At 36.4% G+C, this 144,179-nt stretch overlaps 10 protein-coding genes and 2 long non-coding RNA genes across 16 annotated transcripts; 4 read left to right on the forward strand and 8 right to left on the reverse strand.

Moving 5' to 3' along the window:
- Positions 1-1,266: 1,266 nt before the first annotated feature.
- Positions 1,267-6,730, reverse strand: LOC134743047 (pro-resilin-like). Its single transcript, XM_063676328.1, has 4 exons — positions 6,394-6,730; positions 5,767-5,866; positions 1,854-2,264; positions 1,267-1,405 (listed from the first exon to the last, which is right to left on the reverse strand). The coding sequence occupies exons 1-4, from the start codon at positions 6,514-6,516 to the stop codon at positions 1,320-1,322; spliced, it is 720 nt and encodes a 239-aa protein (XP_063532398.1). The 5' UTR covers positions 6,517-6,730; the 3' UTR covers positions 1,267-1,319.
- A 2,042-nt stretch (positions 6,731-8,772) lies between these two features.
- Positions 8,773-36,775, reverse strand: LOC134743050 (uncharacterized). Its single transcript, XR_010127987.1, has 3 exons — positions 36,766-36,775; positions 9,834-9,927; positions 8,773-8,789 (listed from the first exon to the last, which is right to left on the reverse strand). It is a non-coding gene; the product is annotated as an uncharacterized LOC134743050 (long non-coding RNA).
- Positions 13,407-23,836, reverse strand: LOC134743048 (cuticle protein 19-like). Its single transcript, XM_063676329.1, has 4 exons — positions 23,556-23,836; positions 20,716-20,874; positions 16,006-16,102; positions 13,407-13,602 (listed from the first exon to the last, which is right to left on the reverse strand). The coding sequence occupies exons 1-4, from the start codon at positions 23,565-23,567 to the stop codon at positions 13,457-13,459; spliced, it is 414 nt and encodes a 137-aa protein (XP_063532399.1). The 5' UTR covers positions 23,568-23,836; the 3' UTR covers positions 13,407-13,456.
- On the reverse strand, positions 30,585-31,330 carry LOC134742729 (uncharacterized). Its single transcript, XR_010127961.1, has 3 exons — positions 31,271-31,330; positions 31,067-31,193; positions 30,585-30,873 (listed from the first exon to the last, which is right to left on the reverse strand). It is a non-coding gene; the product is annotated as an uncharacterized LOC134742729 (long non-coding RNA).
- LOC134742743 (cuticle protein 16.8-like) lies at positions 31,450-32,639 on the reverse strand. Its single transcript, XM_063675931.1, has 3 exons — positions 32,529-32,639; positions 32,003-32,177; positions 31,450-31,627 (listed from the first exon to the last, which is right to left on the reverse strand). Exons 1-3 carry the CDS (start codon positions 32,632-32,634, stop codon positions 31,450-31,452), a joined length of 459 nt encoding a protein of 152 aa, XP_063532001.1. The 5' UTR covers positions 32,635-32,639.
- Positions 36,776-40,093: 3,318 nt separating the features above from the next.
- On the reverse strand, positions 40,094-47,906 carry LOC134743049 (cuticle protein 19-like). Its single transcript, XM_063676330.1, has 5 exons — positions 47,836-47,906; positions 46,262-46,381; positions 45,608-45,704; positions 44,991-45,106; positions 40,094-40,396 (listed from the first exon to the last, which is right to left on the reverse strand). The coding sequence occupies exons 1-5, from the start codon at positions 47,839-47,841 to the stop codon at positions 40,331-40,333; spliced, it is 405 nt and encodes a 134-aa protein (XP_063532400.1). The 5' UTR covers positions 47,842-47,906; the 3' UTR covers positions 40,094-40,330.
- Positions 47,907-56,569: 8,663 nt separating this feature from the next.
- LOC134743046 (band 7 protein AGAP004871-like) lies at positions 56,570-69,315 on the forward strand. Of its 5 annotated transcripts, none has more exons than XM_063676322.1 (8): positions 56,570-56,920; positions 57,297-57,338; positions 58,082-58,182; positions 59,918-60,073; positions 65,655-65,752; positions 67,393-67,554; positions 68,299-68,464; positions 69,154-69,315. In XM_063676322.1, exons 1-8 carry the CDS (start codon positions 56,833-56,835, stop codon positions 69,283-69,285), a joined length of 945 nt encoding a protein of 314 aa, XP_063532392.1. In that variant the 5' UTR covers positions 56,570-56,832; the 3' UTR covers positions 69,286-69,315. The 5 variants fall into 5 exon arrangements, with proteins under 5 accessions (XP_063532392.1, XP_063532396.1, XP_063532395.1 ...); XM_063676326.1 differs by having other exon boundaries at positions 56,570-56,732; XM_063676323.1 differs by lacking the exon at positions 56,570-56,920 and adding an exon at positions 56,944-57,220.
- A 3,947-nt stretch (positions 69,316-73,262) lies between these two features.
- On the forward strand, positions 73,263-75,690 carry LOC134742828 (stomatin-2-like). Its single transcript, XM_063676013.1, has 3 exons — positions 73,263-73,422; positions 74,856-75,021; positions 75,580-75,690. Exons 1-3 carry the CDS (start codon positions 73,274-73,276, stop codon positions 75,688-75,690), a joined length of 426 nt encoding a protein of 141 aa, XP_063532083.1. The 5' UTR covers positions 73,263-73,273.
- A 3,554-nt stretch (positions 75,691-79,244) lies between these two features.
- Positions 79,245-83,072, forward strand: LOC134742829 (band 7 protein AGAP004871-like). Its single transcript, XM_063676015.1, has 6 exons — positions 79,245-79,332; positions 79,497-79,652; positions 79,797-79,894; positions 81,510-81,671; positions 82,208-82,373; positions 82,968-83,072. Exons 1-6 carry the CDS (start codon positions 79,252-79,254, stop codon positions 83,070-83,072), a joined length of 768 nt encoding a protein of 255 aa, XP_063532085.1. The 5' UTR covers positions 79,245-79,251.
- Positions 83,073-83,289: 217 nt separating this feature from the next.
- On the reverse strand, positions 83,290-86,573 carry LOC134742730 (cuticle protein 19-like). Its single transcript, XM_063675919.1, has 4 exons — positions 86,475-86,573; positions 85,250-85,477; positions 84,670-84,843; positions 83,290-83,464 (listed from the first exon to the last, which is right to left on the reverse strand). Exons 1-4 carry the CDS (start codon positions 86,490-86,492, stop codon positions 83,372-83,374), a joined length of 513 nt encoding a protein of 170 aa, XP_063531989.1. The 5' UTR covers positions 86,493-86,573; the 3' UTR covers positions 83,290-83,371.
- A 9,754-nt stretch (positions 86,574-96,327) lies between these two features.
- Positions 96,328-101,134, forward strand: LOC134743051 (uncharacterized). Its single transcript, XM_063676331.1, has 6 exons — positions 96,328-96,723; positions 97,053-97,208; positions 98,077-98,522; positions 99,432-99,615; positions 99,923-100,055; positions 100,378-101,134. The coding sequence occupies exons 1-6, from the start codon at positions 96,457-96,459 to the stop codon at positions 101,025-101,027; spliced, it is 1,836 nt and encodes a 611-aa protein (XP_063532401.1). The 5' UTR covers positions 96,328-96,456; the 3' UTR covers positions 101,028-101,134.
- A 263-nt stretch (positions 101,135-101,397) lies between these two features.
- On the reverse strand, positions 101,398-102,278 carry LOC134743053 (large ribosomal subunit protein uL29m). The gene has a single exon (XM_063676332.1). The coding sequence runs from the start codon at positions 102,208-102,210 to the stop codon at positions 101,440-101,442; it is 771 nt and encodes a 256-aa protein (XP_063532402.1). The 5' UTR covers positions 102,211-102,278; the 3' UTR covers positions 101,398-101,439.
- Between the last annotated feature and the right edge of the window lie 41,901 nt (positions 102,279-144,179).

Here is a 144,179-nt window from a genome sequence, read left to right on the forward strand (position 1 = left end):
ATTAAATTTTGTCCCTTTCTAAAAGAATTGTCAAAATGACGGATTATCATATGTTTGTTACATTTGACCATCATTTGATAGCCGTTTCTCAATAACGCCATTAGAATTTAGGAATAACACACAAACGTTATTTACTATATTTCTTCTTCTTCTTCTTCTTTTAAAATTATGGCTTCAGCCCAGTGGGACTATTTCGCCAGTATCAAGGTATTGAGAGGTTTACAAACGACAAAAATTGTACGGTTGTACAAGACAGTGTACGGTAATTTGTTAGCTCTTGTAAATCGATAGCTAGAATTTACAAGAAGCACGTGGACTACCGGCCGTTGACTCCAAGATGGTGGTTAAACGCGCTTCAAAATTAATTCTCCATTCACTGCACACTACCACATTAGTTTACTGTATAATAAGCTATCGATATTACACTTTAAACAATATTAATAAGCAAAAAACAAAGTAATTAATCACGATGCTAACTATCAAGATGGCGCTCGAACCGGAAGTCCATTTACTATATTTACTCAATCCGCCGGACGATTTCGGTCTGTCAGTTGTTCGGAACTGTCAAACTCTTGTTCTAACTGACAGGCTGATATCGTCCGGCGCATGGAGAATGTATAAAGGAGCCAAATCTCTATGTATGAAAAGTGTCCATCAAAAAACAGTAATTAGGCGGCGCCACCATACACCGAAATACTACCAAAAACAACCTACGTAATTTGGTCGGGTTATTTGTTGCCTTATATGGTTCATGTTATACTCATGTCCCAGAGCCTAACTAGCGCCACCGGAGAGATTAGGAACTATTATTTAAAGCTTAACGCGGTCACTTTTACAACAATTCTGCCATAAGCGATTGCGATCCTTTCTATACCATCCATAGTCCGGCGGACTGATAATTAGTGGGCCCCTTAAGTATACCGATTCATTTAACTCAAATAGTAACTTAGTAAGACAAAGATGATTCTCTCTATGTTTGAAATGAGACAGTCTTTTGACAAACTATATATATATTTTTCCGATTTAAAGTAGACCATCACTATCATGCTGTAACATGAGGTTGTGATATAGTTTTAATGTATGTACATACCTACAAAAACTGTTGCAGCATAATTATTACCCAGCAAGGAGCAAAGTAGGCACATTTTACGGTAATTTTCACCATAATATTGCAAATAGAATCTTAACAAGTATTCTACCTACAGGTGCAGAGTAGCATAGCCATTTCAAACACTTGCCGATGCTAAAAATCAAACCAAACACAAGTGTATTGAATAATTTAATATTATTTAAGTACCTATATAGTTACTATCTACTAACTATTCAAACTGAAACGGGTAGGGTACTTCATAATCGTCGATGCCAAATCCCTCGTAGTCGGGAAACTGCGGACCAACCTTGGCAACTGCAAAAGAAGCATTCCTTAACAAACAATACAAATGAACACAATAGGATTACGAATCGTTTACTGACGCTAATTGCATCTGATATGCGTAACTTGTCTGTTTGTTAAATTTGATGTTAACGCCCTTACGAGTATGATGAATATTATGAGTTTTGACTCGCATCTTATACTCTCCTTTGTCAATATTTACTAGTGTTGAATACCAGAAATTTATTTTAGTACGGATACTAACATAATTAATAATGATAAAGTAATTAATTAATTATAATATTATAAAATAAATATTATAAAACTAAATTGAAATATCTAATCTGACGTCTTCTACTACGAAAAATGGACAGAGCTGGGTTTTATCCTTTGTAAATAATTTCCTTATTTTCGTGCACAAATTAATAATTCGAATACCAAGATAGGTACATAATAATATTAATAATTCTCATATACTTACAAATAGGACCACCAGATCCAAATAGTCGCTTAGGATAGATTTCTACGGGGACGGGCACAGCTTTTTCCAAATAGCGTACAACTGGTCCACGAGCGACTGCTCCTTGAGGTAGTCCATGTGGGATTCCGTGTGGTATTCCTTGAGGTATCGCTTGAGTTATTCCTTGATGTATCCCTTGTGGTATTCCTTCTGGTATCCCTTGGGGTATTCCCTGTGGTATCCCGTGATGTCCCTGAGGTATGGCTTGAGGAATGATTTGCAGTGCAGGTTGATGATGACCATGATGAGGTGGTGGTGCTGCATGAAGACTCGGTCCACTCTTCGAGACTACGGCGTTGAAGCCATGGACAGGATCCGCCGTATAATCGACTGTTCGAACGGAGCCATCGGGTTCCACTAATGAATATTGTCCTGGAAAATGTTAATTTACCGTTATTTTAATGTTACGCCATTAATAATTAACTGTGGCGTTATTCATAAACGCACAACGTGCCTCGATTAGCTAGGTATTAATTTTAAGAAAGGAATAAAAGAGGACCAAGTTTACTCCACAGGATCATCATTATTGTCAAATTTCTATAAAAAAAATGACGTTAATACTGACACCCTCTCACTTTGTTCTATTCATGTCCGTACAAAGTTAGCTTAGATTGACTCAAACTAATTGAACCTTGTAGAGTTTTATTAATAAGGGGGTTAATATTTAAAAATAGATACTTTTGATTGGTTGGATTTTTGGACCATTTATATTGCAAAATTCTTCTAACAAGGAAAGGTACCCAACTGTTCGGCTCCGATTTGATTTGGTTTTTATATAATATTATACATTAGTCTAAAATAATAGACACGTAATTTTTTTTAGCGGCCCAAACTCAACCTATTGGGAGCAATTGTCCTCCAAAGTACTAAAAAGTGACCAAACCCTCTAACTGCTGTAGAGAGTTTTATTCAAGCAAATTGCTAGTTAATTACTGGTTTGATTAATATATTGGAGAACATGAAAAAGTTATGGACACGTACCCAACTAGCAAAGTATTTAATCCTACAATAATCGAATTTAAACTGTCGGCCTGTCGGTTTATACACGGTCGTCGTGAATGCTGCTCGCACTATTAGTGCTTGAGAAAGGAGACCTAGGCTCTCCGAAGCATGTCGCGCGAGTGACTAACACAAGTGAGTCTAAACCGTAAAATGATTTAATCCTACAATGTTTTTTATTAGTAAGTATCTACTAATAACAATCTTATAATGGCATTGATGTGATATATATCGGAATCCCTAAAGTTTTGTCTCCTATTTTTGCATTCCCTAATATTGTTTGTCATAATGATCAGTTGTCCTAACCCTCGTAAGCCCTAATTTTGGTTTCCCTATTATCGAATGGCCGATTTTTTTGTCCAAATATGTTTTTCCCTAATATCACTTTCCATATAGACTATTTATCCTAATGTTATTAAGCATATTTTTGCGTGTGTCTTAGTTATAACCCAACCTAACCCACTTTTGTAGCAGTCGTTCGTTCTTGCAAGGACCGCAGTTCTAACCTAACCTAACCCACTTTTATGGCAGCAGTTCGTTATTGCAGGGATCACAGTTGTAACCTAACCTATTTTTGACAGCAGTTAGTTTTTACAATGGTCGCAGTTCTAACCTAACCAAACCCAAAAAAATCACGTTTGTTGTATGGGAGCCCAATTTAAATATTTATATTATTCTGTTTTTAGTATTTGTTGTTATAGCGGCAACAGAAATACATCATCTGTGAAAATTTCAACTGTCTAGCTATCACGGTTCATGAGATACAGCCTGGTGACAGACAGACGGACAGACGGACAGTGGAGTCTTAGTAATAGGGTCCCGTTTTTACCCTTTGGGCACGGAACCCTAAAAAACACTTCAAAGTTTCATACTTCTCATCGTTTCACTCACTTTTCACTTTTATTTACTACCGTGTTCACGTCGCCCGCCCGGCGCGGCGCCGCCCTCACGTTGCTGCGCGCCCTGCAGCTCCGCGTTCGCCACGATAGTAACAGAGTATTCAAATGTACACTTTTAGGATCGTTGCTGTTTTAATATATGCTAGGACTTAATGTACAAACCGGTTAACAACCATGACATTCTTCACTACCGTGAAGTTTTCAGTTTTCATGATTAAAAAAAACTATTAAAATAACCATAGTGAAGTGAGTGAAAGAATAAGAAGTAAAAAACATTGAAATGTGTTACTTTTGTAAAATATGAGTTTGAGCCGAAATAACGAAACACGTGTCCGTTACTTTTTCATGTTCTCCATATCATATCATCGAACCAGTAATTAACTAACAATTTGCTTGAACAAAACTCTCTACAGAAGTTAGAGGGTTTGGTCACTTTTCAGTACTTTGGAGGACAATTTCTCCCAATAGGCTGAGTTTGGGCAGCTAAAAAAAATACGCGTCTGTTATTTTAGACTACTTTGTATTATAACATATATAAAAATAAAATCAGAGCCGGACAGTTGGGTACCTTTCCTTGTAAGCCGGTTATCCGACAATCAAACCATTTTCACTTTTTCTACTGAATCCACACTAGTGTGGAGTTTACATAAATTAGTAGCACATCATACCGGTGCAATATTAAAGCAATTATTAATCTACAGCTTCATCAAACGGAGAGTTTGTATTAATAAAATGCATGCTTTTCCAATTTCAGAGCACGTCATTATTTTTAACAATAATTTCCCATTGCTAGAGCCTTTTCCGTGTAATATATTGCCCTTTCCCAAACATAGCAGCATTGTTTAATAAATCGGTGAGTACAACGTACTCGTAGTTTAGCAAACAATGCCATGAAAACAGTCAGAGATCAAGATAAAGTAGTTACTGTGCCTCGTAGTTAATACTCTGGGAACTGCGATTGTATGTGATGTACATGATTACTTCTCAGCTACATAATTCTTAGAAATATAGCTGTATTAGCTGTAGGTGTATTATTTGATGTCGAATTATGTTCAAGGGGTTAGTATTATGAATATATATGAATTTTTCACAACTTTGTATTCAAAAAAAAATTTTTTTTTTAACCCACAACCATCGTGGGTAATCTCACTTTCTCCGCTTCTGGTCTAGACATAATGTCGCCAAATAAAGGGCATGCTTAAGAAAAAAGTCTTATATGGTTCCAAATGTAAACAGTATTTAAAAAGCCGGTCAACAAAATTATAAATATATAATATATATATATAGGTATTTATCTACTACAGAATATACGAACTTTCACTTTTTTAATTTTCTCGATATCACTTTCTTATATGTATGTACTTGTATTGTATTGTAGTTCGGGCGATTTTCCGCAACTCGACGACTGGCGCCTATTTTGCGTGACATTATGTATGTACTTGTAGTAACAAATAATTTGTAAGAACTTTACCTAATGTGTTATTTTTTTGTTAAACCTGATTGATCCCTTGGGTACTTACTGGGTGGCTACTTAAATCAACTTGATAGTGTAGTTTGTAAATAGTAATAGTACCTAAATTCGCAACGAGTGGCTAGAAATTAAAACACGACCGAAGAGAGTGTTTTAAATCGACACGAGTTGCGAGCTACCTATTCGCACATGTATCGTACGTTTTTTAAATTTTCTGCATAGGCACGTAAAGTTCTAATTACCGCACTAGTGCGGTAAAGTAGCACCATATGTACTGTAAATATATTTTACAGTACCTATGGTGCACTGGTGGTGGTGGTGGCACTAGTGCGTAAAAGAGCACTTTTCGTGCATATGTCAAAAGTTTAAACGGCCATATGTACTGTAAAACGTTGTACGATACACGTGCGAATACGTAATTCGCAACTCGTGTCGATTTATTTTATCGCCACTCGTTTCGAATTTCCTCTTTTCCGCACTTGTATCGTAAATAACTATTATATACCTTTGACAACATCACCGTCTCGTGTCTCATGTTGTGACTTCACGTCGCCGGTGCTGTGATCTGCGACTCCGTAGTTGAAGGCGTATCTGGGACGATCTTGCTGAAATGCAGTGAATTTTTTGTAAACTATTTACATCTTATTTAATCACAATTGACATCTGACTCAACTGATTGTTTATGAATTTAATATTTTTTTTAAACAAGTAAGTACAACCAATTTGATACCGCCTCTCTTGTGTCCAGTATTAGGTACCTACCGTTGTCTATATTGTTGTATTGTCGTTGTTAATTAGATTTTGTATTTTTCAGGTTACTTTTATTGTAACCAAAATTTAACAATACTAAACTATCACATTGTATGAGTGAAATATATTAATTTTATATTTTAACAAGTTTGGGAATAAATCAAATTATTTTATTAAACATTTTGATTTGTGTTTTTTTTTCCACTTCGTCAGGAGGGCTTCGTCACTTTTTCTTTAATATATGACATCTATTACAGTTTTTAATTTATATTTTAAATTAACAATTTTAATATGCCTATAAGTCACTATAGATTTTATTGATTAAAGTACCTAAACTATTTCTTGGTGATAAACACTCACTATAAATAAATAGAACACTTACATAATATCCTTCATAAGTTCCAACTTCTATCGGCGGCTGAAAAACTCCCTTATATTTGGGATTAGGAACCGCCTGCGCCACTGCAGCGATCGCCACCAACGTTACACACTCTAAGCAATACATTATGCAAACACTACTCAAATGCGACTGCAGAGCTGAATGACTGATCCCTGAATAAGACAATACACGGTGTACGGGTACTTATATGTGGCCTTATTTGTTAGTGAGCGCCAGCCTTGGGCACGGCTTCCGAAAATGAAGTTTCCTTGCGCGGACGAGGCGGCTAATTGAGAAAATTTTCGCAGGCCACAATGGTCGCATGTAGATTACGTTGCAACACCATATTGCCTTTATGGGAGCTGTTCAATCTCGGGACAGGTGCATCGCGTAGCCACATTTTATGGAACGGATTTGGTTTTAGAATACCTACGCATGATTACTATTTTTTACATCATGTAAATCGAACTTGCTTTCTGAGCATCAGATTTCTAATAAGGTACACTTGGGCACAATTGTGTATGCAAGGGTACTTAGCTAATAGTTTTGCTGACTATACCTATAAAAGGCCGAGTCCTTTATAAAGGCATTAAGTATATATTAAAAAAAAACTGGCCAAGTGCGAGTCGGACTCGCGCACCAAGGTTTCCGTACTTTATAGTATTTGTTGTTATAAATAGCGGCAAAAGAAATACATGATCTGTGAAAATTATCACGGTTCATGAGACACAGCCTGGTTACAGACAGACAGGCGGACAGACGGACAGCGGAGTCTTATTAATAGGGTCCCGTTTTTACCCTTTGGGTACGGAACCCTTATTTCCTTTGCAGACTAACTTACTCGGACGTATGTACCGAGCTGAAGCCAACATTTAGAGGCACTTTTGACAATTTAATGAAATGTAAGGGTGCGGGTATGCAGCCTTAGTCTTACTTGGTAGAACACACAGCTAAACTGTGGAATGAACTGTCGCCTGCGGTATTTCCGGACCGATATGACCTTCAAACCTTCAAGAAAAGAGCGTACTCCCATCTTAAAGGCCGGCAACGCACTTACAACCCCTCTGGTGGTGCGGGTGTCCATGGGCGGCGATAATCGCTTACCATCAGGTGATCCGTCTGCTCGTTTGCCTCCTATTTCATAAAAAAAAAAAAAAAAAAAAAAGCAATGGACTAAATACTGGGCTATGGGCTACAGGATAAAAAAACTAGAAGCCTGCCTAATAAAACGATAAAAGATATCCGGCTATTACAAATAATCTTATTTAATGGCGTCAGACCTTTACGTACATAATTATATCACCAAGTTGTCCTTTATAGAACTCAGGGACCCCAGAGGTTAATCTAAAGTCACAAATAAGAATCATGGACAAATTTTTGATAGCATCTGTCATCATAAACAAACCTCGAATCACAGATATACAGATATTTGGTACTATACTGCCATTTGTAAAAATATGGCACATTCATTTCTTCCTTTTGTGCCATCTTGTAAGAAAAGTTCAAGAGTTCCCCGATAAAACAAAAGTATTGAATTAGTACCTTCATGCTGATTTAACTAGACGTTTTTTTTCTCGATGAGACAGGATATCCGACCGAGGCATTATGATTAAACCCACAAGGAATTGTTGATGATTAACTTTAGCTAATCATGAATGACGAAAATTAGACACGTCGTACCTACTGTTGTTTTTTTAATTACTAGGATTTACATCAAAGAATGTTTATGTATATTGATCTCTTCAACCACACTTTGTATTAAGATATTATTTACATACATGTAATTTTCGATATTTGATGAAATAATTAGGTTATTGCAACAAGAAATAAAATATACGTGGAATATCCTGTTAGTTCCTAAAGATTTCTGAAGTTTTATTGCCTTAATGTGGAGTGCGTAGGCCAATCTTAAGGCCAGGTCAGACGGGACAATTTATCGCACAATCTAATTAAATTGACTATTTGTCGGTTTGTGTGGTGCCGACGCAAAATTGAAATTCTAGGACGGCTCACGATCCCACTATAAAATTTTGAACATGTGGGCGCTAGAAAATGACAATTATATTACCAATTTAATTTATGGTCGAATTGTCCATTTGATTGTCCCTTCTGGACTGGCTTTAAGGGACGCAGTTATGCATTAGAGGTAGCAAGCAACATCCTGTTAGATGTAATCCAGTGACGTTTACATATGCCATACGATAAATAATAAGCAAGCAATATTGCTATTTCATTCTACCGCATAGCTGGCCCGTTCCTTTAATTGGCCTACGTTGTCCCAATATATGTAGGTACTCGGCACAATATAAGGAATAAATATTGAATTTCAGGACATTTGTTACTTTTTGGTTTATTCAAAATGTCGGCTTAATAGCCTTGCAGTTTTTTTTTAATACTAACTACGAAATAAGTCGAGTACCTACTTATGCAAAACCTTTTAGTTCCAAGTCAGAAAACATTTATTTTTATATAATAACACTAGAGTTGATCCGACTAAGTAGTTCATGCGGTAGCTCACCTAGAACAAAAGCGTAATAATTTATCCAAACACTATTATTTGGATAACACCATGACTACCATAAGGACAGCCTTGGCAGGTGTTTGTATCTACTAAAGGCATTATCTCAATGTAATCTTTATGGTTTCATTGTTAACTATGGTTCCGAGTACGTAAGTAGCCCTTGTGCAATTTTATAAACTCTAATACTTACTTACTTACTAGTTTGGCGCAATGACCAAAAATTATCATTGGCCTCCAACACAAGAGCACGCCATTTTACCCGGTCCTGCGCGGATTCACGCCAGTTTTCACCGAGCTCCCGGAGATCTGCATCCACTCTATCCGCTCACCGATACTTAGGATGACCTGTACAGGACGGCGTCCAGTCGGTCGACCCAAATATGCCCTCTTTCAGCCAACGGAGACGATGTGCTTTGGTCTCACCCATTATATTCGGTTCAGCTATGAGTTCCTCGATTTCGACATTTTTCCAAATCCTCCGTCTCTTTTAACGGGTCCCACAATCTTCCTTAACACCTTAGGTACGTTCTGTGAATAGAAGGCTGTTTTCCTCTTACGTACTATAGGTATTTAAGTAGTACCTGTAAGTACTATTTGTCTTTATTACCGCAACTTTATTTGCATACATCGGAATTTTCGGTGCGGGAATGATTTGAGTAAGAGTAGAGATAAAGATATATGTTAGTCTAAGAAAACATCATATTATGCCTAATAAATAACTACCTCTCTATGAATTTTATACACACTATGATACATTTTTGTTTTCACCACACAAGCTCATAAAGACACTCTTAATTTTTTGGAAAACGGAAGAGAAAGTTGCATTTTATATACAAGTGTTGAAGTAATTTGATGCAAATTTTGAGTTGATTTCTGATGTCGGAGAGTAGGATTGACTTTTCAATGGTTTTTTTTATACCACGTCGGTGGCAAACAAGCATAGGGCCCGCCTGATGTTAAGCAGTCTCCGTAGCCTATGTACGCCTGCAACTCCAGAGGAGTTACATGCGCGTTGCCTACCAAAACACTCCTCTCCCTCGAGCTCTGGCAACCTTACTCACCGGCAGGAACACAACACTATTAGTAGGGTCTAGTGTTATTTGGCTGCGGTTTTCTGTAAGGTGGAGGTACCTCCCCAGTTGGGCTCTGCTCTAGATCTGGAATGACATCCGCTGTCCTGTGCCCTACCACACAAAGCGAGATGTTATTCACAGTGCCCATACCTCTCTTAATGATGATGATTTTAAATGATTAAATTAAATGTAAATTAATTTTTAACAAGCAGAAACGTCTGCGATCGATGCTATTAAGCTTAGAATAAATTTAAAAGTGGAAAAATTAAATTTAAATTAAATGTATTTTAATTTAATCTTTTGTTTCATTAATTATTCATTAGGTGGAAACTTGCTAGAGTACAGTCTGTTTTTTTAAGTCTTTGGCTAATGGCAAACATTCCCGCCCCGTAAACCCCTATGTATGTTTATTTGTTAATTTTTTAATTGCCTACAAAACTTTTACTAACGCCTGTCAGCAGAGCTGGCTGAATCTATGCAATCACCGTAATTCCGACAAAGTTACTTATAAAACTTCTCTTCACATTTTTTTATTAAAAATCACCATTTATAAAAAGTAGGTACTTACTCTTATTTTATTAAGCCCATTTTATGTTTATGCGACTTTTTTTTATTTTACGGAATGAAAATTCATAAAACTTCATTGTGTGCAGATCATTTACTACATAGTCCAGCAGGCCTACCCAAAATGACAACTGTGTGAAGAAAAAGAAAAGAAAAGCTATTATTTACGTTTATCTTAGCGTTTTGTTTCGTTTTCTGCAAACGATTATCATCTTGGCTAGGCCCCTTGGTTTATCATAATTTGATCACAATTCAGTATCTGAATATTTCGAACCAACGCTTTACGTAACAGTGAGCAATACAGCATAATACTCATTCACAAAGAGTATTGTGTATGACAAATTCTTGCGGTACTTTTGTCACTGGATTCGTTTTTGTGTGAGATTGTCTGGCAATACTATTCTTACAGCTTATTAAATCTCTTTGTTTATCTATAGGTCAGGCAACGAATGCTCAAAAAATGTTATAGAGGGTTATGCTTGGAACACAATTTTTGACTTCGTAACTTTGTTTGGACACAAAAGTCCCCGGTCGTAGCCCTTGAGCTGGGGGGGAGAGGGGGGTTTGAATTTGAACCATTTACCCACATACTATGCACATGTCATAATAACTATACGTACTAAGATAGATACTTAGATATTTAATAATTTAAATTCGCTAAAAGGTCACTTATATTAACATACCTAAATACAACCTGTATAAAATCTGAAATACTAATTAATGATACGTAGGTGATACCTACATAAATATGAAAGTATGTTCACTAATATTGTTTCATTACTATGTACCTATATAAATAAACAATTCTCCTACACATTTTAAACAATTCTTCAAGCACAATGAACCAAAAAAGAAAGGAAAATGTAAAACAAGTGAGCAAAAACGGTTTGTTTACGATTCATTCCATGTCAAAAGCGACCCGGCACTGCCATTCATAACACGGGGCTGATACCATCACGTTTTCATACAAACGCAATGTATGCTGACGTATCAGACATCAACATGAATAAATGCAGGGACCAGTAAAGTAACGCATTTCTAAATGTATTCTTAGAGTAACATGTTCCTTCATTTTATGATTTAATAGGTGTGCTATGATAAATTCCTTGTCTATAATGCACTGTATATTATCTTGTGAGCGTCACAACATTTTATGACTGCTCTGCTTACTTGTAGTATCGTTTTCTCAAAATAGTTGCTGTCTACTCCAGCAACTACCTCTGGTTATATTTCCGTTTTTAATTAAAATAGCCTTAACAAACGCGCCAATATGTGTACCTATTGGGCGATTTCCTTGAACACATGAATCATTGGAGAAGATTCATCGATAGCTTCTCCTTCTCCTCCGCCACTAAAGGGTTTAGTCTCATTTTCTTTAGTACTTAACTATATCACATTATCACATATAATTCACTTTATAAGTCACCGTCATCACTTTTATGTAAGTTTGGACCCGGATGATAAAATATTATTTTATTCCGTACGCCCGGTTCAAAGCCATAATTTTCAAATGTACTTATTTAATTTATTTTTTACCTATCAAATTGACACACGTTAATGTTTATTGAAGAAAAATGTTTACTTTTACTAACATGTACGGAGTGAAATAAAACTTCTGAAGTTTAGAATCTAAACTAAGCAGCCGCTCACAAAATACATATTCTTTCATGGAATTTCGACAGATAGACAAACAGACGGAGCGAATAAAATATTAAGGGTTCTGTTTTTTGCCTTTTAGGCTGCGGAATTCTAAAAATAAAAAAAATGTGTCCTGTATATGAAAGTTCAAGATGTACAATATGCACAATACAATACTCTTAATGCACGCCTCGCCATTATTTGGGATTGCGACTAACCTGGTGGCATTTTCAACACTTGATTTTAACAGGACGTTCAATCTGCCATGTTACATCTTCCCATACATTTTCCCATAATTTTACCTAAACGAATCATCAAATGGCATTATACCCACAACGTTTTACATGACTATATTTTCCAAAAGTTTATTTAGCTAGTACTAGGTACTGCTACTCTTGTCTGATAGTGAGGAACGGTATGGTCAGGGAGGTTCTTTTGAAGATAAATAACCACTATGTAGTCTTATATTGTATCAATTTATTCTCACATTTATTTGTGACAATTGTAAATATGATACAAAAGTTTTACATAAAACGAAAAGGAAATTAGATTACCACGTCTCTACTCTTTACATACATCATGGTATCAAGTAGATACATTTATTTATGTGGTACGTGCTAAAACGTATTAAAAAATCTAGTTAGTCTAGTTAGTTATAAACATCAGGTACATCTTGTGAAATTTATCTAAATAAGATATAAATAAAAACAAGAATAATTATTTCTTCCTAGCGAGAAGCGTAAAAGAGTACTTAAATCTAATCAACAATAACCTAGATTTAAATAACAGTAACACTTAAAACTTAGCAAAATCGAGCATAAGGCCTTCTAAGACACAGTACGACTATGAGAGATCGTATCCAATAAATTCATTAAGAATTTAGCAATTGTCAACAATGTTCGTTTGTTTTTCATTAAATTAGTAACGTCAACTTAAATCAACGCAGGTAAGTAGGCGGATGCGTATTGCTTAACCAAGACACTCGTATCTGACCAAACAGCTACACCGAATGTAGTTTCCTCTAATATTATATATCTAACAAGATCTTTCATTAACTTTAACATGTTAAAATTGTAAATATTAAGTACATACAAAAAATACCCGACGAAACTTTTAATGTGTGCCATATGACCCACTCAGCAAAGACTGGAGTTTTTTTCCATTGGCATAATTAAAAAACAACGAATATGCAAAACAGTCCAGTAAATTCTAGAGCAAAATTTTTCTCCCTGCGTTGACACAAGTAAGTTATGAACTAATATAGTAAACACTAATGATGGTGATGGTGAAGAAGAGCGGCTTCGTGCTGGGAGATGGGCGCCGTCTTGTGCACGACCGCGTTGAACCCGTTATGTTTGTCGGCCGTGTAGTCCACAGTGCGCAGGGAACCGTCCGGCTCCACGACTGTGTATTGACCTGAAAACGACGGATTTTATATTATTTTTAGGTTTACATAGTGTTTATTTAGTCAAATACGGTTACGGTTTTCTCTATGGAAACCCATTGAGTATTTCCCGCTGCGTTACCTTCTCACATTGGCATACAAAATCGAAAAACGTATGTAAAAACCTTGAGCCAAGGAATCCTCTCAAACGTATCGGATTTAGGACATTATTTTTTAGTAAAAAAATTGGTCACAAGAAAAAATTATAAATTAAATTATTTAATGTTGCCCAAAACTAGGCTTTAATATAATTGTATTGTATTGTATTTTCCATCTTTATGTACGGTGCAGAAACCTGGTGCATCAAAAGCTTGGACAAGAGCAAAATCGATGCTTTCGAGATGTGGTGTTGGAGAAAGATGCTAAGAATCCCATGGACCGCAATGAGAACAAATGAGTCCATTCTGAGAGAACTAAAAATTACCAAACGACTCTCAACAATCTGCCAGGAAAGGGCTCTCAGATTCTTTGGGCACATAATGCGATCGCCGCACCACAGCCTCGAACGTGACATCATACTGGGGCAAGTTGAAGGCAAGCGCGCTAGAGGAAGAGCCCCGGCAAGATGGTCGGATTCCATTAGACAAGCATGTGGTTCCATGCAGAGGGCAGCCCACATAGCCCTTGATCGCGTTAAATGGAGGGATATAGTTCTTGGTCACGATCCTCAGTCATGAGGGAACGACGAAGAAGAAGAAGAAGAAGAAAACTAGGCTAGGCCGATTTGTAAAATTATAAAATACTAGCTTTTGCCCGCGACTTCGTCTGCGTGGAATCAGTAACAGCAGCTAGAATAAGTTTAGCGCCTGGAGAAAGTCTTATAGCAATCATTCAATTTGAGCATAATACAAATTACACAAGGCAACTCATTAATTATCTCAATTCCACCATGATTCCACCCCGCTTTTCACCCTCTTAAGAGATGATTTTCGGGATAAAAACTATCCTATATCCTTCCCCGGGAATCAAACTATCTCTATACCAAATTTCAACTAAATCGGTTCAGCGGAGAGGCCGTAGTCGATTTTGGAGCAAAAATGTAAAATTGATAGATTTAGTCGTTGAAATTATACACGTTTTGTTACGTAATATCTAAATAACAAGTATTGATTTCTATTAGCACGTCTTCTCATCTTGCCTTTTAATAATGAGGTCGCGAGCGTGCGTCACCGGTAATGCATGAAGAGAAGGGGCAGTTTTTAAAAATTCATCAAAAAGTCATGGTGGTAAATTATACAAATTGATGTATAAGAATAGTTTCAGCAAATGTTGTAGATTGTTTACGTATCAAAATTACGTTGAAATTAAGTAGATTTTCAGAGAAATTGTCACTTGTTTTGAAGTAATTTCTGGGGAAAATTGATTTCGTCTAACTTTCATTTACACTACTTCCAAGTCATAATAATAAAAATGTTGTCTGATAAACGTCAAGTACAGGATATGTGTAATACAAAATTACCATGTTTAGCAGTCCAAACTTAACGAAATTTACAAATACGAGCGACAAAATCAGTGCTTTACGCGCGTTTACCTAAACGTCCATCAGAAAAGCAAACATTACTAATTTAGTGAGTCTGTTTTCAAAAAACTGATCGGATAAAAGGTAAGATAAGAAGACGTGCTAATAGATACCAGTACTTGTTATTTCAATTAGGTAACAAAAGGTGTAAAATTTCACGGACTAAATCTATCAATTTTACATTTTTGCGACTAAAATCGACACCGGCCTCTTAAGCGTGAAGAGGTAACAGACAGACACACTTTCGCATTTATAATATTAGTATGGATATTAGTATGGATATGGATAGTTAGGTACAGTCTAGTGTAAAAATATGGGTGCACACATCATACTCAAAAATAATTAGGAACTATTTTGAGTAAGTTATATGCACCCATATTTTTACACTTGACTGTACGTCCCAACTAGGGAACAAATTAAACTATATTATTAAATATTTTTGGTTTGTGTTTTTAAGTACATACACAACTATATGTACTAAAAATCCTACGAAACTATTATTTGTAAATTAAAAACATACATATATGTCATACTAAAGAAAAAGTGACCAGAGGGCTTGGTCACTTTTTCTTTAGTATATGACTGACATCTATTTCAGTTTGGTACGGTACGAGTACGCCATGTCCCATTGTCAGTACATCGTCCGATTCTAATGAGAACCTGGAGAAATCGAAAGATCTCTTCGAATATTATAGGTAAGTACCTATCATTTACCTATTCTCCAGGTTCAGCAGGCAGGATATTTTTTTTATAGTAACTCGTGATGAAAACCAAAAAATGATGTTTTGCGAAGTCGGCTCTCTCTTTGTTGTAAATAAAGTCAGGTATACGAATTGAGTACACACAGTGATCTTACCTTTGACTACATCGCCGTCGCGGCTCTCGTGATGAGTTTTGATATCACCAGTGTGGAAGTCGTTCACTCCATATTTGAAGACGTATTTTGGATACGCCTGAAACAGATAAAGAAACATTATCTATAAAAATAATACTCATCGAGACAATTCTAACAAACCCAAACACAATTCGTTTGCGTTGTTTAATCACAGACCCAGTTCCCATGGCCACCTCCTGTCTCCATCGTCAGATCAGCTCCATTTCATCATAATAATTATTGTATTGTCATCCGGTTTACATATGTATGCAAAATTACAACTCAATCGGAAATCGGGAAGTGGTTCTTTAGCTTACTAACATAATAACAGGGCAAGGTAAATAAAATAAACAGTAACTGTCATATATTAATTCTAAGGTATGCTGCAGGTAACTAAAATAATAAATGTTACTGTATGAAGAGGGCATTTAGAACTGTGCCCAAATATCGGGAATTCATTTTTAACACTCGTAGTAATTGTAGTATTATCAAATGTCCCCAAAATGTACCTACCTTGAAACGTTCTACTACCTAGGTACCTTAGCTTTCCTCTCGTGGATCTCCAATATTATAGACGATTAAAAAGATCTCGACACCCCTCCTTATCAATAGAACTACCTGTTATGTACAGGTATTTAAAATTCCATCATTCTACTCACGTTTCCCTTCCATCGTAATACTTTAGAAGTTTAAACTATCATTACATAAACAATGTCACAGCTATGCACATACTAACTAGCGCAAATCCTCACAGATCGCTCTTTTATCGCAGTGAAACGTTTTACGAATGACGATCATTATGTAAGTGCTTCCGCTGTCGCGCACTGGTTATGTGACGAGAGAGGAGCGAGCAGATATGCTATTAGCATTTTTTTATGGCATAGATAACTGGATTTTACGGGTATGCGCTCATTAGTGATAAGGCCGCCTTTTTTATCTCTGTCTTTATGTATTATGTGTGTTTCCTTGTAAATTTATTTTCAGATTGTGCAATAAAGAGGATTTGTATTGTATTGTATTCCTTCGTATATTTCTTACTAATTTAGTTTGACTAGATTTTTGTTTATGAACAATCAAATTCGTGCAAATAAGTATTGGAGTTTTTTCACAAGTTACTAAACTCGGTAATATAATGTTGATGTTTGTAATGACCGATTTTATTTAAAGTTGTGTACACGACTTCCGTTTAATTCATAAACTTTTGTTATTGTTCTTTAATTCTGGGACACTCTTTTTCAATAAGGTTAACCATAATAAAGAGAAGAAAACAGCATACTTGTAACTCGCAGTTTTATGAAATACGACCTTGTTGGCATAATTGTGAGGCGTGTGGCTTTCAAACCTGAGATTGTGGATAAAGAACCCTCTCTAAGATGACTTATTTAAATAAAGGGCTTATTTAAATCAGACTGTACTTAGTTTGATTATTCTACTAAAAATCTCGGTAACAATTTGAATTTCGTAGGATTTTTACGCAGTATTTATAATAGATACAAAAAAAAATACACGATTTTGTTTAGATATCAACCGCCTATAAATCGCGACCTCTTGTCACTGGCACCACCGCCAAAAGTTTGCGAAGAAGCGCGTGCGACTGTCAACTAACAGAATGCGACACAGGAAGTGTCGTTTGTATGAGAATTCCTGCTTATTCATGAATATAAAACTGATTTATATCTACTCTTTATTGTCTACATTATGCAGTGATTACTAATACTTCTTCTCGACCTTTTTAGTCTAGTCTAGTTTAATTTTACTAAACAAGAAATATCGTATCTCTGTCCCCGCTTAATTTGTTCGATGAAATTAGCAAATATCATTATATATAGGTTTTCTTTTAGCGAAAAAATATTTTCCTGTATGTAAACACATAAAAAACAAACAAAAACCTATTAAATATAATCTTTTCCGACATTTATATATTTATTGTATTGTGTACTTATTTAAAATGAATTAGTATTTATAGCTGTTACGACTATTGAACGATAATCGCCAATTAATTTTATGATCATGTAGAGGTAAAAGTACTTATATTATTTTTTATCACCCTGTTAAAATTAAAGTGAAAGATTCGATTTTGAAATGACTTCATGGTTTTATAAAGTATATTTTTTTCACAATTTGCTATTAACGTACCTCAGTAATTAAAAAATATTTAATTTAATCACATCAATTATTATTATATGTTCCAGGTTATTATTATATTATAATTACCTGAATTTAAATAATAGCGTGAATAGCATGATATTATTGGTCTGTATTTAGAATTTTTTGATTGAAAGCACCGTTAGCATAAAAGTTCTTATAACATGTTCATTAATATAATACTTAAATTATTGCTATCCATTTAGATATCCCAGTCTTTTGATAGGCTTACGTGGGGATATAACTTCCCTCCCTCCCTTAACCCTCCTCCTCCCTCCTTGTCCCTTAGACAGTCCCAGTCGGTAGCATCACTCAAGGGAAAATTACATAAGTTGTGGCTTTCTGATGACTTGTGTTGTACTTAGTTGAGTACTAAGATTATTTATTTAGTTGTGATAATATATATATATATATATATATGTATATATATGTATTTATGGGTATATATTTGTGTTTATATGGATATGTATTGTATATATATGTTTATTTTATATTCTAGATTACAGGTTTTAATTATTTACGTTTGTAATAATTGAACCATAATTTACTTTCTGTTCATAGTGTTCGTTTGTCTATCTTGATCTGTTTATTGTTTCATTCTCAATTGCTCAAAGGTTGACTGGAAGAGATCCCTTATAGGGATAAGTCCGCCTTTGTACATTGTATATATTTATGTTCTTTTATTGTGTTTGTAATCTGTCTTATGTACAATAAAGTGTTTACATACATACATACATACATACATAACTCCAATACGTAGAGGCCTTCTGTCATGTAGAACGCCTGCTGGAACTACTTATATTAATTATTTAGTGAAAAATATCTTGCCAAATGTGAATACACGTTTTTAAAACTCACTACTTAAGTACTTACCTACCTGTTTAATTTATTTTCTTTTCACAAATGAACATGATATGACTTTTGTGAATGATCGTTTTTCGGTTATGTTTGTAAAAGTTAATTACTTATACTTATAGCATTATGATCTACATAATTAATCCCATTGTGACGACCGGTCTGGCCTAGTGGGTAGTGACCCTGCCTATAAAGCAGATGATCCCGGGTTCGCATCCCGGTAAGGGTAGTTATTTGTGTGACGTTGATGACACAGATATTTGTTCCTGACCCTGAGCCATGGCTCTTAGTATCCACAACACAAGCCTTCTTGAGCTTACCGTGGGGCTTAGTCAATTTGTGTATAAATGTCCTATATTTATTATTATTTATTTATTCTGATTATCACAGTTCCATAATTAAAAACAAAAGAATAACACTTACTGTAACGAATAACACTTACTCATTATAATCCTAGCATGCATTAATGTCATTGCTATACATAATAGTTTGCGAGCGTTGCAACGCTACTTCGTTGCGTTTTGTATAACCGTTTGAATATTTGATTGGTTTCATTTCCATACCCGTCGTGCTACAAATTCGCACGTCGCTTTCGGTTTCCGTCAATTTAATGTCATTTCGGTATCCGTTAAGTGATAAATATTATTCGATGATGTTTACATGTAATAATTCTAGTCTGGCGTCCAAACTGAAAACTTTTTACCTTTACAATAACTTTGTAAATTTCTTCTATTGTCAATGTTTTTAATATCTGTGTTTTGGTATTATTTACTGGTATATTATTATATAGTTTATTACAATTTGATTTTGAATGTAAGTATGAAAATCAAAATATCTACGAACCAAATTTAAAAATTATTACCAACAGGTATTGAAGATGTAATGTTTTCTTTAAGTATATTTCTAGAGTTTTTATTGCAGTTTAACGATTCAACATTTATTCGAAGTAAACGGCATTTTATATACACTTGAATAATACTTACATGATGGTTAAAAGTGAAACAGTGAATATTGAAATGGTAATGGAAAGCCATTGCAATGAAAGTGGTAATTGAAGTGTAATGTGTATATTGGAGTAAGCACTGGGGCATTTCGTATGACTGACTTTACGACTAACACTTGAATAAAGTCTTCTCTAGACTAGAAGGATTATTAGACATTTAAATGTTGCTAAATCGGATGATGGAGAACGCCTTATTATATGTTAGGTCCGCCTTTCGCTCGTTGACTGTATCTTTTTAGTATTCAAATTTATTACATCTATAAATTAATACACGCAGACGTATATTTTATTTATAGATTTTAGTTTATATTTATAGTATTAGTAGTTTTATATTTTATAGTAATGTGTAAGGCGGTTATCACACTGATGCGCCTTCCGAGTGAAATGCCCTGTGACACCCGCCTAAGCTAGGGAGGTGAAGCACAGCAAAATGTTATTTCGATTGCAATAAAATCAGATAATCAGGTATGTAATGTTGTGTTCATGCTTAACGTTTCCAGAACTCCCGAGGAGGCATCTGTGATGTAATACAGTAGTACCTATTGTATTTGCCTATGAATCCAGTGTTGACATCCAGCAAATGACACCTTTGGAAAAATCCATAGGCTACGGTTTCTGCACCCCAAAAAATTGACCCCATTTTTCCAGTCACACAATTGTACGGTATTGTAAATGTAAAAAGATTTTACATAATAGTCAACGTGTTCATCCTCGGAGACGTGGTGCTCGAAGCCCAGGCGAGGCTGCGCGCGCTGGACGGTCGCCGTGGACTTAGATTCAGAGGGCCGGACGTATGTGAACATCCGACAGTGTGCGCACGCCACTAGCGCCAGGGCTACGATTGTTAGCTGAAAATTTTAACAAATGAGATGAGATAGATGTAAAAATATGCCGTCAGAAGCTTCTTCGTTTACGCCTCTATTGTGCTAATCATTTTTATATCTTTGTATGACCAGGAATCAGATTTACTGCAAGTTGTAAGGTCGGGTATAAAGTAAAGTACAAGGTACTTGTTTAAAATTAACTAAATTTACGCTCAGGAATATACCCTTGAAATTAACAAATTAAAAAGAACACGATGTATCAAGAAAGGTACGGTAGGTACCACATGATCAAACGGTAGGTAGTATTTGAATTATATTTGCAAGGGAAAAATATATGAATTTATACCAAAACTATAATATTATTTGACAGCTAATTCAAAAGAATGTAAAATGTGTTACGGTAGAATTAAAACACTTATGCATTAATAGTATCAAACTAACTTTCATAGCAGATTAATTATAGTGTACCTACTTTTGAATAAATTAACTTATGGCGCTCTACTTTTTCTTTATTTTGTAATTTTATGGGTTTGTAACTCGGTCAAAAATGGACACCCTACTAAATATTCACTAATTACAGAATAAAAGAAATATTCAGTTTATAATTATGTAAAGAGATTAGAGCTATTAAGAGCTACACTATGTATACTATAAATACTGTTAGTAATACTGTAATAATATTAACATTTTGTAGAAAACTGATGTGTGTAGTGAAACTGTGACATTCAATCATATTTTTAAATGCCATGTATATTCTGGTGTCATGTATGTTAACTAAGTACTTTGTAATTTCGAAACGTATAAGTACTAACCCCACACATAATTTTTTCAAAAAGTTATCTATGAAATTTTATATTATATGATTTACATTTTTTTTATATTGATATTTTAACTGCGAATATTGGTGCTATTATATCATCTATTTACATACCATAATCATCAACTAAACGATAGTGAAACCACAACTAAGTAGATGTTTAATTCACAAGCTGACTTAATAAAATCATCTTTGAAGTAGGTAAACAATGGGTTTATTGTATTATCAATACATCATCGATAAAACAAAGGTAACTTTTTTCGTTGTACTCCCACAGCTTTCAGAAGATGCCGGTTATTGTCACCGCAGTTATGTGGAATGTTTTCTTGTCATGACTTAAGTTCACTTTTGTTTTCACTTAGGGCCGGTACAGACGGACTGCAACCCGACTGCAACTTGTATCGGCCGACGTTGCAGTTGGCTTGCAGTCGGGTGGCAGCGCGCCTGTATCGGTCCTTAGACAAATATGTAGTGACGTAAAGGTGCCCGAATTAGAAGGTTATTGGGTGGAAAAATGAAATGGTATAGTCAGTTCGAGCGAATTCTGCGTGCGCCTACTTACGCGAGACGTGGTACAGTGTGGAAGCCTTAAAATAAGGCACAATCTCATTTTAATTTGACAACTATGGTAACACTCCCACACTTTGTAATTGCAATGTCTTAGCAGTGAACTTGGTTCTACCCTACCCGCTTTCGCACACTCCCAAATGTAGTAAACAAGCTATAATGAGGATAAGTTTAATAGTTGTACCTACACATATAATAATAACAAAAAGAGTGTGTGAACTGTGCGATAATAATTGTAGAGTCGGACCAAGGCATCGCATTTGTAACAACAAACTGTGGCACTATGTGTATATTTGTACAATAAAGAGTTTACTACTACTACTACTATCATCATGGATCTATCATCGTTAATGTCAAATTCATACTAAAATATGTTGTTTATAATGAGACTCGCTCACTGTTTTAATCAAATCGGTGCAAAGTTAGCTTAAACGGACTCTGGTCAGTTATTAACAACTTTACTTAGGGTGCGTTAGGCTAAGATTGAACGGGTTTTTCATGCGGGGTAAGATGAAAGGTCGCCCCCGTAATGCTTCGGCATACGGACGATTTTTGTCTTATCCCTCATAAAAAATCCGTTCAATCTTACCCCAACGCACCCTATACATTTTTATCCATCCAAAAGAGACGTAACTATAAAGGATGACACGCTAGACCGAGCCCGGGCCGAGGAGTCCAACATGTCATTTTCTATGACGGCTGATCACGTGGTGCTTTCCATAGAAAACAAAGCGCCGGAAGCTCCTGCCCGGCCCCGGCCCGGTCTAGTGTGAGTCATCCTTTACTAAGTTTTGCTATAAATACAATATCATTGATTTACCGTAGAATTGATGTGATATTCTCAATTTGAGCTTACTATAATAACCAATAGTAAGCTCAATCAAACTGAGAATTCAATTTTTCTAATGTGCATGATGAGCAAACTAGCTTATAAGTTATAATTAGACTGTGTTAAAGCAACGACTCATTTAATTACCTTCGATTTAATAACCGGGAAGGAAACTTAGGTTATCATTTAATCAGATATTGGCTTCCCGCCTTCAGCTATTAGAAAATTCTTTTGACATAAGTACTTCCGAACATGAAATTTGTCGAGAATTTATACAACATTCTGTTACACTGTTGTTGGGTTAATTATTCATTCAGTCACTGGATGTCCATTGAATATTTTTTATGGATATAATGAAAATTTCATAATCATTTGTCATTTTATTAACAGGCGATAATGATAATTTAGGTATAGTTCAGTTACATGTAAATTTGTAAATATGACGTGATTTAAGAGGTTGGGGATGGTGTACCATAAAATAACCATAATCACCTTGAAAGCCATTTTCTCTTCGAAACACTAAAGCACCACACTAAAAACCGAAAAAAGGAGTACGCTTTTCGGTAGCAAGTTTACGAATGTGGCGAGTGAAACCACGCGGGGACTTTATATGTGGCGCGGTGGTGGGCGCCGGGAAAACACGAGATCAGGTAACGGAGGCGTAACAACCCGCGCCCGATTGTTATACTTGGACTAGTTTTTACAAATGAGATTTGATGGCCGTTACGCTTTGTTTTTGTGAAGTTAGAACAATTTTACGATACCGTAAAAAATGTGCCTGTTTGTAGAAGAAGGGTAAGAAGAAGTTACTCGTTAGGTTGTTTACAGTAGTCACCTACATATACCACCTATACCTGCCTTATTGTCCTGGCTGGTAGGTAACTAGTTGATTTTTTGTTCTTCGATAATTACAACTAGGTACTAGAATCTATTGGATACGCGCAATGAAAATATTGAGAGAATCTTTATGAAAAGGCACACTGAACAGAGCTTTATTCCCTACAGCATCACGCATGTAATAATTTGTAGTTCAATCAATAATAATCAATGACAAATTAAAAAATCGTATTGGCAAACAGCCATATATTTTTAACAAGGAACATGAACACAACCTAAGTTAGGTTACCTGCAGATTAAATATAATACTTATATGTAGTGTTGGTCTTTAATTTGAGTTCGTAAATTACCATAAAAATGATTCGTGAAATCTTATAGTACATACTTTATATAAAAGAAAACAACAATTACTATTACCTTAGCTTATGTCATTTCTCACCCATATACATAAAATAATTCAAATGTACGCAGTTATCAGAAGGAGTCTGCAATTTGACATGCAACATTGCACTGCTAAGTGTAGCAAAGCGTAAAGCTCGATCTAATTACATACTTAACAAAACTCTCGATTCGATGTTCTATCTCATTTCAACTAGTTATGTGTATATGCGATAGAGATATTAGTTTGCGATGGAGTAGGATTGCTTGGTAAGCAGTAGTTCATTGAATAATGTTTGATGATTACAGCACTTGCATCAGTTTACGTGTGAAAATTAACTCAGGCTATAAGCGTTCCTTTTATGAGGAAATATTATAATTTCGGTTTTGCATATATGTTTCGATCCCGTAATTACTACAGCGTTAACTAAACCGACGACCGACAGTCAGATAATAAATTTCCGGTTTCACGATATTCAGATCCTGGGAAAAGACTAAAAAAGTCAACTAATTCTCTTTAAGAAACAATTGCTATTTGCATATTACGACAATACTTTACTGAATTATTTGGTTATTTTAAATGATGTATAGGAAAGATAAAATGCGTTAAAAGTTTGGATAATTTAAGCCTGACTGTTCAAAATATACCTATATTATGTATTTTATACACGAAAATAGTTTATAGGAAATTACATGAAGTCTGGTACCTAAAACTTTTTGGTTTAATAAAAGAAATCTCAACGTAAGTTATGTTCTCATTCTGAACAATAAAAGGTTGTCAACATTTGAAGACAACATAATGCCAAAGCCAATACAAGCGCGCGTTGAAGTAATTGTCTAAAGTGGTTACGGAATCTGAATAGTTTCACATATCCACTACTTATCATTCAATGAAATTTGTTCTTTATGCTGCCGGTGACAAAGTCCTGTTTTAATTTATTTGTTAAACTAAAATACGACGTTGAAAAAGCAACTTAACATTTTCCAATTTTGGTGTTGAAAAATTACATTAGTTACATTACCTACGTACAATATGTCACTCATACGCGAGACGAGTTATATAAGCAGTAGTGCTATTGGTCTACTTCACCTTACTATGTTACGCTTCTTCTTAAACTACATTAGTTAGTCCTGTGATGATGTGAGTAGCGTATAGAGCACTAACGGACTAAAACCTAAATTATGATACGATATTTATCATAACAGCAAAATTTGTTAAAATTAGACGATGCAAGATAATCGTGTCGCGTTTTGTTATAGGCCGGCCTCCGTTGGAGTTGCGAAGAAAACTCTTGAATACAACGCAAATAGTTTATTCACTCAGAATACACTGTACAAACTTACACACTAAAAGATTTAGGATACTAGTAGATCCATATTTAAAGAGTAAATTGCGAGTGACAATGTTTTTTCTAGTACCACAGCTAGTACCTATTCGAGTTTTATACAGTAATATTACTGTCAATGCTTCACCTTCATTTTAGTATCACGGGGTAAGCAAATAATTAGGTGTGTATATAACAGTTCGAAGAGTGCCGATTTGACTCTCATGCATGTTTAGCGAAAATTAATGTTGCTGCCGGTTTGATTTAGCCCCGCCCCCCATTTAACCCCCCAACGAGGTCTGCAGTTCTATAGATAGGAAAATTTTAAGACAAATTCTCAGCTTGCCTCAAATACCTACCCTAAAAAAATGTCTTCCAGCTCTCCTACCTAATCAGTGACGGCCTACTTAATACTGTTTTCTATAAACTTTCAGGTTGCTCTTCGTAATTTAAAAGTCCAATAACAATCTATTATAAAAGAAGTCTTCCTAATTAAAGTATTAATTCGGACAATTCCGAAAAGTTCAGAATGGCATTAAATTCCAAAAATGGACTCAAATATGATAGAATAAAGGGTGATTTACGGAATTAGGCGACATTTTGAAGTATTCGGAGTTACACAAATATACCTTATTTCATTAGCACTGAGGAATGTGAACTATCCATCTCCCACATCGATAGTCAGTTTGCTGCAAATTATAGGAAGTATAATATTATTGCATTAAATGAATAGGTATTTTAAAAATAATAAGTTCGGTAGTCGTACATGTTTTCTCTTTGTGTGTTCGTTTCTACTGTAGTGAGGTTATTACTTACATCTGCACAAAACGGGTTTATTTACGATTCTCGGGTCATAATCATAACGCCGTCAGTCGTTACGATGAATATTGCACAATATCTAATAATTAAGTGTAATTATTGCCAGGTTAGCATTACTAGCACCAAACCTGGATGAATGACATAATTTTATAGCCTATATATAAGTAGTTTGTATGTTAGTTAGTATGGGTCAAATCAGATTTTGGATTGAGTCGAAATTTTGCATACGTATGCAAATTGGATGACAATGCAATATTATGATAACATGGGCCCGATCTGATGATGGAGGTGGCCATGGGAACTCTGTGATAAAACAACGCAAAATAATTGTATTTGGGGTTGTTAGAATTGTCTCGATGAGTATTAGTTGGCTGTGAAAAGAAAAATACATTGAGCGACAAAAGCTTATACCAAAAATTATTTTTTTGTCAAAAACTTATTCCCTATTCCAATATTTTATACTGATAGGGTAATGATTATTATGGGGGGGCCTATTACTGGATCCACCTCCATTACCGGGGTTCCATTTGATTACTGGAGCTTCGGTGTCCATGGCTGGAGAAAAAAAACATAGTTTTAATTTGTTAAGTATGTGGAAACCATTCATACAACACGCTTGAAATTTAAAAGACGAATAGGACATTCAACTTTTAACACACTAACCGGTAGAACTTTTACATGTATCAGTGAAATATCACAAATACTTTGAATTTTCGCTTAAATGTCCCATGACTGGTGCCATCACTTATTTACTTAAATTATAGGTAAATAAAAAAAATACCAGGTATTTAGGAAATAACTTCCTAATGTAAACACCTTCCTTGAAACTTTCTCTTACTCTTTATATTTCCTTATAACATTTAAAACAGAGCACAGCCCTCAACTTATTAGCATAAATCAGCATTTGGAATAACAATATGTAGACTAACGTTGACAAGCCCCTCCGTACATACTATCCTCATAGCACATTCAGTCAACACGCCATACTTTACTATTGGTAAAGTAGTCCATCGCCTGTCACACGCATTACCTCACTTGGGTATCTTTATAACTAAACCGTATAAAACGGTGACTGTCTTATTCGCTAATTTTGCTCTACGCAGTCTTAACAACGCTATTGAACAATACAAGATACTTACGTCATCTCATAGTGTAATACATACTTACCGAGTTTTCTTTGATTTATAATACGTTTTGGTAGGACTTATCTTAAGTTGAAATCTTTAAGCCGGAAAAAAAATTGAGTACGATTTAGAAACTGATGTGTGATGCTCTATATGCAATGAAGTTTTGGCCAAGTCCGAGCTAAAATATATGACAGGCCTTAGACCAGTTAGATGGACAAAAAAAACCTGACCTGGTAATGTATTTTTCAAGTACAGTATTTTAAATACCTTGAGACTATTGATACCTAAAATGATTATATTATTGCATTAAACATTATGGTGTTTAGTTCTTTTTAGTTGTAGAATAACTTATTTAATTACTAACACTAGTATTAGGTACTTAGCTTAAGACAAACTAACAAAATCTATGGATTGTTATGATCTGCAATAAATGATTATTTAATTTAATTTAATTTAATTTAATTTAATTTAATTAGGCCCAGTCGAACTTTGTAAAAACCTACTTTTATAATACAGAAATGTCAATGTATATGTTTTTGATTTTGTTTGTGTTAATTCCACACAAGCCTGGGTAACAAAACTAGTGATTTTACAGCAGATTTGATACTGATATGATATGACTCCCTGCACATCGTGTTTGCACCAATATAAACCATTATTGAAATAAAACCATAAAAACGGATTATATCGCGCATATTGAATTTATTCTAATTATACATCCCGACGTTTCGAACCCATCACAGCGTTCATGGTCAACGGGTGACTGAGGAAAAGCTACAAGGTGCAAAAGTACCCACATACAAAAATAATAAACCATCATAAATATTGCTATTTTTTGTACTATCATGTTTTGGCAATAAAGTGATTTGAATTTGAATTTGATAATAATATTGACCTACTCCGAGACGAAGACATTTATGTAACGATTTTTCCTATTTTAAGTTTAATTAAGGGAACGTTACGGTAAAGTGTATTTATTTTATTTGTTTAGTTTTGTACGACCCCATACCCTATTAGACCACACAGTCGACTACTCTCATGAATGGTGGGCATAAAAACGTTTCCTTTCTTTTAATGGGCGTGCGGGAAGCGCGGAAATAATTAAAAACCGTATGGAAGCAAACGCCCTCCTATACAGCCCGTTCAAACGCGTTCATACTCCGATAATAAGTGCAAAGGTAATAATGGTTATAATGGGATAAAACGTAAGATACAATACATAATGCTTAAATTATACTACTTAGTTAGAACGCAAGGGCTCTGCTTTTCAAGCTAACGAAACGACTAAATTTTACTTGTTGTGTTATAATATACATATTTACATACGTATAGAATCGTAAATGTTTACTATTCTTTACAAGTTACTACTTGTTTAGTGAATTCTGACGTGTAAGACCAAACGCGTAGGAGAGAGCATATTAGGTTGGGGAAAAAGTTCTTTTGTATTTTATAGGTGTATAGTTGTAGTAAAAACTCTTTGGTTGTAGTGTTGGTATCTGGCTGGTTTTGATATTATTAAAACGATTACGGTAAAGAAAATTTCTTGCCGCCATTTCTCTATTGTTTTCTGTCCGCCAGAAAGAGTCAATATAAGGAAGAAATCCGATATATTTTGAAATGTTATTTTATTTCATAAAAAGGAAAAGCGACACAAGTCAGTGTCAGTAAGGGCCCGTTTACCTATTGATTAGTGTGAAGAGCAAAGAGCAAGTTCATACCTTTGTTAATTGCATTTAGTAGCAAATGTATGAACTTGCACTTCCCACTAATCAATGTAAAAATAAAAGCAAGCCATAAAAGGCAGAAAATGGTTCAAGCATTTTCAACTCGGGAAATTTAATATCAAAGACAAAGTTCTGTCATAAGTCACATTGGGCCCAGGCCCATTGATATTTTATCAGATTTGATTTTAGCTCCATCTGTGTATGAATGCTGTAACTGGCACCATGTGAGAATAACGCAGATACCCCTGGTTCTCTACGTAACGTCGACTAATAGCGCCACGATGTCGCTACTTACATTAAGCATGAACATTATAGGTGACAAGTGCAATAAGTGGTTCAATTAATTATTTTTGTCATTTATATAGAGATCCATTAATGGCCGGTAAGCAACGGTCAATGTGACAAAGTGACAGTTAGGTAAACGTGACTAACAGAATTTATGTCGCGCTTTAAAGTACAAGTTAAAATGGAAATGCCCTGATACCTACGACTTGAAAAAAATAATAATAACGACTAATAAGACATGATAAAAAAATAGGTTTTTTTTTTTATTTATTTATTCACTTTAAATATTCATACAACTTTTGCCAGCATGCCACTATTGTAAACCTCTTTGGTTTATGTAATAGTTGTTTAGTAGTTTGTTTTATTATCCAAAAACGTAAATATGCAAAAAAATACGTCTCCTTATTTCAGAATGAGCCTGAAATAAACTTATGAATAATAATTATTAACTGTTAGTGACAGTAAATAATAACACCTTAATTAAACTCGCGTTTTGAATACATGTCACTACATAGTATAAAACAAAGTCGCTTTCCGCTGTCTGTCCGTCCGTCTGTCCCTATGTATGCTTAGATTTTTAAAACTAGGCAACGGATTTTGATGCGGTTTTTTTTTAATAGATAGTGAATTCAAGAGGAAGGTTTATTAGTATAATTTGTAAAGGTTTTTTGTAAATTTGTTGAACTACCTGTGCAAAGCCGGGGCGGGTCGCTAGTTTAATTATATGTTTAAAAACTAATTTAGGGTAGTTTAGTGTTGTTTACTTAGATTTCCGTTGACATTTTGCTGGGACGTCAGTCTTTCCGTGACCACAGCTGGTGCAAATCGGCTGAAACTTCGGAATTTAAGGTAAAAACAATGAAATTAAATCGCGGTAGACCCGTTCGTATAATTAATTAAATATTATTAAAATAAAATACGAACAAAACAGGACCGATGTAAAAGTAATTATGAATTAGGTATTTTTCTCATAAAAATATCCAATGTTTGTCGAATTTTTCTTATGGTTTTCTTTATTTCCTTGACCTTTTCATCAGTTTTAATCGTAGGTATTTTCAACACAGAATTATAAAAATTATAATTTTCGGCCTGGTCTTCATCATCCGCTTCTTCATTTTGTTGGTTATTGTTAGAAATATCATTAGTATAGTTGTGCGGGTTTTCGATTGTGTAAATGTTGTCAACAACGGGAAAGTCTAATTTTAGGGGTACCAATGTATCTGTCACCTCGGTGGTTGGCTCAGCTACTGAAGCAGTTAAATTTTGGGTAGTCTCTGCTGCGGTTTCTGGGATTTTGTATCCTCTTAAGTCGATGCTGGAAATAATGTAATATACGCTTAGAACCCATAAAATACCCGTTTAAGAAAAAGGAAATGAGCCGAGTGAACATACCTATATGTATATTTAGATTTAAAAAAAAAACAATTACTTATACACCACAGTAAACGTACTTCCCTCTGGATATTTTTATTAGTTATTATTATGTTTAGTTCAACAAAAAACTACACCTGTAACTATTTCCATCAGCAAAGTACTTCACATGCACTTGGTTACCCTGTGCGTCTACATATTGATATGTCCCAACTAGCGTTCCATTCGGAAAAGTTTTTTCATCTCTTGCCTCGAGGTTTGTACCTGGCAAACAAAACTAATCGTACATAAGCTTTACAAAACATATCCTTATACGTCGTTAATGCAATAAAGAAGCTTACATTTCACTATTGTAGGAAAAAACAATAACACGATACGAATAATTCTGTGTACCATTTTCATAAAGTCAAAGTGACGGTTGAAGATTCATTTTATGCTCTTTCTAGGAAACTTGAAAAAAGAGTTTTATGTTATAATAAAACCAAAAAAGTTTGTGAAATAATATATGTTTTCAGAGAAGTTAAATAAAATATTGACTCGGAAATGACATGACATTGTTTCTCCTGATTCCAGGCTTTGCTGTAGCACGGTGTGGTTTCTTCCTCTTCCAAGTGACTGTATCTTCATCGGTATTCATAATGGCGTTATTAGGATTGACTATTAGTGCAGTGTAGGGATTGGGGCGGTCTTTAATTACCCTGAAATACATATCAAAAACATCATGTTACCTGTTTAATAATGAAAAAAGACGAGCGGCAAAAGTTTGAGAGTGATACCAACGTAAAACCGTCCATTTTAGTTCTGGTGGGGACGGTGGGGTTTATTTACCCATTGATAATTATTAGTTCTAGAATGTTAATTCGTGGTTTGATTACTAATATTTAATAACCCTTAAATAGTCCCATTTTACTCGTTAAAGATGCTTGATAAATTTTATTGTATTCAATGTTGGATACGTTATTAGCAAGAAGATGCATAAAGGTAAAGTAAAATTACCTCTTGCCACATCTCAATTCAATGTTATGCCTAAGATGCTAACCTATATCTGAATTTCGATATATATAGGTACTAACCTGTAGCCTTTCTCATCAGCCACATACCGGTACCGATGAGCCCGGCCCGCCGGGTCCAGGTACCCGTAGCTACCTACTACGGTACCGTTGGGGTACCGCTCCTCGTTCCGGTACTGGGTGTTGCCGGTGGCTGCGTCTAATACGTCGTAGCCGAATGCGTATGTGCCAGGGTAACCTGGTTAATGTTAATTGTACATTTTAATTGTTACAAAACAATACATGGCCGACTATAAATAAATAAATACAATATATAGGTATAATCAAATTAATGAGACATCTAATATCACGCTATAGAAAATGGTCGCAAGCGTTTTTCGAATAAATGGATCGCACAAAATAATTTTAATTTCTGAATGACGAAATAGGAGGGAATTGGCCTTTTCTAGTGTATATGTTGTAGTATGTTTGTCTGTTTCTTTTGAAACCTTTGTAACCTAAAGAATCTGACAAATTACCAATAAATAAAAGTATAATATTATTATATATAATTGTGTCAAAATAAAAAGATGAATAAAATGCATCTTACCATCAATATTATTGTAAAAGTAGCTAGGCATCGGCTCTGCTAGACTAAGTCTGGGTTGCCTAGGTGCAGAACTAACCCACGTAGGAGTCATCCCAGATATCAGCATTAACACCTATAAATAATTGTTTTAACAGGCTTGCATAAATAAGCATTGTGGGTATCAATTACCCAGATATCGCATCAATACAATACAATGTAGTAAGTAGCAAAAAATAGTATTCACATAGGTATAATCCACTCCTACAGGTCCGACATAGCAAATCTATGTCGCCGTGAGTAATAACAAGAATTAATCTTCAGTCGTAATTAGGTTGAAAGTAGCTAAAAATTGCTCATTAAATTTATAAAAAGCACTTCATTTTGGAAGAGATTAATTAAAAGACATTCTTTTCGTGTTAGATTTCATATAACTTCTAAATTTATTTCGGGTTTCTAAGATTAGCCTGCAAGTGGATCAAATTCTCCTAAGTACCGTGAAATGGTTCTACTTTGCTCCAATATTTGCTACACTTTAAGGAAATTTTGAATATTTTTTAAACAGTTAATTATTAAATATTTAGACGAATTGAATATTAAGAAGAACATCTTGTGTAAAATATTTAATCGGTAAATTAACATTATGAAATATAAAACGAATTTATGAATAAGGAGCACAAGGTACCCATTGTTTGGGGTATTTTTGCTCCTACCTCCTACCTATATGTATTTTACTTAGTGGTGCAAAGTTACCCCAATGTCCGCCAAATTAATAGGCCCCGCCAAAAAAGATATGTTTGAATATATTAGATGTTAAGGCCTTTTTTTTTAATTGGAGCATAGTACCTACCAAGGAGCAAAGTAGGACCATTTTACAGTAGGCTTTTTTTTCTATCCTATACAGAAATGTAAAACGTAAATGTAGGGACACAAGACCCGAAAACGCACTTTTCAGGTTAAATGATAAATACTCGACTAGAGAAGTAGCCCAGTGGGATAATATAGACATAGAGGCAAGTGCCACCGATTTTACCTTTTACCTGAAATTATAGGGTTGCCTACTTGCTGTACCTGATCTTACTGCAGTTACAATTTAAATTATTTTCAAGCACTGGCACTCCTTTACTTTAATTAATGTGTTCTAATACCGTGAAACCGTCAATTTTCGACTTTGAGAATAAATTAGTGCATTAAGTAGGGAAGACAAATGATGGGGTCATAAGTTCATAACGCATAAAATGGCCAGTTCGATCCATTAATAATGTGTATACCATTTTGCTCTTGAGGGGTAGCGACATTAGGGCACTTTCTAGGGTAAATGGAGTTAGCTGACGGTAGGTACATAATTTTTTTTTTTAATCATAGGTCTGATTTGATTTGCTACAAGGCTACAACATGCATGCATTAATTCTGTTCAACAAAAAATATATCTTAGCAAACGTTGTGCTTTGTTAGCAACCAGTTTTCATTATAATTATGATTCAAAATGTTCGCATGTCATAACGAATATTCGGTCGCCGAATATTCCGCGCTTCGGCCGAGATAGGTGCCCAATATTCGGTATTCGGTATTCAGCCAAAATCACTATTCGGTATTCAGCCTAAATCACGGTCCATATCCCGGCCGATATAAGTGAGGAGTGTCTTTTCAAAAGGGATTATTTCTCTATGAAATCCACACAAAAATAAACTCTTTAAGTAGGGTAAAAGGGTTTATTTTCGTATGGATTTCATAGAGAAATAAGCCCTTTTGAAGCCACTCCTCGAGTCCAATAACTATAGCAGTCACCCTACCGCGATTTATAACCTAAATAAAAGATAACTTGAGTTGAACGGTTCTATTTAATTTTTAGAATATCACATACCTTCATGAAAAAATCCTTGTTTGTCATTTCCAACAAATCATATAATCTTTTCATTCACTAAGTCTTTGAAAACAATGAGACGACCTTCAGAAGCACTATATGTATTACGGCGGTGTCGCTCCACCAACGGCGAAGGAAGCGAGTGTTGACGGGCAAACAGGCGTTGGCCACATGCGTGGACTCTTTTATGAACGAGTCCTTTTAGTGGATTTTACTTGACAAAAAAGGCTGGTCAAGCGGGAGCTAGTGTCAACTAAAGGACCCGTAGAAATATCCGCTGTAAATTTGTTTTATATAACAATAAAAATAATGCCAATAAATGTAGCCAGTAAACACCATGGAACTTAAACTAAGCGCTTGTGGTATTGTGGTGAGGCACGTTGATTCTAAACTGGAAATCGACAATTTTTTTTATGATTTTTGGTAAGCGATTACCGCCGCCCATGGGCACCTGCAACACCAGAAGGCATTGGCCCCGGCTCATACCATTGAGTTTTTTGAATATACTTATCTGCATAATTGCAAATTTTGAATACTTACTGTAATATATAATATATACCTACAGGGTGGAAAAAAATTATGGGCCCTGGAGGGAAAGTGCCTTAACATTTTATATTAGCTCATTTTACTTAAAGGAAACATTATTTTATTATAAAGAAACAAAGCTGCATTCAAAGATATCTTTTTAAATTTCGCTTGGTTAAAAATAATTTTAAGTACTAAATATACGATTTTATGGTTATTTTGTACGACAGACGAGTGTGAGACCTAATGTTTCTTGGAGAAATGTTATAAGTATTAGAATAAAATAGCGTGTTTATTTTTTGGAATTTTTAGTCGGTTCGATTTCCGGGCGAGACAAGCGAATTAAAAAAAAATCTTTGAATGCAGTGGTTTCTTTTTAAAAATAAAAGAATGTTTCCTTTAAGTAAAATGAGCTAACTTAAGGTTTTAAGGCACTTTCCCTCCTGGGTACATAATTTTTTTCCACACTGTATATTTTATATATATATATATTGTAACCCGCCATACGATAAATAAATATAAATGCACAAAATATTAGTTGATACTAGATGCACCTCGATAAAAAACAAGATCCTGGGAAAAGCGGTAACATGGGAAGGAGGAGATGGAACTTCAACTTATAGGCTAGTTCCTATAAGTTAGCTATACTCATGGTTATATGCACATTAATAAGATTCTAGTCGTACCTATAGGTAGTAATTGCAATTATAAATAATCAAGTGTTTAGAACACTCGTACCTAATTATTTTGTAATCCCCGAATCCTTAATTTACACCCAAAAGCTCTCCTCTTATCCTTTCAAATGTCCACATATATTATATTCGGAATCTATGACTATTTTATACTACTTCATGATAAAAGTTACTCGCATACTATCTGCTATTGTTAATTTTTCTACCCAAGCGCGGAACCCTAAAAGTAAAGCGTTTGTTTCTCGTAAACATTGTGGGTGAAGGCAATTTCGCCCATATCCGCTACACTGATGTCATACCATTAGCAAGAGTAGGATAAGGAACAGCCTTTTTGGAGGTATTTGTATCATAGAAGGAGGTTAGTGACACCTCGGACAGTATTATTTTTGTTTATTTTTTATATGTTTTTTATGTAAAAAATATGATGATTCTACAGTAAATACACCTACTTTTTAGTATTCTAGGTACTAAACAGTACAGGCGACATCAATAGTACAAAACAACGTATCACACAAAAGTATCTGCCTGCCTCCATAGTCTGATGTCTGATACGCTACTTTTGACGCTGAGTATTAGGCAATCTACAGTAAGAAACTATAATCTGTAAGTACCTTTCTTATTAACAGCATACAATAGAATGAACAACATACATACCTACATTTAGAACTTTCTTCCGCAGTGCAGGTAACAATGCGATTTTATATGAAAGTCATTAAAATGTTCAAGCTCGTACGTTAGCGCAGTAACTCCTCAATTTTATTAGATTTTGATTACTACTTACTAACTTTGAAAACGCATATATTTGCTTTGAACAACCTTTTTAAACATTGAATATAATGAACTTATACATAATTTGAGCTCTGACTTTAGATAAAAGGCGTGAATATTCTTTTTTTGGCATTTACGACCGCCGACGCCCACAAGGCCTTTTTATGAAGTAACTGTTAAATCTAATAAAAACACCATAAAGGCAATTTAACTATAATACAAATTGTTGGTGGATGCATTTGTTTGTTTTGTACTTTTACATTAATTTGTAACTGGGAATTAGCTCATTAAGGGTCGGTTGCACCAAACTGTTTGTCATCATTAAAGAGTTCGCAAAATTTTATTGTATGAGAAGTTTCATAGTTAAGTGCTGACTGACGTTGACCAGTCCGTCAACTGTGGTTTGTGCAACCGACCCTAAAAATAACAGGCGATTTAGCAGCCTAAAAAAGAGTTTTAGCTTTGCAGCTTCACGCACTTTTATGAACATTTCTAGACTAAATGAATCGTTTTTAGTTATTGCTCGTAAATGTAGGCTTGCTGAACTTCAACAAATATGATTATGGTGGCGTAACCCGTCTAATTCTCGTGATAAAGTAGTAGTATGAGTACATAAAACTGGTCTTTAAAAAAGGTACAAACATTGTTATAAAATACTAAATTTACCTAGAAATTGTTTTCTATAAATCCAAAACTCGTTTTACTTTTTCTCTAAATCAACCCAGACCCGAATTTCCTCAAAAGGCGATATGCTTTTATCATATCATCAATTAAGATGACGACCGGTCTGGCCTAGTGGGTAGTGACCCTGCCTGTGAAGCCGATGGTCCTGGGTTCGAATCCCGGTAAGGGCATTTATTTGTGTGATGAGCACAGATATTTGTTCCTGAGTCATGGGTGTTTTCTATGTATTTAAGTATTTATATATTATATATATCGTTGTCTGAGTACCCATAACACAAGCCTCCTTGGGCTTACCGTGGGACTTAGTCAATCTGTCCTATAATATTTATTTATTTATTATTTATCATATCAGATGACCCGCTCCCTTACTTGGCAGCAAAAGTTTTGTTCCTACCTAAAGAATTGTAAATTGTGTAGACACAATTTTACACATATTAGCAATTAAATATATAGGTACATACCATATTACAACATAAAATAACTTCGCATTTGTTCTTTATTCAAATCCACCACATACCTATGGAAAGTTGTTCAAAAACGACTAAATTGAATATATATTTAACCGTGCCGTGCCGTTATATAGCGGCCGTCTCCATACAAAATATATATTGCTAGAGTAATATTTTGTATAGAGACAGCCGATATTTGACGGCACCACTATCCTAGGAAACCAGAGCTTAAATAGCGGTATTAATACTCTAACTAAATCTCTACATCTAGTACTAGTTAAACGGTAAATGAAATAAAATTAATTAATTATTGGCATTTGATTCGTTTAGAAACATCGGTGGCTAAATGCACAAAAATTATATTAGGTACCTAATAATCGTGTAAAACGTTATTGTGGAATTAAAGCACGCCCGCCTATGTTTGCGTGGTTTGATTTTACCGCTACAGATCAAACTAATTCTAGTTTAAAATTAACCCATTGAACTAAATCAAACCGGTTACCGAGTTTTATAGCTAAATCTATCAATGTTAACTGGCATATTATATGTCAAACATTCGTACCTTTACCTGTATCCTTTCACAGAGCGCTATGTACCTAAATCCTTTTAAGATTAGAACCGCGTAAATGACGTGTCTCCATAAACGGTGCTTGCCCGAGACCCGTTCCTAATATCGTTTAAGGAACTCATCAATTTAGAAATGTTACAAAGTCATAAATATGAATGAGAGGTTTTTGAACTACGATCTTGTAAGTCTGCTACGGCATCTATGACTAAGAGCCATATTAATTTTATATTTTAATTGTAGTGTGAATATAAAATCGATTTATGTTATAGGTTATAGGCTTCATTTGCCTAACTGATTAAATTTTAAGAATTATGTGAAGTCACCAACCTGCAATAGGCATTATTGGCCATTCCCACGTGTTTATGAGAAGAGGCCTGAACCCATACCACTCATACCAGTAGGAAAATATAGTAATGATGACAAACTTTATTTTGACGCGTGAAATTTCGATGAGGGTATTCATTTCATCAATATCCATGGGATCCGGTAGCTGTACCAAAACATAATAATTCAGTGTCACATTTTGATTCAACGCCGCAGTACTTAGCCAGATAAAACAGCAATCTACTTAATATCAGGCCATTCGTCATGTGTGCTTTGACCCCGCCGGGACGTATTTATCTTGTTTTCTATTAAGGCCCGCAGCGAACCACCAGTGTTTTATATTGCTACAATTTTTCTTTTCAACGTACTCTGTCAGGAGGCCATTATTTATGTATATGTTTGGGTCAGTCTATATGGGCTTTTAATTTTGGGTTATTTTTCTTTAGAATTTTGTTTAATTTTCAAGGGTTGGAATTTTGACCCAACTTCGAATGTTTTTGTATTTTTGAACGGCTTAGGATTTTTTACACATAAATTTAATGGAATATTTTATTCACATTTTAATTGTACAGTTTCTGATCTTCTTTGACCTTGCGGATGGTTAAAATAATGATTGCATGTATGTGTGGCATCCGTGAACATGATGCATGTAACTGCGTCGAAATATCGGGAGCTCATAAATAATACAAAAGGTAATCACGGTCTATATCCCGATCAATATAAGTCTAGTGCATGTATGTAGTTTAATATAATTCTAACTGTTGTAATATCAATGCTGCATAAGCATATGTCCAAGTCTAAAATGGATTATTTTTACTTGTTTATACAGTTTAAATATTGTGTTTTAATTATACCAAGAGACGTTATTAATAGCTTAATTATATCGTAACTATATCGTAACAAGTTTAGCCTTATTAAAATGGGATGGTTTAAATATCGATCAACGTCGCAAAAAAATTACAAAAAATGTAATATTAATAAGAATACTCCAAATATAAAAAGTAATTTATTAAATAACCTGCCGTCGAGTTCAAAAATATACATTCATATAATATAATATAAAATAATAGTTTATGTTTATACAAATAATAAAGAGTTCGATAAACTGAAAACATTAATCAGATAGACAAAATAGTATCTGAGATCAATAGGCTAAATATTTGAAGAGGCAACGAATCGTGTAAAGATACTGAAGAATACTGAATAAACATCGTTATGCTTTACATGCAGCTCATAAATACTAACTAGATAAACAACCATTACGTATATTAAACCTTAAAATAACACATTAATAAATTGTACTCCAGATGCTGTTATTTAATTGGTAACACACAGTAGCAAATCCTAGAACATTACGCAATATCATACTTAGTGCCAGTTACACCATCCGCACTTGACAGACTGAACAACGTCACCCGGCGCGCCGCCGCAGTTTACTATGAAACTTTCCATACAATAAAATGACAAACAGTTTGGTGCAACCGACCCTTACATAGGCACATCTAACTGAAAGATGTTTAACAAGTTTTCAAAAATATAACAATATTTTAGTTATCCTTATCAAGTATACATAACCCTGTGTGTACCACGAATATATTAAGTCTTATTTAACTTTTTTGTGTCTTTTGTTTTTCTAACCGTAAAATTAACGTCCTACTACTTTATCATTTGCTTAATCCCACATTTGTATTTTTAAATATATAAACATCCAAAACTAAGCATCTAACCAAATTGTCCTAACCTTGAGAGTTAATTAATATATTTAATTCATTGTCTAAATAACAAAAAGTGCACTTACATTATAGAGTATATGCTAGCTCACCTGAATAAGGGAATACAATTTATAGCACACTTTACCGGTAATTTCTCGCTCGAAAACATCGGTAACGTGTACTATAGTTAATTAATGTTCCGACTTTATACCAAAGCGAGCGGCAGCGTTCGTAGTCAAGTTAGTGTAATCCGTATGGTGATATGGCGAACGCGGGCGCAGCGTAGTGTGGGGCGACTGCTATTGGCTGTAAAAGACAGATAATTCAATTACTACAAGTACAACTAATATACTATACTAGAATATTAACTACTTATAGGTAGATTTACATACTATTGAAATTCAACTTACGTACAGGATAACCGAATATATTATTTCACATATAATTGTTTATTTGACTGAATTGAATTAGAGTGTACCTACCTGCGAAATATATAGACCTATACTATTTAATTTTGAAACAAACCGTAACAAAATATTTTTAACATACAATAATAAATAAAAAACGAAATAAAATAAATGCCACCTTTTTTAGGGTTCCGTACCCAAAGGGTAAAAACGGGACCCTATTACTAAGACTCCGCTGTCCGTCTGTCACCAGGCTGTATCTCATGAACCGTGATAGCTAGACAGTTGAAATTTTCACAGATGATGTATTTCTGTTGCCGCTATAACAACAAATACTAAAAACAGAATAATATAAATAGTTAAATGGGGCTCCCATACAACAAACGTGATTTTTTTGGTGTTTTTTTTTCCGTAATGGTACGGAACCCTTCGTGCGCGAGTCCGACTCGCACTTGGCCGGTTTTTTTTAATAATGCAGAAGTATACGCGTAGCAATGTTTACCAAGATAATTTTTAAATATCTTTGATCAGTTTACAGTCAATTTGAAATTTATACTGCATGAACATAGATAAAGATTGATTTTACGGAACCTAATTCAAAAGCTACATACATTTAGTAATGGGGCGAATCAATTCAGTTCAAGATCACGGTGTAGTCGAGCGTGACTGTCACTGGACAATTATTACGCACTTTCTTTTTCATTGCCAGGTTGCATTATTTCATTTGTTGTTTCCATTATTTCTTCGGTCAAAAACATTTATCTACCTACCTATAGTAACGTCTAGATTGAAATGAAATGAAATGCGTTTATTTGCTTAACATTATGTACACATAAGATGGTATAGAGTCAAAAGTTTTATGTCCAGAATATAATGTCAATACCTTATAATAGAAGGCATGCCAAATATTTTAAAACCATTAACATTATAAAATTACATATTTACATAATCAATTACAATAATTTATTAAACAAAATTAAAGATTTAAAGTTAACAGCTCCTCTCAGTGATCAAAAGATACTTGAGATTTTTTTTAATAATCGCGTCCGCGTTCTTTCGATTCATTGTAAAGTAGAGATGCCACGAATATTCGGCATCTATTCGGTATTTGGCCTATTCGGCCACTTTGCCCAATATTTGGTGTTCGGCCGAATGTTGCCTACTATTCGACCGAATCTATTACATCTACCTAAAAATATAAATTACACAATAAAAATAACCGCAAACCACTTAATTTAATGTTTAAAATGTTTTCCTGGAAAGTTGTTAAATACGAAGACTGTTTTTTAAGCTTTTGTTGGTTAAATAATGTAAATGTTCTGAGCAACAAAAATTTAATCTTAGCAAACGTTTTCATAATAAGGGTGACTCAAAATGTACAAATGTTATGCCGAATATTCGGTCGCCGAATATATATACGGCGCTTCGGCCGAGAGAGGGGCCGAATATTCGGTATTCAGCCAAAACCACTATTCGGGGCATCTCTATTGTAGTCCATCATCAAATTTCGATTTTGACTTAAATGAAAATGGAGTCCAAGTTTATTGGATAATAAATAACGGAGTTCTGAAATAGCAAAACATACACTCGAATTTACAACCAAATTGTTGTCCCGGAGCTATATTATCAAAAATAGAACTTATAGCTTCGACTGTCCGTCCGTCTATCTGTCCATTCGCATGTCACGGCCATTTTACTCAGAAACGATAAGGATATTAATATTAATACTATTTGGAATGCAGGTGTGTTGTATTTATGAGCCACAACAGGAATATTAAATTAATAAAAACTTTAGAACTGACTGACTGCTGAAACTGTTGTCACCTTCGGACAGGAGCACCTGGATATGAGCTTGGACCCTTCGACTCATTGTCAGTCCAAAAGGTGCGATGTACGAATTACGAATCGTCGACGATTCCAAACTCACAAGCGATATTTAACCTTAACCTCATTGGTTTACAAGGCTTTAATAGGTTCGGTAACGTGCATGTAAAATCCCTGGAGTTACAGAGGCGTACCAAAGACTACGGTGACCGGTTATCATCAGGCGATGCATATGCTTGTTTGCCATGGATATGTAATTAAAAAAAAAAGATTTTCACTGTGCGCGATACCCTTTTGGCCCGTTTTTTTTAAAGTTGGTAATTAAATTAGTAATTTGACTGTCAGTACAATATTTAACTGTATGGATTAATTACCCAAAATATTTGTTCCCCAATAGCTTTTGTTCCATTCGCGTTTTTCCTCATTCTGCTTTTTAACCAGGCGTTTATTTTTTCAGTAGTTAATTTAATCACACGCGTATGTCCCAGTCGCTTATTTCCCCAAAGAGTAATATTTCCGAGAACAAGCCCTTCTTACCCTGAGCCGACGGGCGGATTTCTTGGCGGCTTGCCCTTCGGGCATCTGAAGCTACCTAACGAACCTAACCTACCTATCTATCGACTTAGTGACCTTAGTGTGACTATCGTGAAAACATTACTCTTTGGGAAAAAAAGCGACTGGGACATACGCGTGCGATTAAATTAACTACTGAAAAAATTAACGCCTGGTTAAAAAGAAGAATGGAGAAAAACGCGAATGGAACAAAAGCTATTGAGAACAAAAATTTTGGGTAGCTATTCTAAACAGTCCAATATTTAATTGCCATGGTGCAGTCTTAGCTAGAGCATATCTTAGTAATTTTTGTTGAATACGCACCTACTCACAATAATACATATAAAGTAGCAATGATCACAGAGACTTAATAGCTATAATAATGGGAAATGATGACTAAATAATTCTTTAATATAATAATATACGACTACTTATCGCTCGTTCGCAAAAAAACTTAACGTCCTTTTTGTTTTGTAATTTAGAAATAAACTGTAATTCTTAAAACGGCTTTACTGATAAAGGTATTTAATTGGAAAGGTATAATAAAAGCCGTTGCAGTCAAAATGCAAAAAGAATGTTATGAGTAGGTACATCATCAAATAAATTATAAAAACTCGATACCTGAGATAAATTTGGTACATGACGTAACAACGTAAGAAACATTTTTAGATTTAAACTACATAGGTATACAAACGTGTTTCTACAACAACAGTGGCAGATGAAATGTAAGCATTCGCCAAGCTTAATTATTTACTAGCCATATTCTAACTATAAATCTCAGATGGTCATTGTTTTGACATTACTTGCAGTGCATCTTGTTCATAAATCTAATATAAATCTAATTAAGTGCGCATGAGACGCACTATGAGTAGTTTATGTCAAATCCAGTTGCGATTTTTTAAGTTGGAATGCGGCTCCTGAACTGTGCATATTCCCGAGATTCTTTTCCTTATCAAGGAAATTCGGTGAAATATGTTGTCCAAGTTCTACCCGTTTCCTTATAAGCCTACGCGCCATTAGCCTTGCGCAAGCGCGATTGCAGAGAAATCGAGTTTGTGTAATGTCGCGCCCCCTGACGACATATCTAGTAGTCCAGTCTGTCGCGGCGGAACGAATTATATGTATGGTTTACTTGGGAAATAATAAGACAATTGAAACACACTGGATTGATTTCACTTGTGTCGTCGCAGGAGGGACTCGCGCAATCTACGCTACCTACAAATCCTACAATACATTTCGCACATCATATTTTTAGATATCAAGTTCCATATGCTAATGAACTTCTATCAGCATGGTGGGTTTGAGCAGTCGAATACAAACTGAAAAGGAGCTGTTTAAAAAAAAATCGCGTGTTTATGTTGTGTGAGTTTTGCAGTGAATGTAATTCACTTTCAAGTGAAAATGCGGACGTTAGCAGAGTGAGTAGGACAGAATTTTACTCTAACAAACCGGTGTTTGACAGCAAAAGGTCACGAATTATGTTATCCTTCCCTAGCGCATGCCACCGATGATGAGTTCTCTTTGTCGCGTCTTCCTTTAATGACTGCACGGAACAGTCGTGAGCCAAGCGCGCCGGAACCATTAAGTAAATACTTCTTCAACGGTCGCATTGTGTACAGTATGCACGTCGATTCGGTGCCACGGAACGCACGCCCGATTGCCATCCTTTTGTTTTAACCACAGAGTCCACAGACATCGCATTAAGAAGCGTTTACCTACTAAGAGCAAAAAGTCATTACACATAGGCTCTTTTAACTTGAAAATTGATACGTCACGGGCAGGATTACTGAGTTACATCCTATACCATTTTATACTACAACAACCCATTTTTATCCCTAGAGCCCAATATCTGTAGATAATTTAAATATACATGAGTACAGGGCGTAAACGTAGACGCAAGTGTAATAAGCGTTGGCGCTGCCATACTAAATTAGAACGAGAGCACTTATGTGCGGTGACTGTGAGTTTTCATATATGCTCCATCTTGTAAATAGTTGATTTGATCTGTGGTTTTATGGTGGTAAGTTTCAGCGCGGACGGTGTACGCTCAGGGGGTTCGTTTCGTGGCCGAGGCGTCAGTGAGTAGCTGGCTGGAGATACGAGTATAGCATACTGACCGCGGGATGCACGGCGTGTCCGGTCTTGTGTACAACCGCATTGAATCCATTGTGGTCATCTGCCGAGTACGCCACGGTTCGCGTCGACCCGTCAGGCTCCACTAATGAGTAGCTACCTGAAGATAAAATGCTGTTGAATAGTTGCCTACCTATGTGTTCGAGGAAATTATAAAATATGAATTCCCTTTTGTATCATTAAAATTACTATAGCAGAACATCAGATGACACAAAACTTTTAGGTATTTAAAGTGTGCATAATTTGCGTGATTTCAAAAATCATACATACTTGTTCAAAGGTTATAAACGTTAATCCAACTTTAATTTATTTCATATGGAAATAAGTGACAAACCCGTTCAATGAAATTATAAAATCTAGCAATTTCGACGCTAGGCTTTTCTCATCGTATCTCGGAAACGTTCGTACAAGAACAAGTACTGAGGTTGACTGAAGTATAGCATGACAAATATGAACGTAGTATCACGAAATGGAAATAAATAGGATCGTACGTCTTTTTGTTCCATCGTCCATCCCCATATTCGTTCATTGTTTGCCTAGTAACAAAGTTTCATCTATATTTCACGAAAGCACCTTATTCTTGAATTAAGATGAAAAGTACCTTTAACGACATCGCCGTCTCTCTCCTCTTGCTGCGACTTTATGTCACCGGTGTGTGGGTCTTTTACGCCGTAGTTAAACGCGTACTTTGGATAAGCCTGTAAAAGGAACAATGTTACAATCAGAACAAATTTATGACTTCATGAGAAATGAACCAAACGTGACTCTGTCAAATACTGTATCAGAATAGGCTACAAAATAATAGTTTATTAGGTCTGATCAATTGTGAAAGAAAGAGTTACAGACAATTCCATTAGCCTTTGCGTCTTCTGATGTTAAACATCTGTTCAACATGATACTGTCGCTCAACTTAACGTTAACCAAGAACGTTTCTCATTCCAAACGGAGAACGGCACAACTCTAGGTGGCATACATGTCACGCTGTTGCAATAACGTGGCATAGTCTCACCACAGGCTTCGCATACCCCACGGATCTGTGCAATAACACGCACAGTAACGAGCTCAGCCAGAAATTCCCTCTGCTAAAGTAACGTGACTCACCACAGGCTCGGCATGGACGATGGGTGCTTGAACAACGGGAGCGTGCACGAGCGGGGCATGCGCGTAGGTATAGGTATACACCGCGCCCGGCAACGCGTACTGCGGAGCTCAACCAGCATTATCTGTGCTAAAGTAGGTACTTAACGTGACTCACTACAGGCTCAGCATGGACGACGGGTGCGTGCACGAGCGGGGCGTGCGCGTACACCGCTCCTGGGAACGCGTACTGTGGTGCCGCCCAGCCGGCGCTCACGCACGCTAGTAGCACGAGTACCTTCCAATATTTATGACATTAATAAAATAAATTAAATTTTATCTGATAAGGCATTTCCGGGTGTGCACACTTGCCTTAGATTACTCGCAAATTCTAAGATACCGCTACAAATTTCAGCACCTATCATTGTTGAAATGAACATTCTAATATTGTCTTCGGTTACCGCGATAATTACTCATGAAATAAAACTATGAAAACGGATTATATCGCGTATATTGAATTTATAATACATTTCGAACCCTTTAAAGCGTTTGTGGTCAACGGGTACCCCCGTTGACCACGATCGATCCAAAAAATTGTCTTAGTATTACGGACTAAAGATGTCCGACATGACGTTGACATGTCATGGTTTTCAATTGTTTGGTTCAGTTAATTGTAAAGTCGTTTATACAGTAGCGTAAAATGAAACATTTAACTATTTATTCTGAAAAATTAAAAAAATTAAATTTCCGTAATTACGAAAACAAAATGATTCTAGCAAATAAATTACATATTACAATATTTAATGTACTTAGCCAAATGCAGACACAAGAAGAAACATCCGGTATAGTTTAAAACATCCAAAACTCATAAACTCCTCCTCCACCTCCAGATTTATGAGCAAAGTTACTGCCGATTAGGCTGACATGTAATTTACGAGAAGTCGTATCTAATATTTTCAATGAATTGGTATCTTAAATAAACCTATATTTTCAGAAAATAAAATAAAAATGGGGGATTAAAAAAATGAACAATGCTAATTGTAATTATGATATTCATGTTTTAAAATAGTGCTGCTGTTTTTATTTTCAATTGCAGTCGCTTGATAATATGGCATTTTATAATGTATCATAATAATTACTGGTAAATTACATCAATAATGAAATATAATTTTATTACATTTACAAATTATCATAATAATTACTGGTAAATTACATCAATAATTAAATATAATTTTATTACATTTACAAATTAGGCAACTAATTATTTGGACATCTAATGACCAACAAATCTAAAAAACATCAATGTTGAATTTGACCTTAAGACACTCCTCACTTATTAACAGGATTCATTCAAGAGTTTTTAATTATTCACGGTTAATTTCACTAGACTTATATTGACCAGGATATAGACCGTGATTACCTTTTGTATTGTTTGTGAGCTCCCGATATTTCGACGCAGTTACATGCATCTTGTTCACGGGTGACTGAAGATAGCAGGGGTGCGTGTCAAATCCGCTATCTTCAGTCACCCGTGAACAAGATGCATGTAACTGCGTCGAAATATCGGGAGCTCACAAAAAATACAAAAGGTAATCACGATCTATATTCCAGTCAATATAAGTCTAGGATTCATTTAATTGTCCCTAAAAAACTGTGTCATAATGTCATAATTTATACTTAATATTTCCGCAGTTTAAATAAGATTATTAGTTTAAGTAAGATAATTACGTGGTCATGCATTGCGAAACTTACCCACATGTTCTCTTCGTACTAGCTAAAGGCTGCACACCGGGCGGCGGGCCCCATCGCCGCTCGCTTATAAATATAAAGCCCCACCACACACCTGCATAGATGCACCAGGGTGCATGCCACTTGGGACTTTAAGCAACAGATTTTTCCTTTATATTTTGTAGTTTTAGAAGTTCAAAAAACCTTGTCAAGATCAAATATCAAAAGAGAATTAGTACAATAGATATGTGTAATAAAAGCATAAGCTTTAATAATTTACATATTTATCGACAATCATAAAAAACCTGATGTCAGTTTTAACATTAGCCAATCAGTGACAGAACTATGAAAGAATTCGTGAACTTCAATTATTTATTCAGGAAAATGTAAAAAACCATACACATAAAAAAGCACCAATACTTTTGTATTGGTACTTTAGTATTTTTCACATAGCTATGCGTAGGTCCGTACCCAAACCCTGTCACCGTTGACAGCTCTCATCTCAATACATAATTATTTTCATATGTTGCGTTTATGGATAGTATAGAAAGGATCGCAATCTCTTATGGCAGAATTGTTGCAAAAGTAAATAATAGTTCCAAATCTCTCCGGTGGCGCTAGGTAGGCTCTGAGACCAAAGAGTATTGTAATATATAGGAGACTCTATGACATGAACCATAGAGGTATAATAATGTAGAGATGAAATGGGGGAGGGGCAGCAAATAACCCGACCAAATTACGTAGGTTGTTTCTGGTATGTTGTCAGGAATGTTAAAACGTGTTTTTAATTGTGTCGCATTGCGTATGTTCTGTCCCTCACGGTCGCACGGGTGCACATCTATATAAAATAATTGGTGTATGGTCTAGGTACTTCAGTGTATGGTGGCGCCGCCTATTTACTGTTTTTTACGGTCACTTTTTGATACACGAAGATTCATTTCCTTACCTCTACCTTCCATAGTTGCGTTTTAACATTATAAAGAGACCTCGGTTTCCCGGGACATATTTTATTGACAGGTATGGAGTTCCTATATCGATAAATTAAATTATCGATACTTTTCCCTAATACTAGTGATCGCTCCCAGTTTTGTTTGTAAAAATATAATTTTCTTGAAAGTATAAACATGAAACAAAGTAATAACTAAATTCCCTACCTCTTTATTTTAAAGGGTTTTGTAAACACCTTTTATTTTTTATTATAAGGTATTAGGGAAAAGTACCTATCGATAATTTTAATGTATCGATATAGGAACTGAAAATGGAAGACCCTCGCAGCGCTGTGTACGTCTATTTACTAAGAAGGGAAGAATTTGCGATAACTCAAAAATGGGCAAGTGGGAGTCGGACTCGCCCACCGAGGGTTACGTACTTTTTAGTATTTGTTGTTATAGCAGCAACAGAAATACATCATCTGTGAAAATTTTAACTGTCTAGCTATCACGGTTCATAAGATACAGCCTGGTGACAGACAGACGGCCAGACGGACAGACGGACAGCGGTCTTAGTAATAGGGTCCCGTTTTTACCCTTTGGGTACGGAACCCTAAAAACGGCTAAACTGATCATGTTCGTTATAGTTTTCATTTATAGTTTTTATTACTTTTACGATTTTTTGGACCCCAGCTCAGATAGGACGGCGTTTGGGATGGTTTTCCTTTAATTTAAAAATTTGTGACCTAACTAACTAAAGGACGCGGCGTTGCTTCAGGGGCATCATGAACCGAAATATGTATCTGCTGCTGCTTCTGTGCGCTCTCTAGATTATAGAGATAGGTATGCACAGTTTAAGTACAAGGAGTCGCAAAACAATTTTACATGTAAAGGGAGTCGCACTACAAAAAACTTTGGGAAAACCATTGTATCTACTGAATATACCATACCAGACTTTATTTAATGTTTTCTGAACGAATCGCTAAGAACTAGGTGGAACAAATAAGATTGTGGGTAAATATTTTCATCTAATCAGGTATAATGTGGTTTTAAAAAATAGAAAATGTTTCCTTAAAAATGATCATTAGTCTAATATTAGCTAAAACTTGTTTTTTATAAACTTACTTTTGAATGATATTAAGTACAAATTGAAAACGTGTCTAATTAATTAGATACTTGTGTTGTGGTTTGTAACCGTAAATTCGTTTTAATTTTACCTTGTCACATTAAATCCTTCTTTAGGATCAATTTAACACCGTGGATACATTTTTGCTGGCCTAGTCTAGATTGTCGCAATGTGGCCGACATCACATGAGTTATTAGAGTGAGTTTACGAAACCCGATCAGGGCCCACTCGGTACCCATTGGTGTCCTTTAGAAAGTGGTCGATTTAGCTTTTCAGCTTGTGCCGACTAGGTATCTGTATTTGCAACAGGAAAGCGAATGTATAAATTCAAACTTGAATTCGAAATTCGAATGGCATTGTAACGGCGATGCAGATTAGCTGAGCGATCCTTCTGTTACCAGTGAGCAGATTAGGCATTCCAATTACTTCTTATTTAATTTTACATCTTGATTTGCAATACAAGCGCGCATCTTATTCAAAATGGATGGAACTAATTTAACTTTTATACCTTATGAACCACTGGAAATAATAATGCTCTAGTAAATATTATTATTTATTAGCAATGAAAGCCAATGGTGGATGCGGAAGTGATAAATACCTATATAAGTAACATCTGGAACAAAACTACTGGGATTTGCTATTAATTTGACTTTACTTTCGGTGCATATTTATATATGAACAGATTGCATTATAAGAAGCACGATAAGAAGTACAACTGTAGTTCCTGAATCACGAAACTCAAGAATAATAATAATAATAATCAAGATAGCAGCACACTAAGCAAGCTATCTGCCCCGTCGACAGCCGCATAGGTCATTAAATCAAAAGTAAGCAATAACTAAGACTCAGGTTATACTAATCAAGTTCGTTGTACATGGATCGTTGTTGTTCGTTGTTAACTTCTGACTCAAGAACTCTCTATTTGAACTCGCCGCTTTATGGCTTTGTGCCCTTCCTTTAATGCGGATATTACGAGTATATTTATTCTTCTGGGTTACTTACAGTACCGGCCAAAAGTTTAGGTTCATCCTTTGTTTTCGGTACAATAAGGTACAAATGAGTAGGTACTTTTGTGCGATATTTTTTGCAGTTCGGATGGCGAAATTTGTTTTCAACTGATCCGTTATAACGGATTTAGCATTTATTACAACGTAAATATTTTCAAAATTACTTTCTTGGGGTTAATAAGTAGATATAGCAAATGTTTATTATCGGATTAACAATTATTATTATTCAATTAAAAGTAAAACTAAAAGTAACTAAGAATAACAACTTATAAATAAAAAAAATTAAAAAACAAAACTACTCTTAATTAAAAAACATCTAAATAAGGCCCCCGCGGCATTGTGCCAAAGATGCTGGCAGCATTCCCTCGCTGAATGGCAATACTTATGCGCTACGAGAGAAAGCCGCCAGCTCTCTGGTCACCGGTTGCGTCGACGAGCTTTTTGCTAAGTTCTTTAAAAAGAACTTTTGCGCTTGGACCCCACGGCCCCAGTGTCTCGACACCAAATGCCACAAAGTGGTATTGTGGGCCGAGACCTCGGTACTTTGCTTTTCTTGGGGTTAGATCTGAGGATATTAGGTATTATTTGCGGTATATTTTACAAAAAAAAATTAACGGCATTGTATCTGGAGGAAACTTGGTAAGTTTTGAAAATATTTTTTAATATAATTTAAAAAAAGTGACTGATATGTAATGATGTGGAATGTTTTTAGAATCGGCTTAAAAGCCCTTTAATTTGATACACACAATAATAGGTTTCTGAACAAAACATTTTTTTTTTCATACAAAAAAAGATGACGTCATAACTCCTCCCTTTTTTTATTTAAATTTAAATTAAAAATTTCAAATATAAAAAAAAATCGAAATTGATTAAAATGGCCTCAAGAACAATTGTACTGATGTTCATGCTTTTAACACCATTTGCAGCATTTTAGTGAATTTCAGGGACTTACCGAGCATTTGCCTCAGGATGGCTTCCGCAAACATCGAGAATCCGAGAATGTTTATCTCTAGCGTCATCGCGCTTGCAATATTTAGGAGTAAGCGACAAGAACGCAAAGGACGATTATCAAATATCAAAGTTCGCGATAGACTAGACCCCTAGACGACCCAATGTAAATACAAATACAAATCGTTTATTTACCAAATATTTTACAAATTGACATCATGTAATGTGAATGTAAGTATAATCTACGATGTCATATCACAGATGTCAATTTATACTGGTTTACCTAAAGCGTGTACTCACTAAGCTATGCTGATTGCTGTGATCTTATTGCTGCCCTGCTATTATAATATTACTGACAATAGGCGTCGATCAATGTTACGTAATATCTGCAAGGGGCGAATGCTGGCAATTTGTCTTGTTGGCCAAATGGCCACATAACTTAGTGGGTCACGAGTATATCTCTAATATTATACTTTATAGACGTACGAACTGCTTTCTACTTTATGATTGAAATTGATTACGTACAATCGGTACAATATAAAACACCCTGTAAGTAGACATATAAATTTAAGTATTAAGTAGTTTAGCAGAAAACCCGCCTCTGTTTTAAAATAACTGTTCGTCGGTGGTAAATTTTCGTACAGCTCACCAGATAGTAAGCAGACTCCGAAACAAATGAACACTTGCAATAATTGGTTCCGAGATAGTCTAATATTGATACTTCAACCATGCAAAACACTCAAAACAGTAACCACCTAATGTAAATGTAAAGCCACATACCTATATTAAGACTAATTACTATAGAGTACCTACCAGCAAACTGGATAACATGTAAAGGATATGACTATTTTATACAGTATTACTTACCTACTAAATGTACCTAAGAAATTAATTTAGATTTAGATAATTCTAGTTCCTACTAAGTTCTTATTAGTATGCACATATAACTAAGTACATACCTATATATAAATTACATTCAATATGTTTGTCTCTTTATATATTAAAAATCACGTTTCTTGTATGGGAGCCCCACTTAAATATTTATTTTATTCTGTTTTTAGTATTAGTTGTTATAGCGGCAACAGAAATACATCCTCTGTGAAATTCTCAACTGTCTATCTATCACGGTTCATGAGATACAGCCTGGTGATAGACGGACGGACGGACAGCGAAGTCTTAGTAATACGGTCCCGTTTTTACCCTTTGGGTACGGAACCTTAAAAAATTTAAGACCCAGCAATTTTTCTTATTGGGAGATATTATTTTTATTATTTTAAACCTATTCTATTTATATGACACTGTAACGACTGCTCCCATTTGGAATTAATTTACTTTTTATTTATTGTTTTTATTGTTCTTGTGTTATTGTAAGTTTTGACATTGTAAATTTACATATATTTTGGATTTGTTCATTTCAATGTAAGTAGTATTGTTATTATTTTCATTTTGACGATCACGATCATGATAGAAATTCTTATATTTTTGACATCAATGCAAACTTATTATGTAATTGTCTTTTATGAAATAAATCTAATCTAATCTTATCTAACTATTTATACTCACACTATATTTAGGCATTACTTTAAAGTTCGAAACAAAAAATGCAAACCGCTTACCATTTGAGGTCTAATAGAACCAATGATCGTTCCATGGGAATGTAGTATGGAGTGAACCATATTACCTACTTTAGGTAATATTCAAGCCGAGATACTGCTCGAATAATTGCAGTATCCTAGATGGTTAGGTACGTAATATTTTACAAAGTAGAATAATATATCATGGGCATTTGATGAACACTTTGCCGACACATAATTTCATAACGGTTGATTATCTAGGGGTTATACGGAAAACTTATATATTGGCTAGTAAACAATGCCCATAAGCTACTGAAAGACGAGATCCAGAAAAGTAACAAACAAAGGCTCAACGACGTAACTAAGTAAATGTAATTTGTATATTAAGATACTAATTTATTTATTTTTTAAACCCGTACCCCGTACTACAACAAACAAATAGGTTTGATATTTTCTATCACAGCATTTGATTTCCAGCCATATAGATTCGGTGTGTTACTTTCATGGCGGCAAATATGTGACCAATGTGCACTAAGGGTTTAGTAGCTAATTACAGTAGGAAAATGACTTTCTTGAGGGCAATTAGGTATGCAAAGTTAAAGTTTAATTATAATAAGAGGACAAAACGAAGTTTATTTGAGTTGCTACTACTTATCTTAGCAAAGAATATACTTAGTCTTATGTGCCGACATATACCTACGAAAATTTAAATTGTAAAATTAGAAAATGTTCAATTCACAATTGTCACAGGCATTATATTCTCCCTGGAATATAATGCCTGTGACAATTGTGAATTGTGCTGGAAGAGATCCCTTACAGGGATAAGCTCGCCTTTGTACCTAAATTTATATGAATTTCATGTTAACAATTTTTGTTTTGTACAATAAAGTGATTTACTACTACTACTACTATATTTAAAACAAAAATTAACAGATTTTATCTGAAAATTTCACGCAAAGAAACTGACAATATATAGTTACAACATGAAATAATGGCATGAACTATCCGCGTAATAATTGCCTATATTTAACAAGCTAAAGCACAGTAGGTATGTACGAGTAGATAGTATCTATTATAAAAAATGTTAAACAAAACTTGTGCAAGTTTTATTTTACTGTACTATATTTATACTCCAGTAAGCTTTCTTTCAAGCGTATTTTACGTAAGCATTTGCTAAAACACGAGTTCGAATAATATTCATCAATATTATATTTATAGTATACTGTATGTACAGTCGACGTTAAAGATATGTTTACATTTTTGCACCTTACTCCTTTGTAATAAGGAGAAAAATGTAAATATCTTTGACGTCGACTGTACCTATGTATGTACGTGTCTATTATATTTATAGTGTGTAATGTGTATGTATATATTAGTTTGCTTTTTTTCTAATTTATTGATTTTTTTCTCTACACCAATTGTGTCTCTGGTTGGCCCTATGGTTGACTGGTAGAGAATGCCAATTGGCATAAAATCCTCCATTTGTACATTGTTGTATATATTTTGTGCAATTAATATTAAATTAATATAATGTACGGGTGTAAGAATGTAGGATGTGGTCAACCAGGAACCAGTATAAATATAGCCCTTTTTTGTTTAATTTTATTATATTTGATATAAGTATTTATGATAAAAAATAGGATGAAAACCGATTACCAGTCTCTAGACAGGACCTAGTTTAAAACAGTGTTATCTTTTTTCTGGTTTATAATTCATTTGAATACAATTGAAATACGACTAGAACAAAGTCCTCAAACAGTTTTAACACATTCCCTGTCCGGGTGTCTCCAATGTAGGGTCATGAAGCTTTTTTCAGGGGCCCGTGATTTCACTATGGGTTGACAACTTCAAAGTGCACACTTGGAAATGTGACTATCATATAATTTTGTATGAGGACAGTGAACGTGTTATATTTTTTAATGAATACCTGTGTATTACCTTCAATGTAATAACAAATCACTTCATACATACTAAAATGTGATATTAATAAATTATAATGCCTTTATGGCCTGGGAACGCTTATCGTAAAAAATTGCGGTATTAATGTTTCCATATTAAAAATGTATCAATAAAATAAGTTTATTTTATGAACGTTACTTCCAGAAGATACTTCATATAGCTGTCTTCTTCAATGAAATAAGTAATGTGAAAATGTAGACAAGACGGTTCCGGACAGATTTACACCTTCCATATTAATTAAACAGAAATAGCATTCAAACAGAGACGAGTGAGATCAAAGATACGGTCATGCATGGACATTAGACATTGACTCGAAGTTTGACAGAGCTGTAACCTATATAGACTGATGTTTGCCATCAGTCGCGTTTAATAAGCCGAGATAAAAACAAATAGTAACCTAACTATTTAACATCAGACTACTGAGAACTATATTCTAATAACTAGTGTATTAGATCGTTTTACCGCAGCGTACAGTCACTTAAGTGTAAAAATCTGGGTGCACACATTAATTCAAAAATATGTCTCATTGCTCACTTAAGAACTCTGGGACATATTTTTCAGTAAGTTGTATGCAATATTTTTACACTTGACTGTTACGAGAAAGCAAGCTTACAATATTTAATTTAACTGACGTATCTGACGTTTCAGCTTGTTATTGTCGCAGTTTTTGTAGCGATGCGACTCTGACGTCAATTCGAGAAAATGAAGTTAGGTTAACGAGAGTTGTCTAATGTATGTTTAATTCACTGACATTGTTCTGGTTAACGTCTTAATATTAAATTTGTCTGGAGATATTTATGTTAAACTAATAAACATATCTGATTCAACAGAGCAATAATGGAAATAAAGTTTGTTTTTTCTAGTTATGTTAGATATGGTGGTGTGGTTTAGATACGTGATACGTAGTTATGTTTAAATAAATGGTCCTGTAACTCATTGGTGTTATATTTTGATCCGATATACATTATCAATTGCCGAAATATTATTTATGAGAATGAACATTTTCTTAAATCATCATTTTGTCTGAACTTAAAACACACCCCGTAAAAACAGGTCGGGCCAGGTCAAATTTTTAACCATATAAAAAATTGAATAGTATAATAAAAGTCTTTTGACCAAACGAAAATTTGGCAAACCAAATTCGGGTGGTTATTATTTCCACAAAAGTATCTTGCCAAATTCCATAACAAAACGAATATTTCTATCTACACTTGCAACAAAAACCTACCGATTTCATGACCCTTATAAAATTATGTAAACATCCGCTAATAAATTACATGCAGGCGCAAGCCGCTTCAGAAATACCTAAATCCCACAATTAGGATCATCTCGCAGCGGGAGCGCCCGCGCCAGCGGCGCCGAACCGACATGCCTGAAAGTGCGTTATTTATTTATTTTAAATCCTCACTTGCCAGAACACCTTAGTATCCATAGAGCCACCGATTAGAAGACACTTATAAGTTAATATTGTCATATTCATGCGCGTGACGCTGCGCTTCTCTCGCCACATGGATTTCGGTTGTTACGACAAGAACTCTGGCGAAGTGGAGTGCTACCTCGAAATACGTAAATATTTTTTACTAAGCGCTTGCACCCGGTGATTTAGCAGCTTTATTGTTGTTGTGGAACATCGCATTGTAATTGATATTTTTAGTTGGAATCGGCTTTTTGGGTTGTGTAAACAGACCGGGCTCTTCTGGCATTAGGTCCGTGTGTCAGCGCAGTCTGAGCTTGTTTGCCGAGTCAAACGCTGTTATGAGCATTAGTTGTTATAATATTTGGAGTAACAATAGTGAGTGAAGTTAACAGGAGAGATGCGCACGGAACTAAGAACGATGAGTACTAGACGTGACAATATACCCAGTCGTGAGTACTTATCCGTAGGTAGGCTTCGTTATCCAAGTTGTTATAAAACTCTAATATTTGCGTCTGAACATTTTAGATTGTGATACGGGTACTTCTTGCGCAATCACGATACAAATGCGTAAGTACTTGCCTTAGTATCCTGCTTGGTTTCATAAAAAGAGTGCGTTATTAATCCTTTTGTGTTGATGTAGAAAACTTAATTGCATCCTTTACTTATATATGACGCTGGCCAAATTGTCTATTTACTTTTAGTACAAAGTATTTCATATTTATTATATTCATCCTTTATCTTTATCCATCCTATGTTCCTGGTCATCGTTGTTATGAACGAATGTAGTTTTATATAGTTGAATTGAAGCACCCTTAACTTTATTTGCAATGCCTACTTCATCCTTATTATTTATTGATCAACTGCAATACTTAAACTTACTTTATACTCGTACCTAAACTTAACCACAGGATAAGTAATACTTAACTATATTTCTTAAATGTAAAGTTTCATAGTGTTTCATACTTGCTACATAGAAATATAATATTCTCGGGCACAAGGTGCTACTTTGACGTTGACGGATGATTTCTTCTTAGTCCTCATACGTAAAAAGTAAAGCCTGTCACTGTAGTTGCCTACGCCGATTTGGTTTTAATTTTGGCTCTCCAATAATGTCATAAGACCTACAAAAGACCCTAAAACATCATTCGTTTTGCTTTAGCTCGAAAAAGATTGAAATGTGAAATTTCATCTGCTCAAGCCGATTCGTCCTGACTAAATGCACTGACACCCTTGTTGTGAACAAATTAACCTTTGCTCGAGATTGATACATACATGAATAAAGAGCTGAGCGAGTGTCTTGTCGGCAACAGCCAACCCCGAGGCGGTGGGCTGCGTGGAGCGATTCGCGACCTTCATGTCTCTGCTCCTCGTCATCATCACATTCCCGTTCTCGCTGTTCGAGTGCTTTAAGGTAATACTCGCAATTTAATATAAATTTCTACAACATAGGTAATACAAACGGCCTCCTAGCCTAATCATTAGTAACCCTGCCTACGATTCAGGAGGTCCCGGTTTCGAATCCCGGTAAGGACTTTATTGGCGTTTATCACGAATGGAGTTCCTGAGTTATGGATACTCTCTATGTAACATATAGTCGCCTTGTGCCCATAGCTTTGCTTAGATTGGGGCTAGATCTATCTGTGTGAAATTGTCCCCAAATATACAATATATAATATACAGGTGGACCTTAGCCATTGGACAAACCCTGAAATCCCACATATGCTTACTTCTCAGGAATGCTCTAACGTTAATATTTTATTCATTAGAACAAAAGATAAAAAAATAAATGTTTAAACAAAAATTAATTCCAATGATCAACAACAAAAAGAAACATACTGTATTAATCATTGGCAGTATTTTGACATCTTGTTCGAAAATGTGCGACAATGATGACATTAGTCAAAAGTCAGAATCTTATTAATGTCATAAATAAAAAAAATAATGAATAAGGTCGAAGAAGGTTTCATACTATTTATTACCTATTTAGGAGCTATAAACACATACCGGACTTCCGGTTCGAACGCCATCTTGATAGTAGCCTCGTGATTAATTCCTTTGTTTTTTGCTCATTAATATTGTTTAAAGTGTAATATCGATAGCTTTATTATACAATAATCTAATGTGGTAGTGTGCAGTGAATGGAGAATTAATCTCAAAGCGTGTTTAACCACCATTTTGGAGTCAACGGCCGGTAGTCCACGTGCTTCTCGTAAAATCCAGCTATCGGTTTTACGAGACAACTACAACAACCACCGAACAGCGTCGTGCTCTAAGAGCATTTATTTTGTTCCTACCCTTTTACGTGACATTGGCTACGGGCAACACCGCCCTCAAGTCCATCAAGAAAAGAAAGAAACACATACCGGCTGCTCCAAAGAAAAAAATCGTAATTTGTTAATTTCTTCGTAACCGCTACACCGGTTGTTATGATGCTTGGTATACTGATTCTAAATACCCTAATGCATATGTACATTTCAGCTTTGTCCAATGGCTAAGGACATCCTGTGCCTATAGGTAATATATAATATATATATTGTATTTAGTTATGTAAAATATTGAAGTAAAGTTAGACCAAGATATTTAAATCAGCAACGATTTTGATAGCACACGCAGTGCAAGTGTTATTTATACGTCATAATTTCATAGAAGTTTGACGTTTAAAATAACACTTGCACTGCGTGCCCTATCAAAATCGTTGCTGACTTAAATATCTTGGTCCAGCTTTACTTCAATATTTTACATAAATAAATACAATATATATATTATATATTACCTATTGCAAACTTGTCTTGGTCTGACTCTACCTACTTACGAGGCTTTGGAGGCTTGCAACTCCAGAGGTGTTACATGCACGTTGTCGAGTTATTAATTAATTAATTAACTGCACATTCGTTGTGCGCGTGCCACGGCCTTTGACTTCTGTCCTAAGAGTGTAGTGTTTCTGCGGTTCGGAGTCTACCTGCCGAAAATGTTACGCAAAAATGTTACGCTGTTACGTCGTCAAAATTGCCTGAAATAAATGATTGGATTTGATAACATTAACAAGTTTCTTGTTCATGTGAGAAGGCCTGAGCCCAGAAATAAGATACTTAGACCGGTAATGCGATGATACACAGATTCAGTATTGACTCCCTTTTTAATTCCAGGTGGTGCAGGAATTTGAACGGGCCGTGATATTCAGGCTCGGCCGATTGAGAAAAGGCGGCGCGAGAGGCCCCGGATTGTTTTTTGTGCTGCCATGTATAGACACCTATAGAAAGGTGGACTTAAGAACTGTGTCTTTTGATGTTCCGCCTCAAGAAGTAAGTATTTTATATTGGTAATGTGGCCGGGGCTTCGCATACGGTACGAAAATTCTCCGTATCAGAGCTTCGAGTTTCTACATATGCCAATTTTAATCAAAATCGTTTTATTAGTTTCATCAAAGGTAACGGCATTACAGCAGATAGATTAATGATCACTAGCTATTATATACTAAAATTATACTTCTGCATTACTAAAATTATACTGCACACTAATGTAGGGTAACGGTATACAAATTATACAATTGAAATTAAACGAAAATATGTATGTATATAATGTTTTCGTGATTTTTTCTATCAAGCCAATTTTAACCTAGTCACGTTTTGGTTGCAGTCTGCTCTTGCAAATATAATCTAGTTTTCGTGTGATGTTTTTCATTGCAGTTGCCTTTTTTAGGGTTCTGTACCAAAAAGGTACAAAAGGAACCCTTATGGTGCGACTCTGTCCGTTGTCCACATTGCTAAATATCTCGAGAATTACTTAAACTATCGATTTGAAATTTGAAACAGTCATGAAGAATGCTAACCCAAACGCACTGGAAGTGTATTTTTTTTATTTATTTTTTATTAATTATGGAAAATGCCCAATATAAAGAGGTGGCAAAATTTCAAAGTCCAGTTGCTAGGTCGAGTGGGATATCATTTGAAAGAGCTCAAAACAATTTTTTGTTTTTTTTTTCATAGTGGAAAAAAACTTTATAAAGGAAAATGTAAAAAATACCATCCCCCCCCCCCCTTATCTCCGAAGTTTACCAACCAAAAATTATGAAATGTTTACACAATAATAACATTATCATAAATATTACAGGAAAAATATAATCACACCTCTATCTTGAACACTTTTTTTTTTTTAATTATCAGGAAAACATTCTGTAATTTAATTTGAAATTTAAGCCCCTTTGCGGGTGTTTATTATACTTGAAATATCTATGAGATTACACTTAAACCACCTTCTTTGAAATAAAACAAAAATTGTTTAAATCGGCTCTCATGATAAAAAATATCCTAGAAAAATCAACATACATACAGGTCGCGCATAGTAGTTAGCCAATTTGCCGATAGATGGGGCTTTACACAATTACGCTTATTACTTATAATTCTGGTCAAGGTCAAAAGCCTTTTGTGATTATAGTTACATGAGAAAATTTTAAATATGTACGGAACCTTCGGTGCGCGAGTTAAACGAACTCTCACTTGGCCGGTTTTTATTTATTAAAATACATCCACTTCACATACAGATGTAGTGCATAATTTTATTTTATTTTATTTTGTTATGAAACTATAGGTCTGATCTTCTTGTCTTTAAACTAAGTTCATAAACTATGTATGACTGTTTGTTTCTGAATAAAAAAAAAAAAAATTATTTGCCATCGTATTTTCTCGAAAACATTCGTATTTGTCATGTTATTTCTGTCATCCTCAGTATCTAATTGTACTGAGACTAACTGACACAGCAAGACACGTTCATGCGTTTCCGTGAAAATACGATGGCAAACAATTATGCACTACTGGTCTACATCTGTACATATGTGACGTTTTCAAGTAAAAGGTACCACACTATCACTTACCATAAGAACGAAATTTGCTTGTATCTTTACGCGAATAACGTGTCAGCGCGTCCTTATGGCAAGCGACAATGTGGTACCTTTTGCTTGAAATCGACACATATATTTAATATAACTTACACTGTAAACATTTAGTACTGATATATACACGACAATAACGGAGTACCTAACATTGACTACTTATATCGCAGTGAGATCAAATAAGTGTGTAACTCACTCATTATTTACTTAGATATATTTCGCTACACTGTATAGCCGTAGACGTAACGTTTGAGTAGAATTTATCCTTGCATTTAAAGCCTAACGGCCAGAAATGCCCGGTTTAACATCAATAGAGCAAATATCATATAAAAATCAGCGACCGTATCTTATAACACTGTAAACATTTTCTCAGAACATCCTGACTGTAAAAAGGTAAACGCGTCAAAGATTTTTATTGCCACGAATTCAGTAGTATTGAAACAGTTAACCCCATTCCTGCTGCGATTAATTGATGGGCCTCTAAACTATCAATCAACGGTTTACGGCGTACAAACAATCGTTCTTTGAATCCAATTGTCTAATAATAGTTGGATTTAGAATGCCGAATCACAGGTTTATGCCAAAAAGTAATATGCGATCGGAACCCTCAAAATTACCATAATATCATATCATATGCCTTATGGGAAACGGTCGAAGGGATAGTTCAGAGTCGGTAACCGCTACCAACCGTGTCGGCTTGGTATTGGGACCCCAATAATGCCCAGAAACAGTGGCGCAGGCCATCTGCTTTAGCGTAATGACGTCATTAAAATTGCTCCCGTCTCGTTGCCTGTTTGCGCTTGATATCCCACACGTGTATGTGCAATGCAGAGATTCGGTGCAATATGCATCATATTTGCAACGAGGCAGGAGCCATTCTGATGACGTCATTAATTTACGCTGAAGTGGAAGTTTGGGGATCTCAATACCATGCCCAACAACATACTACAAGTTGGTATAGGTAGTCTGTTTTTAGGGTTCCGTACCCAAAGGGTAAAAACGGGCTGGAAAAGATACGCTTCGCTCGCTCTTACATAATAGGTCAAAAACAGGATATTCATTTAAATGAGACTTACTCGGTACAAACTAAAAACCTATGCTTTTCAAATTTAAAACAACGTTAATACTTAATACTCACAGTCAGACAACCTTAGTGAAGCAGGAGATAAATAACAAAAGTTTTGAAACAGGTAAGTAGGCTTATTTATTGGGTTTATAAGAAGAATCAATTGTGATACTTAACAAAAACGGCTAAATTAGTGCAAAGTGGTTATAATCGCAGCGCGCCAATAGATGGTCAATATCATAAATCGGTGCGCGCGCGTTTATTTTGACACGCGAATATGCGCGCGGGAATGGACGGATCGCAGATCCGACCTCAATCTGCAGCGTAACATAAACTGAACGGGATTCTGCAGTTCAGCCGTTATTGATTTTAGATTCCGGGTTTGCATGTTCTTATTAATATTAAACCTTTCCTCTACTCGATGAGCTAGGGTTTAAGGGAATGGCGGAGTACTGGCACCACACTGGCACGCTCCAGCTGACAGCTAATTTAATTACTTAGGCACATTAGATTATTTATTTTTCATGAAGTATATTAATAGTTAAACTTAAGTTTCCTTGAAATATTATTATTGTCCACTTTATTGTGCTTGGAAGGTGTCATTTAGTTATCAAATTCACCCTTGCACGTTATAAAAAAATCGGTCAAGTGCGAGTTCGTATAACTCGCGCACCGAGGGTTCCGTACAAACTTTCAATTTTCTCATGTAAATAGAATCACGAAAGACTTTTGCCCAGAAGCCCAGAATTATAGTAAGCGTAATTGTGTACAGCGCCATCTATCGGCAAATTGGCTAACTAATTTGCGCGACCTGTATGTGTGTTGGCATATGTTGGTTTTTCAGGGATAATTCCTTATCATGTGAACATTGGGAACCGATTTCAACAATTTTTGTTTTATTTGAAAAAAGGTGTTTTTAGTGTAATCTCATAGACATTTCAAGTATAACATAACCCGCAAATGAGCTTAAATTGCAAATTAAATTAGAAAATGTTTTATGATAATTAAAAAAAAGTATTCAAGATAGAGGTATGATTATATTTTTTCTGTAATGTTTATGATAATGTTATTATTATGTAAAAAAATATTATTTTTCGTTGGTAAACTTCGGAGATAGGGGGGGGATGGTATTTTTTTCACATTTTCCTTCATAAGTAAATGTTTTATTTCTATGAAAAACAAATAAAAAATTGTTTTGTTATGTTTAATTTGAGCTCTTTCAAATGATATTCCTCTCGACCTAGGAACTAGTTTGAAATTTAGCCCCCTCTTTATATTGGACATTTTTCATAATTAATAAAAAAAAATTACACTTCCAATGCCTTTGGGTTAGCGTTGTTCATAACTATTCCAAATTTCAAATCGATAGCTTCAGTAGTGCTCGAAATATTTAGCAATGTGACAGACAGACAGACGGACAGAGTCGCACCATAAGGGTTCCTTTTGTATGTTTTTGGTACAGAACCCTAAAAAGGAACAATAAAAAAAATAGTTACAAATTAGTTTCTTGCTGTAACTACATAACTCGTATTTGGCTAGGCACCGACTTCAAACATATCATCAGTTGCTAGTGTCATATTTTATTTTACATGATAAAAAAAGCTTTTATTATTAATTCACTTAATTCCCCTTAATAAAATAGTTTAGGAGTCAAAGTTGAATTACATTTTTTTATTCAAGACACCAAACCGAAAAACTCTCTTGCACTAAGATCGGACTAATTGCTCATTTTAACTAAAGCAAGGAGAATAAGTTGCATACGTTGAAAAAATCCGGTCTTTTCCATGAAATTTTAACTTTTCCTTACTTTTTTTTTTCAAATGTCCGTAACACACGACTGACACGACTGAGCGGTTACCAGTAGGTACATTGTAGTAACAATGTGGCAAGAGGGGCGGGATGAAATGGCGTCATACATTGTATTACTAGTGATGTAAAATAACTACTATTTTGGAAGCAATTGCGATCACATGATCTTGCCTTCCGATCCGATCTTATCCGGGTATACCTTACCTAGTAGGGGTTTGGTTTGCAGTTTTTCATCATAAAAATAAAATATTTAACAAAATATACTGTTTACCATAAGATTCCAGTTAATAAACAAAAGAGGTAATATAATATAATTGATTAACTTATACCAGGGGTTTTCAAAGTGTAGAAAGCAAACCCTCAAGAGCGCCAGAGATCGTAAAGGAGTTCATAGCAAGCGACAAGTTTCACCAGACTTTCTTAAATCTGGGATATTGATTAAGTTCAGGAAAGTAAAATGTTTTATACGTTTATCAATTACAAGTATTACAACATGTCATAGATTAGAGCTGTGACTCTAAGCCCAAGCTACTTAGTTTGCCTGATGACATTTTCTGAGTTCAAATGTCGTGTGAAGCTGGCAGACGCAGGCGCCTACGTGCTATCAGCCTTGACACCCCTACGACTTACAACCTTTAATTGATAAACCAGGACCAATATATGTATTTACTTACGTTACTGGCTCAGTAACCCAAAATAGGATCTTGGCCTCAGGGCTCAGACACAAGAGAACCTCACTTTTCCCTATTTTGCGAAACTTCACGCCAGTTAGGTACTCCGAGGGAGGTTAGTTAAAGACAAACAAAAATAAATGATACGAAAGCAACATACATATGCTCGACATCAGATTTCATAGATTAGTACGCCGTAGTATTTATGACACTTGATAGGAATGTGAAACTTAAAGTACCTGACCATTTTCAAAAATTAGGATTGAGTTCGCTTTACTCAGCGACTAAGTAATTTAGAGTTTATAGAATATACGTACAATACTCATTCAACATTGTTTTATCTCCTTATACACGATTTTGCAAAACGCTGTATTTTTTTAATTTTCAGCCATTTTCTAGTCTCTATTTTCGTTATACTGAGTCTAGCACATTTTTTTATCTGAATTAAGGTATTAACGAGAGACTCCGTGACAGTAGCTGTAGATGCCGTAGTGTACTACAGGATAAAGGAACCTTTGAACGCAGTCGTCAAGGTAGCGGACTACAGGTAATTATTGAATTGAATTAATGTTATGGCTCCTCTACACGATGGCCCAGCGCTGGCCCAGCGAGATGGACATGCGATGGTCGAGAGCACGCACTATGGAATGGGCCACTTATACATGCGTACGCACCATCGTTGGCCCACTACCTTTGATGTGCGGATGAAAAACCGACACCGTCGCCATCCCATCGCCACCCCGCCGCGCCATAAGCCATCCGATACCAATACCCTCTCTACACTCTGGCCCATCTTAGTGGGCCAGTATGATGGCCCATCGTGTAGAGGAGCCATTAAGTGCACACTAAACAAGTTTCATTGCCATTCACAATCGTAATAATGAGCTAACAACTAGTTTCTTCGACTTTACATACGCCACGATAATCTTAGTTGTTCTTGTATACGTAGGTATACTAGGTATGACAAAATCATTCTCGCAAAACGGGAGTTTAAACTAGTCTCGTCCCGCCCCATGTTCTTAATAGGACAAAAAAAATTAATACGGTTCCAGTCCAGGAAAATTACAAATATGGAAAAAAGTAGTATTTAATATGATTTCTACAATACACCATAGCATAAAAAGGGGAACAAAATTATTAAAAGTGAGGATTGTGTCTAGACGGCTCCTTCTTTGAGATATTTTTCTGTGAATTTTAATATTATTAGAAACTCGACGCTTTTGTTAAGAATTTTCTTTACGCCAACGCGTTCATGTCTGTATTTCATCAAGTTTATTACTGTCTTCAACGATGTAAATTGATGTCTGTCTCAGAACTTTCAAATGAAGATATCGTTTTTGCAGTGCTGCAAGTTTCTACGGTACGATTGTTTTCATTCATTAATTTTAAAACAAAGAAAACATTTTTGATGTTGTTTGAGCGTCTTTTTTGACTTCTTAATTGATCAAACATCAAACATTTATTCAGCAAATAGGCCACAGGGGCACTTTTATATGTCAATTTTTACAAACAATAAAATTAATCCAAAATTACAAAAAACAATTACATAAATATAAATGTTAAATTACACAAGAAAAAAAACTAATAAAAACTATACAAATAACAGAAGTACTAAAATTGTAATTAGAGATGTAAAAGTCTCTAGGTGTCAGAGATAAAATGTATATAATAATAAAAAAGATCATCAAATTATCCAGAGATGTAAAGGGTCTCCAAGACTTGAATTGTTATATAATTTCTGTCCCATAAAATTGTTATATAATTTTTGTCCCATCAAATTGATGTCCCATAAATTTAGCAAAAGTCAAATTTAAGTATGTAGGTTACTTTGGGGCAGCTTGATTTTGTTATATTTATGCGTCTATGTGTCACTGAATAAGTTTAACTAATATTGTCTTCGGTTACCGCGATATTAGTTACTCATGAAATAAAACTATGAAAACGGATTATATCGCGTATATTGAAGTTTAACTAAGTTTAACTAACCCCGAACTATCGTAATAAAATCAGCTATTCCATAAAAAACATCAACATATGATATGATTCGTCAATATGTATGACAATTTCACACATACAAATACATTTATTTAACAGAAACATTGCATTTCCACAACAGACACAGCATGAATCGTGGTCTACCACGTATATAGTTATGGTATTTTGAATATTTTTTATAAATCTACCCAGCGCATCCACACGACTGTTGGCTGCGACGACGCTGCGCAATGTGCTGGGCATGCGCGACTTGGCGCAGCTGCTGTCCGACCGAGAAGCCATCAGCCACATGATGCAAGCCAATCTGGACGAGGCCACGGATCCATGGGGTGTCGAGGTGGAGCGTGTAGAGATGTAAGTTTGATCGGCCCGGTCGGTCTATCAGTCATCGAATTCGCGGTAGACGACTGCCTGACCACAAAGCCTTTTGCTACATGATGTAAGCCAATCTAGATGGGAAGCCACGGATCCGTGCGGTGTCGAGATGGATGGTGTAGAAATTTCTACATAGGAATCGGATGTTATAGTTATCAAAGCATGCAGCCTTTTACGGTCCCAGGAAAACTATTAGCCAAATCTGGACAAGAGTAGCAGGGAGTGTGTGCAAATATTGGTCAAGCAAAGAGTTCCGTATCCAAAGTGTAAAAACGGGACCCTATTACTAAGACTCCACTGTCCGTCTGTCCGTCTGTCACCAGGCTGTATCTCATGAACCGTGATAGCTAGACAGTTAAAATTTTCACACATTATGTATTTATGTTGCCGCTATAATAACAAATACTAAAAACAGAATAAAATAAATATTTAAGTGGGGCTTCCACACAACAAACGTGATTTTTTTGCCGTTTTTTTTGCGTAATAGTACGGAACCCTTCGTGCGTGAGTCCGACTCGCACTTGGCCGGTTTTTTTATTGCAGGCAATTTATCTATTTGATTTTTTTGTTGAATACCGGTGGCCCATTACGTAGGTACCTACATCGAAACATTTTACTACTTATTTCAGATTCTCTTGTCAACGTGTTACAGTTAGATTTATACACAGTTACATATATTACCTCAAACTTCAACAAATAACGACAATTTCCTCTGCCGTCCAGCAAAGACGTGAGACTGCCAGTACAACTGCAACGCGCGATGGCAGCCGAAGCCGAGGCTGACCGCGAGGCGCGTGCAAAGATCATCGCTGCCGAAGGCGAGATCAAAGCCTCCAAGGCGCTGAAAGAAGCCTCCCTAGTCATGATAGATAACCCTATGGCCCTGCAGGTTAGTTCGCGTAATTGCACTGACAATTATATAAAATCCAAGATAATGAAGTCCTGTTCAGTTCCCTTCTTGCCAATGAAATTCATAACTTATGTTCAATTAGAGTTTCAACTGTGGTTAACAGAATACGTCTAGAGCACGTTTTACTGTCTGGTTATATCATGGTTATATAAATTGTGTGACATATCTGTCATAGCACAGAACTAGAACACTAGACGTAGTGATTGATTATATGCTCTTTGCACAGAACCACGCCAGAGCACAGATAGACAGAAAATAACTGGAATGTGTTTTTAAAATTTGACCTGATACTAATATGATCCTAGGCTCCTACTAAAGCCTGACAAAATTCTATTGGGCCCTGTGATAGTGGCGCTACAAACGGCATACATTATGGCCATATGTCAGTACCGGTCATGTCAAACTTATTTCAAATTGTTTATTGGAAATCTATGCAATTTTTCGTTTTTCTTATGTAAATATTGTATTGTATTTAAATAAAACCTTGTGAGTCTACTATATGGAAAGTGAAGGATTTTTACAGTTCTAAAAGTCCTCCAAAATATTTTAAATTCAAATCTATTTTATCAAAGAAAAAAATGCAAAAAACTAACCGCTTCGTAAACACCATACAATAATACTTTTTTTAAATAGGAATACTGTTAACCTAATTTTTTTTTTGCCCTCAGCTCCGGTATCTTCAGTCATTGAATACCATTTCAGCGGAGAAAAACTCTACAATAATATTTCCATTCCCAATGGATTTCCTGAAGACATTTTTAGGAGTTCCTGGTCCAAGCAATCCGTCATTACCCATATAATTAATTAAATATATCTACGCGTTATGGTTACATTTTTATTTTTACTGTGAACCCACTCACTGAAACCTACATTGTTACAAACAAACAGATGGACGAGTTAGTTTTTAGTTATTTCCACTAGTTACGAAGGTACACGATGCATTCTTAAATTTGGACACATATTTCATTTATCAAGTGCGGCCGTGTTTGGCGCCACAAAACTTAAGGGGTGCAATTTAAAAATAATTGAAAGAAAAATTCGGTACGAGGAGTGATTTTCGGTAAAATTCATCGTAGTCTTACTATACGTGGGAAACGGCTCCACCATAGCTGCCCAAACATGGTCTAAGACTCCAAGTCCAAATACATAGTAAATTCATTACAACTGTCAAATAGCAATTCTTACTTTACACCGATTAAACTTATATAGACGTCGATAGTTTAAGTTCAGAATTGCAGATGGCGCTTCAAAAATAGTAACATGAGTAACATAAAAGTGGCTCGAGATCGAGAGGGCTTCTTTGTCCTATATATTATATGATATTATACTGCTCTTTGTAACTCATGTAGGTTTGTGTTGTAATCTTATATAGTTGATGAAATAAAACTATGAAAACGGATTATATCGCGTATATTGAATTTATAATACATCCCGACGTTTCGAACTCTTTACAGCGTTCGTGGTCAACGGGTGACTTAAAGTAGGAAAAATCGTTACATAAATGTCTTCGTCTCGGAATAGGTCAATATTATTATCAAATTCAAATTCAAATCACTTTATTGCCAAAACATGATAGTACAAAAAATAGCAATATTTATGATGGTTTATTATTTTTGTATGTGGGTACTTTTGCACCTTGTAGCTTTTCCTCAGTCACCCGTTGACCACGAACGCTGTGATGGGTTCGAAACGTCGGGATGTATTATAAATTCAATATACGCGATATAATCCGTTTTCATAGTTTTATTTCATGAGTAACTATCGCGGTAACTGAAGACAATCTTATATAGTTGGTCAAACCAAATTGTAAGTAAATAAGAACAAAAAAGCTATGCTCATCCTTTTCTTTTGGGTGCTAGTATTAGTGTAAGACAAAGCTAGTATGATTCTCTCTATGTTTGAAATGAGACAGTCCTTTAACAAACTATACTTGCCTTTTGCATAAAAATACCTAAATGAGTGTTATATTCTTTGACCTAAATCCTCTAATCTTTAGTCTTTGGTCTATTGTCAAAATTGGGCTGGTAAAAGTCTGATTGTAAATTGTCCCTGCAATTCAACGCAAGTTTTTCTTTTATACCTATTAGTTTAACATTTTATGCGAACAAACTTTAACCATGGCCAATTCTTTACCACATGTCAAGTCTAATGGAATGCAGCCCGTCCAAACATCATTGACCGGTATTTTGATACTTTAACTAACTCTAAATCTCTATTCAAATTTCAACTGTAAAGAACTTATTTTTATCAATATTAGTAGAGTACAATAAATGTTAAATAATCGTTCCGGTCTTAGTAGTTCACGAAATTTAAATTATGTTACAAAACCTATCAACTTTGGGTACCGTTTTTGTATCTTGCTGCGTTTAAATCCCGGCAAAGACGCTAATATAGGTGATGATGATAAGACTGATGAGCACGGATAACTGCTTCTGAGTGTTGCTGTAGATAATTAATAAGATAATATAGTTTTAGCTACTATTGTTATATTGTAATATGAACCTAGTGTGGGGGTCATTGTATTGCTTCTCTTGTAATGTTGATTTCTTGCTATTGTTTTTCCCATCACGAAAATAGTATTTCGGATCTTTGGGAGGCCCTTTTAACACTTTAATGAAATGTAAGGGGTACACCGAGCAGATGCTGCCCTTGCCCGTGTCATTGTTATTATTATATTAGATAGGTACCGATAACTATTATACACTTTTTTTAAACGGCAACGAAATTTTGGAACAGTTATAGTGGATATAATTATTTAACGAGAATCGAAACAACCACCATCCAACCAGCCTAGGACAAACGAGTGAATATGAGTATAATAACTTACATTTATAACATAATTTCAGATATCCAAAAAGAGATCTTAAAGGAAAGGATAATACGCATACTGGCTATATTACTAATTGTTTTGTGCCCAATAGCACTGCTATGTTGCTTCAAAGTAAGTTATAATGTTATCGAACTTTGTAGGGTGTAGTAGCCTAAAGATGAATGACATTCAGAAGATGAACGTTTGTCTTTATAATCGAAATAATGAAATCCTGACATACTTAAATACATGCTTAGGAATATTTTTTAATAAAACTCTATTTTTTCCCCGATGCTTTCATTCCCACCGACAATAAATCCACCTATACCTACGGTCGTAAGCGGTAGTCGCGTACATACATCGCTCCAAAAACACCTATTGTATTATATAGAGATCTTATTGGAAAGTTCGCAACATTGATAAAAAAATAACTAAGGTAAGGTCAGTAAGATTATCACCGGGGTCGAACTATCACTTGACTTATATCGACCGGGATATGGACCGTGATTACCTTTTGTATTGTTTTTGAGCTCCCGATATTTCGAAGTATAAGTCTAGTGAAACTAACCGTAAATAATTCAAGACTTGTATGGAATACTCATACTGTTAGTCTTGCCCCAAGCAAAATAAACTATGTTAGTCTTACCCCACCTTACCTTATATCATTTTGAGGGATTCTATGCCGTCAGCTAGGTACTAGTCTACTAGTTCTTAACTCCATAAAGTCATAAACAACATTTGGTATATTTTGTGTATAAACCAAAAACACAAAAATTCGATAGCTACCTAGATAGATACCTCATCTCATTTTATCTTAAGGTTTTCGGGGGCCCTTGCGGATACACTTCGACCCATAGGGATCTTTTGTGCAGTTGCCCCCTAGGAAAGATCCGTCAGCTACTCAAGAGCTTTTCCACCATTTCCATGTGCCGGATGATGGAGCTCATGGGTAGCGTTTTGAATTCCTTTGGTTCCAGATAGCCTGTTCCAAGTAGATACCTCATCCAACAATTTATATACAGGTGGTAAAGGAATATAGACGAGCGGTTATTCTCCGCTTCGGAAGAGTGCGCGATGACTCTCCTGCCGGTCCGGGCATCATCTGGGTGGTACCTTGCACAGACTCCGTCATTCAGATAGACCTCAGAACGCAGTCTATCAACTTGCCACCGCAGCTGGTAATCTAATCTACACATGAATTGTTTTCATACATGTGCCGATTGATCCTTGGTATTTTACTTACCTACATATATTATATAGTCAGCTAGAGTCCAATGTGCTAAATTTTCATGCTAAATACACTACGTCAAATATGATATTTGTAGATAGTCACTGCCATATCAGTGCATTTTTTATTACTATTAGGTTTATTATTCTAACGAAATATGTAACTGTTATTAAGATATTTTTGATCATGTTAATGGATATTTAATCCACCGACTATAACACAAAACATATTTTTATTTATATTTTCAGATATTAACGAAGGATTATGTGACGGCTAATGTGGGTGCAATAGTAAACTACCGTGTTTACAAGCCACTCCATTGTTTATTGAACATTCGATCACACATGTAATTTATTTTTGTTATCAACCCGGCTATTCTTAGAAAATTATTTTCTAACAATTACGACTTCGTATAAAATATAATTAAGAGTCTTATTAATCCGACTGAAACGCAGACACAATATTCTGAGGAAGGCTGAAAACGTCTACGATATCACTTACTTAATTTTTGTAAAAGTCATATAGTACACCCACCGCAGTTTCTCTGCAGCTGACTGTACTTACCTATCATAGAATCTGCAAAGTAATAAGGGCCATTCTCTGAGAATATGTCTGCGGTTGCGTCTAATTGCCACGACTCTTTTCATACATTTTGTATGGGTCGCGGCAATTAGACCGCAGTCACCGCAGACATATTTTTTGACAATGACCGATAAAAAAATCATACAATTTTTTTAGGGATGCGACAGAGATGTTAACCATCTCTGTCTTAAGGAATATAATAAGTAAACATTTACTAACGGACGTACTTGCGCTTCGAGAGTCAATTAGTCTGCAGGTGAAGACTGAAGTGGCCAGAGCAGCGGCTGAGTGGGGCGTCAAAATAGAACAAGTTGAAATGTATATATGTACATTGTACAGTCAGCATGAAATACATAGAGATGGCCAGAGTGGCTAAATATATCGGAACACATCCTTATTTTTATGGTAACAAAAGTGTGTTACGATATATTTTGCCACTAACAGTCACTATCCATGTGATGTTGACTATACCTACGTGATGTCATGTTCAGTACGGATCGAACAAATGAAATACGAATACTAATTATTGCTGAACATGCATGGGCCGTAGCTCTTAAGAGACTATCATTGGCCTTCGTTTGATCTCTATTTAACACGACATGCTGTATATTTTTTTAATTTTCTACGAATATCACTTCTTCACCTCAGCAGCTTGAAGGGTACTTCGTTGCTTAAAAACAGTGAACAAAATCGCATTTTTCAAATCGATCAAATGTCATTTCACTCATTTCAACGTGCGAGGCTTAATATAAGTTCGAAATACAATAAAAAAATAGATCCATTTCACTCTGTCCTGTCCCGTTCACGTCGTTAGCAAAATTGAAGAGACAGAAAAACGATCAAACGTTATTCAACCGTATACGGTTTGAATTCGGTACGTACAAGAGTATGAATTCGTTATAATGCTAATAATTAATTAATAAAAACTTTTTTAATTATTCTATACTATATTTTACGTATTTTATTGTAAATTAAGAACAATATAAGTAATTTAAAAATACAAAAATATTGACTCAAAATAAACAATTTTACTTTCAACTATCTCTGGTCAAACACCTAGTAGTATCCGTAATATAAATATATTTTATCAATAAAAGTTTTACGATTGAACTATCACAAGACAAGTCTGTAACGAATTTGATAGCAAACGCAGTGTAAGTGTTATTTATATGTCATAATTTCATAGAAGTTTGACGTTTAAAATAACACTTGCACTGCGTGTGCTATCAAAATCGTTGGAGACTTATCTTAGTCTGACTCTACCTATCAGTTGATGTTCGTTATTTTCATATCATTTCCCTGATACCTCTTTAGTTTGGTTTTTGTGTATTAAACTTAATTGTTAGAATATCTTAGTAAGAAAACTTTTTTTTTTTCACGTTGACCCCTCTAAATCTGTTCTTACTGCTAAGGTGAAAAGTTGTATGTGCCACACGAGATCAAAGTTATTTACATCTCGTTCTTTTGATTCCTTTACTACGCTCAAGATTCTAAATTAGAAATCTTTAGAATAGAAAAATTATAGAATCTTTCGCTTGTACCTATTGAACTCAAAATAAGCACTCGAAAACAACAAACTCTCTTGTTGCACAAGTAACTATTATGTCAAATACCTACTAATTTAAAGAATTGTGATAACGTCTACAACGTCTATTCATATTTTTCATGAAATTTTGGCCTTTGGCATAAGTATAAATAGATGACTTCATAATAAGAATCGCAGTTTCAACTACAATTATACACAATTCCAGAAAAGACATTGGATTACCTGTGGAACTGCAAAAAGCTATGGCAGCTGAAGCCGAAGGAAGGCGAATTGCGAAAGCAAACATTATTGCTTCTGAGGGGGAAGTAAAAACCGCTGAATACTTACAAGAGGCGTCAAAAATGATTATGCAAAATCCACAAATCATGCTGGTAAAACCGTTACGTGCATTGCATAACTAAAAACGATTTTTGAGCTAATTTTAGTTATATCATTAAGATCGTGTTAAGTATTTTTTATGGTTGTAGGTGAACTTCAGCCTTGGGCTGATGAAGTTAAAAAAATCATCGGATATGAGCTCAACTACGAGAATAAAATAATGGCCCATATAATACTCACGGACAAATTTAGACGAACGCAAAAAAAGGATCAATTACTGGATTACAGCACCTAAAGTTATTTTAAAATTAGTAATTCTTTTAATTAAACTTTTTTTCTGCGTTTCTCTAAATTTGTCCATGAGTCCATTAGGTTATGAAGTAGGTTTTATTTGAGTAGTAACAACATTTCCGTATCCCTATATACTGGATCACTGGTCCCCAAGTTCCTACCTGTGTCGAAACGTCGGTAAAGTAACAAAATAAATTCGCGATAGACCCGATTGTATATGTGAATTAGTATGTGTTAAAACGCGAAAGTTTTAAATGTTATAGGGGCATTGTACATTTAACTTAGACAAACTATCCCGTTGTTTATATTTTCTTTTTCAGCTAAGATATCTGCAAACTCTTAATGCAGTCGCAGCGCAGCAATCGACTTCTATATTTTTTCCGTTTCCTCTTCAAATACCAGACGTGATTTTCAATCAGAACCTTCATTGAATCAAATCGTAATGTATATATATATATTATCTTCTTTCTTTAATGTCATCCACCCCATTGTCATCCTCATCCTCATAAATCAATGTCAATCAAACCCAATCCATTATAGGATAAAAATACGTCTCAACTTTTGTAGAAATCCTACTGTAACTTACTAATAAACAGCATTGAATGGTTAATTATATAAAAACTAGCTGTGCCCGCGGCTTCGCCTGCGTGGAATTCGGTCTGTGTCAGTAAGCGGCTAATTCACCCCTAATTTATCTCCCTGAAAATTTGATTCTCGATCAGATGTCGCTACTACCTTTTGCCTACTCTCGTATAGAGGGCGTTGACGGTTTCGTTTGTTATTATTTAACAATTTTAACGCATATCAGTGAAAGAACATGGGTCAAAATAATAAAAATAATTAATGCAAATAAAAAAGATCATTTATCCATATTTAAATACATTTTATCGTATTTTAATAAATCTTCATGTTTAGTTTTAAAGTGTGTCGATAGATGGCAGTGAATTTACTGTGGTTACAAAATTTACTATGACAGTACCGCTCTATAATATTATATCCTCTTTGCTACCACTAAATAAAATTACACTCCAAAATGAATATTTTTTTTGCCCTTATTCAAATTTTTGACGTGATTTAAACGGCATAGAGTAGTAGGTGTATATCGAACGATACAGTACCATGTTTGTATTTTTACGTCCTTGACTGTACCTACTACCTATGCAAATCGGGTACACTACATAATTCCGAAATTTTTTATTCCGAATTTTAGAATGTCGAATTTTATCATTCCGATTTTTAAATGCTAGACCCATCAAAATTCCGACTATCATAATTACAAATGATGAAAATCACGAAGATTTATATTTCCGAAAACCCAAAAAGCCGAATATTGTAAATTCCGAACTACATAATTCCGACTATAACAATTACGATGGTGGCAAACACCGAATTTAACATTTACGATTTTCAAAATCACGAATTCGGAATTGCCCTTATTCCGAATTAACGTGATACCAATTTTAAATATCCCAGTTTTTAAATTTCCACTTTTCTGGCAACAGTTCGTTTTCTTGGGGGTCGCAGTTCTAACCTAACCGAACCCACTTTTCTGGCAACAGTTTGTTTTCTTGGGGGTCGCAATTCTAACCTAACCTAACCCACTTCTGGCAACAGTTCGTTTTCTTGGGGGTCGCAGTTCTAACCTAACCTAACCCACTTCTAGCAACAGTTCGGGTTCGCAGGTTCGCAGTTCTGTCTAATTTATTTATGCCGAATTTTTATGCCAAAAATATTTTATGCCGAATTTAACATGATGCGGCACGACAGGTACGCGTAATAATTACTAAAACGTGAGTCTTCATTTGAATATCACGGATTTAATTTTTCCGATCTTGTAAAAAACCGAATTTCTGAATACCGAATTATTTTATTTCCGATCGGACAATGATTTTTCGGAATTTAGGAATTCGGAAAATAAAATATTTTCGGAAATGTGTAAAACCGGAACTTTAAGCTTTCTGTCAAGTGACAATCGGATTTTAAGTTTTCGGAAATAGCACATTCGTGATTTTATTCCATCGTGTTTTTAAAAATCGTAATTTTGATATTTCGGACTTATAAATAATCGGGATTATGAAAGTCGTGGTTATAAAAATCGGAAAAACGTATTTCGGGATATTTGGGTGTTCCCATCAATATCATGTCATCGAAATCGGTCCTCCAGTCAAATCAGTCTAAGCATGACGCCGGCGGCGGGCAGCGTCTGCCCCTTTTTTTGTGTTTTCGGAGTGGGAAATGCATCTGCCCCTACGATTTGTTGATGGTCATAGCGAAGCAGACGCTCACTGGGACCTGTAGGCGCTTGAAGCGGAACGGGAAGTTGCTCGGAATGAGGGGGATACGCGGGATGAACACGGCTTCTCCGGCGCCACACTCCGTCAGGATCTGCGCCTACATATGTATTACGTACGATGTATTTGGGATCACAATCGAACTCGCGCTGGCTTGCCGTTTCAGCCGAAAGCGAAGCGACCTGCCTGGCTAGAGCGCCACTGAGTCTCTTACCGTGGTTTTTCTAAGACTCCTGAGACCGTGCCCCTTGTGGCCGCAATGCATTGCGAGACTTTCGCGAAAGATTCGATTTTTTTCGTTTAAGTCCCAAATCGTTTGACATTTACTGAAAAATGTTTTTTTAAAAGTACCCACCTTCGTGACCATTATTAAGAGGAAAGGGCACGGCCGCTTCTCCATGCAAACGCAGTCTCCATTTTTTTGGTTAAAAACTACCCTATGTTCTTCCACGGGACTCAAACTATCTCTATACCAAATTTTATCTAAATCGGTTTAGCGGTTTAAGCGTAAAGAGAAATAAAAAAAAAATCATATTTTTTGTGTTTTTACTCGGGAATGGTGTCATTTTGATATCATAAATGAATTCGGCATACCCGATTTATACGAAAACGATACCTAACTTGGCCTAGTAGCTAAAATGATAAAGTTATCAAGATAAAGTTTTTAACCCCTTTTTCACCACCATGGGGATGAATTTTTAAAAACGCTGAAAGTAATTTTTTTATTTTTTAATATAATAACGTTTTGCAAAGTTTTAAGTTTCTAGCTTAAAATAAAATTTGCACCCCAAGACAAACTTTCATCCCCTTTTCAATCCCCTGGGGGGTTAAATTTCCAAAAACGTCAAAATTAGTTTTTTTGTAATCGTCTATCATACCTTTCTAAGAAGTTTCAAAGCATTTGTAATGGATTCAAACTTTCAACCCCCTTTTAACCCTGTTAGGGGACGAATTCTTGAAAACGCTAAAATCACTTTTCCTGCATTATAATAATATGCCCATTATAAAAAGTTTCAAGTAACGCACTCAAAAAAAATAATTGATGTCCATACAAACTTTCAACCTCTATTTCACCTCCTTAGGGGATGAATTTTCAAAAACGCTGAAATTACTTTTCTTGTATTTCAATAATATATCTTCTTACGAAGTTTTAAATTGCTAGCTTAAAATAAATCTTGAACCCCATACAAACTTTCATCCCCTTTTTAACCCCCTTAGGGGTAAAATTTCTCAAATTTTTATAGCCTATAACCTGGCCGTGGATTTTTTCGACAGATTAGTAAGGTTTGCATCAAAATCCGTTCAGCCGTTTTCATTAGTAGCGCGGTCAAATAAACAGACAAACAGATAAACAGACAAACAGATAAACAGACAAACAGATAAACAGATAAACAGACAAAAATTCTAAAAACTGTTGGAATGTGTTCTGTTATCGATTCTAAGTATCCCCAGCCAATTTTTTTTCGAAAATCTTCCATGTACAGACTTTCGACCCTCTTCCGCTTTATTATATGTATAGATGCATTCCTCGGCTGTTAGTTCCGAGAGTGGGATTTATCAAGATTATACGCGTGCTGGACCAGGATACCAAGGTTAATTAATTCACCGAGATAACCTGTTGTATTTAACGTAGTTTTATTTCGATTCTGAAGTCTAAATAGTCTAATACAATTATTTAATTCGTTTTCAGAAAGTGATCCAATGATAGAGAAGTTTTTAGTATTTTTATCCGTAATATTGGTTATTATATTATTTCCATTTTCTCTGGCATGCATTTTTATAGTAAGTTTACATCGTTTTGTTTCATTTTATTTTGCTTAACTTGGTTTTGCTAAGTTATTTTTCCATTATATTGTTGTTGGTTGAAACAATCAGAAAGTCAAATCTATAAAAACTGTCAAAACCAAACTAAAAATTAAACCCATTGTATTTATTTTGCATTGTAGAGTGTCCGCCAATTTGAACGCATCGTAATATTAAGAAATGGCAAAATTCTCGACAACCGATGTTATGGCCCAGGACTAATTTGCTACTTGCCCTGCATTGATAATATTAAATACATAGACCTTCGAATTATGTGCCACACTCTGCCACCGGAAGAGGTGAGTTTTGGGAAATTTTATGCGTTATGAAAATATTCTGTATATTGTATTCTGTGTTGTGTATTGTCTGTATATGACATTTATTTCGGTAGGTAATACGTAATACTCATATCTTTAAAACTAATTGTTATATTTCTGATACAGTGTTTAACCAAAGACTCTTTAACTCTAACTGTGCAAGCGGTGGTTTACTACAGAGTAGTAGACCCATTATGGTCGATAATTAACGTGGCTGATTTCAAGTAAGTGAACTACGCTCAAAAGCATTGAAAATAAGTTAATGCATATTGTAATTTTTGCTAAATGTGACCTATTTTTATTGCTCAAAACTCAATAACTCTTGGTTATATGCGTCGTTGATTAACTAGTACTGGACAATAGAGAAGAAATATGAAAATTAGTGTGTCTGAATAAAATGACTGAGAAATATAAGTACGCGACTTATAAGGTACAGACATTCGCCATCTGATATATCGGAGCGACCGAGGTGTTAAATTTTTTCTGAACACGCACTCAAACGCCTTGACAATAGAGCCGAGTTCAGATATTTTTGAGCACCTCGGCCGCTCCGATATATCTGATGGCGAATGTACATACTGCCACACAAGGTATAATGTCCTATAGTTAGACTCACAATGAGGTCGTACTCGTATTTCTTCTTCTTCTTATCAGCCTTCTATCGCCCACTGCTGAGCATAGGCCTCTCCTCGCGTACGCCACTTATCCCGGTCCTGAGCCAATCTCATCCAGAAGTGACCCGCAGTCTTCCGAATGTCGTCCACCCAACGAGCCAACGGACGCCAGGCACTCCTTTCGTCTGAAAGCGGCCACCATTCCGTTAGCATTTTGGCCCACCTGCCATCACTCTGTCTGGCAACATGTCCCGCCCAGCTCCATTTAAGTTTGGTAATGACGTATCCGACGTCTTGCACTTTGGTGCGGCGTCGGATCTCGGCATTCCTCACTCGGTCTTGAAGTTTGATGCCGAGCATGGCGCGCTCCATGGCTCTCTGTGCCACTCGGATTTTATGCACAGCCTCCTTAGTGAGCGTCCATGTCTCGGCACCGTAGGTCATGGTGGGCAGGACACATTGGTTATAGAGACGAGTTTTCAGGCATTGTGGAATGTTAACGGGTTTGAGGATGTCCGCTAGTTTATTGAATGCCGCCCAACCCAGCTGGATTCACCTGGAGATCTCCTTCTTCTGATGTGTTTTGTCAAATGATAGAATATGTCCAAGATACACGTATTGCTCGACCACCTCCAGTCTTTCGTTCCCAACCATAATGGTTGGAATCGATTTACCGGGGATGTTCGTCATAACTTTAGTCTTGGACATATTCATCTTAAGACCTATCTTCAAAGAAGCATGGTAAAGGCTTTCAACCATGCCTTGAAGATCTTCCAGGGTCTCGGCAAACAATACAATGTCATCAGCAAATCTCAGGTGCGACAAGAAGACACCATGGATATTGATACCACACGTACTCGTATTTAATGTAGTGTAAGTTTTGTATTTGCACCTAGAGTTCCCGACCCGTTCGGTCATTCGGTGTGACATTTATAACTTTTATTGTCTTCGGTTACCGCGATAGTTACTCATGAAATAAAAGAAATAGAAAATGAAATAAAACTATGAAAACGGATTATATCGCGTATATTGAATTTATAATACATCCCGACGTTTCGAACCCTTTACAGCGTTCGTGGTCAACGGGGTTCGAAACGTCGGGATGTATTATAAATTCAATATAGGTATAATATATTTTCATAGTTTTATTTCATTTATAACTTTGTTAAATTGTGATTGTGAAAGTGAAAATATTGCCTAAAGACAATTAATACTTCCTTTACAGCATGTCGACTAAGTATTTGGCGGCAACTGCTCTTCGAAATACTATTGGGAGACATAGATTATCCGAACTTCTCGTCAATAGAGCTGAAATATGTTCTGAAGTTTTAGAGGCTATGAAACCATTAACAACTAAATGGGGTGTTTTTGTCATAAGAATTGAAATGTAAGAGATTTTTATTTTTTACGTTTTTTTTAACCTACCTTATTTCTATGTAGGTATATTAATTTGAATCTAATCTTTGAAGCTAAATTAGAACCACTTGCTGACTTTTCCGTCAGCAAATCTCGTTCAAATTGAGAGTCAGTATATCAAAGGGGCTACCGAAAACCGAAATTTCCAAATTGCGGGAATCTTTCTCTTTTACTCCAATGAAGGCGTAATTAGAGTGACAGAGAAAGATGCCCGCAATTTGCGAACTTCGATTTTTACGGTTATATATATCCCAGTTCCCTTTCGAACTCAAGTAAAATATTTTAGGTTTTGTAAATTTTCCCTCAGGCTCCCATGAGTCGTAGCAGAAAGCCAGGACAACGCTAATAGGAAGATGATGAATGATTAAGAACATAATGTCTAAGATGTCATAATGATATAATCAATTAGCAATTTTCTGTGATGTTTCGATTTTCGAGTGTATGAGTCTATTGTATTGTAAAGCTTTTACTTGTAATAACCTATTTGACGTTACTTTTGTTTAACAGGAACAACATATCAATACCACTTCAGTTAAAGCAAGCTATGGCAACGGAAGCCGTGTCATTAAGATTATCGAATGCCAAGATCATGGTGGCGCAGGCCGAAATAGAGTCAACCAAAAGTCTGGAAAAGGCTACATCTATGTTGATGGACAATCCCCTTGGCATGCAGGTGAAACTATTATTTCAGTTTTTTTCAGGTCGTTTTTGAAATAAATTTACTTGCTGTGTGGGGACGGGTATTTTTTCTGGCAGGGTCGCCATGCAGGAACGGGATAACAACGAAATTAATAAATGAACACACTTTACTACGAATAGGATAGCGTTTAAATATACTAGAGACTGGACACCCATAAGTATTAGGGCTTATGTGGTATACTCACACCAATACAGCGGTCTTTTATGTCCTATACCTCCCAGAAAGGCAACTATACTTAGGTACTTACCCTGAAAATAAGAGTATCCTTTTTATTATAAGTCGATGAAACCATGCTCTGTGAGAATTATAAATTCTAGGAGCTTTTTCTCTTGACTCGAGTATCTAGAGATGCATAACTAACTTATCCTTATCAATAAAAACTGAAAACTTGTTTGTCAAAAACCACAATGAAGAAAGACGAGAGTGAAATAAAAAGGTTAAATTAGTAAAGGAATTGATAAGGCAAAGGACTTTTAATAAAGCTAAGGCCACTTAAAAAGTTTACCTTGTTCTTTAATTCAATTAGTCACAAGATTGCGTAGGTAATAAGAATTTTATTTTTTTCAGCTGAGATACTTACAATCTCTCCAATCGATCGCTGGAGACAAAACTCATACAATAGTGGTTCCGTATTCAAAAGATATGTTGCGCAGTCTGTTTGGTAATAAGTAAATAGCAAAGCTCATGCAAATGTTATTGCTTATTACTTATTACATTTTGATTAATATACGATGTTATTAGTAGGTAGTAGGATCTACATACATACATACTTGTATTGTACGGCTGTTTTAGTATTAATTATATTTTAATTCCCTTAATTTTTTTCATTTATTTATTGATGGTACCTTGGAGATGGGTGCTGCGATATTACTCAAAAAGAAGAACCAAATATTTACTTACGTTTTATTAAAGAGTAAAAAACACAATAATAAATAGGCAACACTAAAACAACAGCTTATTCCCTAACACGACTAGTACTCTCGAGAGTCATCTTGTTGTTCTTTGGCACGACCGTAATGTACCGGTCTTTGGGCTTGCCCGCCCTCCTTTTTATGCACCGTTGCCTGCAAAAAAGTTAACACATTACTATTTGCCATACATGTAACTAGCCCGTATAATAGCATTGGTTGCAGTCACTGACCACGTAATGCACAATTACCTCGCAATTACACTGCCTCTAATTTTTTCACAGCTTGCTTTGTCAACGTTCTGATAAAAATTAAACGCCGTTTGCATTGCGATGTTGTTTTTTCGGGAAAGTGGACCACGGTTGTATGACATTCGCTTTATCGACAACGTTGTATGACTATCGAATGTAAAGCACAGCCGGCCTAGGTAAGAGTTATAAATTTTAAGACAAAACTAGTGCTTCTCTGTCTCAGGATATTTAAAAGAAAGGATTTGGCAAAAGCTGTAAGTAAAGTGTAATACTTAGGTATTTCTTTAAAACTGATTTCATAATTTCGTGAATAATAATTTCATCAAATTATGGAAGAAATAGTTAATAGCAGTACTGATAATTGGGAGATAATACATAAGGGTTGTGCTCCGTGGTTTGTTACGCAACTTGGATCTGGTCTGATATTGTCTAGGTACTACTCGTAGGTACACTTACCTATAGGTGCTTAACAATAGCAAACTAATAGCTAGTATAGACATGATGACAGATTTATGAAAAACTGTCCTATAATGTTAAGAAACATAAATTATTTACTATGAATAACATATTTCTGCATAACTACATTTTAGTTATGAAATAAAACTATGAAAACGGATTATATCGCGTATATTGAATTTATAATACATCCCGACGTTTCGAACCCTTTACAGCGTTCGTGGTCAACGGGTGACACGCGATATAATCCGTTTTCATAGTTTTATTTCATGAGTAACTATCGCGGTAACCGAAGACAATATTACATTTTAGTTTTTAGATTTAACAAAACAATAGTTAGTATTATCTCTTAGAAACAAAAGAGGTGTACCTATAACCATTTGGCGTGTGCTAGTTGTAATTAAGTAGATTTCCATCTTCACAATAGAAAAACTGCATAATACAAAAGGTAAAATTATAAGTATAGATAATAATTTAACATTTCCTAAATCATAACATCAAAACGCCCTTAACCCAAGACATCGGGAAGCGACTGGTTTCGGAAAAGCAGAAAATCGTACTTCATAGCGCTTTTCATAAAATTTATGTCATACAGTCGTGAAACTCGTGAACTGATAATGAGTAATAATGACACACTTAATCTGTTGAACTCACCTGGAAACCGTTCTTCGGGTCAGCGGTGTACCTCACCAGACGGACCGAACCGTCAGGCTCGACCAGTGAGTATTCGCCGTGCACGACGTCCCCGTCGCGGGACTCCTTGTGGTTCTGCAAGTTGCCGGTGTTAGGGTCCTCCACTCCGTACGCGTATTGGTAATCGGGTTTAGCCTGGGGAGACGACAAATTGTAGGTACTGTAAACCGTTATCTGTAAACGGTTAGTTGGGATGTTTGGTGGCATTGGGGTGAACAAGGAAGCAGTGGAGTCGTTGTTGCTAATATTTTGTTTGAATGAATTAATGATTCATGAAAAAGAACATAAAAACACATTATATTGCAAAAATTTTCATGTGTTCATGAACAACTTGAACGGTTATTCTTTAAAAATTCTATTGTCACCAGAATAACGCCGATCACCCTCAATCTAATCATCTAAGACCTTCATTAATATTGTCATCTGTTAAGTTAAAGCGTATGTGTCATGTGTAAAATGATGCTGATAAGACGTTTCCTTGTTAATAACTACCATAATTATCTACCTGCTTACTACTTACCACGTAACAACTTTTACTTACCACGTAATCTACTGTTTTCAAATGGGCGTATTTAGCGGTATCGGGGTGGATTTGACCTGTCTTGTGATCGTAACCGTAATCGGCATGCTGCTGAGCTGGGATCCCTTCAGCTGCTGGCACTTGAACTTCTACGATCTTACCACTCACGGGACCACTGAAACGGTTGTAGGAATAACCCCCATGCTTGGCTGCTAACCCGACGGCTACCAAAGCGAGGAATGTTGTTACCTGCAAAAAAAACAACATAGTTTTATTATGTTGATATTCTAGCCACGCTTTCTCGACAAAAAAACGCAACGACCTTTACGGTGTTTGGGCACTGTCTCGCTATTACTCAATAACATTGGCAATGAAAAATGAACCAAGGAAAATTTGATTCTTAACTAAAGAGAAAAAGCGAATCAATTTATCTATGCTCTTTTATGAAGTAAGTAATTGAATTAGATTTTTGTATAATCTAGTATTACTTGAACTTTTTTCCTAGATCATTGTCTAGACTTACGCAATTTTTATCCAACGGTATTGCTTTAGGTAAACAATAGTTATTTGTGCAACAAGAGAGGAAAGTTGGTTTTTCTTGCGAGTGTTTATTTTGAGTCCCGAGAAAGCGAAAGATTCTATAATTGAATCACGAGCGAAGCGAGTGATTCTAAGGTAGAATCTCGAGCGTAGCGAGGGACTCAAAAACACGAGATGTAAAATAACTTTGCTCTCGTGTTGCACACATAATTTTTCACCTCAGTAGTGAGCTGAGAACATATTAAAGGTTAAAATGTATTTCGAATTACACAGAATAAACAGAAAAAAAAAAGTATTATAATATGTACGATACGATAAGATACGATACGATACGAGACCAGACCGGACCGGACCGGACCGGACCGGACCGCACCGTACAGTACCATACCGTACCGTACCGTACCGTACCATAAAAAAAAAGTAATAAAAGTATGAAGTTCATGGCCTTCACTAAATTAAAAAGCTACATTGTTTCACTCCCTGGAGTGAGGAAAGTCGCACTTTCCTCACTCCAGGGAGTGACGAAAGTAGGCTTGTTCGAGCTGCTGAGGTGAAAAAGATATTCTCACTTCCTATTAGTTATAATACCTAAGTTAAATTATATTTGATTTTTAAGTAGGTACCTATATTAATTAAATATGGTACGTATTTAATGTCGTAAGTAGGTATGGGTGCGTTTATAGTTTATCATGTTATTAATATTTACCTTGAACAGAAATGCCATTTCGAGTATACAAGTGGGGCCTGCAGCGAGAGTCCTGTGGAACTGACGTCTGCAGGCCGGGGGCTGTGGTTTTATACTACCTACAGTATGCAAGCAATCGTGAACTTGCCACTTCGATTGCGCCAAACTATGAATCAATAATTTTTCAATAACTATTTGGCTACGCAGTTACAATTGGCGTTGCGTACAGTTTTCAATAAGGGCCCCGAGTTTTCAACTTTTCACCGAGTAAGCTGAGATTACTGGATCCCTATATTATAGCATGCTTCTGATCAATGAGGGCCATCTCTCATTAATCTGCTGTCTGTGTTATCTGTGTATGATAAGGATCGTGACAGAATTTTTAGTTACTTATCTATTTGCATTTTTTTTTCGTGAACAATTCTATTTCTATACAGCACAACCGGGAGGTTTAAACCTACGATGTTTGACCACCATATTACATACTAGCTGTGCCCGCGGCTTCGCCTGCGTGGAATTCGGTCTGTTTCAGTAAGCGGCTAATTCACCCCTAATTTATCTCCCTGTCCCCTGGAGACAGAACTTAAAGTAAAGTTGACAGATGGATACGCTAGAGGACTGTAGTCCAGATAAAATATTTTACAATTAGGTACCTACCACCAAAGATAGATATAACTCCGTAATAGATGGATACAGTCTAAGGAAAAAACGTGCCTCGAAAATCACGAAAATTTGATTCTCGATCAGATGTCGCTACTACCTTTTGCCTACTCTCGTATAGAGGGCGTTGACGGTTTCGTTTGTTATTACCTAACAATTTTAACGCATATCAGTGAAAGAACATGGGTCAAAATAAAAAAATTATTAATGCAAATAAAAAAGATCATTTATCCATATTTAAATACATTTTATCGTATTTTAATAAATCTTCATTTTTAGTTTTAAAGTGTGTCGATAGATGGCAGTGAATTTACTGTGGTTTCAAAATTTACTATGACAGTACCGTTCTATAATATTATATCCTCTTTGCTACCACTAAATAAAATTACACTACAAAATGAACATTTTTTTTTGCCCTTATTCAAATTTTTGTCGTGATTTAAATGGCATAGAGTAGTATAGGTGTATTTCGAACGATACAGTACCATTTTTGTTTAACGTCCTTGACTGTACCTATGCAAATCGGGTACACTACATAATTCCGAAATTTTTTATTTCGAATTTTAGAATGTCGAATTTTATCATTCCGATTTTTAAATGCTCGACCCATCAAAATTCCGACTGTCATAATTACGAATGATGAAAATCACGAAGATTTATATTTCCGAAAACCCAAAAAGCCGAATATTGTAAATTCCGAACTACATAATTCCGACTATAACAATTCCGATGGTGGCAAACACCGAATTTAACATTTACGATTTTCAAAATCACGAATTCGGAATTGCCCTTATTCCGAATTAACGTGATTCCTATTTTAAATATCCCAATTTTTAAATTTCCACTTTTCTGGCAACAGTTCGTTTTCTTGGGGGTCGCAGTTCTAACCTAACCTAACCCACTTCTAGCAACAGTTCGGGTTCGCAGGTTCGCAGTTCTGTCTAATTTATTTATGCCGAATTTTTATGCCAAACATATTTTATGCCGAATTTAACATGATGCGGCACGACAGGTACCCGTAATAATTACTAAAACGTGAGTCTACATTTGAATATCACGGATTTCATTTTTCCGATCTTGTAAAAAACCGAATTTCTGAATACCGAATTATTTTATTTCCGATCGGACAATGATTTTTCAGAATTTAGGAATTCGGAAAAAAAAATATTTTCGGAAAAGTGTAAAATCGGAACTTTAAGCTTTCTATCAAGTGACAATCGGATTTTAAGTTTTCGGAAATAGCACATTCGTGATTTTATTCCATCGTGTTTTTAAAAATCGTAATTTTGATATTTCGGACTTATAAATAATCGGGATTATGAAAGTCGTGGTTATAAAAATCGGAAAAACATATTTCGGAATATTTGGGTGTTCCCATCAAAATCATGTCATCAAAATCGGTCCTCCAGTCAAATCAGTCAAATGACGCCGGCGGCGGGCAGCGTCTGCCCCTTTTTTTTTTTCGGAGTTTGAAATGCATCTGCCCCTACGACTTGTTGATGGTCATAGCGAAGCAGACGCTCACGGGGACCTGTAGGCGCTTGAAGCGGAACGGGAAGTTGCTCGGAATGAGAAGGATACGCGGGATGAACACGGCTTCTCCGGCGCCACACTCCGTCAGGATCTGCGCCTACATATGTATTACGTACGATATATTTGGGATCACAATCGAACTCGCGCTGGCTTGCCGTTTCAGCCGAAAGCGAAGCGACCTGCCTGGCTAGAGCGCCACTGAGTCTCTCACCGTGGTTTTTCTCAGTCTCCTGAGACCGTGCCCCTTGTGGCCGCAATGCATTGCGAGACTTTTGCGAAAGATTCGATTTTTTTCGGCAAGGCATGGTAACGCGTTTAAGTCCCAAATCGTTTGACATTTACTGAAAAATGATTTTTTTAAAGTACCCACCTTCGTGACCATTATTAAGAGGAAAGGGCACGGCCGCTTCTCCATGCAAACGCAGTCTCCATTTTTTTGGTTAAAAACTACCCTATGTTCTTCCACGGGACTCAAACTATCTCTATACCAAATTTTATCTAAATCGGTTTAGCGGTTTAAGCGTAAAGAGAAATTAAAAAAAGTTTTTTCATATTTTTTGTGTTTTCACTCGGGAATGGTATCATTTTGATATCATAAATGAATTCGGCATACCCGATTTATACAAAATCGATACCTAACTTGGCCTAGTAGCTAAAATGATATAGTTATCAAGATAAAGTTTTTAACCGCTTTTTCACCACCATGGGGGATGAATTTTTAAAAACGCTGAAAGTAATTTTCTTGCTTTTTAATATAATAACGTTTTGCAAAGTTTTAAGTTCCTAGCTTAAAATAAAATTTGCACCCCAAGACAAACTTTCATCCCCTTTTCAACCCCCTGAGGGGTTAAATTTCCAAAAACGTCAAAATTAGTTTTTTTGTAATCGTCTATCATACCTTTCTAAGAAGTTTCAAAGCATTTGTAATGGATTCAAACTTTCAACCCCCTTTTAACCCTGTTAGGGGACGAATTCTTGAAAACGCTAAAATCACTTTTCCTGTATTATAATAATATGCTCATTATACAAAGTTTCAAGTAACGCACTCAAAAAAAAATTGATCTCCATACAAACTTTCAACCTCTATTTCACCTCCTTAGGGGATGAATTTTCAAAAACGCTGAAATTAGTTTTCTTGTATTTCAATAATATATCTTCTTACGAAGTTTCAAATTGCTAGCTTAAAATAAATCTTGAACCCCATACAAACTTTCATCCCCTTTTTAACCCCCTTAGGGGTAAAATTTCTCAAATTTTTATAGCCTAAAACCTGGCCGTGGATTTTTTCGACAGATTAGTAAAGTTTGCATCAAAATCCGTTCAGCTGTTTTCATTTGTAGCGCGGTCAAATAAACAGACAAACAGATAAACAGATAAACAGATAAACAGACAAACAGATAAACAGACAAAAATTCTAAAAACTGTTGGAATGTGTTCTGTTATCGATTCTAAGTATCCCCAGGCAATTTTTTTTCGAATATCTTCCATGTACAGACTTTCGACCCTCTTCCGCTTTATAATATGTATAGATATGAAAGTTTAATTGAAATCGACATTGTTAATCTTGTAAAAACAATACATTTTCAAGTTTACACAAAATTTCGTCTAGAGAACATTATATCTGTAAACAACTGGTCAAGTGATTCGGTTCAAATTTATACCTATCTATACTTAAATTACGAAAAAAAATTACAACACTGTGTAACAAGCACTTTATTAGACGAACTCTAGAAGGAATCACCGGCCAATGTCGAATAGCTAGTTTAAATCTCGCACAAGCTCCATTTTTTTTAGTTAAGACACACTCCCAAAATTTCCCTCCGTCCCTTTCAATAACGTACCTTTTCTAAATAACCCAATACACCTCTGTAGCGCTCGTTTAGCAGCTATCTATGGGCACCAAACCCTATAAAAAAGGTACACAGAAAGTTAATCTATCTATACATATAATAAAGCGGAAGAGGGTCGAAAGTCTGTACATGGAAGATATTCGAAAAAAAATTGCCTGGGGATACTTAGAATCGATAACAGAACACATTCCAACAGTTTTTAGAATTTTTGTCTGTTTATCTGTTTGTCTGTTTGTCTGTTTATCTGTTTATCTGTTTGTCTGTTTATTTGACCGCGCTACAAATGAAAACGGCTGAACGGATTTTGATGCAAACTTTACTAATCTGTCGAAAAAATCCACGGCCAGGTTTTAGGCTATAAAAATTTGAGAAATTTTACCCCTAAGGGGGTTAAAAAGGGGATGAAAGTTTGTATGGGGTTCAAGATTTATTTTAAGCTAGCAATTTGAAACTTCGTAAGAAGATATATTATTGAAATACAAGAAAACTAATTTCAGCGTTTTTGAAAATTCATCCCCTAAGGAGGTGAAATAGAGGTTGAAAGTTTGTATGGAGATCAATTTTTTTTTGAGTGCGTTACTTGAAACTTTGTATAATGAGCATATTATTATAATACAGGAAAAGTGATTTTAGCGTTTTCAAGAATTCGTCCCCTAACAGGGTTAAAAGGGGGTTGAAAGTTTGAATCCATTACAAATGCTTTGAAACTTCTTAGAAAGGTATGATAGACGATTACAAAAAAACTAATTTTGACGTTTTCGGAAATTTAACCCCTCAGGGGGTTGAAAAGGGGATGAAAGTTTGTCTTGGGGTGCAAATTTTATTTTAAGCTAGGAACTTAAAACTTTGCAAAACGTTATTATATTAAAAAGCAAGAAAATTACTTTCAGCGTTTTTAAAAATTCATCCCCCATGGTGGTGAAAAAGCGGTTAAAAACTTTATCTTGATAACTATATCATTTTAGCTACTAGGCCAAGTTAGGTATCGATTTTGTATAAATCGGGTATGCCGAATTCATTTATGATATCAAAATGATACCATTCCCGAGTAAAAACACAAAAAATATGAAAAAACTTTTTTTAATTTCTCTTTACGCTTAAACCGCTAAACCGATTTAGATAAAATTTGGTATAGAGATAGTTTGAGTCCCGTGGAAGAACATAGGGTAGTTTTTAACCAAAAAAATGGAGACTGCGTTTGCATGGAGAAGCGGCCGTGCCCTTTCCTCTTAATAATGGTCACGAAGGTGGGTACTTTAAAAAAATCATTTTTCAGTAAATGTCAAACGATTTGGGACTTAAACGCGTTACCATGCCTTGCCGAAAAAAATCGAATCTTTCGCAAAAGTCTCGCAATGCATTGCGGCCACAAGGGGCACGGTCTCAGGAGACTGAGAAAAACCACGGTGAGAGACTCAGTGGCGCTCTAGCCAGGCAGGTCGCTTCGCTTTCGGCTGAAACGGCAAGCCAGCGCGAGTTCGATTGTGATCCCAAATATATCGTACGTAATACATATGTAGGCGCAGATCCTGACGGAGTGTGGCGCCGGAGAAGCCGTGTTCATCCCGCGTATCCTTCTCATTCCGAGCAACTTCCCGTTCCGCTTCAAGCGCCTACAGGTCCCCGTGAGCGTCTGCTTCGCTATGACCATCAACAAGTCGTAGGGGCAGATGCATTTCAAACTCCGAAAAAAAAAAAAGGGGCAGACGCTGCCCGCCGCCGGCGTCATTTGACTGATTTGACTGGAGGACCGATTTGGATGACATGATTTTGATGGGAACACCCAAATATTCCGAAATATGTTTTTCCGATTTTTATAACCACGACTTTCATAATCCCGATTATTTATAAGTCCGAAATATCAAAATTACGATTTTTAAAAACACGATGGAATAAAATCACGAATGTGCTATTTCCGAAAACTTAAAATCCGATTGTCACTTGATAGAAAGCTTAAAGTTCCGATTTTACACTTTTCCGAAAATATTTTTTTTTCCGAATTCCTAAATTCTGAAAAATCATTGTCCGATCGGAAATAAAATAATTCGGTATTCAGAAATTCGGTTTTTTACAAGATCGGAAAAATGAAATCCGTGATATTCAAATGAAGACTCACGTTTTAGTAATTATTACGGGTACCTGTCGTGCCGCATCATGTTAAATTCGGCATAAAATATGTTTGGCATAAAAATTCGGCATAAATAAATTAGACAGAACTGCGAACCTGCGAACCCGAACTGTTGCTAGAAGTGGGTTAGGTTAGGTTAGAACTGCGACCCCCAAGAAAACGAACTGTTGCCAGAAAAGTGGAAATTTAAAAATTGGGATATTTAAAATAGGAATCACGTTAATTCGGAATAAGGGCAATTCCGAATTCGTGATTTTGAAAATCGTAAATGTTAAATTCGGTGTTTGCCACCATCGGAATTGTTATAGTCGGAATTATGTAGTTCGGAATTTACAATATTCGGCTTTTTGGGTTTTCGGAAATATAAATCTTCGTGATTTTCATCATTCGTAATTATGACAGTCGGAATTTTGATGGATCGAGCATTTAAAAATCGGAATGATAAAATTCGACATTCTAAAATTCGAAATAAAAAATTTCGGAATTATGTAGTGTACCCGATTTGCATAGGTACAGTCAAGGACGTTAAACAAAAATGGTACTGTATCGTTCGAAATACACCTATACTACTCTATGCCATTTAAATCACGACAAAAATTTGAATAAGGGCAAAAAAAATATTCATTTTGTAGTGTAATTTTATTTAGTGGTAGCAAAGAGGATATAATATTATAGAACGGTACTGTCATAGTAAATTTTGAAACCACAGTAAATTCACTGCCATCTATCGACACACTTTAAAACTAAAAATGAAGATTTATTAAAATACGATAAAATGTATTTAAATATGGATAAATGATCTTTTTTATTTGCATTAATAATTTTTTTATTTTGACCCATGTTCTTTCACTGATATGCGTTAAAATTGTTAGATAATAACAAACGAAACCGTCAACGCCCTCTATACGAGAATCAAATTTTCGTGATTTTCGAGGCACGTTTTTTCCTTAGACTGTATCCATCTATTACGGAGTTATATCTATCTTTGGTGGTAGGTACCTAATTGTAAAATATTTTATCTGGACTACAGTCCTCTAGCGTATCCATCTGTCAACTTTACTTTAAGTTCTGTCTCCAGGGGACAGGGAGATAAATTAGGGGTGAATTAGCCGCTTACTGAAACAGACCGAATTCCACGCAGGCGAAGCCGCGGGCACAGCTAGTTAATCAATAAAACCACTCTAGTTAGTTGTACTATCTATCCTTCATAACTTTAACCTGGCGCCTGGCAGCTATTCATCGGTGGTAGTAAAGCAAAGGGGCTGTAAAACCACTATGTCATCATAGGGTTACCATTCCTAGATTTAATAAATTTACCGCCTAGTACACTAGAACCCTTAGTGACTAAAATGGCTAGCTTTAGTTTATATAGCTCCAGCTTATAAAACAAGCTGCATGAAAAACTTAAATTCGCTGTATTTTTAGGGTTCCGTACTTCAAAAGGAAAAAAAACCGGACAAGTGCGAGTCGGACTCGCCCACCGAGGGTTCCGTACTTTTTTAGTATTTGTTGTAATAGCGGCAACAGAAATACATCATCTGTGAAAATTTCAACTGTCTGGCTATCACGGATCACGAGATACAGCCTGGTGACAGACAGACAGACAGACGGACAGTGAAGTCTTAGTAATCCTTATTACTCGGATTACTCCCGTTTCCCGTTTTTACCCTTTGGATACGGAACCCTAGGCGAGTCCGACTCGTATTTGTCCGGTTTTTTACTGAAAACATACCATGTGGGGTATGAAAAGAAAGGGCTTTTTCAGTAGACAACAAATATAATTATAACACATTATAACATTTTCAACTTGGTCCAACAAATTTTTAGAAAACGCTCATTTTTTTTAAACGCCAAGGTCGTGGAAATGTACTTTAGTATTATGGATGGTATAGAAAGGATGCCAATCTCTTATGGCAGAATTGTTGCAAAAGTGACCGCTTTCAGCTTTAAATAATAGTTCCTAATCTCTCCAGTGGCGCTAGTTAGGCTCTGGGACATGAGTAATGGTATAACATGAACCATATAAGGCAACAAATAACCCAACCAAATTACGTAGGTTGTTTTTGGTAGTATTTCGGTGTATAGTGGCGCCGACTAATTACTGTTTTTTGATGGACACTTTTCATACATAGAGATTTGGCTCCTTTATATAGTCTCCATGTTTAGTATGTACTACATACTAGGAGGATAAAACCAAACGGAGACGCCACGTCTGTATTTTTCTGTACAAAAAGTCTGCCGATTTTTGCGGGGGAGGGGAACGTCAATTCAATGAGGGCTAACGCGTATGAATTCGCCGCTAGGGGCGCTAGTGTAGATGGTGGTCTTTTCCATAGTTCGAAATGTCAAATGTCACTTGTCACTTCAATGACTGACACCTGTTCTTTAGTCTTTTGGACCACCATCAACAGAGGCGCCAACTGGTGAGCAAAAAAACGATAGCCCTCATTCAATTTTTCAGGTAGTATGGCTCCATCGATGATTTCGCCAACGTCAAAGTGGGATCCACGTGGGATCGAATTAATATTTCTTGATTAAAACATATACATAGCCAGTGTACGGTAAACAATAAAATTATGGGCCTCTAGGGCTCTAGCTAGACACGGTTAGAGGTAGAAATATCAAATGCTCTTAGAGCACGACGTTGTTCGGTGGTTGTTGTATTTGTCTCGTAAAACCGATAGCTGGATTTTACGAGAAGCACGCGGACTACCGGCCGTTGACTCCAAACTGGTAGTTAAACACGCTTTGAGATTAATTCTCCATTCACTGCACACTACCACATTAGATATATTAGGTACTGTATAATAAAGCTATCGATATTACACATATTAATGAGCAAAAAACAAAGGGATTTGGCAGACTATTTTCAACAGAGGGGAACGCCTGTTAATGGCTACTCCGTTTGGTTATATCCTCCTAGGTTATATATTTGTATTTATATATTTTAAGGGCCCTCCACACTCGTGCGCACGGCGCGAAGCCGCGAACGCGAGTGTGACGTCGATTTCGCAGATTGTTCATGCCTTCGCGCCTTGTTCCCCGTTTTTTTGGTGGTTTTTCGGCCTGCATCAAAAGCTTCCTCCACACTCGTGCGCGAATCGCGGCGCGAAGCCGCGAGTGTGGAAGAGGCTTATTATTAATCTTGCCACAGAGGAGCCAAAATAGTGTAAAGCCCGCTCCTGACTACGCAGCGCGAAGCCGCGAACGCAAGTGTGGATTCGATTTCGCTGATTAGCGAACTAGACTCCACACTCACGTTCACGGCTTCGCGCCGCGATTCGCGCATGAGTGTGGAGAGAACTTAATGTGAAGTCTTGCAAGTTTGCGCTTCGCGTCTTCTTTGACGCGGGCCGAAAAACCGACAAAAAATGGAGAACAAGGCGCGAAGGCGTGAACAATCTGCGAAATCGACGCCACACTCGCGTTCGCGGCTTCGCGCCGTGATTCGCGCACGAGTGTTAAGGGCCCTTATTAATTATATTATGATTATTGTATTAAGCGGCTATATGAAACTGCTAAATCACGTATGAAGCCATAGATAAAACTCGCCGGCATCTTGCAGCAAACCAAACTGCAAAATCGCCGCGATTCACTCACATAGTTTGGAGGAAGCTCTAGAACCGCTCCAAGATGGCTCCAAGTTTGCGGTCCGGTGCGCCCGTCTGTTACAGGACACTTGACAGTAGTTGACAGTTGACAGTGAAAACGAGAAATTGGCGCGTTCTTGATCTCTTGGATTTGTTATTATTTTCTATTTTCTGTGATTTATAATAACTCGAACTGAATCCTGATTTTTAATATGCATTACGCCATTACTAATTAACAAGCCATGTCCAGTCCCGAAAAGAAACGTATGAAATATAGTCCTTATAATCAAGTACAACGTGAATCCACAAATGTAACAGAAAAGCGTACAAGGTCTGAATTAAAAACAGAATTAGAACGACAAAAAGAGCTGCAAACCATGAAGAGGAAAAATTTTGTAAATGCATGTGAAAAGGTGTCATGTGAAACATATTTAAATCGGCAAAAACGGCTACAAATCTTGAATTTACCAACCTGTGCAAAAAGTGAATGCAACCATTTAAAACATGAGGTAAACTACGACTCCAAAGTTTTGTTTGTATAATAACAATAAGTAAACTGGACACATTTTTATGTGTACCTAAATGTAAATGTATGATGAAGAAATGTTCAGGTATCCCTGGATTTCTCCAAATTTGGAGTTGGTATGTCAAGTAGCAAAGGGGTTTTTTGGGAAACACCTGGACAGTTTCACTAATAATCCCCTACTTGTTAGGCTTTAATCAGTTTAATCCTACAAATGAAAAATATTTGTTTGATGAGATATGCATGAATATTGACTTCAAACATAACAGAATATAATAATCATCAATTTAATTATATTTCTTAAATTTATTTCAGACATTACATGAAATGCCTTGTTATGCTACAGAGACTTTCAACATTGAGATAAAAACCGGAATGTGGTATGATGCATTAGAGGTGTGCCAAGTCAACATTTCATGTGATCAATACTTATCGGCTGAAGTCATGAAAGAAATTATTGAAATAATGCTGGTAAGGATCAGTTTTTAGAGTTCCGTACCCAAAGGGTAAAAACGGGACCCTATTACCAGACTCCACTGTCCGTCTTTGTCTGTTCGTCTGTCTGTCACCAGGCTGTATCTTATGAACCGTGATAGCTAGATAGTTGAAATTTTCACAGATGTTGTACTTCTGTTGCCGCTATAACAACAAATACTAAACAAAACAAACAAAATATTGAAGTGGGGCTCCACTTCAATATTTATTTTATTCTCTCTCATATGAACAAACGTAATTTTTTTTACTGTTTTTTGTGGTACAGAACCCTTCGTCCGCGACTCCGACTCGCACTTGGCCAGTTTTATTATATTCTATTTTATTACCTGCTATTGCAACATAATGGTTAAAGTAAATCTGTTTGTGGAAGAAATTTAAAGACTACAAACTGAAGTTGAGGAGTGCGAGATAACTAACTGCCTAGTCACAAAAAAAATGCGAAGTTAAGGTATACAGTGTGAAAAGAATGAATGGGCCCTTGCCTGTGCCTTAAAACCTTAAGTTAGCTCATTTTGCTTAAAGGAAACATTCTTTTATTTTTTAAAAGAGACAAAACTGCATTCAAACATTTTTTTAAACTCGCTTGTCTTGCCCGGAAATCAAACCGACTAAAAATTCCAAAAAAAAACACCCTATTTTATTATGTTAGACAAGCAAAATTGAAAAAAAAATGAAAAATCCTTGAATGCAGTTTTGTTTATTTTCAAAAGTAAAAGAATGTTTCCTTTAAGCAAAATGAGCTAACTTAAGGTTTTGAGGTACTTTCTCTCCAGGCCCCATTCATTCTTTCCACACTATGTAAATTTGTCTAGCAATAATTCAAAATTTGTATTACATGTTTCAGAATGCACACGATGATAGTTATGTAAACTACACAGTGGAGGAATTAATAGATAAATGCCAACAAGTCCTTGCTGTGAATTTCAGCACTCACCCTCCATGTCCCATAGTATTAAGAAAGTGCTATGAGAACTTTCTTACAACACCTATGGATTCGAAAGGCAACACATTTACTAATCGAAAGGAATGCGGCTTTAATGAAGGAGTAATTAAATATTGTATGAACCGGCTGGAAAATGACATAAATGCTGAAAACAATGAACCCCTAGTAAATCTGTATGAGAACACACCTTTTGAAATGAAGGAAGGTGTTCAAGGTTTACATTGGCAAAAGGAAAAATTTGAAATATTTGAGAGACTTGAAAGACCAGAAAGAATTAAAAGGCTGATGGCCGTCCTTGAGAGCACCATTGAACTAATACAATACGATCTCGCCATATGGCTTACAAGGTTTCATATTTTTATTATCATAAATATTATTGTGTTACTTTTAACATAGGTATACCTATTGAGAATTCCATTCTCTATCTAATATAGACAGTCCATGTGTCTCTTTCTGAGACACACTAAAGAAGTGAGTGTTTACAGCACTCGCAAGGATTCTATTTTGATTCCATTTAACTTATGTGAAAATTCTGCTTGTATCCAGTCCGGTTTATCTTGTCCTGCAGATTTTCATATATTTCATGTGATAGACAACAGCATTTATAGGATTCTGTATTCTCAGCCATTTCTACTTGTATATGTGACCACTGACCAGTATAGTCTATTGAACATACATCAGCGTTTTGGGTGCAGGAATGATTTCATGTATTAATAACTTTGTTTATTGTAAAGTAATTACCAAACTATGAATTAAAAATAGGTAGTAAACTTCAAATGTGCTTATAAATGTCAAAATGTGAAATCTGTTGCCTAGATAATAAAGGTGATGGATCTCTTTAACACATTCACTGCCCCCAACGCACATGTGCGTTCACCGTCATACAAGTTTGTTCCTAGGCCACGCCCCCTGGCAGTGAATGCGTTAAATATTAAATAACAGGGTAAACTACCCTTTTTCCAGCCTCTCAAAAATTGGCATTGTCACCTTTACCTTATTTTAATGCAGCAATGACTTTGCTGCAAACATAAAGTAAAGACTTACCCCCTTATAATCCTTATTCATAAAACTTTACAGGCCTAATGTAGTTACATTATGTTTTATCCCTTTCTTACAAATACATAAGTCAAAATGACAGATAAAGACAAACGATTCATAGCTAATTCAGGCCAGTATCACGTTTATGAATAACGCCAAATTCAGTACCAAGTCCCAATATTAATTTAATAATTTTTTAGATAATAATATCCTTACAGGCACACCAGGAATATGGGCAGACATATTATGAATTTGAAAGGAAGACCCTTGCTTGCTGCCCTTCTATGGCCAACTACTCCCCTAAACACTGGCGGTTTCACCAAAAATTGTCGCCAGATAGTTAACTTGTTTATATACGTCATTCACCTGCAGTATCCGGAGGAACACATACAACTAATGACTGTATGTATGTTAGTCCGGCAATAAATATGACGAAAAATATTTGTTGTCAACTGTACCAATGATTTATCTGAAAAAAAAGACTACTAGATGGACCATATAAAACGACTTGTGGTCACCATATGGCGCTTCACGTTTACGGCCTATAATTCATGTAAATTACAAGTATCTACTTTTAGGTCCAGGGGTATACAATAACATCCATGGGCTAATATTATATTAGTGTCTAATATACAAAGCAGCATTTTTATTGTGGTTAAAATTTGTAGAATCTACATTTTGTAAATGCTCCTATTATTATCTTTTTCAGACCTGGCTAAACACGATGATTCAAATTATCTATATATGTGAAACAAACTCCAATAGTGACTACCCCAATTTAGGAAAATACTGCAACTCATTTGCAACTAAATTTTATGAAAGCATGACAAGTAATGAAAAAGGCAAGTACAAATTTATTCACTAGTGCTGACTAATAATAGTACAAAATAGTATAGTCTGAGCCCGTTGTAGCCTTAGTACGAATTATTATAGACATAGACATGCATAGCACTGTCATGCTCAACTCACACACCTGCAAGCCTTACGAATTGATATATGTACATGTATAGGTGCATACATGTTTATGGTTCCAAATTACTTATTTTATTTATTTATTTAAAATTTGATTCAGGCAACAAGGCCCATGTTACAAATGCCTATTTTAAATGCGTATTTTGTACTGGCAGTGTTTGCATACTCTCTCTAATTGTCTTTATTTTGCAGGTCTGTCCAATGATTCAGTAATACATATATTGGAAAGAATTCAGCCCCAATTCATGAGATACTTGATAGGAATGCATGTTACCAAATCATTTTTAAAGGTCAAAGAAAAAGAGGACAATGTGATCAGAGTTTTAATTGACTACATTGAAAAGTGTCAAAAGGAAGGATATCCTGAATGCAGTGACATACAAGTATTGAAATCACAATCTTCCACATCAGACAAAACTTATGACATGTTACTCTCTTTGATGGAGCAATGCAGACTGGATGATGTTAGTCTTTCAAACTCGGACAACAATAACAATAATGGATTTCCGAAAATTTCACCCTCAGGGCCTGATAAAGTTGTCAGTGAATATCAGGTGGTCCATGTACTATATGTTACACTTGAAGCTCTTTTAGATACCTATAGCGTGAAAACCGTACAAGAGACATTAGATGATCTCAATAACAAATTATTGCAAGACTCTTCACAAGCTTTCAATATAGTTATGCCCAAACCTGGCACATATTCTGTTTCTGTAGACTACATAAAGAAATACAGAACGATTTATGCATCCCTACAAGAACTTATAAAGATGAAGCAAATAATGATGAAAGATGAAGGGTGGCCGGAGGTGCTGGATCTGTTTAATAATATATTGGAATAGCACTCAATACTTTTTAAGATTTTAATAACAAAACTTCCGTGAGACACAGACATTAAACATATTAATAACGGGTCAGTCACGTATTTTAAGTCGAAAACGCTCTACATGTTTCACTCTGTACTGAGGAGCGTCATCAGGAGCTTGATGACGCTCCTTGGTACGGAGTGAAACATGTCAAGCGTTTTCGACTTAAAATACGTGAGTGACCCGTTATTAATATGTTTAATACTTTTTAAGATTTTTTTACATTTTTACTTTTTATGATTCTATGTTTTAAATACAGATGTACCTGCTGATTAAACTATTTTTGAACAAATTATAAAAGTTACCATGAGACGAGAAATAAATAATACTTCTGTATTTTCCAGAGAACTGTTTTTATTAAACTACCATACATAAATAAAATAAAAAACTAATATTTCGGCATGAAATGACCTCTAGCCTTCCTGCTGAGTTTAGCTCTCTCTATATCAACATCGGGGTACTCTGCTTTAAGTTTTTCCATATCCATGTCAGGGAACCTTTTCAAAAGGTGTTGCACATGATGAAAGTCCCTATTCCGAGCCTTGCGTTTCTCATTGAGCTGTTTCTCTCTATACAATCGGAAAAATTTCTTCACAGCCCTGCTGTTAACAATTCCATGTTCCAAATAAGGCTTCACCCATCGACTATTCATGAATTGCGGAATAAAATATTCCTTCTTTTCGTACTTTTCTGGCAACCCAAATACATTTACAACATCAGTTACTGGTCTCTCTCCAGTTTCTCCTGTCTCCAGCTGGTAATATGCCACATTACGCTCCCTCACAACTGTCTCTATGTTATTCATGGACTCTTGCACTTTATCTATTCTTTCTGGATTAGGAAACAATCTTACTTTTTCAGTACATGCATGTTCCATAGTATAAAGCATGTTGCGTTCTTTTAAGAGCACATACCACAGCTTGTGTAGATCAGTGTTCGATTTTATCCTAAGTTCATCTAGTTTCCACGCTCTTCCTACTTTAATATTAGTCTCCTTCCAGTTTTTCTTGTTATCGAAAAATTCCATTAGATCTTGAACAACATTAGTTGTGTGTAAGGTTTTTCTGTTGAAAACGGGGACACAAGCACCAACAACATTGTAAGACTGGTGGTACAGCGCTACTGATGTCTTAATTAAACTCCTGATACTAGGAATCATTGTACTTAATATTTAAACCTATATTTTTGCGAGAATTTTACAGCCTTTGCAGGTTAGTATTGAGGATGAACACAAAATGACAATTTTGACAATTGAAATTGACAAGGGTAGAGACTTATTTTTTAAACAATTATGACCTGGATAAGAGTCCTTTAAGCCAAGTGAAGTGACATTTTTTTTAAACAATTTTGGCCCATGAATATAAGGTGGAGCGAGCTGTCACTTTTTTTTGCGATACTAAATTGAACCTTATTACCGAGCTAAAAAGGTGATAGAGATAGGCAATAGAGAAAACGGTACACATGAGATAGCAAACCAGAGCCCCGTATCTCACTCGCACATGTTGCCAATGTTAAAAAGATACCATTGTGGTAGTATCTATATGAATATACTACTGAAATTTACAATATTTGAGTGCTATATTCAAATTACGGTTCTGATATATTTTAAGAAGCGCAAAAACAAGTTTTCGCGCCTACATTTTTTAAAATTGCCGCCTTTTTCTACTGACAAGGTTTGCTTGACCAACTATATATTCTTTAGACTGCAGATACGGACTTCAGATTTTTTTTTTAATCAGCGTTTTTAACCCAAGCTTAGACAATTTACAGGAAAAGAAAGCTTTCGGAACGTCACGTCATGTCATGATTATTTATGGTTAGTTTTTTTTGTTAGGAATGTTAGGAAGAAGACGCAAAGCAGGAAGAAAATGTTTGTGATATTGTAAAAAAGCTGTGCCTGTGGACTTTTTTATTAAAGTTATAAACGACTTATCAAGAACCGAATGAAAGTGTTAGTGCTGTGCTGCTGATAAAGAATTCAGATTACGGAGAGGTGAACCATTCAGGTATGATAGTGAAAAAAAATTGTCATAAGTTTTGTCCTTAACATTTCAGCTTTTTAAGCTTGGTGATCAAAATAACGTTTAGTTATGTAAGACGTGATTATCTTTTACCAGTGTAAAGAAAAGTCTCTTTCGAAAGATAATCTTGGTGTTTTGAAGTAAACACAGGTAACCTTTTTATGACAACAGCATTTAAACAGTGGAATTCTTCAAGCAACACCGGCTTCTGACACGAAGGTGGAATTAATTTATCACCGTCAACATTGCAAACAAATCTATCATTATGTTACATTAATTGCAATATTATTTTATAGGGGTCCATTTTTAGAGAGTATCATATTATTTTATATTTAATTTTTGCTCATATTGTTCTAATTTGTTTACTTTAGTTTAGATACCTAACACAAATTCGTTTCATTCTGTTTCTAAAATAACAATTTTGCTAACTAAGGTTTATTATTAAGATAGTCAGGTTCAACAAAAACTTTTAAATTACTGACTTAATTCTTTAAACTAATAAACTAAATTAAAATCGATTTAACTAACTTAAAACTTTTAGTCACAATATTAATACCCATATCATGTATATTGTTTTTATGCATATTGAAAGGGGTTATAAATATATTGTTAAATTCCCAGTCACGGTTTAAAAAATCTCACTTCTTGTTACTTCGATTAGAAATCAATGTACTTCCTGAGCTTGAAGTCATGCATTACTTTACCATCTAGGTATTTTTATGCTTTAATCTGCTCTTAAAGCAAAGTAAATTTTTAGGGTTCTGTACCTCAAAAGGAAAAAAACGGAACCCTTATAGAATCACTTGTGCGTCTGTCTGTCTGTCTGTCCGTTTGTGACAGCCTATTTTCTCCAAGACTACTGGACCAATTAAGTTGAAATTTGGTACACATATGTAAGTTTGTGACCCAAAGATGGACATGTAACAAATGAATTTTAAACATGGGAGCCACTTTTGGGGGGTAAATGAGAGAATTAAAAAATAAAGTTTTTCAAATATCATGTTACATATTAAATGATGAAGCTTATTGTATCTCAAATATTTTTTTTTATAATTTTATGATAAACAGTTTAGAAGTTATTCAAGAAAATAGGCAAAAAATGACCTTTCCCACCCCTTAATCTCCAAAACTACTGGGTCTAAAATTAAAAAAATAATACTCAAAATAGTTCACAGGATAGTAGATCACAGGAAAACCTATTAGAAATGTGCAGTCAAGCGCGAGTCTTAGTTTTTGATCCGACCCCTACAGGTTTTTCAAAGACAATTCACTCACGTTTCACATACAAAAATGCATTGTTAAAAATTATGTGAAGTACGGAACCCTTGGAACGCGAGTCCGACTTGCACTTGGCCGGTTTTTTTTATATATTTTTAGTAAACTGTCAAAGGGAGGAGTGTATGTGTATCTAGATAACTATATAACAGTATCTATTTATACTGCATAACAAACAGTTGATTTTAACCGGTCGCATCTCCTAGTAATCCTTCTTACTCATAAATGTCATAGTGATTTTTATATTTCATTTTTATGAAGGACTTTGTCTGTTAAATATGATAAACTGTAAATAAACACATATTTTGTAAAATTACATTACCTTTGACTGACAACCTGGTTTTTGCATAGCACTTACACAAATGTTCTGACGACCGGTCTGGCCTAGTGGGTAGTGACCCTGCCTATGAAGCCGATGATCCTAGGTTCGTATCCCGGTAAGGGCATTTAATTGTGTGATGAGCACAGATATTTGTTCCTGAATCATGGGTGTTTTCTACGTATTTAAGTATTTATATATTATATATATCGTTGTCTGAGTACCCATAACACAAGCCTCCATGGGCTTACCGTGGTACTTAGTCAATCTGTGTAAGAATATCCTATAATATTTATTTATTTATATTACAATTGTATGGGGTTACTTGGTGACTTTGTATGTGCACTGTAATAGATTAATAATATGTACATTCACAAATGAAAGTATTGTGTATCTTTTTTATATTCGTAATGCTTGTATGTGTTGTAGATTAGTTATAACAGAACCCTCCTTCGGCAGTTGTGTTAAAAAAACGATAAACTTATACCTACTTGTTAACTTGTCCTGAACTGGACCTCAAACTATTTTCATACCAAATATCTAAATCGGTTCAGCAGTATAAGCATGAAGAGGTAACAGACAGTCAGTTACTTTTGCTTTTATAATATTAGTAAGGACTTATGGGAAGAACTTATGGGTCCCCGGTAAGCTCAGTTCTCCATACAAACGTAGTTATGCCCTCATTTTTAAACGAGTAGCTATAATAGTTTGCTCTGAAACTTTATGTTAAAACATTTTCCATAATGTCAATATCCAGAGAGGAAAAAGAGGACTTCGTTTGTATGTATACTCTTAATAATTGAACCATTGAACCATTGGGTTTAAGCTTAAAATGCATTTTGTTATTCAATACTTATGCCAAAAATGTTCAATGTAAAAAAATACCAACTGCATTTTCCGCCGACATGAAATATAAGTTATTACTATTAGCGCACCTAACCTAGAATGAACTTACTACCTATGACATAGCGCGGAAATGTTAAGAACCCACTCGCGAATTGCTGTAAGAAATACACGTGTACCACACGTGTTTCGCGCATTTTGCTGACTCGTATATACCCGATGTATTGTATTTCAGAATATCCTTTTTGCCGTCCACAATCGTATGTACAGTCACTATCAGATATATCGGAGCGGCCGAGGGACTCAAAAATATGTGAACACGCACCTAGCGCCATGACAATCTAGAGGCGTGTTCAGATATTTGTGAGCACCTCGGCCGCTCCGATATATCTGATGGCGACTGTACCTACAGTCGACGTTAAGTTAAACATATGTAAACATTATGCTCCTTAAATATAACGTAATAGGGTGCAAAAGTGTAAACATATGTTTGATGTTAGCCGTACATGTAACCTTTGTAAAATGACAGTATGTGGCCCGTGCGGCGAGGCCGTTGGTTGTAGTAAGTAATTTGTTGCGTGCATTAAGCCAGTTGCTCGTTACGGACCCACCAAACAACGTAACGTCTCAATTGCTGGCGTCGCCAACTCCTGATAACCACCCTAAATTATTTCACTCAACAGCATTCTCTCGTTAGAGTAATTTAAGCTTTATGAATTCTTAACGCGGGTGAACTAGACTGTGATCTATGACAATACCGAGTGCGGCGTAATGGCGCGATACTACGCTACAGATATTTTTTTATCGTATTTGTTGAGCGAGAACACAATGTTACGACTTTGCATGATATAATATGAAAGTTTATACTGACGGAGAATAACCGTTATTTATGATCTGACCAGCTTCTGCCCGCGACTTTGCCGGGGTGGAATGATGATGACGATTTGATGATTGATAAAAACTATTATATGTCCTTTCCCGGGCCTCAAACTATCTCCATACCAAATTTCATCTAAATCGGTTTAGCGGTTTAAGCGTGAGGAGGGAACAGATCGACAGACATAAAGGCAGTTACTTTCGCGTTTACAATATTAGTAGGGATGGTCATAGATGGGTAAGGATTGTAAGGAACTTTGTATTAGTCACTATAGATTGGAATTTAATTATGTTCTCTATAAAAACTTCAAATTCCTTTGACTTGAGTAAGGTCCCCTCCGGTCTGGCCCGGTACCCGGGTGGTATAAATAGGAATACTACAGTAAATTCGTGGCATCGTACAATAAAATTAAATAGTAGGTACAATAATAACATGGCGCGAATGAGGCCGTCATCGTCACCAGTTTGAAAAACATAAACCCGTATATGTATGCAAAATAAAGGAAACGTGTAGGCGCGTAAGCCAAAACGAGCTTACACACGTAAGTAGAAAAACAAACTGTTCGCTGGTCTGAGGGGCTCACACAATACCCTCTTGAATGACTGCATTGTTTGTCAGAATAAGTAGTTAGTGAGTGTCGAAACATTAATTCCTGTCAACTTTCAACTTGTACATGAACTTAAAACGGATGATTACTAAGTTATAAGTTATAAATTCGAAGCTCGATTTGTCGTTGAATTATTGCCTCATAATTTATCACAGCGAGCTTGGAATTAATATCACGTACCCTTTACCATAACAGTCGAGCGAGTAGGTGCTTACACTGGATCTCCGTATTGAATCGTTGATTAGATCAGGCGCCGCTTTGTTTCGCGTGCATTATCTGGCTCGCTTGTCACTCACACTCGAACCACTGATGGTGGACTCAGGCGATCAATGGGATTCTATATTCTGACAGAGACGTTTGAATAGTAAAGACTAATGTCCATAGAGAGTTGCCAGAGTCAAACGGCAGTGACTGTCGGCGGAGCATATTGCTCGTAAAACTGGTAGTCGCTGTGACAGTGTTTGTGCAGTGGTTTTTTTTTTAAATACTACGTCGGTGGCAAACAAGCATACGGCCCGCCGGATGTTAAGCAGTCTCCGTAGCCTATGTACGCCTGCAACTCCAGAGGAGTTACATGCGCGTTGCCGACCCTAACACTCCTCTCCCTCGAGCTCTGGCAACCTTACTCACCGGCAGGAACACAACACTATTAGTAGGGTCTAGTGTTATTTGGCTGCGGTTTTCTGTAAGGTGGAGGTACCTCCCCAGTTGGGCTCTGCTCTAGATCTGGAATGACATCCGCTGTCCTGTGCCCTACCACACAAACCGAGATGTCATTCACAGTGCCCATACCTCTCTTTTGGACGTAGTTTAAGGACATACCCGGGTCCAGTTTAAGGACATACCCGGGTCCAGTTTAAGGACATACCCCACTGTGCTGTGGTGGCAATGGGAGAATATTGTAATAACGTTTATTGACGATCTAGATTCTAGAGAATATCACAGGTAACCGTTGGACGAGGGCTGCGCATGACCTGTTATTATCGTTTTGGATTTTAAAACTGTGGAGGCCTTTCACTAGACTTATATTGACCGGGATATAGACCGTGATTACCTTTTGTATTGTTTTTGTTTGTCTGTCTAGTAAAACTAATCGTGAATCATTCAAAACTATTGTGTAGGCCTTTGTCCAGAGCAGTGGCTGTCTTTCTGCTGATATAAGGAATCCCCTTACGAAGTTGAGCTCTTCCGAAATAAATGTATGTTTTGAGGCGTTAAGGGCAAAGCACAAATAATATATAGAGACATTCCTTAAGTAGCTCTATCTACATAGCACAGGGTTTAAACAATTCCAGCACGGACCCCCGTCAATAATATTTTAGGAAAATAATAATAAGTTTCATTACACTTAGGTCTCGTCAAGTTTACTACAAGATTTCCTAATAAGTATGTTTACAGTAGGTAACTGACCTACTGTGGTCCCCTGATAAATATGCTACGGACCTCTAAGGGGTCCGTGGACCCCACTTTAAGAAACCCTGACATAGCATAAGTTTTGTATATTCCAATACTGACTTCTCATACAAATACCTACTGACTGTATTTTAGAAGCGACTTTTTATGGATAATAAATAATAAAAATTACTATACCAACACTTATTTACCTCAATTACAACCAAGTAGGCCCAAATAGGTCCATATTACGACGCGAATGTGTGTTAGCTCTTGATAAATAAAACAAAGTAAGCTCAGACTTCATTACGATCTGATTGTGAAGCGTGTTCGCACTCACGCGATATTGCTGTTTGCACCGACGGTTCCCAAATATTGTTAGGAAATTATCGCCGAATCTCTCATATGAAATATTTTATTAAGGTTAGCTAAAAGTAGGTACGTAGCTGAGAAAGAACTATACCTAGGTTTGTGCTGGTTAAATGTTAATATGGGTGTGTATATTATGTAGCATTTTTAACAAAAGTTCAGTTCACAGTTTAACAATCGTAGGGTTCTAATAGCCGATAATTAATGGTAGACCTTTCGTTATATCAGCCAGAAGACATCTACTGCTGAACAAATTTGTCTACAATATATTTCCACTACGAACGGTCGGACATGCCTCCCCTATACGAAGGTTTTCCTCAATGTCGTGTAGATTTGACCTTATCAAAACTGTATGAGATCCCAAATATGTATACTAATTATACTATATTATTTTCTACGTCAACAACTATGACTACTTAAACCTATATCTTATGCTACAAAGATGTTGCCAAGTTCGTCATTGTAGGTATTTGAATGATGGCCATAGGATGTGTCCGGCTGGTATGTTTACTAGTAGGTTAATGGTTGTTTACTGTACGTAGATTTGGATCTGCGTCGACGACCGATGGACGCGTTGATTTAATCGGACGCTTTGTTCAGACCACGGACACTTTATCTTACACGGTTGTCGCATGCGTTCGGTCATTTCATTGCTGATATTACAATTAATCGAGTTCAGTCGAGTCGAACCCTCAGGCCATTTTATGTAGTAAAGTAAGTGTTAGGTCTTGGTCTTCGGTTGACATTGACACCGTCCAACTGTGTACAGCGTAATTTTGAAGCTTTTCATAAAACGTGATGCTGTAAGCAGCCTTCGGTGCCAAGCGGAGACAAAGGCCTAAGTGCTCCCGAACGATGGATTTCATTAGGTATTTGCTAAGATTGTTCGATGTTCATCAAATTCTAAAAAAAAATTTTTATAGGGGATGTTTGCCAGTTCTCATTGGCATGAACAGCCGCCGCCGCCATGTTTATGATGTTTAACGTTAATCAGTTCGTTGCTTGTGTGTGGTGAAATTCTCTCTTAACTTATTTTGAAATGTAATAGGTACATACCTATATACAGTATATACATACCAGTATTACCACATTAAAAATATTGAAAGTCACAATGTCATTCACTCTTCTAGTCAATCAAACATCTTGTACATCTGATAGACAGGTATTTCATTAGAATTAAAATACCTACATAACATTTCTGGCATTCAACAACGACGTTACTAAAATGACACAGGTCTGTTGAGGTATACATACATACATACATATAATCACGCCTATTTCCCGGAGGGGTAAGCAGAGACCACGGATTTCCACTTGCTACGATCCTGACATACCTCTTTCGCTTCCTTCACTTTCATAACATTCCTCATACACGCTCGCCGGTTTAGGGTGCTCTTGACCTGGCCTTTCTTCAGGATTTCCCCGATCTGATCAGAGAAAGTCCGCCGAGGTCTGCCCCTTCCAACTCCCGTTTCTACCTCTCCCTTATACACTCTCTTTGTTAGCCTTCTTTCACTCATTCTTTCCACGTGTCCAAACCATCTCAACATACCTTTCTCAATTTTTGTCACTTCATCTTCGCTCAGTCCACACTTTTCCCTTATGACACTGTTCCTAATTCTATCTTGTAATCTCACACCACACACACTTCTCAACGCTCTCATTTCCACTGCATTCACTTGGCTCTGATGCCTCTTCTGCCATACCCAACTTTCGCTACCATACATAAGTGTAGGCACCAGCACCCCTCTATGCACAGCCAACCGTGCCTTTTCCGACACCTTCTGGCTGCTCATAAAAGCGTTAAGTGCCCCATTCACGCGATTTCCAGCACTCACTCTCCTTTCAATATCTTTATCATGCTTACCGTCCCTAGTGAATAATGTTCCCAGATACACAAACTCTTTCACTTGTTCTACTCTTTCTTGTTATTTAGTTTTACCTTCCCGTACATTGAATACCTATGTGGGTAAAGTAAGATTCTGTATTTCATTAATAGCATTAAATAAAATAATTATTACGAGCTCAACTTTGGGAATAAATCAAATTATCCGGCCTTCACCACTGGAGGGCTTCGTCACTTTTCTTTAATATGTGACATCTATTTCTGTTTATAAGTATTACGAAGTTCAATAATTTGTTTTCCCTAATTATACGCAAAATCGCGAAAAGAAAATGTTTGCCTTTATTTGTATGGGTATGGTACACGGAATACCGACTTACCTCGTAAAAGACAGACTGGTATTGATCTCTGAATGCTTTGACTTGACTGTTCAGTTCCATGTTATAAAATCGAGAACCAATAAATAGAATTTGGAAAACGTAAAATATAAAAGTTGCCTGATTTCTGAATTGTAAGAGGGTTGTTTGACAACTTGGTTTGATATGAAAATAATAATAATATTGCAAATGTAAATATTTTATTTCTCTACGTAATCCCCCCCGAAGTTCTACGCACTTGTCCCAACGAATCTGCAACTTCTCCATGCCTTCACGGAAGTACGTCTCTTCAAGGGCCTCGAAATACGCATTGACCTCCCGTATAACCTCCTCATTGGACTTAAATTTTCGCCCTGAGAGAAATGTTTTGAGTTTCGGGTGTGGAAGAAGTTCAAATCGTAACTCCGACAATTTTTGTGCAGCGACACGACTTGAATGCACCGGAGCGTTGTCATGGTGAAATGCCACTTTCTTTTTTGTCAAACCTGGACATTTTTCAGCTATTGCCGCCTGTAACTAATCCAAAAGTGATGCATAGTAATCATAGTATGCTCCAGTTATAGTTTTCCCCTTGGCAAGGTAGTCAATTAAAAGTATTCTCTTTACGTCCCAAAACACAGACGCCGTCACCTTTCCAGCAGACGGAATGCATCTGGCTTTCTTTGGAGCTGGGTCACTATGACCAACCCATTGTTTTGACTGTTGTTTCGTCTCCGGGATGTAGTGATGGATCCAGGTTTCCTCCCTAGTGACAAAACGGCTAATAAAATCTGATGCAAATTTTCATCAGATATACGCATGCGAATACGCATTTGTTCTACAGTCAGTAACCGCGGCACCCACCTTGTACAAAATCAGAACGAGTATTGTTTACGTTTGCAGATTTTATGTGTTTAGATTTAGATCCAAATGTAAAGATAGCTCGTCGCATGATGATATCACGATATGAAACGTATTTTATACAGGCATATTTGTGACGTTTTCAACCAAAAGGTACCATATTGTCGGTTGTCGATAAGGTTGATTTTTATTTGAAGCTATATGGAAATAGCGCCTTACTGACAAGCGACAATAAGTACCCTTTTGATTGAAAATGGCACATTTATTGAAAGATAATGGCATCCAAAAATAGGTGAGATTTTTACAAACAAATAAGATATTAGTATTTATGTCATTTAACGCAGTGTAAATAAATCAAATTGGTAAGTTTTGAGTGAAATATTGACGGAATGGTCGAAATGCAAATTCCATGAGATATTCGATGAGAGACTTAAATAGAAAACCATTTAAGCATATTCTGTGAATATTTAGTAGCGTTTTTCAAAGGACCAAGAGATCAAAGCTATTGAGGCGCATAAATGAAAAGAAGATACCCTATTTCTTTGTGCACGATAAGAGGCTATTTTGTATTTGGCTTACCGTTTTCAATTTTGCAGATTCAATTCCATGTGTAAACACATCGTAATCAATTTTAAAGGGCGATTAAACGGAAACACTTAAGACCAGAGTGGCCCATTGTTTGTACTTAAAATGGGATAACTCAGTTTTGAGAAAATATTTAGCCTCCCCGTTAAGTGCCCCAGCTTTTAAGGAGGCCAATTTTTTAAATCACGCTTGTTAAAATGATGTTATCGCGCTATTCGCGATTCGCTGTCTCAGAACGAGAGAACTTTATATACATATTGGTACAGAACAGAAAACGCGATGTATTAAATAGGTAAAGACAGGTTACATTGCTTTGCGTGCATTATTTAAATCCGTCTATACTGAGCTAGCGATTATGCCGTGAATAAAGTCCTCTGAGCCAACTGCTGCCAAATCATCCGCGTAATGCTGCCGCAAGCTGTTGACGGTAGTCCGTTCAAAGAGGATTTTGTACATCCAAAATTCAATTCATCATAAAATACAACGTATTGACATTTTCGTTTGTAGATATTTGTAGTAAATGAATACTGTTAACCTCAACTATGTATGAGTGATACCTGGCCCTTCAAAAGTACTGAAATTTTTATTTCTAAATCTAGTTAATTCAATAATATTTTAACCATGTTGCTTAAATTTGTTACCTTTACGAAATAATACCTATAAGTACAGTTAAAAAGAGTGATTTATTAAATATATTTACCTAAAGGTTATTAACGTTAAATCTTAATTAAAAATATGTGGCAACGCTATACAGGTAAATACTATTGAATAAGGGGTATTCATCATGTAAGTGTATATTTTTATGAGTTCCCGATAGTTGCACCCCATATTCAATGGTACCTATTTATACCTATAGTGTAAACGACCACGTTGGCTTGAAATCGTATAATGTGACAATGATTTTGATAATCAAACTTTTTTGGCCTTTTCAATATCTTCCTAGTTAGTAGAAAATTATCCCGTTCTAAGTTCCGATAATCCAGTATTAAATGATATCATAAAATCGACAGCAGTGAAAGTGCCAAGTTGTCATATACAATCTGTATTTATTAGATTCGCCGTGTGGTCGTTGCCGTAATGCTTGCCGTTGACAGTTACTTCCCGCACTTGACGGTTGAGTGCGATCATTAGTATGTTCGACGTTTTACAGGAGTTCTTACTTGCTCCCTTAAAAGATACAACGGGCTGTTCTAACCGGGGTGTAATGCTATTAATTTTATAGGTACGGTACCGCATATAATAAAGAAACATTTGTCTTTCACACTAATTTCTAATAAGTAAACAAATACTTGTAGATATTTTTTTTAATGCGTCGCTAATTATTCAATACAGTTTATCCTATTAAGTCATAAGTTAAATAATTATTTATAAAGGTTTATGCCTGTTAATAAACAAATCTCTGAGAATTCCAGTGACATAGACTAATCATAAAACACATAACATACAATTCAAATAGAATTCACGTTCCGAACGCGGCTATAATTAACAAAAAGATGAATTTTAAATTACCTTTCCGCTGTAACGCAAACAGCGTCCGAATTTTCTTTCAAACAATGTTTCATGTATTTTCCGACGGCGCTTCAATTATTACAGGCTTTTATTTGTTTATCAAATCAGCGTTGATAAGTGAGTGCACGCGGCGTCACTGTAATTGTCCGACTCTTTATTCAGCGGAGGTCACACGTTATCTGAAACAGCTGTCGAGCGCACACGGCCTACAATGGACTCGTTTGTATCCGCGCCGTGTAATATTGTTTGTAATTTAAAATAGCTGGTGTGTTGGTGCCGCTATTTTCCGGCTCAATTGTGGAGTTATCCGAGGTATTGTTGCGTTGATTAGATCAGGGTAGCTTTGTTCCGCGGAGAACGGCTCTCGCCACTGGCGCTAGACGATTTGTGTCGCACGCGACCTCATTGAGCGCTAACTCTAATCTAATACTTACCTGACACTTCTATTGGACATCGGTAGAAGTGCAACTGTACACAGAGTAACAAAAACATTTTCACAAAATTAATGGAACTGTCGGAGTGTCGGGTCTCAAAGTTGACTTCATAGAAATCAAATCTTCGAGTTCTCTCTCGAGTAATCGAGGAAGATACATAAAACTTACTCAACTTCTTATTTTGGTAGGTTTCCGATTTTCACCCTTCCTTTCGAAGGTTCCATACATTAAAAAATAAACCAGACTATTTGAAATTTTGAATTAGTTTGAAATAATTTAATACTCTGAAAAACAAAAAAACCGGCCAAGTGCGAGTCGGTCTCGCACACCGAGGGTTCCGTACTTTTTAGTATTTGTTGTTATAGCGGCAACAGAAATACATTATTTCATACACAAAATTTCAACTGTCTAGCTATCACGGTTCATGAGATATAGCCTGGTGACAGACAGACAGACGGACAGCGGAGTCTTAGTAATAGGGTCCCGTTTTTACCCTTTAGGTACGGAACCCTAAAAACGAACTGCGTATAGCGCTACCCATGACCTACAAAAATTGATTTTAAAACTTTGTGCTTCGAGGTAGGGATCGCAATATTCAGACATGCGTTCATAGGTAGACAGACGAGGCGCCTTGGAGAACCGCACTGTTGCTCCAGCGTGACCTGGACGCGCGCTGCTGCATACAAAATGATAGGATTTTCTCGGTTTATATTCCATTTCAGTGCAATTTATTACGTGTGGCTTTGATACTGGAAGCGAAAAGGTTTTTAATAATATTATGATTGTTTGCTATACCATTTATTTATAGTGATAGTGAATTTATTGCTAGCGTATCCTAGGCAGGGACCGGACAACCCTTTCCGCGATAAAACCCTTTCAATGGGCAACACTTAAACACGGCTAACACATTGAAAGACTTTCCCTTTTGAACTGCAAGCCCATTCATACCCCTACCTTTGACTAACCCTTACCGAAAAGCTAACCAAAAATAAGGCTAGCCCTTAATAAGGCTTACCCTTATCTTTAAGCGCTTTTTATAAAGGTTTCCCTTTGCGTGAAAGAGACAGGATTAGTATATATCTACGGTAGTGTATGAAAAGGAAAGAAAATACGTGCCTAGTCAAAGAACGCCGCCGTCGCCGCCGACGATCGCTCGGATTCGAAGTAATGTGTGCTTTATGAACAAGGTAGACGACTTAAATTAGCACGCTTATATGCTAAAAGTGAAGCCCTTTATAAGGCTAACCCTTATAAGCAATATGCAAGGTGTTGGTGAGCGGATGATAAGGGTTTTGTAAGGGTATTTGCGCTACCGATTACTCAAATGTGGTAGCTTTATATAAGGGTTTTTAAAAGCAAAACAAAGGGTTTCGTCTGGCAAAGGGTATGGTTAGTTAAGCCTTATGCAATACCCTTATAAAACCCCGATAAGGGATAGCGGGCCGGTCCCTGATCCTAGGTTTATTAGGATATCGTCGTGTTTGCCCACTGACCTTGTTTACCCTCGTAAATTATATTTAAATTTTAAACTATTCGTTATAAACAATTGATGTAAATAAAATATGTTGCATCGTTCCACTATGCAAATTATACGTGTTTCACAAATTGCCCTCTAATATGTTAGTACCTTTATGTAAACGGTGTTTATCGAACTTCGTCCTTTGACACCTTATGCATTGAAGTTATGAGAGCGGCATAGCTCCTATTGTAGTTGAAGGCCCATTTTACTTTTTTACCCTCCGAACGTCATTCATTTTCAAGCACCTCCCTACTCGAAGCCTCCCAACAAAACAGGCAAAAATGGAGGATACGCCTGAGAAGCCGCTAACAATACGCTAATGCCTTATGTTTGCGCTCACTGCCTTCCCGCCGTCAGACTATTATCACGGCTGCCCTCTGTTCGCTGAATTGGCTAAATGTTTTGTGCCTCCCGAAAATATGGTAGATGACAGTGAAATTGTTGATGAACGATCGCTTGCCCTCGACAGGTTCAGTTCAGTTTGCTCTCATTAATTTTTTTACGAAGTCAATGTTTTTCATTGAAGTGAATTTATCTAATGAAATGTCAAATCATTCTGAATTAAATAATTATATTGAGCGAAAAAACATGTGCTCTAACGGCGTATTTCTGAATTCCTCCATTTGCGCATGAATGCGATTCTTGTTTTTATTTAACCCTCTTTGGGTTGCTACATTTTGGAATCACACTTGAATAAATAAATCTACCGATTTGGTAGAAACTTAGATTAAGCTTAATATTAATATTTTCACTTCAATTCTTCACCCTTTTGTAAGCATTGCAAATATTTCTAATTTAATAATGTCCACATTAACTGTAACGACTTCATTGCAGTATTTCATGTTTTGTTGCGGCATTCCCAAATGGTTTTTACTGTTATCGATCGCTCCTAAAAGCAGTTCACGCAAATGTTTAACCTACTATCGCACCCGTAATGGCTTTGAAATTTGTGATGGATTACATGTGATAGGTACACGAGGAGTGTTCACTATACGGTGTGTAAGGATGTGTGCATATCGCGAGGGCGTGTCGATCAATCACGGGCGAGGATGGACGCGCGACAGGCCATTAGGAAAGCACCGCGTGTCGGCGGGGCTCAGGTGCCGGCTGGCCCGGCCGCCGGCTCGCCACCTGACTACCTCGTCGCCTAATAGACGGAGAGCTGTGCCATGTTTATCAAAAGCTTGTAGCTTGTAATACAAGCGGAACTCACTTTTTGACAGCTTTTGTTAGAAAGGGACTTCCACTTGTATTACAAGCTACAAGCTTTTGATAAACAGGGCACTGGTAGACATTTTGTAGTAGGTCCTTGAGGCAAGCTGAAAATTAGCCTGATACTTCTCCTATCATACCCTAACTCGGCACTGCAGGTCTGGCTGCAGGGTAGCGGGGCTAAATCAAGTTATCAAACCATATATTTTTAACCGACTTCCAAATCTCAAAAGGAGGAGGTTATCAATTCGGCTTTTCTTTTTTATGTTTGTTACTCCATATCTCCTTCATTTCTGGACCGATTATGAAAATTATTTTTTTGATTGTTAGTATAGTTTGGTCCCGTTTTAGTCAAAACGCAGTTCTGATGATAGGATCCATGAGGAATCGAGGGAACTCTTTAAATGTGAAAGGCATACTTATAGTGACTTTTGTATTTTCGTCATCAAATATAGCATTTACATTCAAAAAAGTGACATTCCATGAAGTGAAACTGATCAGAATTGAACGCTTCAACGACACATAGTTCACGTTTGCCGATTTGTGCCCTTCGTTACGGACCCAGACCCGAACTTGGACCTGGATCCAGACCCGGACCCGGACTCGGATCCAAACTTGGACCTGGACACGGACCCGGACTCGGATCTGGACATAGTCCTAGACCTGAACCTGAACCTGGATCCGGTTTAAGACCCGGATTCGGCCCAGGACCCGAACCCAGACCCGGACCCGGAAATGCTACTAGAAAAGTGGGTTAGGTTAGGTTTGAACTGCGATCCTCACAGAACCGAACTGCTATCAGAAAAGTGGGTTAGGTTAGGTTAAAACTGCAACCCTTACAGAAACGAAATGCTACTAGAAAAGTGGGTTAGCTTAGAACTGCGATCCTCACAGAAACGAAATGCTACTAGAGAAGGGTTGTGCCTCCTTTTCTACATAATTAGGCAAAAGATGCTGTCTTTTTCATTCATTATATTGTCTGGACTCGTAAGTGCACCATCAACAATAACAAATCTTTCACCGGCATCCCCCCTTGAAGTCTGGTTAAAGTTAAGTATCCAAATAGTCATATAAAAATAAGCCAGAATATTTGCCGGGTCAAATGGTGGGAAAATGGCGATGACAGGGTCGAGTGGAGAAAACGAGGGGAGGCCTTTGCCCAGCAGTGGGACACCAAACTTGGCTAATAAAAAAAAAAAAAAAAAAAAAAAAAAAAAAAAAAAAAAAAAAATTGCCGGGTCTTTAACCTTGCCAGGCGTTCTAGAAAGTAAGTATTACTTACAATTTCGCACTTCGCACGTAAAATTAAATTTGTCTACCATACAAATTGTATGCATTACAAAGTTATTTTTGCACGCAAAATTTAGTTTGTCTACTATAGAAATTGTATGAATTACAGTTATTTTTGCACGCAAAATTTAGTTTGTCTACTATACAAAGTGTATGCATTACAGTTTTTTTTGCATGCAAAATTAAGTTTGTCTACTTTACAAAGTGAGCATTACAAAGTTATTTTTGTAGGCCAGGTGGGTGAATCAACTTTAAAGTGTTCAACATCACACATACAGTCTCTGATCGATAATACAAATTTATATTAAATAACGAGTTTTTTTGTATTCCGTTATGTTCCTACTTATATTATCTAACATTTTATTAGAAAACATTTTATATTGTTTACAATCTACCCGTTCTTTATTGGTTGTCCAAAAGACCAAAAGTTGGTTTTCAATAGTAGGGCAAATTGTCCCCGTGCAACGGTGCACTATAAAACTTTGTATCACGAAAAAATACTGTTGTGGAATTGATATTTATAGACATAACCATTTTTATCGATAATCATTAATAAAAGATGCCTCAAGGACCTATTTCAAAATGTCTACCAGCTCTCGGACCATAAACACCCCACACCGCACGAATGCCCCTGCCCTTGTCGTCTTCAATCAGCCGACCAACCGGCCGCATGATTCATAACGCAACGACACGCTATGCTTGTCGGTTAATTTACATTTAGCATTGATACGGAATAGCTGCTAGTCAGTATACAAATATTCGCAATGGTATTAAATTAGCATGTGATTCGCCTGGTGGCTCCTCTACACGATGGCCCAACGTAGGCCAATCTAAGGGACGCAGCTATGCGGTGGAATGAGATAGCAATATCACTTGCACCCTCGTCCTTTAGATTGGCCTACGTTGGACCATCGTGTAGAGGAGCCATGATATAACGCGAACGTTGTGGAAAATGATATTTGAAAGTGTCTCATGAACCTTTGCCGTCTAGGGGAATGCCGTGCCGTTTAACCTCGACGCGTCCTTCGGAGCTCTGGAGCATAAAATAATAACGAATGCACGATTTTTTTTTATAGAAGTGGACATCCATTAAAAAAAATCATTTTAATAAGTAATAAATAAGAACGTAATAAAACCCGATATCAATATTTTTATTAAGTAATTCACTTTGTGTCCACTTTATTGTAATACTTTTAAATTTTATAATCGATTAAAGTTTTCCCCAATCCCGGTAGGTAGTTATTAAACCAACTTTATCGGTAAATAAATAAACGAAATCGATAAATAAGTTTTATCGGTATTTCTGGCTGATCTGCCTAATGCAATTCCGCTGAAACGTGACATGATTCGAAAACTTCAATATCCGAACTATTCACCCGCAGCCAGCAATATAAATAAAATCTGCGTCAAATGCAATAAAATGTCACCCCGTTTACGCGACGTTACTTGAACGATTACCTGCATACGAGCGGTTACCCGGCGCGGGCGATAAGATGGATCGCGAGCAATAAAACGACTACAGCCGCAGCCAACTGCGATTGCAACATATGCCATGGGTGTTATTTTAATCGCGGACTAAGCGTAGGTAAGGCGGACGCTGAACAGAACCAGCATAAGTGCGCTCTAGAATTACATACAGTTGTTGCGAGTTTCAAGATCAAAGTTACACTAGTTTACCTGAGCGTTTGGTTCGGTAAGCAATGCGAAAAAATGGTCATATCTGCAAACCGCTGCCGTTGGCAGCCTAGCATGTAACAAACCGTTTTCAGGCTCAAGAGTTACCGGAGACGTCACAGTTCCTCGGTGTGAGAGCCTTACTTTTGTGTGGAGCGACTTGTCTCCAATTAACTTTGTCCTCAAACTTGTCTCTCGATAAGTTTGACACGCCAGTCTGACATTGAATTGAAGTTAACGTATGTGGAATGAAATCTGGACAAAGTTCAATGTCGTATTAAACAATTACAATACAACATGATAGTTTTTTATTTATTTTATTGAAATTTTTGTTTTTTAACATTTTTAACTCAATTGCGTAGCCGCATATTGAGTTATTTATTTTATTTTCGGAACTTTTCTTGAACGTTTGCCGATTCCCATATCTTCAAGATATTTTAAACAGTTTTACTGCCACATTCGAATATTCTCGTGACCTCTCTGTAAGATTTTGTGACTCAGCGGGCCGTCATTTTCTTTAATCGATCTCTCACAGTAAACTGGCTGATGCAGAAAATTTCTGCAGTAGCTTTTGTAAAAAAAAGGACGCAAAAACAGACCTTTAGCTCTAAACCGCTTCCACAAAATGTTCCACTGTCTTCGCTTTTGGCCATAGCGAATTAGTACTGAAGAAATTACATACAGTTTCGCGACGTTGTTCTTGTCGGTTGACCATAATTTTAGGAGAAAGAATGCGATGCCCATGAAACTTCCCGGATTAATTGACAGATATATGAGTCGCTTAACTTCAAACTCGGGTAAACCCAACTGTCAGATTATGCGATTTTGGTATTAAGAAAAGGTAATAAGGGTATATATTTCCTAAGAGGGTCGAATGGATTTATCCGACTTTAAAGTTAAGCGACACATATACTTTAAATTTTCAGTAAGATATAATTTCAGTTTATTTAATTATTTAATTTAAATATGTTCAAAACTTTATCCAGATTTCATTACGCATACGCTAGTTAAAGAAGTGATATGTATCTCACGTTAAACGGATAAGATCAAACTTGTTGATACTAGATGAGTAAATACCTAGATGGCTAACTTAATCTAACTTTCAAACTAACTCAGTCTATTAGTAGCAGTTTGGTAACTATGATATAGAAAAGGTAATATCGAGCGTATTCCCAGTTTAATTTAAAACCTAATACATAGAATTAATAACGGTTACGTTAACTTTTGTTAGATTTGTATTACCCTATTAATATAATTATCCAGTTGTTACCGTTTTACTACTTACACATAACTATATGAACATGGAAGCATCATAAACTTATGATTATGATATTCACTCGATTTAATTTCATTCGCTCGTTTGATAAATTTAATGATGGACCTTAATTTACTAATTCAATGTTAAATAAATTAGTGGCCATCATTTATCTCACCCCATTCATACCTATTAGACTTTCTTGGGAAACAATGCGGTACATGTAGACGCGTGGTGGTCACACGCCGCCATAATAGACCGAGTCCATTAATTAGGCCTACATGTTTCATCGTAATGGACATCGGTTGACGCCTCCTGTACAGTAACGGCCGTATAATTGATGGCCCAAACAGGTTGCCCCTTAACGTCACCATTCAACGATTCGATCACATTATTTATCCCTAAATATATCTCCTCCATTAATTTTAGTAAATTTGTATTGCAAAGCACTCGTGTACCATGTATGGATCTACTGATATCTATTTTATTGAAATGCGCTCAATAGCTTAGGCGCTAGAAGAAAAAATATGATTTAATATTCGGCGTCCTCTCAAGGCGGCTGTTTTCATTTTTCTTTAATAAAACAAGTGAAAAAATGTTGTTAAGGGCAAGAGGAATCTACCGATACGTCATTAAAGAAAAACCGTCCATTTTACTGACTCATCAGTACAGTCCCCGGCAAGCTCGGCCAAATTGCACCTTCCCATACAAAGGTAGTTCCGCTCTCATTTTAAAACTTCGTGTTGGATTGTAATGAAACTGCACATACAATGACATGAGGTACATCTAGGTCTGAAATTAGTTTATGTAGCTCCAGTTTATAAAATAAACCAAATACACCAAAAACAAGCTTTGTATGGAAAATTAACTACTATGGCCCAACTTAACAGTTATGGCTCAAGTTGATAAAAGGGTACCTGTTTGCGCTCTGTACATGGCCATGTCCAAAGCTTTTGACTTTTTTGACCGCCAAATACTTTTATCAAAGTTGTACAAATACGGAGTACGGGGCAATGTCCATGAACTTATTAAATCATATTTAAGTGGACGTAAACAATGCACCCAAATCGATAGGATATGTCCCAAGACCAAAAAAGAAGTCAAGTACGTATCTAACTTTAAAGAAATAAGCTACGGCGTACCACAAGGCAGTATTTTAGGTCCACTCCTATTTCTTGTATACATTAATGACCTGCCCAAAGCCGTTAACCACCCAATGGTATTGTTTGCCGATGATAGCACAATTATATTTAAGGAGACAGACATGCAGGTACATCAGGACAATATCAATCAAGCCCTACATAGTATTATTGATTGGCTTAATAAGAATAACCTTCATGTAAATCTTGAAAAAACAAATTTTATGAACTTTAATTTGCGAACTAAAATACACCTAATCTAGTTATTACTTACCAAGACCAAATAATTAATGAAACTGACTACAAAATTAGTAGTCTGACATGGAAAAATCAAATTGACATTATATGTACAAAACCTAATCAATTTAGTTATTCATTGTATAACTTAAGTAAAGTAGTTAATCGATCAGCTGTACTGACAGTCTATCATGCACATGTAACGTCTACTTTAAGGAATGGGATAATGTTTTGGGGAAATGCCACTGATCGTGAATCGGTTTTCATAAGTCAAAAGAAATGTCTACGATCAGGATGCGGTATTACAACCACGGATTCATGTAAACCTCACTTTATAGAATTAAAAATACTGACAGTCCCTTGTTTATATGTGTATGAAATAGCAACCTATGTCAAATGTAATATGAATCAATTTACAAAATACAATACCTGCGTCATCAGGAAAATAATAATTATAAGTCATCCAAAACCGCCTTTGTGTCTGAAAGCATAATTGGTATGACGCCCCGAATATTTAATAACTTGCCATTAAGCATCCTAAAACTAGAAAACATTAAAAAATTTAAAACTGCATTGTATACCTTTTTAGCCTCTAAGGCATATTATACTATTCAAGAATATCACAATGATATACATTTGTAATGTAGTAGGAGTAGTAGGTATAAGTAATTTGAGCATGCAATACACATGGCATTTTAAATATTTGCATTTCTTTGTGACAAAACATGTAGTATTTTAATAGTTGACGCGAATATCGCGAATCGTTTAATAGTTGCCAACGTCATGGAGTAGATGGCGCTCGTAGTCACGTTTTAGTTAAATAACCGCTTCTAAGTGGTTGTGATTTTTTGGGTGAAGACAAGAGGGTAGACGCCCGAACGACAGTATGAAAAGTAGGTTGTGTGCGAACAAATCGACGGGAAGAGGGATATTTGCTTTTGGATCTATTTAAGAAATTTCTTATGGTGTTATTAGAATTATGAGGTGACTCTTGTAGATTGTGACTAACGTACAGTATTCAGAGTGTGAAGTGTGATCCGAGGGAATTGTTCATGGCAAATGTAAGTGAAGTTCAATCATAATTATACGAATGGTTTCGTCCGAAGATATTGGTAATTTAGAATTATAGAGCACATTGTAGTTACGCGAAAGTGTAACCGCTCATCATATGTGCCATTTTCAACCAAAAGGGTACTTATTGTCACTTGTCAGTAAGGCGCTATTTCCATATAGCTTCAATTAGAATTCAACCTTATCAACAAGCGACAATGTGGTACCTTTTGGTTGAAAACGTCACATATGAACTTGAGGTAAACTTAGTGTGCGGAATGGGGTCGCTATAAGGGGAGGTTGGAGGCGACAGGCGACTATTAGTTCAGGAAACCAGATGGATAATCATGTGAAACTCATGTTATATGTAGTGCAGTAAAACAACTTCTTCTGCGTTTAGATCGCGCGCCTGAATAACAAAATCAACCACTGACTGGTTGACATTCTGTGATAAAGCGCGAAGTTGGCTCTCGACCTTGAAATCGAAATCGGCTACGTCAAAAGTTTTAATAAATGCAGACTTTAATTCAGCATAAGTAAGACCCGGATATCTGATTGCCCTAAAATATTTCAAGGGACTACCAGACAACAATTCATGGAAACGCCTGACAACATGAAGGACTGACGTTACGCGCTATACCTTCTTAAATTTAAAACTGCCAGCTCTCTTTAACACAAAAAAGGCTAGCTTCTTTGGCAACCGCCATATAAGCTCCATCTAACCGTACTTGCGAGAATCAATTCACACTGTACGACACGACTAAACAAACAAGCAATATACCTTATCCTATTGTAAGTACAAAGTTTCAGAGCAATCTAGTTAGTCATTTTAAAATGAGAGCGGAACTACGTTTGTATGGAGAACCGAGCTTGCCGGAGACCCTTAAACCCATAACCCTACTTTCTGGTTAAGACACAGTAGAGTAAAATGTTGATATTGGGGTAGATCATGTACAAATGTATAGACAAAAGTGAAGTTCATATTCCTTCAACTTTCCTATTTAGAGAATGTCCCCTGAACGGGTATAAGCGCTTAATCTGGATTCAGCAAGTATATTCTCTAAGAACTTGTATTTTTTTCCGCAAAGGTGTCGAAGACTTTTTTGTGTAGAATTTAATCGGCTTTAATGTTGTCTAACATCATATTATATGGTCATACAGAACTCAGATTTCGATTAAAATGCAAGTTTCTCCAAGATGGTACACATTTTCCAAGATGGCGGCGGTTCCTCAGGTCCCCAAATGTCTAATAGTGTGGACATGAAAAAGAATAAGAATAAGAAAAAAAGACCTTTAATAGATTAGATTAGATGATTTATTTCATGAAAAACAATTACATTATAAGTTTGCATTAATGTCAAAAATATTAGAATTTCTATCATGATCGTCAAAATAAAAATGAAAATAACAAGAATACTAATGAAATAAAATTATAGCTCCAATAAGGATTGTCAACACAATTAGAATAAGAGTAAGTAGGTAAATACTTACAAATCCAAAATACAAGTCTATTTACAATGTCAAAACTTACACCATCTTACACTAAACAATAAAAACCCAATACACAAGAACAATAAAAATAGAAACAATAAATAAAAAGTCAATTAATCCCAAATGGGAACAGTGGTTACAGTGTCAATTAACATACATACCGAATTTCAGGATTGTTCTAGGGATTTCGTAGTTACTCGTAATCCGATTGTGCTATTAGTGTTCTATCGTGTCCAGACTTCGCAGTTTTTACTTACCTTAATATTTATAAAATTCTGGATACGAAAAACATTGGTTGGCTAACTACAAAGTTATCAAGTATCCAATATCAACCATGCTCGGGAAATATTGTAACTAAAGCAAGTTTCGTTTGATATTTAATTGGCTCTCGAGATCCAGTGGAGTTCTTTCGGTTCGGGCATACGTTTTCTGCCTGCTCTATACAGCACAAGTTTTCTTGTCGTTAGAGCATCTCTAAAACCAATACGGTTTCATTCGTATTTTTTAATAAACTCCTAGTATTCTCTGTTCAGTTCAGTCACGTCTTTTATTGTCCACTATCGGTTTATTATCTATTTCCGCGTTGGGATAGCTATTCACCTTTCCACAGGTAGGTTGCTATTGCGGAAGATAGGGGATGTTATTTAAATAGCATACAGAGCACAAGCGAGTCAAACCCAAAGGCAAACCAGTATAAATGCCCTTTTCGTTTGCTCACAGTTCTTACGGATATGGAGGTTATAGTGGAATTAGTTTGAACGATCTTTTAACACACCCGACCTCCGTATCCGTAAGCATTAGGCATATGTTGCGGAGTCGATGATGTGTGCTGCAAACATGCGACCGTGCGTCCTGCGCTGCCGGGCGTCAGTTTGAGATAAGCCGTGAGCGCTGGATGCCTCTTGTGGCTTGTGGTTGACAATTACGCATACCCCTTTACCTTGAATGCACCGCATATAATGCACCCCTATATTAACCCCGCCAAAACAGGGCTTTGTTATTGTTTTTTCGCGTAGCGATCTAGATTTTAAATTGATACTCGTAGAAGACTATCAGTAGGCCGAGCACATGATTGGCGCGACAGTATCTCGCCGCGAGATAGACTACCCGTCTTTTACTAACTGTATGAATTAAAGAGGGACGGGTAGTCTATGTCGCGGCGAGATACTCTCGCGCCAATCATGTGCTAGCCCGGCTGGAACATCATGCCTGATAGATAAAGAAGGCTTCAGTTTCTTTAAAAAAAAATCAGTCTGCTTATTAGCCGACTGTTGATATGTAACATTAGAACATTACGGAGTATTTTCGTTGTTTATTTTAATGGCTTATAAAGGAAAATATTTATATATGTATCTCTTATGTTTCAGGTAATATTATACATATTGAAAGGAGGAACTGGAGGAAGTGAGTAAATTATTGGAAAGAAGTTCCGGACGGTTGACGGATGGGGGATAGGCGAAAAAAAGTTTATGATTTTGCCGTCACGGCCCTCTTTTGTTTAAATTCTTTTACGAGAATAAGTAGCCTAATTTCAGCGATTTACGTATCCTATAGTGGCGCAGTTGGAGTTGGCAAACAGCCGCTTAGAAACAGGTGGTAACAGCGACGATCCGGGTTCGATCCCCGGACGTGTGTGCAGATATTGTTTTTTTTGTATATATATTTTTTTGCACTTGAATTTCATATTTTTGATTGACTAAGGGAGTGTGAAGCTCGAGCTAAGCGTATCAGTTTCAGCTTGTACAAAAATGTTTTCTAACGTTTAGTTGTTCTCCCTGCCTGTTGCGTTTCTGAACTGATTTGTGAAATTTTGTGAGCAGTTTCGATAATTATTATTTTCCGACTAAGTTTTTTTTTTGTATTTGTTAATCAATGATATACTACGTTTATCAATAATAATATAATTCGTTCCAACCGAGTGTTCCACAACACTCACGCATTTTTTGTATTGCGCGCAATTAATTAGATTAGATGATTTATTTCATGAAAGACAATTACATAATAATTTTGCATTGATGTCAAATATGTAAGAATTTCTATCGTTGCAACTTACAATTGTGATTTTAATCTTGAAAAACAGAGAGACTTGAGACTGCATTCAGCTCTTGAAACCCTAACATCAATACTTCTGTGGCGCATTTTGGAATAAAGCCCAAGAATAAGCTTATAGCCCGAGGAGTGAGTGCCGCGTTCCAAAGTCGACCCGCGTGTCGGCAGCTGGAACATGCTTTTCCAGCTAATTAGCTACAAGATATTTCCTCAATTGGCTCAACCTCAGTCCCACCGATTTTGTGTTAAACCGTAATTAAGAATTTGAGACAAATCTTTATAGTCAAGTTGTATTGTTGGTGTAAGGTAAGAGCTCCAATTTATATCCATATTTATTAGGAGGCGTACCTTTCTCTGGATGGTGAATGCGCCAAAGGAGCCATTAGCCGCAGCGTGATAATGGCTAAAATTGAAATGGAGGGTTCTGCTGATATTTTATTCCGATCCTTAGGCGGCGACATCATTTAAATAAATATTTGGCACGAAATCTTTTCAGGGCTTAGATTTCAGCCGCCCCTTTTTCAACTTTGGAGAAAGTCGTCTTTATTTTAACAACAGTGAAGTTACTGTGAGCGGGACTTACGATTTTCCCGTGATTCGTTGAAAATGTTTTTTTAGGTTTCAGGATAAGTTTGTGTTTTTAGGGTTCCGTACCTAAAAAGGAAAAAACGGAACCCTTATAGGATCACTCGTGCGTCTGTCTGTCTGTCCGTCTGTCACAGCCTATTTCCTCCGAAACTACTGGACCTATTAAGTTGAAATTTGGTATACATATGTAAGTTTGTGACCCAAAGACGGACATGTAACGTAAACAAATGAATTTTAAACACGGGGGCCACTTTTGGGGGGTAAATGAGAAAATTAAAAAATAAACTTTTTCAAACTATATCGTGTTACATATCAAATGAAAGAGCTCATTGTGAGAGTCTCAAATATTTTTTTTTAATAATTTTATGATAAACAGTTTAGAAGTTATTCAAGAAAATAGGTAAAAATGACCATTCCCCCCTTATCTCCGAAAGTACTGGGTCTAAAATTTTGAAAAAAATACACAAAATAGATCTTTACCTATAGATTACAGGAAAACCTATTAGAAATGTGCAGCCAAGCGTGAGTTGGATTTAATTACTTAGTTTTTGATCGGCCCCTACGGGTTTTTTAAAGATATTTCACTCACGTTTCACATTAAAAATACATTGTTTAAATTATGTCATGTACGTAACCCTTGGAACGCGAGTCCGACTCGCACTTGGCCGATTTTTTTTATTAGGGCTTGCGTTAATTTTGGTGATTCGGGTGGTGAGGTCGCATTGTCTGTGCTGTGGTTGCTCGGCACTCAACGCTTGTAGGGCCAGTAGGTAGGTAATACAGATCGGTTTTCGGAATGAATGGACCGAGTATTTCTATAATGCTTAAAGCACAATAGAGTGTGGAAAGGAGTGGGCGACACGAGAACAGTGCGGTGAACGTATACGGGAGGCGACGACGTCGGAAGACCTTTGTTCTAGCAGGGCACGGCTCGGCGCCGGGCGGCGAGCGTTACTTTATCTTATTACACGTGTCGCTTGCGGTCTAACGAAGCTGCCCACCGCAATTGTTCCACCTTCTGAATTAATGTGACTCGCCTTATAATGGCTCGAGCCGGTGCCTAACCGTAACTATTGTGTTTACAATGTGCTCTGAGGACAATCTCGCCGTATCAGATGAATGTATAACAATGCCACAATAACTTCTTTGGCGCCTCGCACTCGCGTATGGAAATTGATTTCAATTTTCATTTATATACAAATGCCACAGCTAGGTATATGCAAAACGCCTTAGAAAATACGCACATCGACATAATATTCATATTATTTATTTTTTATAAAGAAGAATGAAGTAAGATTGCCTAATAGTCCTTTGTATGAGTCAGATTTCTATTTAAAGACTTAAAATACCACAATTCTTAAATATTTACAAATCAGTTTTTTTTTATCTTGTATTTCGCAACTCCTTTAACGTGAAAGAGCGCTCCAGGAACAAAAACTAAATTCGCACCCAATTTGGAACAATCTAAGGTATGAATACTAAATTTTCAGTTTTAATAGCCATTCCCGTGAATAACAATTTCCTTCTTCGACAGTCAGTCGTAACAAGAAAGTTGTCGACTTATAAACATGTCTAGATTCGATTAAATTGGATTATTTCATAAATTTAACAACATCGTAATTCACTATTTGGAACCTTGGAGCTTCTTATGACTTTGTGATATGTTTATTCTAATTTTCCTGCGAATACAAAATATTAGTCGCAAATCGATCGGAAAAAGTTTTGAATGATTCACGGTTAGTTTCACTAGACTTATATTGACCGTGATTATGAAAAGGTAATCACGGTCTATATCCCGGTCAATATAAGTAATCGATCGGAAGTTTCGCAAAAAACATTTTCTTCATTTCTGCATTAGGGTGCGTATATGTAATATGTATGCATTAAACTGGTTTATTTTGATATGAATCACTAGTCAAGGGCTATATAAATAATATATGTGATTAGGTACAGATAAAATAAGCTCATCTGAAAGTTTTGTATCTTAATATTGTGTTCATGTAAAAAAACCGGCCAAGTGCAAGTCGGACTCGCACACGAAGGGTTCCGTACCATTATCTATAAAAACGGTCACCCATCCAAGTACTAACCCCGCCCGACGTTGCTTAACTTCGGTCAAAAATGACGTTTGTTGTATGGGAGCCCCACTTAAATCTCTATTTTATTCTGTTTTTAGTATTTGTTGTTATAGCGGCAACCGAAATACATCATCTGTGAAAATTTCAGCTGCCTAGCTATCACAGATCACGAGATACAGCCTGGTGACAGACGGACAGCGAAGTCTTAGTAATAGGGTCCCGTTTTTACCCTTTGGGTACGGAACTCTAAAAACTACGGGACTGGCCTTAATACAACAAATCTCACTTGTTTGTGTTCAGTTGGTTAGCTAAGCTTCTGTAGACACTTCTTTATATTACGTTTTACTTACAAAATATTCGGGTAGGGGAAAATCGCAAAAGAAATGTACAGGAATAGGTATACTAATTGAAGACATAAAACACAGTGGGCTCGTGCAACATTCAGGCCCCAAACATGCGTTTTGACATCTAATTAATAAAGGGCATCTGTCTACCTAAATTCACTTGGTGGATGCATAAACAAGTTCTGAGAATTGAGATATCGTTACCTATTTTTTAAAAGTTACATACATTTCTACAGGGGAATAACTTCATTTAAGTTTTATTTCAGTTGTAATGTGATCTTCTCCTCTGGGATCGTCGAAACTTACGATCTGTTTGTCAACTTTCCATGTTATCCATATCAGAGGTTAAACTCGTGTTTTTTTAGTTAGGTTGAACATTTTCGATCGTTGCGCGTTGCCTCGCCTCGGTAACTGGCGGGAGAGGGAGATGGGGTATCGACGGCCACAAACGGTTATGACCCAACAACGCTAAATTACCTTTTGTTTAGACCTGGATAGTGGCATCTGCGTGCAAAGTTGCCAGCCTCGCGTTAATGAGTCCTCGCCATATATGCTCGTACTGTAACAATGAGACCCATTGTTGCTGTTTAAAAGTTTAATAGGCGTCTGTTCAATTCTCATTGTCTACTTGAATCGAAGCGTATGTTCATATTTTCTTAAGTATACTCGTATTTTTTCGTTTATAAGTGCTCACTCGTATATTATCAAGATTTTTCTTGATTATATTATTCCATTACAAAATGAACGTCGTTGCTGCACCTGCTTACTTAATTAATCGTTTCGTAGTCTCACAAGTTACTCTCATTTTGCAAGAAAATTAATTTCAGTCTACGCGTCTCACCTCAACTTACTTATAGCTTAAATATAACAAAGTTCGCCTTGAGTTAAATCAAAATACAATTTTCTTAAATTTTACGTAAGAAATAAATGGTAAATCATGGTCCTTATTTTCAGTTTGTTAAAGTTTAAGTTTTAGGGTAATATTCCTGAGATGTTTATATTCACGTTTCTCCTTGTTTTCTAAGTACGAGTACCTAATGTGCCTGTCAATCGGCGTGCAGAAGTATGCCTTGACGATGGTAAAGACAGAGTTGTCTCACCGATCTCGCCTTTATTCCAAAGGCTTTCAACGTGTTCGCTACAATAGAAGTCTGCTATTTCTGTTGAACATAATTCGGCTTAACAGGCTGTAAATAATGTGACAAAACTTTACAAGATTGCAGCCTTAAAATACTTAGAAAGTACATGGTAAAACAGATACTCGTTTTTGCTATAAGATTTAAGTGAATCAGCACTCCCGAGTTACTCAAATTTTAATAAGTTCCTTAAAGATTTTTCACCCTTTTCCCAAATTAAATCGTAGTTAAAAGTAATAAAATTTTGAACAATTATAGCATTATTTTATGCTGGCGTAAATTGAAACAAGTCTATAACGAGATTAACGACTACCACATACCCAACGTGAGCCGCATGGCCCGCATGCCTGCACCACATGTATTTGCATCGATAAACTAAGTTTTGCTTGTATTATCCGATCGAACAAGCTCAAATGCAAATAAGTACCGGATAGTTGTATCAATGGAAATGCACATTCTGTCTCTAAATTAGTGAATACGTTTTATTATTAACTACCTACACAAGTGCCTTCTATGAAATGTAAACCAAAAGAAAAACCGGAATAAGTATTTTTAGACACTCAGTTGTTATCTATCTGAATCTGTAAATCTGTTCGAAACATTTAATCATTTTAACATCTTTGTGAAAGGGGTGAGTTTATAGCTACACTCACATAATTGTAATGTCTAATGTCACGTAGGATTTTGACCCAATAGATCCTTTTGACAAAAACACGGAATCCTTCCACATAAAATATATTTATTTCTAAAAGTGAGTAGGTAACAATCTGTTGTTTGTTCTTAGCGCGGTCGAGAAACTCGGGAAGCCGGAGCAAGAATTAAAACGCCCCAGGAAAAATTAATCTAGTGTCCCGGGCCGACAAATATTGTTGTTTGGTCGGTCCGCGGGCTATAAGTAATCTGGGCACGTTATGCACTCCGTCGGGCGGTTTATTGGAATAGTGGATCCTCGCTGACCTGACTCGCCTCCGCCACGCCGCGGCGCGCCAACTGCCGACGCTCTCCAAATGTTTGCTGGCCCCGTATTCCCTTCACTTACCAGGCATTCGGCTCAAGTGACCCATTCTGTTTCTTTTTTAATATTCGTTACAACCATGTGCTCTTAGAGATCTTACTTATACTGGATTCGTCTAAATCGTTCCCTCCACTTTGAAGAAAGATATAAAACCCTGAACGCCTCGTTGACACGATGACCCTATGCACAAGACATTCTGTTATACACCTATTTACAATGGAAATTTCGTCGTAAATAACTCCATTGTTATCTTAAATACAATCTTCACTGGTGGTTTATAAATCTATATCTAATAACGGGGAGCTAATAAAGTTGTGGCATCCTGTTTCGCGGTTACATGTAAATGCTGTGTAAGTTACTTATTAATATTACTTAAATTAAGATCATATAAAAATACAATAATGATCATTGTATTTATAACGACTCAAGAATAGTAGAGCTAATGAGTAGAGTTTTAAAATACTCCCGCTAAAAGAATTGAAGCGAGCACTCGGATATTCGAGGAAGTTGTCCATTAAAATTTATATTCGGTCGCGGCTACTTGAGCTTCACTTAAGATCTGTATTTAAAGAAACTTTTTATATTTAGATATCTTCCGGGAGTACCTGTTAGCGACTATCTTTTTCATCAGTTTCACTTGATATGGTAATTTTTTGTCCTTTTTTGTACCGGGTGTAGGTACTTAGACACACTTAGACAATATAAATTATACTGATTGACCTTTCTAAATTGCAGTAATTGAGCTTCGGTGGTCGTCTCGTGATTTAACCCGGCAAACAGTTTCATTTCGTTCTGTATTCAAGTCATCGTTCGTTTTGGTACAATTAATTTATTTAATAAATTCTTAGAGGTTACAGCGCGCCGCCTGTCTCCGCACCGCTTCGCCGTTATAAATTTATATCACCGGACGTGTTCAGAATTTATGCGCAGATGTGTTTTCTTTAGCGTGCGCCCTTGCAGCGAGAGGGGCATCTCTAGCAAGCGCCGCGCCTTACCAGATGCCTCCTTCATACCTTGCCTCACAATCTAACACAACTATCTAAACTAATTAGATTTGTACCCAGAAACGACTGGTGTTGCTTGCTTAATATTTAATTAAAACGTGTTTGACGTCACGTTTCACCCGAATATACAGAATTTAATCAACCGAAACGTATACGAGCGCGTATTATAATCACGGTGCGAACAAGATAGTGGAATCAGACGCGGGTTCCTACTATCTATAGTCTTTGATAGCGCCTAGGTAAATTCGTACTTTCATTAATATTCAAGATACGCAACGGAATAAAACAAACTGCGCACTAACGTAAGAAGGGTATTAAGGGCGGGAGTATCCTTCACGCAACGAATTATTGTGGTCCTCTAGCTGGGCTCGTAATATTTATAGCATTTACCCAAACAACAAAGAGCATGGGATACAATAGACTTCGTTGCCACCCTGAACTCTTTCGTGGCCACATCGTCAGGCAAATACCTCGCGAGGCTCTTGGCCGTGTCCAAACCGGAATCGGGTCAATGACTTTACGCCCATCCCTCGCCTAACGCGGGTACTTTAAATTGATGGTACCTTAAGCATAGCTGTTGGTATCTGGCTTGGAATCGGAATATGCACAGACCACGCCTGTGCTTCTTGTGGGGCCCAAGTGGACCGGCTTGGCCACCATGGCCTTTCCTGCTTCTCGGGCGCCGGCCTGTCTCGCCAGCGCCACGCCGCCCTCAACGACATCCTTAGAAGGGCTCTCGTCAGTGCCAGCGTCCCCGCTACTCTGGAGCCCCAGATCGCGCAGGACGATGGCAAGATTGTACTGGGGATGTCGTTAATCCCCTAGAGAATGGGCCGCGCGCTGATGTGGGAGGCTACCTGGGCCGACACGTTGGCAGCGTCCTGCATTCAAGCGACCAGCAGAAATGCCGGGGCATCAGCGGCGGACGCCCGAGAGCATTTAATACCTACAAATACAGCTGTCTCGGTGCCAACTACGAGTTCGTAGCTTTTGTTTCGCAGGTTTTAAAGTGCCCAGATAAAACGTGGAGAATAAGTTTTATATCATAAATCAATCTTAATCGATTTACCCTATATTTCAATATGGTAAAATTTCTTATATGAATCCCAGTTCGAGGAAGTCTCTCAATGTGCGGTCTCTACTTAATTATCTGGTACTTATATTACTCGGTCTGTATTTCCCAAAGGAAATTCTTCATCGATATTCCGCTGTAGATATACTCTTTCCGTCAGTCTACATTTTTTTAAATTTCATTTCCTTATTACCGATAGAATTCTCTTTTCATCGGTTTTCTAAGTGGCATTGTTAACGCAGTTAAATGTGAATTAATTGTGGGCGACGTTACAGCCCTTGAATTAATTTAGTATATCGGTGTGGAAACTGGTGGCGACATTTAACTCGGGCTTTGAAGGAACCGAGATGTAATTAAAATAAATATTTGGCACGAAATCCGGGTCGCGGCGGTTAAGTAGAGACGTTCGCACCCTTTGCACAACTTCGTGTTTATGTTACCTCGACACACAAATATAACTGAGACTCTGTTTTAATCTAGTTAACTCAATTTTTCAGCCTTGGCGCGTTTCACGGTGCATACTGTTGTAGTACATTGATATCCTATAACAAATACAGAATTACACACTTGTAAAATGTATGTCCATTTTTTGCACCCCAGCACCCACGTGGTCGTAACTCAATGAATTTGATCCTGTTTTATCCCAATCCAAGGTGTCATCTTAAATCAGATTGTGTTTGTTACAAGACAGTGTTGAGCTAATTTCATGGTCTATTTGAATTCATAGAGCGCACGCATAGTTAACTAGCAGTCGCAGATGCTATTTGATTGCACATTAGCAACCTAACTCGATGCCAAGTCACGACTAATGGCACAACAACACTTGACTATCGTCGAACGGAATTACTAAGGGCAATAGGATTATATGTCACTGCATTGCATTATTGTTCTAGCAGATATCGTTAGTGGTTGCCTGTAACAAACACCGCACTGGTGTCAGAAATCCTATTAAATGTTATGTTGTCCAGTTAACTTCGATAAGTACAGAATTTACCAGTGTTGTCACAAATAAATCGACCTCCAACCCACGACCTAATCTTTTGCCAATTGATTTCTTATTAGATACTTATTAGAAATACATTTTTCCCCTCTTTGCCCCTTTTCCTACATTTTCGTCATCAGAAATTGGATATAAACATACTTAAATACTTTTCCCATTAAAACATTTCGGCGGATGTTTGCGTCACGTACGGTTTCTTCGAATTTGTTATAATTTTATAAGTAATGTATTTCTCGACTGACATTTCAGCATAACTAGTTAGGTCCTAAACGAAAGAGATTTTATTAAATATTCACTGGGCGTTAAATAAAACAGAAGTGAAATTAGTTTTATTAAACCAGATGATTTGTTATGGCGTGAATATGATAATTTGAGAAAAAGAAGAGAATTCATTATAATATTACTGAATCATTAGTGATTTGTGTATAAGAGCATAGTGTTTTTAGACCGCAGGCGGGCGATAACTCGTAAAGTGGTTAATTTCGATGTGTAATGAACCCTCGTGGACGTCAGCTGCCGCTCCGTTGGCGGGTTGAGGAACGGCAGCGACCCTAACATGTAAAAATTTTTTGTCATCGAATCCCGCTCTGTCATCCCGCTTGAAACTTTGGCAGATGATAGTTTAGATGCTATTGTGATTTAAGAAAATCGTCAGCCGGTTGTATCGCGGTGGAAATACTGCTATTAGCTGCTTACATGAACTTGTAAAAAAAATTGCGCCCAGAATGCGATGACCGACGAAATTTGCTCCTGGCTTGCGATTTATTTGTTTTATTAATAGAGATACTGGAACTTTTCAGTAATTTTTTTAACTCTAGGTCTACCTGTTTAAAATTCATTTTATCAAAGAGGCAGCCAATCACAAATATCTTCTGATTTTTGTGAATGTTGGTAACATACACCAACAATCAAAAATATTACTTCAAATATATTTAATGATGTTAAATAGGTATTGTGATGTGAGTGTCATTATGTTGCTATTTATGAAGAGTTGCCTAGCAGGGGTTCCGTGTATATTCAAAACAGTGTAGATTTTTATAAATATATAATCCTATAGACTTAATACATACTTTAGAATTTAATATGATCTCAACGGCGCTATGTACGTGACAAAACTCCTTTAGAATGAAGCGCCAAGACTAAAAGGAAGCCTTTCGTGATTGCATTTTATTTCCTTCTTATTTTGATCGTCTCAAAGGTCGCTGTCATTAATCGCTTTATAAGAGAGGAAGTGCAAAGTGGATCGTACGAGCAAACTCAAGCACGCCTCCTCATCCCTGAATTCATTATTGTCTCCCAACTGAGGCTGCGCTTCAAAGAAAGTGCTGACTGCTACTGTGTCGATCCTTGCTATGGTTCGTCGGCTTATTGCGATCCTAGAATTTGCGTTTATTGATATAATATTGGCCTGGCTTCCGCCATTGCGATGTAACGAATAATAATTATTTTTATTCTATATGCTTAAAATGTTAACCAATGAATGTTGAAATACAATTTATTTGAAAGGAAACGTATTATCTACGAGGGCAGGTCCGAAAGCTGATGCTAGCTACTCCGGCTCTACTCTTGGGATTTGAATAATATTTTTATCTTTCAGTACTATATTGAGGTTATGTAAAATAATTTGAAGAAAACGCATAGTTATTTTTTATTTTTTTTCTAAACTTGTACTGTAATGTTTTCGAATTATAATGTAACTATTACGTTACGTTATTCAACAATAGAATAAAAAATGTACAGTTAGAAACTAAACTGGAATTTTTAAACACACGGAATAAATGTAAACAAAGGTGTGGCCGGTGATAAAAAACTTTGCAGCATTAAAGGTAAGTACTTAAACTTTCCATAACCTAACCGGCCTTGGTTGCCTTAGTTGCCTAGCAGAACAGCTCTTGCCGGAGAGCCAGTGCGGTTTTCGACCTTATAGGGGCACTGTTGATGCTATATTTGTTTTAGAACAAAATTGTGCCCTATATACGTGCTTTGTAGACCTTGAACAAGCTTTCGACCGCGTACTGCGTGAAGCTCTGTGGCTTGTCTTGCAAAAAACTGGGTGTCCCGAAAAATACGTTAACTGAAGACAGTTCGAAAATATGATGGCTATACAGTTCGGCATGAAAATGAGTTTTCGGAACAATTTCCAGTCACCAGAGGGGAGTCGAACAGGGTTGTGTGATGGCTCCAAATCTTGTTGCGTTATATTTCTCCACAGTGCTTGAGGACTCGCTTCTTGGATGCTTTGGACTCTGGACAAGTCCAACTAAGCGTTCGTTCTGACAGAAGTGTATTCGACCTAACTCGTTTCAAGTCTAAAACGAAGATTAAGAAGCTCTCCGTTCTCGAGATTCTCTAAGATGCCGTCGACGTTTGCTTAATTATCGATACTGGCCGTACAGCTTGGTGAGGACGTGCTGAAGCAGGTCGACTAATTCCGGTATCTGGGGTGCACTATAATATCGAAGTGTGACCTTGACGCTGAGATCAACAGCAGGATCGGTGCTGCAGTGTTTAGGAAACTGTGTTCCTCCAAGGTCTTCTGTTCGCATGACCCAAAACTGGCCACAAAAATTTCTAAACCTTTACCAGCCCAACCTTTGCCTCTACCGAGACGTGGTGCGTGTACCGTCATCACATTCGTACCTTAGACCGGTTCCATCTCAAATACTTGTGTAAGATCATGAACATCAGATGGTCTGACCGGGTGCGAAATACCAGTTCTGCGACGAACTAAAGGTCGGTGGAATAGAGGCAGCTTCGGTGGTGCGGTCCCGTATCGCGTATGGCGGAAGAGAGAGTGACGAAGCGCATCTTTTATTCCGAACTAGAGGAGGGTAAGCGGAAACTTGGCGGACAACTCCTCCGATACAAAGATGTTCAGAAGCGACACATGAAAAGGTTAATTGTTAATGCGTCCACTTTCGGTGGGCTAACGCATCGTGTCTTGGGATCGCATGATCTAAAGCTGCAGACGAAGATGTCGGTGTACAAAGCCATGGTTCTTCCGATTCTTTTATATGCTTCGGAAACATGGTGTTTGTACAAAGGCGACATTCGCTTACGAGACACTACCGAAAGCCGGGTTCTATTCCCAGCTATCAGCTGGTAAACGGAACCAAGGTGGGCAGCACCTACGTTACAAGGACGTGCTTAAACGCCACCTAACTGCCTGCGGTATACCACCTGACAAATGGGAGGAGTATGCTTCTCTGCGGCCAGAATGGCGTTTTCGTGTCAGTACCAGCGTAAAGAACTTTGAAGACGCTCGTCTCATTGATCTTGATGCGATACGTCAGATACGTAAATCCCGGCCGAAACCCTCCTATAATTATACCTATAATATGTCTGGTCAACTTTACTGCCCCACCTGCGATAGAATTTTTAAAACTAAGTTCGGCTTGGCAAGCCATATTAGAGCAGTCTGTTACGCTTACGCGATAACTTCAGGAAAGTTTTTCTGAGCTTGAGTAAGATTATAGTTACGACAAACATAATTTTAATAATATTTCTCACGCAAGAAAACGGCATTATTTGGACAATGTAAATGAGTAGTAGTTTCGCGGTCAGCTCACTTGTCTAGTTTATACCGAAACTGCTGGAACGACACCATTCACAGTGGCCAGAAATTGGCACAAGAGATTGTCGGTTGCGGGTTGATTTTTGGCATTCGTACCCATCTGTTTTTTTATATTTACATATATGATATTATTTATCATGCCCGTGTGTTGTACAATGTACACGTAACACCATTCTTATCATAAATGTGTTCTGATATATTTACACTATTTATTTGATTTTGACTGTACCTACTCGTATATGTCTATTTCTTTGGTACGAACTGGAACGGATGAGCGAATTGGCTATACTTGTGTCATTTTTTGAAGTGGCAAACGTTGTATGTATACGTTTTGGCTATGTTTGTTAATTATTTACCTTTGTGATTACAAAGTAAATGCTAAATGAAGTAAAGTTATGTTATGATAACTCGACTGATTAGTCGATTTATCATAACATAACTTTACTTCATTTAGCCGTATGTTATATTATGTAACCTTTTTTTTAAATTCCACTTTATATCGTTAAATAAGTGAGATTGTTTGTACTAAGCTAACGGAATTGTTTTTTTAAAAGCGATACTGTGTTACAACGATATCTACTTGTATACTTACTACTTTAACAATATTATGTATACACTAAAAACTGAACAGTTTATAAAGGCGCATGACTCTTTATTACTGTTTTTTTTTTGTTTTCAACCGAGCGTAGTGAGGTCTTCGGGTCAACTAGGAGTGCAAGTTCGTGTTTGTAAGTTTCATAGTTGTTAGAAAATGTACCATTATCTGCCCAATAATAAGTTGGGAAAATACATAGGAATGGGGGGTGATTTGTCGGTAAAATTCATTGGTTAACGGCTCCACTATAGATGTACAAACACATTGTATTTGTCAGGTATACTGACTACTTCATTTTATATATTTGCCGGTTGTTTTAATAAAATGATTCATGATGATGAAGATTTACGTTTTGAACATCACATACGCTCGATTGCGCACGGCACTGTGGTATCTAAGTATCACTTATTTTATATTAAACCTTCATTATTCCAACGATATAAATTCTAAACTTTATTATTACATTACATTATTACCTAAAACAAAACCAGTCATAACATTAATGAATCTCAATATTTCCATAATACTTTTATGTGTTTTACTTTACTAGCAAAATCTCGAACAAAATAGATCCTCTGGCCGTTGCGTGGAGCGTTATTACAGACAGGCTAAATCTAATTTTGTAAGACGTTAATGCCACCCAATTGACCCAGCTATACTAGACAAGAGATTAAATTATTAGTTGGTGTCTAGAGCATTGATAAAGTACGGGCGCACGGGCCGGGCGCCGGGCGAGCCCAGGAGGCCAATTCAAACATACATGTGACATCAAAATGATCATGTTATCAGTCGCCCGTGCGTCTCGTTCGCACCAATACATGGACAAGTACAAGCAAAGTGCACGCGCGACTGACATCATTTAGATCATTTTGATGTAACAATGTAAGTTTGAATGGGCCTCTGGCTAGTTGACGCCCGGCCCGGCGCTTGGCACCGCCGGACACTTGAGACGCTGGCGCCCGCCCAACGCGCTTTATCTTAATGCACTCGCCTGTCCTCTCCCTTCACGCAACCCATAACTCGCTTTTCCACTCCGCAATCGTTTCGGCTATACGATGAGGCGTTGTTAACCGCCGCTTTTACGATCACTCAATAACCGAACAAAGCAAACCAAACAAACTTATTCTGCCAATATACTGACTTTACTTAACTTTCCCTAAAATTCGTGTTGGGAACGTGGCCGCGTTTGGCGAGGAGTACAGGAATTTAATTCGGGTGTAGCTCCTCCCCGGGAGTGACGGCTTGTGACATCCTGCGACGTCGCCTGACGATTTTTTGCCACATTTTATGTTACAAAAAGAATTTTATTGTATCCACGAAATGCTGGTATAAACGTTCACAGTATCAAAGCATTTAAAGATTTTTTTACTTTAATATGTGAGTGATGTTAAAAATGGTTTAAAGTAAAATTTCACATGATTTGAATTTTGTTCGTAGAAGCTGACGTTTATAATTATATATTTTTTGCAATTACGTGATATCAATGATTGTATTAACGTGAATATTCTTGCTGTCTGCTCCTAAAGTGAAATTTACTCTGGCAGCTCATGGTAGAGGCTCAGTAGCACTACCATGAGTTCCGAAAATGACAGTCGATACTGAGAACGAAGGAAAATGTATGGAGTAATAGGGAATATTACGCGAAATTGCGTAAGGGGCGCCAGGGCGCCACTACCACAATCTGAGGGTCTATCGTGAAACAAGAAAATTTCTTTATCTAACATCTCTGTCACTGTTGCATATTTGAGCGATAAAGAGGCAGATAGCGAATTTTCAAATTCGCGTTTCGCGTCAAAAACCTACAGTATGTATAAGTTACTCTATGGTTTACTAAAAAGGCTAGTCCCGCACCCTGGTGGCAGAACATTGCAGTAATATGCCCTATTGTACAGTGCCTCTACCGGTCACCTATTTTGCATTTTTTTCTTGAATACAGCATTGTATATACATTGTTTACTAACATTGATGTGTTTATTATTTTCGTAATTATGGCAACGTCAAATCTTTAAAAAACATGAAGTTACCCTGTACTCTGTACCCTGTTCGTAACTCACGTTACGTTCACGCCCTACTTCAATCAGTTTTTTTAATGTTTACATCATTGTTGACTTCGAAAGTTTTGTCTGGTCCGATGTTTATTACGGTTACCTATCGCAACTTCATACCTATGCCAAATATTATTTAGACCGAACGCGTTTAAAAAAAACCGTTTAATTTTTAGAAGGGTTACTAATCTAACCTAACCTAACCCAATCGCTTTTTTCAAATGTGTAGAAATTTTACGTTTTTTTAAAGGCGTTCGGTCAAATGAAATTTTGGCAAATGAAACATCGGGCAAACATTTCGAAGTTGCGATATGATACCCGAAGTACCTCCTAAACATAGCTATGTTTTGGCGGCGCATCAATATTGAAACTGAAGACATAGCCCATTCCGCGGCGGATATAGGGGGCGCGTTACGGGCCTATCCGAGCCGATGATGCATGGTACGCCAGTAGCGTCGACGGCTACAGTTTTCTCGTTTTACACGTGTCACTTTATTTTCTTGCTTTCCATATTCGTAGGTGACATAAAATTGCCTTTCGCCCATGTAGTTGCCCCAAAACGAAAACCGAAACAACATGCCCGACCTGTCACAATTTCCTTCTCCAAATTATTGACGGCAGGCACGTCCTCTCGTGGCAGGTTGTTTACAGCCGAATCAAGCTAAATGACAGCCAGCGAAGATTCGATTTCTAGTCCAACTTTATGTAGGCAGCTTGACTGGGGTTTATTGAATGAATGAATGACTGTTCTGTCCGGTGTCGATTACCCAAAGACTGTTTGTAACTTTGGAGTTCCTGTTATACTCTTAGCTATTAAATAAGCTATCATTCATTCATTATGAAGCATAACTGATAAATCTTAGGTATTAGGTTATTAATGCAAATAAGAAATCTTGGAATTTACCAATTTATAAGATGCACTTACTTCAAATGCATACCATTCACGAGTCTTTCTTTTTCAATGCATTGCTAAGAAAACAACCTTTTGTTATGTTATACCCTTTGAAGATATGCTAAGAGGCCAACAGGTTAGACGAGCGGTCGGAATCGACAAAGACTGCTGTGCAGTGTGCACACACAAAGTAACGCTGAGTCAATATCAGGCTCCTAGGTGTTAGGCGTTAATGCACGAGGGTCGGCTCTGCTCGAACTGCCCTTTCCTTTTAGTCTATGCCGACTCGTGAGGATCTGTGATACCCTTGTCACTGCCACAGACAGGTATATTTGATAATAGGTGTTGTTTGGTGAGCGTGTAAGCGTTTCCTTTGGTGCTATGACATAATGTACGGTCAGTGCCCGCTACATTTTATCAGAAAATATCTTATTGGATATAATTATTTAAAAAAAATGCAACCGACTACGGCTGTGATTGGCCGCCTAAAATGGTTTTTCATTTACTTACTTATTTATATTTTGGTTATTTTCCTTAATCCAGAGATTTTATGATGGCTGAATATTGCTCCCTAAATCAGCTAATCTCGCAAGTTCCGGGAAACTAATCCAAGTAATGTATTTTTTCTAGTGTTTGTCGCCAAGACTTGGGAAGTCGGGTATTCGCCTATCTGATTCCATTAATATTACAGTATATATATTTAGTTGAGGTAGTTATTATTAATCATTAACATATATAACTGTATCTACTTATTAAATTGAGCATCTGGTCGAAAACCTTATGATAATTTTACATGAAGCTAAAATCGTCATAGTTGTACTGATACGATTTTAACACCCCCTGGCACTGACTAAAATACCGACTTGGTTTCACATTACATCTCAAAACTTTTTTGTAGTAGAAGAATTGCGTTGCGAGACTTGCATCTTTTTACATGTAATGTTTTTGATGGGATCTCATCTCTTTTTGTAGGCAGTCCTTCTTTTCGTGTACTCATACCCATACCATACTCATACTATGTATACACATATCATAATTATACACATCTTCATTCATACGCACATCGTACAAAGTAACGTACCTCATACTTAACCTACTAATTGTAGGAACTGCAAACGTAACTTTGTTATCGCACATATTTATATAGGATTAGAGACTTACTTGTGCAGTTATTAAATCTTTAAAACGAGACTGATATTTAGGACTATATATTATAGGTATTTTTAAGTTTTTATTGGCTTAATACGCTAAAAACTTATTACGTTTCAAATTTGGAGCTTGTGGGTCTGCTAGAAGTACCTTAGAAGTATGATGATTGTGAGTGTGTCAGTGACAAAACTAAGGAACATGCAATAATTCTTAAACTACATGTTATTGAGAATATATCTAAATCATGTTATGCTCTATACGTTACTGAAAATTCAGGGTTCTAGCTTAAACTATGACAAAATTACAGAACGTTGAAAATGGCCTGAGTGGCTTCGAGAAAAGGATGGTACGGCCGTGCCTCTTTGTTTTGCTCGACTTGGCGGGGGCACTGCCGTGCCCCCAGATTGACAGTTTAGACGCAAACCGTGT

The sequence above is a fragment of the Cydia strobilella genome, chromosome 7 (genome assembly GCF_947568885.1).
Source record: "Cydia strobilella chromosome 7, ilCydStro3.1, whole genome shotgun sequence".
In the NCBI taxonomy this organism is placed as follows: Eukaryota; Metazoa; Arthropoda; class Insecta; order Lepidoptera; family Tortricidae; genus Cydia; species Cydia strobilella.

Bases quoted from the DNA above. Each gene is read 5' to 3' on its own strand.
- LOC134742829 (XM_063676015.1), top strand. From the start codon at position 79,252: ATGATAGAGAAGTTTTTAGTATTTTTATCCGTAATATTGGTTATTATA. The intron at 79,333-79,496 runs GTAAGTTTACAT...TTTGCATTGTAG, and splicing joins CTCTGGCATGCATTTTTATA to AGTGTCCGCCAATTTGAACG. The intron at 79,653-79,796 runs GTGAGTTTTGGG...TTTCTGATACAG, and splicing joins ACACTCTGCCACCGGAAGAG to TGTTTAACCAAAGACTCTTT.
- LOC134743053 (XM_063676332.1), bottom strand. From the start codon at position 102,210: ATGATTCCTAGTATCAGGAGTTTAATTAAGACATCAGTAGCGCTGTAC.
- LOC134743048 (XM_063676329.1), bottom strand. The intron at 16,103-20,715 runs GTAAAATCTTTT...TATCTGTTTCAG, and splicing joins ATGAACACGTTGACTATTAT to GCGTATCCAAAATACGTCTT. The intron at 13,603-16,005 runs GTAAGATCACTG...CGTCGTTTTCAG, and splicing joins CGACGGCGATGTAGTCAAAG to GTCAATACACAGTCGTGGAG.
- LOC134743051 (XM_063676331.1), top strand. From the start codon at position 96,457: ATGTCCAGTCCCGAAAAGAAACGTATGAAATATAGTCCTTATAATCAA. The intron at 97,209-98,076 runs GTAAGGATCAGT...TACATGTTTCAG, and splicing joins AAATTATTGAAATAATGCTG to AATGCACACGATGATAGTTA. The intron at 98,523-99,431 runs GTTTCATATTTT...ATATCCTTACAG, and splicing joins CTCGCCATATGGCTTACAAG to GCACACCAGGAATATGGGCA.
- LOC134742730 (XM_063675919.1), bottom strand. The intron at 84,844-85,249 runs GTAAGTAAAAGT...TCGTCTCCCCAG, and splicing joins TGAAAACAGTAGATTACGTG to GCTAAACCCGATTACCAATA. The intron at 83,465-84,669 runs GTGAGTTCAACA...ACTTTTTTGCAG, and splicing joins ACCCGAAGAACGGTTTCCAG to GCAACGGTGCATAAAAAGGA.
- LOC134743046 (XM_063676322.1), top strand. From the start codon at position 56,833: ATGCGCGTGACGCTGCGCTTCTCTCGCCACATGGATTTCGGTTGTTAC. The intron at 65,753-67,392 runs GTAATTATTGAA...AAATCTACCCAG, and splicing joins GTCAAGGTAGCGGACTACAG to CGCATCCACACGACTGTTGG. The intron at 68,465-69,153 runs GTTAGTTCGCGT...TTTTGCCCTCAG, and splicing joins ATAACCCTATGGCCCTGCAG to CTCCGGTATCTTCAGTCATT.
- LOC134743049 (XM_063676330.1), bottom strand. The intron at 45,705-46,261 runs GTGAGTCACGTT...TTCCTTTTACAG, and splicing joins TCGTCCATGCTGAGCCTGTA to GCTTATCCAAAGTACGCGTT. The intron at 40,397-44,990 runs GTCAGTATGCTA...TGTCTTTTACAG, and splicing joins GACACGCCGTGCATCCCGCG to CCAATAGCAGTCGCCCCACA.
- LOC134742828 (XM_063676013.1), top strand. From the start codon at position 73,274: ATGTTAACCATCTCTGTCTTAAGGAATATAATAAGTAAACATTTACTA. The intron at 73,423-74,855 runs GTATATATGTAC...ACACAATTCCAG, and splicing joins AAAATAGAACAAGTTGAAAT to AAAAGACATTGGATTACCTG. The intron at 75,022-75,579 runs GTAAAACCGTTA...TTTCTTTTTCAG, and splicing joins AAAATCCACAAATCATGCTG to CTAAGATATCTGCAAACTCT.
- LOC134742743 (XM_063675931.1), bottom strand. From the start codon at position 32,634: ATGCTGATATCTGGGATGACTCCTACGTGGGTTAGTTCTGCACCTAGG. The intron at 32,178-32,528 runs GTAAGATGCATT...AACATTAACCAG, and splicing joins CTTTTACAATAATATTGATG to GTTACCCTGGCACATACGCA. The intron at 31,628-32,002 runs GTTAGTACCTAT...TATGTATTTCAG, and splicing joins GCTGATGAGAAAGGCTACAG to GGTAATTAAAGACCGCCCCA.
- LOC134743047 (XM_063676328.1), bottom strand. From the start codon at position 6,516: ATGTATTGCTTAGAGTGTGTAACGTTGGTGGCGATCGCTGCAGTGGCG. The intron at 5,867-6,393 runs GTAAGTGTTCTA...ACTGCATTTCAG, and splicing joins GAACTTATGAAGGATATTAT to CAAGATCGTCCCAGATACGC. The intron at 1,406-1,853 runs GTAAGTATATGA...CTTCTTTTGCAG, and splicing joins TGGATCTGGTGGTCCTATTT to TTGCCAAGGTTGGTCCGCAG.